Source organism: Lolium perenne, chromosome 3 (genome assembly GCF_019359855.2).
Source record: "Lolium perenne isolate Kyuss_39 chromosome 3, Kyuss_2.0, whole genome shotgun sequence".
In the NCBI taxonomy this organism is placed as follows: domain Eukaryota; kingdom Viridiplantae; phylum Streptophyta; class Magnoliopsida; order Poales; family Poaceae; genus Lolium; species Lolium perenne.
The window spans coordinates 49,970,747-50,114,925 of record NC_067246.2 but is presented as its reverse complement, the minus strand read 5'-3'; the positions used below and the strand labels follow the sequence as shown (position 1 = coordinate 50,114,925).

General features: G+C 44.9%; 7 protein-coding genes, 2 long non-coding RNA genes and 1 pseudogene across 18 annotated transcripts; 6 read left to right on the top strand and 4 right to left on the bottom strand.

Annotated features, from left to right (window-relative positions):
- The first annotated feature begins 5,411 nt into the window (after positions 1–5,411).
- Positions 5,412–7,006, top strand: LOC127341308 (protein ELC-like). The gene has a single exon (XM_051367117.2). It carries the CDS (start codon positions 5,523–5,525, stop codon positions 6,735–6,737), a length of 1,215 nt encoding a protein of 404 aa, XP_051223077.2. The 5' UTR covers positions 5,412–5,522; the 3' UTR covers positions 6,738–7,006.
- A 1,975-nt stretch (positions 7,007–8,981) lies between these two features.
- LOC127341307 (protein DETOXIFICATION 45, chloroplastic) lies at positions 8,982–14,916 on the bottom strand. 6 transcript variants are annotated; one of them, XR_011754886.1, is made up of 14 exons: positions 14,446–14,915; positions 13,945–14,063; positions 13,198–13,341; positions 12,991–13,112; positions 12,681–12,816; positions 12,239–12,335; positions 11,716–11,816; positions 10,901–11,064; positions 10,592–10,663; positions 10,341–10,457; positions 10,172–10,267; positions 9,965–10,086; positions 9,698–9,778; positions 8,982–9,238 (listed from the first exon to the last, which is right to left on the bottom strand). XR_011754886.1 is itself a non-coding variant. In XM_051367116.2 (14 exons), the coding sequence occupies exons 1-14, from the start codon at positions 14,769–14,771 to the stop codon at positions 9,221–9,223; spliced, it is 1,686 nt and encodes a 561-aa protein (XP_051223076.1). In that variant the 5' UTR covers positions 14,772–14,915; the 3' UTR covers positions 8,982–9,220. The 6 variants fall into 6 exon arrangements, 4 of the variants coding, with proteins under 4 accessions (XP_051223076.1, XP_051223075.1, XP_071684044.1 ...); XR_011754887.1 differs by having other exon boundaries at positions 8,982–9,232; XM_051367116.2 differs by having other exon boundaries at positions 8,982–9,232; positions 9,698–9,755.
- A 5,158-nt stretch (positions 14,917–20,074) lies between these two features.
- Positions 20,075–26,202, bottom strand: LOC127339265 (uncharacterized). Its single transcript, XM_051365137.1, has 9 exons — positions 26,121–26,202; positions 25,857–25,860; positions 25,074–25,262; positions 22,507–22,628; positions 21,744–22,421; positions 21,003–21,412; positions 20,809–20,913; positions 20,566–20,718; positions 20,075–20,441 (listed from the first exon to the last, which is right to left on the bottom strand). Exons 1-9 carry the CDS (start codon positions 26,200–26,202, stop codon positions 20,316–20,318), a joined length of 1,869 nt encoding a protein of 622 aa, XP_051221097.1. The 3' UTR covers positions 20,075–20,315.
- Positions 26,203–63,145: 36,943 nt separating this feature from the next.
- LOC127339266 (TATA box-binding protein-associated factor RNA polymerase I subunit B-like) lies at positions 63,146–64,329 on the top strand (annotated as a pseudogene).
- Positions 64,330–64,338: 9 nt separating this feature from the next.
- Positions 64,339–66,856, top strand: LOC127338175 (uncharacterized). The gene is made up of 3 exons (XR_011754005.1): positions 64,339–64,449; positions 65,410–65,743; positions 66,310–66,856. It is a non-coding gene; the product is annotated as an uncharacterized lncRNA (long non-coding RNA).
- A 28,215-nt stretch (positions 66,857–95,071) lies between these two features.
- On the top strand, positions 95,072–96,173 carry LOC127341309 (fasciclin-like arabinogalactan protein 11). Its single transcript, XM_051367118.2, has one exon. It carries the CDS (start codon positions 95,150–95,152, stop codon positions 95,957–95,959), a length of 810 nt encoding a protein of 269 aa, XP_051223078.1. The 5' UTR covers positions 95,072–95,149; the 3' UTR covers positions 95,960–96,173.
- Positions 96,174–98,129: 1,956 nt separating this feature from the next.
- Positions 98,130–99,770, bottom strand: LOC127341310 (uncharacterized). The gene is made up of 3 exons (XM_051367119.2): positions 99,187–99,770; positions 98,393–99,086; positions 98,130–98,288 (listed from the first exon to the last, which is right to left on the bottom strand). Exons 1-2 carry the CDS (start codon positions 99,590–99,592, stop codon positions 98,578–98,580), a joined length of 915 nt encoding a protein of 304 aa, XP_051223079.1. The 5' UTR covers positions 99,593–99,770; the 3' UTR covers positions 98,130–98,288; positions 98,393–98,577.
- Positions 99,771–106,569: 6,799 nt separating this feature from the next.
- On the top strand, positions 106,570–114,655 carry LOC127341311 (uncharacterized). 5 transcript variants are annotated; one of them, XR_007875423.2, is made up of 5 exons: positions 106,570–107,617; positions 107,736–108,030; positions 111,236–111,351; positions 111,722–114,031; positions 114,319–114,655. It is a non-coding gene; the product is annotated as an uncharacterized lncRNA (long non-coding RNA). The 5 variants fall into 5 exon arrangements; XR_007875419.2 differs by having other exon boundaries at positions 106,571–107,617; positions 107,804–108,030; XR_007875425.2 differs by having other exon boundaries at positions 106,572–107,617; positions 107,870–108,030.
- A 1,650-nt stretch (positions 114,656–116,305) lies between these two features.
- Positions 116,306–122,407, bottom strand: LOC139837876 (uncharacterized). Its single transcript, XM_071827182.1, has 5 exons — positions 121,652–122,407; positions 119,811–120,213; positions 118,042–118,477; positions 116,496–117,968; positions 116,306–116,384 (listed from the first exon to the last, which is right to left on the bottom strand). The coding sequence occupies exons 1-5, from the start codon at positions 122,405–122,407 to the stop codon at positions 116,306–116,308; spliced, it is 3,147 nt and encodes a 1,048-aa protein (XP_071683283.1).
- Positions 122,408–142,461: 20,054 nt separating this feature from the next.
- On the top strand, positions 142,462–143,726 carry LOC127341312 (protein DOG1-like 2). Its single transcript, XM_051367121.2, has 2 exons — positions 142,462–143,101; positions 143,169–143,726. Exons 1-2 carry the CDS (start codon positions 142,571–142,573, stop codon positions 143,424–143,426), a joined length of 789 nt encoding a protein of 262 aa, XP_051223081.1. The 5' UTR covers positions 142,462–142,570; the 3' UTR covers positions 143,427–143,726.
- The last annotated feature ends 453 nt before the right edge of the window (positions 143,727–144,179 follow it).

Here is a 144,179-nt window from a genome sequence, read left to right as displayed (position 1 = left end):
CACGCGCGCCGCCGTGGACTCCGGCTGCGCTCCCTCCGCCGCCGCCGCTGCAGCGTGTGCCTCCTGCAGGCCGGCCATCACGAGGCAGCCGGCCAGAAGCAGGGCCGCCAGGCTCAGACGCACGTGCGTCGCCTTCTTCTCCATTGCTCAACCAGAGAACGGTGGCTCGTTTCTTCTTCTTTTCTGTTTCAAGGTGCAGTCAGATGGGTGTGGGAGGCTTTTATATGGAGGCTCCATCGTCTAAAATACAAGTGGACGTGAGGGAACGCAGGATCGATCACAACTATATTTGGGGCGCGTAAGCTTTGCTGCTCACCGTTTACACGGTTTCGTTTAGTTAGTCATTTGTCTTGCTTGCCAATTAATTGGTTGTTGCTATATTCAGTAAACTTTGTGTTTCATGTTTCACTCGTGCAAAGTTCCAATTTTATCGAAAGCTCCAGTTCTCCATCTTTGTGCTATCAGCTGCAGGTACCTGAAGTGGCGTCCAGGAAAAACGGTAGTCTTGTATCCAACCGCAGCTGCGTTTCTAGTTCAGATACTGACTGTTTCACAGACATACAATGTCGATGTCCATGCGTTCTATGCTACGTGGCTCACACCAGAATACAAGCCAGAACTTTTTTATTTAGCATTCTCTTTAGTTAGGCATCAGACCTCAGATCAATGGCACTGATATATCCTGATGGTTAAATAAGTGGCTGGAGAATTCCACCGGTGATTGTTAAAAGCTTCTTTTACAGCAAGACGAAATACATGCAAAAACCCATAAAATGAGCTGTCTTATTGCATTTATTTCCATGCCTAAGACGCGAAAAAATAAACAGATATAACTGAACCTGAATAGAGGAACACTGATTATTTTTGTTTGCTCTTGGCCGATTTGCACACCGGGCACGCGTTCTTCACCCGTAACCACTTCTCCATGCAGCCGGCGTAGAAGTCGCGCGTGCTCATACTTGAAGGCATGGCTATAACAATTTGTTCGTCATGGAACAACAATTAGACAGAGAGCAGCGCAAGAAAACTTTACCAGGCAGACTAAACAGCTCCCATCTCTCTTCATTGTCTTCTGTATGATCAACACTGGAACAGACCACTTATTTCGCACGGCCTGAAATCTCTCCATCGGCAAGGCCGGTGAGTTTGGAAGGATCTTGTTTGCAGGAAACTAATGTTCTCGTTGGGAGAGGAAGAAGGAAATTTTTATTAGTTTGAGATGTGTTCATGGTGTGGACATTCCCTGCTTTGATTCTTAGATAGATTTTCACTAGGGTCCTACGAGGATGGAAGCTCACAAACCCACATATTTTGGGGGATATTACAATCTTGGGAAGGTTCACGAAGAACTTGATCAAGAATCCATAATTACCTCGGTTTTGCTAAATCTTATTATAGTCACCTAAGAAAAGTGCAACCATAGATAGAGAAGTGTAACTAGAACGGAGGGTTGCACTTTCCTTTGAACTATAGTTGCAATTTTCTTGAGTGAGACTTAGACAGACCGTAATTATCCACATTGTCACACACCAATTTCTTCTCAACTGAGTGAAATTGCGAACTTAGTTTTTGGAATATTACAATCTTCCGGAGGTCCACGAAGAACTTGATCAAGAAACCATAATTGGCTGACAGACTCCCGTGTCGTCCTGACCTAGGGCGACCCGGGAGAACCCCCCGCCACCACGGCCCCCAGCCCACCCAGCTTGCCCCTCCCCGCCGCCACTGCCGCCGGCCTCCACCGCGGTGGCGGCGGGCCTGTGGGGCTCCCGGCGTTGCTGCTCTACATCGCATCGCCAAGTTGCTCCTCCCCCAAGATCCAAAATTTCTGCCATGGCTGCAACTACCTCTCCCATCTCCAGCGGGACCCCATCCGTCCCCTTCCTGGCCGTCGGCCGGCGACCGCATCTCGGTACGTGCTCTCCCCACCCTGGAGCCTAAGCCGGAGTTGAGATCCCCTCTCCAGGTTCGGCGGCGTGTGGCCGTTGCCCCTGCCTGTGCCGCCGCGGGCCGGCTCTGTGGACCTTGGGTCCAAATTCCGGCCCTCCCCGTTGCGTAGGGGCGTGGTTCCGCCGGTGGCCCTCCACCACGCTGTGTCGGCGGTCCGGCGGCTCCTCCCCTCTTGGGATGATGCTTCTCGTCTAGACATGGTGGTGGAGCTTGTCGTCCCTTCCAGGCGCACGATGAGCAGCTAATGATGGAGGTGCGTACCCCGGAGAAATCCGTGCTCTGTTTTGTACCGAAGCCGAGCACGGCGGTGATGGAATGGCGTCGCCAACCCTCGTTGGAGGCGTGGTCTTTGGAGATGCACCCCTTGTTAGCTTCTTGCTGAGGTTCTGAGCGAAAGCTCCGCGATGACGGTGCCTGCGTGTGTCGATTTCCTTGTTGAAGGCGTTGCAAGGGAAGCCCATGCTGCTTGTTCGGCGGCGGCAATTGGGCTTGGTTTGGTGCCCTTCGACTTCAGCTCTTGTTGGTTGTGCAAGCTTGGCTAAATCCGATGGGGATGGTTGCGGTTCCGCCGTGAGCTTCGTGTTTCTGGGTCGGTCTCGGTTGATCATCCCCCTTCGACGGCGCAGCTTGTACCCCCCACCTCGCAAAGTGCTTGGGGCTATCCCTCTGGCTGAGTTCGCGGTCAAGGTTCGTGACGTTGGCGGAATCTCGGTTTTGCAATGCCCTTCGATGGCGTTGGCAGAGACTCCTCGCAGCTCTGGCACTCTATCAGCTGCGGAAGCTTCGTTTTCTGCATCATCCTCTTGAAGGAGTGAGGCCCTTCGACTAGGCCAGCTTCACTCGTTGGCCCTTTATGCTCATGGTTGCTGCCTTCTAGCGGATAGTCGCCACGCAAGCAGGTGTTGTGATGCAATCTGCATTTTCTCGGGAACGTGATACCCTTCGATGGCGTTAGTGCCACTCCTCAAAGCTCCACCTATGCATGTATCCCTGGTGATGGTCGCCGTGCAAGCACGCCGGTTGTGCTTCTCAAAGGTGCACCTGGAAACCTCCCCCTCCCCAGGTTTGTGTGTGTTGAGTTTTTTTTGTTTTATCTCTCCCCTGGTTTCCCCATGTAAACTTCTGGTTCACTTGAACGCACTCCATCTTGTAATAGGCTGCAAAGCCTTATAGGCAACTTTGAATACATTCAGGTGGAGGGTCTTCTCCCTCCCCCGGTGACCATTCAAAAAAAATTACCCTAGTTTTGCTAAACTCAAGTGAGTCACCTAAGAATTTTTTTTTAAAAAAATACAACTCGTACTAAGATGTAGAAAAGTGTAACTGAAACAAAGTGCACTTTTCTTTAAACTACAGTTGCACTTCTCTTCCATTTCGAAGAAAAAAAGTTGCACTTCTCTTGACAGACTTTAGAAAATTTGGACCAAGACTTAGACATACCGTAAGTACCCACATTGTCGCACACTATTTTCTTCTCAATTGAGCGGAATTATGTATACTTGATTTCTACCAAATAATTTCCTCTGGTATTGAAATGAAATAAAGGAAATTATAAGAGTAAAAGTTTGGATTTCAGAACATACTAGAATGAATGAGCTGCCAGCCGTTGGATTTTTAAAGTGGTGGTTGATGGCCAAATCTCACGTTGTCTGATCGGTCCCTCATTATTGGTGTGTAGAAAGCCTATGAGAATTCCTTGACCAAAACAAAAAGGGTGATGCTGAGCGTCCCCCGGGGGATCAGATCCTGGATCCCCCGGGTCCGCGGCCGCCCGATCAAACACAGCTGGATGTGTAGGTCCGTTGGATCGAGTACATGAGAAGTCAAAAGAAAACGCCCAGTGCATCGGGGTCACGGCTATTCATCCCACGTGGGTGGACCCCACGACTCATCACAGTTTGCAAAAGAAAGGGAGATAAAATTCCCGGCTATCCTCCCAACGAGCGCACGCACAGAGCCAACGGACCGGAACTCAGCCGGCGCAGTACCGCCGTCGAGTCCTTTAGCACCGCGCTTGAAGTACCTCCGGCGCCGTTTGTAGCGGCGACGGCGGTGGACGGCGTGCAAGCTACGCGTCATTTGTAGCGGCGACGGCGATGGACGCCATGCAGCAGCTCTCGCTCCGTTGTAGCAGCGATGGCGGCCGCTTGTAGCTCCCGCTCCGTTTGTAGCAAATGACGGCAACCTTGTAGCATCGCCGGCGGTGGATGGCTTGTAGCAGCTCCGGCGCCGTTGGTGGCAGCGATGGCGGCCTCTTGTAGCGGCGCCGGTGGCCTTCTGTAGCAGCAACATCAACCTCCTGTAGCAACGCCGGCGAACTTTTGTAGCAGCCCCGACGCTCTTTCAGCAAAGAACGGCGCTCGCCGGATGCGCCCGCACGAACGCAAAGACGCCGGCGACGTCGAGTCCTCGCTGCGCATCGCCGCCACGCCGGTAGAACCGTTGTTCGCTCCGGCAGCCGTCCGCAAAGACCACCACAAGCGACCGAGGTCCTTCGCAGATGCAAAGACGCCAAGACCGGGCGTCATATACTTGTAGCTTGTCGCGGTCTCGCCGGCTGTTCTTGCAAAGACGGCCAAGACTTATGTAGCAACCGCCAAAGCGTTTGCTGCTAATCGCGTCGCCGCCGTAGCAACCTTTGTAGCGACGTAGGCCTCTCGTAGCGGCCGCCACCTCCTATTGTAGCGGATGCCTGCGCCTGTAGCAACCGCCGCCTCACTTTGTTAGCGAAGCCTTACAATGTGTAGCAACCGCCGCCGTCGTTGTAGCGAGCGCCGCGCTGTGTAGCAAAGCGACACCTGTTGTAGCGAACGCCGGCGCCCTGTGTAGCAACCGCCGCCTCCACATGTAGCAGACGCCGACGCCCTTTGTAGCAGGCGCCGCCGCCGCTCGGAGCTCCAACGCCGGCGCTCGCAGCATCGCGCATGGCAGCTCCTTCGCCGCCCCGAATCCATCAGAGGCTGCGCGGCCCCACTCCTCCGGCGTCCATGGCGCAACTTGCAGTGGCGGCGGGACTTGCAAAGAATGGTCGGCGGCGAGAGTCGCAGCAACACACCGAGGAGGAGGAAGAACGACGATTGGGGGCGACGCTCATGAAATGGTGGCCGGCGGCCGGGCGGTGCGCTCGTGGAGGTGAAGGCCGGAGGAGTATTCATGGTGTGCTCACGGGAGAGACGAGGCGTCGTGGTCGTGGTTGTCAGAGAGCTGAAGCGCTGGGAGGCGAGAGAAGAAAATGGGGAAGGAGAAGAGTGTGGAGGAGATGGGTCACGGTCTCACGGAGGAGATAAGGTGATGTTGACCCGTCGCTGGCACCGCGCATGGAAGGACACGCGTCACGCCTAGGAGGCGGACGATGCGAACGCGCTATCCCCCGGGGGAAGGGCAGCGTTTTCCAAACAAAAATCAAAAAACGTGTCCTGGCTGGTTCCTTCCTTCCTTGGTTGCAAAGGCTACAACAGGGAAGCAAGCAAGCAAGCGGAGTCTTCCTCTTCCCTTCCCTCCCCACCCAATCCCAATCCCCAATCCCCAATCCATCAGGAAAGCAAGCGGAAACCCTACGACCCCGATCTCCGATGGCCCCGTCGCCGCCGCCGCCGGCAGCGAGCGGCGCGCAGTACGCGCACCAGTTCCTCAACACGGCGCTCTCCCAGCGGGGCCCCTCGGCGCTGCCCTACGCGGAGGACGTCAAGTGGCTGATCCGCAACCACCTCGTCGCGCTCGCCGACGCCTTCCCGTCCCTCCGCCCCAGGGCCGCCCTCTTCACCCACAACGACGGCCGCGCCGCGCACCTGCTCCAGGCCGACGGCACCATCCCCATGACCCACGGCGGCCACGTCTACAACCTCCCCGCCGTCATCTGGCTCCCCGAGCCCTACCCGCGCGCCCCGCCGCTCGTCTTCCTCTCCCCGACCCGCGACATGCTCATCAAGCCCAACCACCCGCTCGTCGACCGCTCCGGCCTCGTCGCCGGCGCGCCATACCTCCGCTCCTGGGTATTCCCGTCCTCCAACCTCCTCGACCTCGCCAGGTCCCTCTCCCACCTATTCGGCCTCGACCCGCCCCTCTTCACCAGATCCGCTCCTCCCAATCCCAACCCCCCTCCCCCGGCCTCCTCCATCACCCCCGCTCCAGCTCCCTCTCCCCGCCCGCCCCCTTCAGAAGCTGCCATGTACGCCCCTCGCCCATACAGGTTCCCGGCCTCGCCCCAGCTCGCAGCGCGCCCCCCGCCCACCGAGGACCCCGCCGAGGTCTTCAAGCGCAACGCAATCGCCAAGCTCGTCGACACCGCCTACGCCGACGCGGCCGCCCTGCGCACCACGCGCGAGGCCGAGGTGGAGGCCCTCTTCGCTGTGCAGGCCGAGCTGCGTGGCCGGGGAGTGCACGTAAACGAGGGCGTGCGCAGGATCACGGAGGAGAAGGAGGCGCTCGAGCGCCGCCTCCTCGACGTGATGGGTGCCACCAACGTCATCGAGACCTGGGTCGCCGAGAACCGCAAGGGAGCCGCCGACGACGCCGGAGCGGACTCAGCCATTCAGCCAGCGGACACGCTGTCCAGGCAGATGCTCGAGTGCACCGCCACCGATCTGGCGCTCGAGGACGCCATATACGCGCTCGACAAGGCCGTCCAGGAAGGGTCCGTGCCCTTCGACGGCTACCTCAGGAGCGTGCGCGCGCTGGCGAGGGAGCAGTTCTTCCAGCGTGTCCTCGGCACCAAGGTCAACCAAGCACAGCAGCAGGCGCAGGTTGCTAGGATGGCCGCACGGGCACCGCCACAGTATGTGTCATAGCGACCACCACCGGGGGATAGGTCAGTATACATGCTGCTTTTCAACCGATTCTATCAGTTGTAACAGTCGCTCGCAGTGTAAAGTTTGTTACCAGTGTCGGTTTGCGCTTAGCAGCATTGTGTTTCTGGTGAGGATGATTACTACATATCAACAGATGGATGGATGTTAGTGTGTATCACAATAAGAAATTGTTTTAGTAGTTGGGTTCATGGTGTTGTATTGGGTTTTTGAACTTGCAGTACATATCTCAGTTTTGTCCTTTAAGCTTATCGGATGTTCTGATTTCCATTCCAAGTCTTTATGAGCTATATGGTTTGATAGGCAAACATTCAGAGCCTGGTTATCTTGCTGTACAATATTCCAACGATGGAAATTAAGATAGCAAAAATATATGGAATTCACAATGCCTTGGGGATTGTATTTTTTCTTTACTGTGGCACCTTGAACTTACTCTTAAGACTTGAAACTGGAAAATGTCGACTAGTTGTGAATTCTGTCTTGTGCAAATGTTGTAAATGGGGAGAAATGAACTTATTGTCTACATTGTAACTGAAGTTTTGCCAATGCTTTGGTGGCATCTGAGATTCAAGTTTGTATGTGAATTGTTTGATCATTTTATGCGAAATATATCTAGCCTTGTTAGTTCCATGAATATGATTTTCTGATAAATGTTTCTTCAATTCCAGACCACATTCCTTAATTTCCTATTTGGACTGCCATAAGAATTGTAAGGCCTTTTCCCTGCTGTTTTCCACTATAAAGGATTTACTTGAAAATGGTGTAGACAGTGACAATGGCGATTTTCTTATTTATAGTGCCCAATTTGCCTATTAGGAACTGCTTATGTATAACCTAGCCAATGTCGGGGTTTGTGCAGGCATACAATGATCTATTTTATGGTCCCTTGATCTCTTGTGTGGATTCTGAGCGACTGTATATATTAACTTAGGATACAGTAATTCTGCAATGTTAGGAGTAGGAAATATTAAGTTCTAATATTGCCAGAATAGCAATATATGAAAATTAGTCAGCCAGAATAGCAATATATGAAATATTGTCAGTGTTCCTGGAACGGAGGGGTGGCCGACACTCCTCATGTGGGTTCTCCTTCACATAATGATGTGTCTTGGGTCAACATTGTGTCTACACTGGAGACAATGCCTTGGGGCTGATATCTGTTTTTTTTAGTGCCACCATGAACTTATTTTTCTCTCAAAACATGAAACTGAAATATGCCTAATAGTTGAGAATTTTGTTTTGTGCAAGTGTTGTGATGGGGCGACATAACCTTATTGTCTACATTGTAACTGAAGTTTTGTGAATGCTTTGGAATCATCTGAGATTCAAGTCTGTATATTATCAGTTACCCGACCATTTTATCGCAAATATATCTAGCCTTTGGTGTAGCTTTAGTTCTGCTAATATGGTTCCTTAATTATCTGACTAGACTGCCACATGAATTCTAAGTCATTTTCTCTACTATTTTCTGCTAAAATGGAATTGCTTGAAAATGTAGTACACAACAACACTGGTGATTTTTTTACCAGGTGACCTATTTCTCATTAGGAACTGGTTATGTTTGACCTAGGCTGTATATATTAGTGTTGGAGTTTTAGCTGGCATACAGTCATCTATTTTAAGGTCCCTTGCAAAAGGAAAATCTTGATAGAATCTGTTTCATCCATCCACGATTTTATACACACGTGTGTCTTGAGTCCTTGTGGTGGGGCATTTTGAATGAAAGGAGAGGGTGATTTATCAGAACAAGGTACTCGCTTCCCATGAGATTGCTGTGTTAATTCGGGAGATCTCTCAAGTTATGTCCATTGCCAAGGTGGTCCTGACTCCTGACCCACAGGCTGTTGTAATTGATCTAGTGAAGTTATCGCGTTAACTTTTATTTTGCTTAAATATTCTGCCCCTCTATTAATGAATGTGCTGTTTTGTTGCTGTTTTACCATTTAAATGGTCAGATTATGTTGAGATTCAACACAAATGTTTGGTCTATTGTAGAGTTTCAGGAGTGGTGCTGGGTGTAGTACATTTCTGGTAAATCTAATGGTGATTACATAAAGTATGTGTATTTTCTGTCTATTTAGTTGATGTAATGCATCAAATAATCTCAAAACAATAGCATATCCCGAGTGATCTGCCTAATCTTGGTCTAGAGGACATGAGTCAGTATGGATATCTAGGTAGTCAACATCGCAAATAACATGTGTACCATACACAACACAGCACAAGGAACTGGAATTGAGGGTACGAGACCCATTTATGATATAATTATATATGGAATCATCAACAGAAGATTGAACACAAATGCGAAATAACAACCATCACTCTCCCAATCGCCAACCTTCTCTTGACTCTTGGTCTTCTTGATTCTTCAACTGGTTTTGTTCAGTCTCGAGAAGCCGCTCCCAGCTCACCTCTAACACCTGCGCTAGCTCTACGCTACACTGGCTGACTTGCTGGATAAGAGATTATGCAAATCGCTGCACCTGGAACTACAATAGTTAAAGACCGCTCCGCATAATAATGATGACGCAAAAGATAATGAATATATCCCACGCATGCACAATATCATGGGTACTATGATTTACAAGATTCATTACCATAATGAAAAATACGCTAGCTCCTTGTTGAGAGGATTAGTTTGAAGTTGCTATACTAATGTCAGTTTTGTTGGCCATGCCTTGTCAATTTTGCATATCCTAGAGGGTATGAATGCATTGCTGGCTGTTGCCTGTCAGCTAGAGCTTTGAGACATGATACCCAACAGTTCATGGTGAATAGCATCTGCTTAGCTTCTAGCAGTTCGCAGTGAGTCACATAGTCACATTACCTCATCTCTAGTCAATTTAAGACAATATTCCCGCAGGTAAACATAATTTGACGCAGGATACAAAGTACCTCTACATGCAATGTTATAAGAAGACACCAGGTAATAGTAAACAGACCTCGGGTTTCGGTTCCTCCTTATGCAAAAATGACCAAGGTCCTGATTTCCACATCAACCTGAAATTTTGCCAATGAATGCACTAAGACGAGAACATGGGAGAGTATCAGAAAACAACGGTGTGCTCCATATTCAAAAGAAAAAACAATACCACATTCTGCCAAGTGGCATGTGACAAGGAATGCATCAGACTATTTTGTTACATGTAGTATCATATTTACATGTATACTTTGCACATAACAGAACAACAAACAATAACCATAATCACCTTACGATGCCTGCAACCATGCGCAGTCCCATAAGTGTTGTCAAACCAGCCCAAACTCCGGCCAGGCCAAAGACCGATGGAGCATATAACAAGACTAACGATGACACTATCCCCACCACAATCTGCCCAATCCAAACAAAATTAAGAAATTTGATGGCCAATAGAAAGAAGAACAATCTACAATCTACCGACGACTGGTTCCCATACCGTAGCCTGAGCAACATAGTCAAAATCTGAGACGCCATAATGCAGACCATCAAAGATGAATGCCAAGGCATTGATTGGTTGACTGGCACACACAAACTAAACGGAGAGTTTTAGGGTAAGGCTAGATATGGTGTATGTAACGATGAAATGGTGAGGTAAGAAGGTGTACCAGTGCACATGACTTCACAACCATTAGAACCTCGGGGTCATTGGTAAATAGCCTTGCTATATTGCCAAATGAGATATACAGGCCAGCTGCTAAAGCTAATCCGCTGAATGCTCCTGTCTGCAAGGGACAGTAATTGTTGGTTTTACATAAAAAAGAGACATTGATGCATCTCTAAAAAAAATACAAAATCAGTGAAGTGTGTCTGTACATAAACTGAACTTCGCAATACAAAAAAAAAGAGTATGTATCACCTTCAAAGCAAACATTGCTATCTTCTGAACCCTTTTGTAGTCTAATATGGCATAAGAGCTTGCTATCAGAGCCTAAAAAACACAAGCAGAGTTAGACTGGACTTGTGGAGCGGATAGACCTTTAGGTGGAGGGACAATTTCTGTATTAATGCAATTCTGCATTATGGTAATGTACTTAGTATTATGTCTTAGATATTGGTAGCATGCCTATGAGGCTCTATGTATAATAAACTGTAAAATACATAAAGGAAGGTGCAAAAGGAAGTTGATTTAGAAGCCAGGATGATTTTTACAATAGAAAATACATACCTGTGCAGAAACTGCTAGAGAGTCTGCAAGCAAAGATACAGCAAGCCATACTTGCAAACAGATCTGATGAGCAGCCATAGCTGTTGGGCCTTGTCGAGCAGCCATCGACGTACCAATGGTCATGGTTAATAGAATCGAGAGGGTTCTTCCCAACAGCATGCCCCCTTAGCATTTCAAGAATACAAAGATGATGAAATTAAAGCTGCAGGTGGGAAGAGAGAAAAAGAAAGAAAATATAGAAAAATGCACAAGTTTAGTGCAAGCAAGATGGAATGAGATCTCCAAAGACTAGCACAGTAACAAAAGGGACACAAGGATCTTTTGTTGCCTATTGGCCAGCAGACATATAATGTATCATGAGAAGATACAGTGTGAGAGCTTTGTCAATGATAAGTTGGTCTTCCTATCTGAAAAATATACCAAATCAGGCTACATCTTCTTTCTTTTGAACTGTCAGGAATGTATTGTATGCCGTCGTTAGCTACTTGTGTAGGGTGTTTACAATTATTTTCCTGCTCTTGTACATGTCATCATCAGGCCTTGAAATAGACTGTCTTTTGAAGCACTTAAGTGTCCATTCCAATACAAATGTATTAAATATAGAATGTTTGGCAGGACAAACTTCTACAGAAGGAACAAACAAGCCTCCATGTTTTGCCTAAAAATACAGAGTCTCGGAAAGGAATCCAGATTCCAGTAAACTGCAATCTGAATAAACAAAGTCCATACTCTGGGGGCCAAGAAAAGCATATATGAAGAACTTCGATTTAGAGTCTGACTAATGAATGAGTAGGACAGTAGCATCAGAGACTCACCAGATTTTAAATATCCACTGAACTCTAACTGGTCCATCCTTGGAGGAAGCAGGACAGCTTTTTTACTTAGAGACCATATAAGCAATATTGCAATAATGTACCTATGTCATGAACAGAAACAAAGTTAGAACTTGTACCAGAGACAAGCTCACGCTGAAACTACAAGAAACGTGAGGCTCCCAACAGCCAAATATTATGGGTACTACACTGCATCTCTTGATAGTAAATCTGACATGGGTAATCATATAGCCAATAAACTGCATTTCACAATACCAGCAGATCTGCTAACAACCAGTAAATCCCATAATACCGCCAAGACCCACGCTGCATATGTTTACTGCATTTTGAATGTACCCAAATAAGGGAAAAGGAAAGTTCAATTTTAATAGCCAGTGTTGTTTCCTTTGATTATTCACAAGAAATGGAAAACTTCAGGAAAACATTTGCTGGTGTATGTCTTATTTGCCTTCCAAAATTCTCGCTGTACTCAGATAACACCGACCTAGGTACTCAGAAAACTTACTGGGATGCAACTGTAGAAATTGCGGCTCCTGTTATACCAAGCTGAAAACCATATATAAGTAAAGGAAGAAGGGCTACAGCTGAAAGATTCCCCAAACCTACAGATGTTTTAAAGAATCATTAAGTTTGAGAGAAGGGAGATATTTTACATCAGATAACTTGTATGGAACGCTCCAATTCAAATGACTTGCTTACAAACATCATTAATATGCAAATGCATTAATGATTTCATGGGTTTTGACATGGGAAATGCAACATATAAAAAAAAGGCAGTACTAGTATGTAATGCAAAATATTTGTTAGGCACAGAAAAGAAAAATATCAGAAAATTTGGGGGCGCTACACCATTATATACATCAAAAGGTACTCTTCACACAATCACACTCACAACTTGTGAAAAAGCAATGCCAATAAGCAAACGATGAGCATTCCTTGGTAGTTACCTATATAAAGTACAGGAGTCTTGGTATCCTTGAAGCCACGAAAGATACCCTGCACTGCTAACATAATCACATTTGCAGGTGCTCCTAAAGCTCTCAGTGAAAGAAAGAGTCGCGCAGATTCATACATTGGAGAGGCCTGTGTAAGAACTAAACTTAGACTTTTGGCTAACATGCACAAGTGAAAATTCGTTTTTCTGAATCCAGTTAAGGATCCATTGTCCATAATGTGCGTAAAAGAAATAAATGATAAACAGTGCTCCCTAAAATGAAAACGTCAAAGATAACAGGCATCATCATAATATGAACATACATGTGACACACCCATTAGTTTAAGAAACAATCCAGATCCTAGGAACAATGCCAATGCTTCAATTATACCAATACCAGCAGCTAAAACCAAAGCCGATGAGACAGATGGCAGCTCCAATTTGCCTGCAACACAGAGAGTCAAGTTCCATTGCCTGAATAAGCATGATATACACATGCTCAATTTTTATTTATGAGATGATCCTGTTACCTGAACTAGAATGCTTACTAGCATTCTTGGAAATATCCTCTGCCACAAATGAGGTTGCTATGCTCAACAATGGAATGTTAAAAATCTTGGATAGAATGTTGAAAATAGCCACACCGATACCAGCCGATGCTAGCTCCAGGGCACCTTCAGAACAAATGCCAAGATTGAATCAGAAAATAACTAACAGATTGCTTTATGCAGCACAGATGTGTACAAAACACCTTAAGAGGGCAAACCAGATGCTGACAGTGTGTAGTAGCATGCCTAAGGCTCCCCATATGAGGCAATATCAATCCTCATGTTGTGTGATTTCACAAAATAGAACAGCCTCAACATCAACAACATCAAAGCCTTTTTTTCCCAAGCAAGTTTGGGTAGGAAAAATGGAACAGGCTCATGCTAATAAATGAAGATTTAACCACTCATTCTTAAATTAACATCATAATGTGATGTGCAACTGTAAATTCGATGTTTCACAAGATTTTGCTGTTCAAGTACATGATAACGTATGCTAATCTGGTAGGACATAGACAAGTTCAAGCAACTGAGTACAAAAGAACTTTATGGGGCTCACATTCCACATAATTTTGATATGCAAGAAACATGAGTGATATTGATCACGGAGTCACTCTCCAACAAGAAAAGATACTAATAAATAAGGACAGGGGAGGGGTTATGTTCAGCGATCTTGAGAAATAAAGAGACAACTTGTGAGGAGTACAAGATATGGAAGCACAAAGTAGTTACCTAATTTACCGATGTATGCGGTCTCCATGAGTTGTGCCATCGGGTCGATGGCTTGGCCTAGAACTGCTGGCAGAGCCAGCAGAATGAGCTCGATGCCGACACTCCCAGGATGAAGCCCACTGTCCGATTGTTGCACAAAGGCAGACACATATCATGCAGGAATGCGGAGATTTATTATAATGAATGTCAATAATAATGCTACTAGAAAGGCAGCTGGACAGAAGTCTTGGGTGTCAGAAAAAAGTTCAGTTCCATCTCTCTCTTTTTTTGCGGGGGAAAAAAGTTCAGTTCCTGGTATATATAGTTTGTGCAATCAATCAACAGTATGGTATTTTCAGTTTGGTAACAGATGTACATGAGTGTTGATCCAAGCTGGTAAACATCTGACAGACAGGAAGTGTATGCTGTAATCCCAGTTCAAACAAGATCATAGTGTCCACAGACGTGGTCATGAATGGATAAAATCTAGTATTGAGAAGTACAGGGGAAACGGAATCTTACAATAGAGCGTCATTTGCCTTTGCAGCAAGAGAGGAGGCGGCGTCGTCGTCAGCAGCAGCAGCATCCTGAGGCTGCGATAGCGCGCGGGGGGGACAAGGAATTGCGGCGCGCCGCCTTGCCAAATCGCTGGGAACCTGGACGATGGCGGTTGGTTTGCTTGTTTCTAGGGATAGGGATAAGGATGCCCTCCTCCTGGTAGTAGGGGAAGAAGAAGATAAGGACCAAGAAACGGCGGCGGCGGCGGCGCGTGAAGTGCTCCGAGGCCTAGTGGCAGGCCTTGGGCAGAGCAGCGCGGGCTGGCCGGAGACGAGTGCCTTCATCCCCATACGTCAGAATCTCGGCGGATGCGGAATTTCTCCACCAACTTGAGCTTGGAGCCGGAGAGCGCAGCCACTCCAATGGCGGGGAAGGAAGATGACAAGATGGCAGCAGAGTCCCGAAGGAAGAAGAGGAACGGCAAAGGCACACAGAAAGAGAGAGAGAGGATAAAGATGTGACGAAACAATGGGCGGGCCTGCTGTCTTTCTTCGGTGGGCCGGCCATGTACCACGCTGGGTTTCTCAAACCCAAGGAACTTGTGACGAGTCCCCTCGTTGGCCCACGCCGGCCCAACGTTTTCGCTGAAACAAAAATCCCCGGCATGATCGCGGGGTCCTCCTATTTACCATCGAGGGCATCCGGTATTGACTCGTCGTTTCTAGCGTCCCCTTCGGGTACGGATCGGCACATAGAAAATTGACAAAGAAACACATTTGTTTCTCTAAGACCTGGAAAACCTATGTGGATTGCATTGGTCTTCCACCATTATATCCAGCACATGGGTGATTTGGGTGGGATTCGAATTTTTCAGATCTAGAACGAATCCACTCATTGGCGGATCCTACCTAGATCGATCTCCCGCTGACATATCTAGCTCGACGGCGGTACATGCGGGACTTGTTCCAGCAAATCTAGTGGAATCGCTAGTTTTGCCGATGAAGAGGTGCACTCCACCGACTGGGACGATGGAACAATGGACGATGTTCTCCTTAGCCGCAATCCAGCACTTGTCATCGGGAACGATCGGGTAGTTGTCAGCGTAAAGCATGTGTCCGACAACAACAGTGTCATCGATACCTACAAAAGAGGTTCTCGCCCGGATCTGGCCTCACGGCGTTGTTGGCCACGGTGGGCGCCAATTGCCGTTACGTATTCGACCGTACTCCGCTGATGGGTGCCTCACGGAGGGGAGAAAGAGTGGAGCCATGAGACGAGGAGTGACCGGGACAGGGACACATGAGTTACCCAGTTTCAGAAACCTCACGACGGTGACGATGCCTTACTATTTCGTGTCTGGAATTATCAGGAAACAAGTGCAAGATTACAATGAGTTGTGTTGTCTGTACCTCTAGAGCTCCCAGGATCCGGCTTATAAAGACGCACAGATATAGAGTTACTTGCTAGAGATCCAACTGGATACAACTAAGTCTAACCTACATTACATTATCTTGCCTTACACGTCAGGGATCCGACCTACTGGGTTCCGGGCTGGACTCCTCCATCTTGATTCTCTAGCAACTAGGCCGCTCGGTTGGGTTAGGGTTTACCTGTGGGCCACCCGGGTTTACCTGAATTGAGACCGTTGTGGTATACCTAGTTAGCATATCCACAACAAATGGATTAGTAGAGGTTGTACATCTAGATCTCCTCTTTCAAAGCCCTAAAAAATTGCAATAATCATAGGAGGGAAGGTAAAGGAAGCAATTTCCTTTTATAGGAAAAGCAAAATATTACCATTTGAGCAAAAAAACGATCAGTCAAGATTGGCCAAGCTGGAATCGACTAGCAAAACTGGTAAGGAGCCTGGCACCGCCGGTTTCCCCGCCGCAATGTCCAAACTGGCGTGACAGTTTCCACGCCAGGATATCGCGCGAGCCGTCGAACGGCGCTCTTTATAGCCTTTCGGCATATACTGGAATTTTTTGGCGGTTGTCAGTTTGTTATGGCGGTGAGCCCGGCGGCACTGGTTTCTACGTCAGTTTTTCAAAAAGAATATGAAAACAGTGATAACTTTTACGTCCGGACTCCGATTTTATCAAACTTGAGCTTTTGAAAAGCTACGAATAAGATTTATCTTATAGAGGGTATAAGACTGAAGAAATAGCAAGAGGTAGAATACCAAATAAGAAGAAGTATGAAACTTCGCTAAAAGAACAACCGGTAAAACTTCTAAACTTGAAACCACAAAAGAAGATGCATATCAGTTTCGTTTTTATAAACTTAAGCTTGTTAAAGAGCTAGCAACAAGGTCAAGATCCTCAACAACTTGGAACCTTGGAACCATGTATGAGACAATGACACGTTGTGTGATGATACATAACATGATGATCGAGCAAGAGGGTGATGTGACAGCACTTTCTCTTTCTTCACATGCATTCTACTCAGGCATTCCTTCCTTCACTCTTGCCTCCATGCTCCAGCACTCCGCTCACGCAACGGTTTAGTCACGCATCTGTCATTGCCCCCTCCGGCCGGTCGCTAGCTCATCTCTTCGTCGCTCTGCCTTGGATCGAGCATTGTGACAGCTCTCAGAGCGCCTACAAATCTGCCCTCGAGTCTGTGCCCCATGGCTACACCTGAATCTTCTCTTTCTCCCCACCAGCGCCTCCAGAATCCTGACGCGGCTGAGTATCTGGACCATGAAGCTCTCTCGGAACCACGCCATCCTCTTCGTCGGAGTCGCACTCCTCGCAGCGGCAGCTTGCGCAGCGGCAGAGTCGTGCGACACGACGGAGATCGCCGACCAACTGGACTCGTTCTGTCGGCCGGACGAGGAGGGCTACCGCCGCCATGGCACAGCTTGCTGCGAGGCGGTGCGGTCCGCCGTGGAGACCTCACTGACGGTCGACCCCCTCTGCATTTGCCACCTGGAAGAGGAGCCGGCGTTCATTATGAGTGACCTCACTATACAGGAGCTCCCCGATATCTACGTAGCCTGCGGAGGCCCAAACAGCAGGGCCGTCCAGCTCGTCGCCGACAGATGCTCCGGTACTGGTCAGCCGTGCTTTTAACTGCGACTTGGTTTCTACTTTTCCATTGTGGATCTCTCTGACTCTGACGACATCAACATGCTATGTGTTCTTCTTCTTTTGTATCTCTAGCGCCGCCGCCCCAGCAGCAGCACGGACCCGGCCATGTCGACGCCATCTACGCCGGCCAACCCACACCACAGTGAACGAACAACGAACGCGCAGCATGCAGCTCAACAAATATCTGAAATTGTAGTACCCTGGTTGCTTTCTTCGGCGAGGCTTCGACCATGTAATAAAGTGCTAGTTCGTCTTTAATTAGTTGGTTCTCGCCACGTTTCTCTTTCTTATATAAGCCGAGAAACTCCAAAAAGGCACTGCAATGGCAAAAAAAAAAAAAAAATTGAGATGTGGCAATGTTTTCTTATACTTATCTGAGACGGCCGCGCGTTTTTTTTTATTTTGGTACTTTGATTGTTGGGAAAATCTACGGAAAAGCGCCGCACTGATCACTCTCCCGTGCGGCGGCTTCGCGCATCGTTTCCCTATAGGAACGAAAGAAGACACGCGACACACTTATCCCCACCGAGAGCATTTCTGGCCACACACGCACGCCTCACCTAATCCCTTAACCGCTCCTGGCCAGAGCAGCTCGCAAGGTCGCCGCCGAGCGCCGCCGCGGGGAGGTGGTCGACGAGCGCTGCCGCGGGGAGGCTGCCGCCAAGCACCCCCGCCGAGCACCGCCGTGGGGAGCCGGTCGACGAGCGCCGCCGCGGGTCGGCTGCCGCCAAGCACCTCCGCCTAGCCGTGGGGAGGCGACCGCCGAGCGTCGCCGTGGCCCGTTGGGAGGCTGCCGCCAAGCACCCCCGCCGAGCACTACCATGGGGAGGCGTCCGTCGAGCACCACCGTGTGGAGGTGGATGAATGCTGCCGGGAGACTTGAGAGGAGGCTGCTGTCGCCCCGAGGGAGGTAGACGAACACCTGCGCGGCTGCACTCCATGGGAGGGCCATTTTTCTCTCCTCTCCTCAATGGGCTTGTGCGCCTTATCGTTCCAGGCTGGCCATCCTCGTCGTGAAGCCGGTGAGCGGTGAGGCAGAGGATAGAGGATGTGTGCAGAAGTGGAGATAGACCAGGTGAAGACAATGGGGCAGTGGCTGGCGTAATTGCCATTAGTTTAGTAATAATTTCCGGATGAATTAGTACTGTAGCAACTACCTGATTAATTATTAGTAATTGCCAGATTAATTAGTGGGACTTTCCTGATTAGTTAGATCATAGTTGACAGATTAATTCTTAGTAGTTGCCGGATTAACTAGGGCTACTGTTTTTCACTTGTGACTTCACGTTGGTATAATAGTTAATCTGGTAATTGGGTAAAATTTATCTGGCAACTATTCTAGTTAATTTAGCAATTATTTTTTATCGGTAATGAACTGATGGTGATTAGGAAAACAATTAGTTGAAGCTAGCAGCAGCAGCGACAAGCTTGGCTGCATCTGCCTTTCTTCTTTTGGCTTGCAGCGACCCAGAGTGCTACTTGCTGTTTGCTAAATAACAGAGGAGCGGGTAGTCTCAGTGTTGCATGTGCGCTTTGTGGGGCCAAGGGAATCCGCCGCACGTATTAAGCACTTGTGCGGCGCCGCCGGGTAGTGCAATCCTTGATTGTTTCGAAAGTTCGGCCTAAAGCTTGCCCACGCATGTGCTGGTTCACGACCTCACGGTACGAAATAAAAACATCAGAAATATGGAATGATTCACAACTATCCTTTGCCTTACTTGATTTACTTGAGATTATTACCCATCGACTGAGTAGTATTGATGTCCAAGAAGATACACATCGCACTTTGATCCTATACTTAGGGGCGTGCTCAGAATCTCCCGGGATCAGAACCTTCGAACCCTCGCATGGAGAGCTCGAGACCTGTCCCCTAGCCAGGACCGGTTGGTTCATAGGTTTCAGGAGGTCCGGGGCAAGAAGACACAAACAGCCCTTGTTTACCCACAAAATACTCAAGACTATTTTGAATAAAACATTGCTTCCTAAGTCATCTCTGGTCATAGTATATATGGGATAGAGAGTAGTAGATGCCAAATGGTTGCTATACCCAGTGAAGTTTTTGTTTCAGGTTTCTGGTGTTCCAGTTTTTCATCGAAAGCTCAAGTTTCCTGTCTTTGTACGATCAGCTGCAGGTACCTGTAAATTATAATGATATCCAAGAAACATTGTAGCCTTGTTTCCAACCACAGTTGTCTATCCAGTCCACATACAGACCGATTGACAGAAGGAGCCCTGATGTCCATCCATTCAATTCGACGTGGGACAGAAAGCAAGCCAGAACCTTTTGGTTTAGTACTCCTTTATTCAGGAAATTAGCACAAGATAGCAGTTGGGACAGGCCTGTGGTGCACCCACGTACATGTACGCAGCCACACACACAACAAGCAAACAGCAGTAAAGTTAACCCGAAAGAAAATATCGAGTTAACAGGCATCATTGCTTAAGCAATCACGCCTGATCTGCCACCAGACATTCACAACTCAGACCAACGGCATCGATACGTTAAACTAACTATCGGCACCTGATGTGCCGTGTCCACCCAACAGCCAGACACCATGATATATAGTTTAAATAATAGCTGGAGAATCTCTAGCAATTGCATGTTGAAAGTTCTACAGCAAGACAGAACACGGCTACTGCAGCAACCCACCAAATGAGCCGTCTTAGCGCACTTATTTCCATGGCTAAGACGCGAAAGAATAGACAGGCAAAGCTGAGCCTGATTCTAGAATAAATGGAGAGGAACGCCAATTATTTTGCTTCCCCTCGTCTATTAAGCTGCGGCTTGCTTCCTCTCACGTTCTAAGCCGCAGCCTGCTTGCACACCGGGCACGCGTTCTTCACCTGCAGCCACTTCTTGATGCAGCCTGAGTGGAAGTCGTGCCCACATTTCAGTACTCCCAGGAGATCATTGTCTATGTATCCCTCCTGCACATGATTCGAAGGCCATACATTAGAACTGGATGGAGGAAATGATTCAACACATGGCTGTAACAAAATTGGTCAACATGGAACTGGCAATCAGACACAGAGCAGTGGAACAAAACTGTACCAGGCAGACTAAACACCTCCCATCCTCCTCATCCTCGTCGTCCTCCGCCTGATCAGAGCTGCAACAGACCACTTCTTTCACACAACCTGATATCTTCTCATCAGCAAGGCCAGTGTTGACATTGCCTATGGTTTCCTCTAAAGCCAGCAGTTCCTACACACAGAAGACGGAAAAAGGTTTAGAAATGATCACCAAGTTTCATGAGCACGTGGATGAAAAATCAAACGGCAGCTGTGCCTGTACCTCATAGCTCATCTCATCAATGTTCAGTCTCAAGTCCCTGTGGGGGTCAGCAACTGCTTGCCTTGATGACTGATAGTAAGCCAACTGGGTTTCCAGCATAAGGCGCTTCACAAAACAGCAACTAGATCAATTAAAGATTCAAACCTACATGGATACAACCTAAATTACCTGAAAACAGGAAGCAAGACATCTACCTGTGCCTCAAGCATCAGAGGATGACCATACAATGAGCTCCTCGCCATTCTGTTCCTTCCACTGTTAGCATGTGCCATGGAAACATGCCTTGCTTGTCTAGAAGATGCAGCGGTGCCAACAGGAGATGGCTGATTGATCCTCATGGATGTAGAAGTTGCAGGTGGATAGCTCGCAATGACTGCATTATGGGGAATTGCTCTTGAGCTGGAGGAAGCTGCAGATGATGGATGAGCGTAGATAGAAACGCCGTCACCATGAACAGCTCTAGGAGCAGGATAGCCACCATTGGCAAACATTGCAGTATCTGAAGAACCATGGACAGGTGGGGCAGCAGCAATACTTGAGCTGCTCTGCATAGCAGGATGGTGCAGCCTTCCTGTCGAGGCCCTACCAGTGATCCCAGTGGCCCCTAAACACAGGTATAACATGTACTGTAAGCCTGAACAACAGTATTAAACAGCAAGAAAATAAAACAGAATATGCTATTATATCATATAGAAGATTAGGGACACTAACAATCCACATTTTTCGGTAAAACTGCAGCGCAGGACTAAAAACAGAAGGTAACTACTAAAGTCAAGTCACAAAAATCCAATCCATACAGAATTAATAAGATGGCTTATGTTTGGTTGCAGCATTTATCATATGAACCAAAGATTTTATGCAGGGAAGTGCGTTAGAAAGATAACAATAATACATCTAGCAAATTAAAGTAAGATATTTTTCTACAGGTAACTAACCTGAAGGTAATGTTCTTGTCTGCAGAGAAAAAAGTGCTTGGTTCCTCTCTGCTGATGTACTCCGGAAAGCACTTGCAGCTGAATGGAACAGTGGCAGGTGATTGTTGCTTGATGTGGAAGTTGAACCTGGTCTATGTTCCACAGAAATATTGGCATGATCATGGCGTGCTCTGACATTCCTCTGAGACCCTTCTTGATTAACCAAGGGTTGGTCATGCCAGTTGCTTGGACCAATGCTTAAAGGCATTTGAAGAAATAAAGGCTCAGTATGTGCAGTAGAATTTGGCTGCACAATATTAGAGAACCGACTACTGGAAGAGCTTCCCACATAATAGTCACCGGCACCCAATCCATCCACAGGGTTTTTTCGCTTCAGCGCAACCCTTCTGCTGTCCACATGGGAACTCATTGGAGGAAACAATTCCTCAGAACCATGTGGGTAACTTGGAGCAGGTTTTGGCTGACCATCATATGGTACACTGCTACTGGATCTTCCAGGACGATATGGAACAAAGGAAACATGCGAGGTTCCTTGGTTTCCAACTCTATGGCCTGGAAACTGCATAGCATGGCTTGAAGATGTAGTAGCGTCATTTGATCTACTTGCCATACCCCCAAAGCCTGGAGGACCAAGTCTAAGGGGTGCATCGCCTCCCATATGCTCAAAAAGCTTCTGATCTGAGATTGGAACAAAAGAGTGTTGCTATTATTATATCATAATTGAGATGAAAAGCCTGATAGAGCACAGGTGAAGTCCAGCTACCTAAGGGCGTAGGTTCATTGTGCTGCCCATCCCTGGGTTGAATGCGATCCATTTCTGGCACCTGGAGATGGTTCTGATGATGCCTAGCCAAGAAGCAGTCTGGTTTGGTTACTGTCCTTAACCTGGAATCACAAATTGGATGAACGTCAGCTCAGACAACATTGCAAATTTCACTGAAATTATGTGCTAGCATAGATCAACATGGACGATGGATATTACTGAGCTAGCGACTGTTGCAACGCAGGTGTCAAAACATGGAAATAACTTCATCTGCTCCTAAAACTACAAAGGCATATTGATTAGTTAATCTACTCATACATTAACGAAAGTGTCTGTGGCCTTATTTATGTCTAATGGTAAACTCGCTGCATTTATTCGCCGCCAATCAGTCGAGTTGGACCTAGACAGGCAAATTAGACACACTGTGAGGAGACGACACATTGGGTAACCCCGCCCACGAGGTGTTATCCCTTTGGCATCCAGTCCTGCATGAGTGCTCACCGTACCCCAAAATTGGCAAGAAGTGACTGTAGATTCTCAATAGACCAATCGTGAGAGTGATCAATAGGAATCTGCTAGAGTGCAGCTACATAACATATGGGACTATTCACTAGCCTGGAGATGGATTTGCAGATGGAAATTGTAAAAGACGAATGTATACAGCGACTGAATAAGTCTCAGTCTGAAGTTACTACCCAATCGCATCCCCAAATACAGGAAATCAGACAAGATTAGAACTCATTTCACTGCTTTTAACAGGTATGTCCTGGTTCAAGCCAAATCCAAGTATTGACAGGCATTTTCAAATCAAAAAAGAAATGGTCTTTGTGCCATACTAAACAATCAGTACCTGAGGGGACATGGACAATGCTTATCGGTGTAAACAAATATGCAAAATTGAAGAATTACCAGAAAAGGGGGGGAGGGACATTGTCCTCTTAAATGTAGTACATACATCAGCTTGTACAATAACAGGCTGTTGTGTCATCTGTGGTTGTATAATTTTAACTTGGGCCCAAATATGGCAGGTGATAAAACAACAGGGCATCCTTATCATCAGCCAAGAGATGGAGGAGTAAAACATGTTAAATTCTCTAGTATATCTGTTTGAGGGGGGTAACAAAGCAAAGTGACCGGAAATGGTTGCTGACAGCAGGTCGCTATGGATAACGCATCTACAGATAGAACAGCAGCGACTAATGGCAAACGCTTATTGGTGGCAAGGATGTGGCGAAATTAAAGGATTACCACAAAAGGGGGCAACATTGCCCTGTTAAATGGAGTACAATTATTGGTTTCTAATAACAAGCTATTGTCTCATCTGTGGTTGGATAATTTCAACTTGAGGTCAGACATGGAAGGTGATAAAACAATGGGCCATCCTTATCGTCATCCAAGAGTAGGGGTTTCTAATTTTACTTGTGTATCTAGGCTACCGCAGAACAATAGAGACACGTAATCCCGTCCTGCCCCACAGGGACTGAGATTTGGCGGGACGGCAGCTCAATCCACCGACCCACGAGATAGTTATCATCCCCTTGACGTGCAGTCGTGTATCACTGATCCCAAAATTGGCAATACATGACTGTAGATTCTCAATAGGTCAACCCCACAAGATTTGTTTTCTTGTGAACTGCAACTAGAAATCCTGTGATTGTTTACACGCCTGGAGGTGAATTTGCAGAGGGAAATGGTAAAAGCCGTACGTATACAGCTCCTGAATACAAGTTTCTACGAAATCGCATCCCCCAAATACTGAAAATCAGACCAGATCGGAGCTCATTTGGCTGGTTTCAGCAGGTATGTCCTGGTTGAAGCCAAACCCCAGCTTTGACAGTCAATTGGTAACCAAAAGAAATGGTATTTGTGCCATACTAATGAATCACCATCAGGACCTGGGCAATGCTTGTATCGGTGTGTAAAAGGAAATACATAGGAAACTGAAGAACTGCCAGAACAGGGGGATAGCATTGCCCCCTCTTAATAATTGCACAAATAAATAACAAGCCGTGGCTGTGTGATTTTAACTTGGGGCCAGATATGGCAGGTTGTAAAAAGAACAGGGCATCCATCCTTATCCTGAGCCAAGAGACGCAGGAGATAAACATGTGAGATTTCTAGTACGGTACGGTATATCTGTTGGAAGTGGTAAGCTACCGGAAATGGATGGGTAGAGCAGGTATGCTACACGCGTAACAGATAACCGGTAGCCTATCTACGGACGGATATGGAACAGCAGCGATTTCCTGAGCAAACCGATCGGGATAGCATCCACCGGCTCCGCCCGTCAGACGGGGAGCAATCTATCGAGCAGGTGCGCGACCGGACTCTGTTGTACTGTCCGGCTAATTTTACTTGCGCGTACTGCTATCTAGGCGGCGGCGGAACAGGACAAACGCGTAATCCGGCCCCGTGCCCGCGCCGACGGGGAGATCGGCGGGCGGCGGGTCAATCTACCCACCTACCTGTCGCCGCCGCCGAGCAAGGGGATGGGTCGGAGCAATCGCAACCAAAGATAGAGGCACACGGCACAGGTAGGAAAGGGTAAATCGGAGCGGCGGCCGTACCTGCTTACGGAAGGCGCGCGGCGGCCGATCCGCGGCGCGATCCGTGCAGATCGGTGGCGGCGGCGGGCAGGTCTCTCCGGCTGGCGGCGGCTGGGTGCGGTCGCTCGGTGGTGGTGTGAAGGCGAGAGAAATAAGTCCGCGTGGGTGGGGAGGCAGGGGGAGAGGTGGGGTGGGAGGAGGGCGGGGCGGCTTTATAGCGGTGTGGTGTGGTGTGGTGTGGTGAGCGTTGCGGAGAAGGAGTTGCTGGTGGGGCCCACCTCTGCTCTGGCCTGCGCCTGCCTGTCTTGTCACTTTACTCCTTGCCAAAAATGAATCAAGGAAGGCAAATACGGGGACTACTACGGCCTCGGCTCTCGGGCTGGGCTTGCTTTCGAAATTCGAATCGGGTCCGCGCCCGGCCCCGCCTGGCAGAGAGAGCGGCTGACAGACGGACGGACGGACGAGGCAAGGGATACGTATCCTCCTGTAGAGACGTGGGCGCTGGGAGCGAGGAGGATCCACGCGAGCGACGGCAAGGAAGATACGAGGGATAAATGAGGTAGGCCGTGCGTGACAGGACGTGAGCTGCGGGCAGTGGGGCCCGCGCGGCAGGGGTTTGACTCCCGCCCCGCGTTTCCTGCCTTTTCTGCCTTGCCTTTTCCTCCTTTGTTTTGGTTAGCCTTTCTTTTCCTGCTCGAACAAACACGAGGGCAAAATCCTTTTGGACCAAGCTTTTGTTCTGATGGCCCCGTTTCTGCTCTGCTCTTCTCACCGCGTTGTCACGAAACGGACACCACCACCAACTGGCCTGGTTTTTGGCACGAAACAACAGCCAGAAATCAGAATAGTCCGGCCACGCGCGGCTGCCCTTTTCGTGGCTCTTGCTGCTGCGTTCGTCCCACGGATATTATGCTAAACTAATTTGGAGCATAACGTTGGCATCATCATCTTACCTTAAGGATATACATACAGGTTTTAATACTTGCTGCTACTGCATCGTATATACTATGTGTATGAGCGGGTTTGGACGGATATGCCAAAACCAGATCCATGCCCAAATCCACCAACCTCGCTCTGCCCCGCCCACGAAACTATCCATGGGCATAGTTGTCGCTCCAAATCCAAATCCACCGGATATCCAGATATCCATGGATATCCATGTGTTTACACACTATGTACATGAACATAACATATTAGAGCATAACAACACCACTTTATTAGCATTTCGACAATATTTTTGTAACATTTCAACAATAATTATGTGGGCAATGAATAGGAAGAAGAGGAAGGGAGATGGAATGAGAGCAAGCCCACTGCCCGCCGGTCTGTCTCCTAGGCGGAGCAGAGCTGGACTGCTGGAGGGGTGGAAGGGAGGGCCGCCGACCAAGCCCTCCTTCAGAGGGGGAGGCCATGAATGTAGTGGTAATCGTGGGTTACGTGACTTAGCGAGCCTTTGGTGATTTTGGCCTCAAGAGAATGGCACCTAGGTCTAGGTAAAATCCTATGTCTCACTGACATGTGGGACACTCATGTCAGTTGGATATCTATTGGATATCCATGGGGCAAAACCTCTATCCATGCCCGCCCCATGAGTTATTGGATATCCGTCCCATGAAATCCGTGGGTATGATCAGCCCACCATACCCGTGCCCATTGGGCCAGACATCCGTGGATACCCGAATCCATGGATAAAATTGCCATCCTTATGTATATCTCGATTAGTAATAGGGGCCACGGACCGGTCGCTATCTCCGGAGATCTTGCAAAAATCCCTGCGGATTTCGTCTTGGATTTAGCACTTTCCTTTATGCTTACAATACTCTTGTACAACTCGGAAACAGTATTTTCAAGTTCCCAAAATAATACTTAGGAGAAAGAGATCAAGACGTAATAAGAAAATCATAATGTACTCTGCATGTATGTGGTGACCCGGCATACCACTGCATGGTGTAGTATGCAAGTCTGATATAACACCAATGAAATATCGTTCCACAAGTATTATATCGCTCAGAGTGGTACAACAGAAACATATGCGGGTCCAAGGCATGTCTATAAAATTACAACATCGACTCTGTTACATAAGATCATCACAGCCTCCTACTTTACAATGAGGTAAAACTGCAAATAAACTCCAGAAGAGCGACTCGTAGTCTAGTCTTATCCCGAACTCTATTTGTAGAGTATTTCACTAACTACAGAGGCTAAGAATAGACTCTAGCTAAATAGGAGCTAGGTTTAGGAAGCTAGTTCCTTTCTATGGCTAAACTAGGTTTTCTCCTTGATGGATGTGGTATATGACTCCTCTGACAGTGTCCTGTCTCTTGAAGTAGTTGTGGACTCCTCAGTCTTCGAGTTGCACTGTAGATCCTCCTTCGATGCCTTCATATCTAAGCAGGGGATTTAAGAGTGGGATGAGTACGAGCACACTCAACAAGTTCATTATAGGAAAGAGGTGTTTAATGCACTAGCTACAACATTAGACCAGAAAGTCTAATACCAATGCAGGTTTTCATAACCATTTCTTCAAAAGGTTGCTTTTATTCAGAAGAACTATGTCCGTCAGCCTTCACCGGTTTACTAGAACTTCATGGAGCTCCTTTCCGGCCGCGTTCGCAGTTCCATATCCCGGAATAGGGAGTGACAGGTCACGGTTCTTTACACTCTGCAGAGGTGTGTTGCTTTACCCATAAGAGATCTTATCCTTGGTGCCAACCGAGCTTAAGTTCTCGTCCACACTTCCTTTGGTGTGAGGCCCGGTATAAGGTCTAGCCAATCATGTTCCTCCGCTACCTCGAACACCCACCCGTTGTTGCATGCTCCGACCCTGGGTCCACGCCGGTCCCATTATTCCTGTAGATTTCAAGGTGGACCCCGACCACGACGACAGTGCTGGGCTCTATCATACACTCCTACGCCGGTAGCTGCAACCCATCATAGACCGCATTACCGTGGGGAATTAGAATGGGATCCCCACCCTCCGGTTGTTCCGCAAGACACAACTGCTACGGCAAGCAATGCTCTACCGTGGGAAATTAGAATGGGATCCCCACCCTCCGGTTGTTCCACCAGATACAACTGCTACGGTAAGCGCATCCGTTGATGAACGAGAGGTGGAAACACTTTTGACTACTCCGTCCCACTCCGGATCTTATGGTTAACACGGGTATTACGGCACAAGAATCACTGGCGACATTTGTTGTTTAATCCTAGATGGATATAAATCCTTGCAATGGAACCTCCACCATATCAACACAATCCATGGTTCCATTGCCCACTGTTATCACCAGATTTTGGACAAATCCAGAGGTGGGCCGTAAGAGAGATGGGCTTAGAGGACTACACGTGGAAGATCTCTGAAGCGGCCTTGCACGGAGAATTTGGGCTAGTTTGCCCGTGTATCTTTAATTATAGTAGGTTATATCTTAGATCAAGATTTAGAATTTGTATCGCGCACGGTGGGATATTCCCACGTTAGAAAGTCCGCTGGACTATAAATATGTATCTAGGGTTTATGGAATAAACAACAACACAACGTTCACCCCAAAACAAACCAATCTCGGCGCATCGCCAACTCCTTCGTCTCGAGGGTTTCAATCAGGTAAGCGACATGCTGCCTAGATCGCATCTTGCGATCTAGGCAAAGACAAGCCCCACGTTGTTCATGCGTTGCCCGCATCAAGCGTCTTTGATGGCGGGCAACGTAGTTATCATAGATGTGTTAGGGTTAGCATAGCTCTTCGTATAAACATGCTTACGTAGTGCAACCCTCGCATGTCTAGCCGCCCTCACGCCTATCTCAGGCGTGGGGGCGGCACCCTGCTTGTTCATCATCTAGTAGATCTGGTCCGTTACGATTGCTCCTTGCTCCGCAAGGATTAGTTTAATATCTGCAATAGTTAGGCCTTACGAAGGGGGGGAGGATCCAGCGGCACGTAGGGTGGCGTTCGCAAGTCCTAAACAGGATGTTCCGATGATCAACGTCATGTTGGTTGTGTGGCCTTGTTTAGGATCGGCTTACGAGCACCGTGCGTGGCCGCGAGGCCCAACCTGGAGTAGGATGATCCGATTATGCGGTGAAAACCCTAAATCGTCGTAGATCTCATTAGCTTTATCTTGATCAAGCAGGATCACCAAGTATTCGTGCACCCCGTACGGATCATGGGTGGATCGGCTCTTTGAGCCGATTCACAGATAGCCCGAGAGCCGATCGAGGCTCGATTTAATGTTTACGTGTATGCCATGCAGAACTAAGCGAGGCATCCCCATCACCTTCCCGACCAGGTATAGGTCAGGTGGCACGCCCTGCACTTCGCATCGCCGCGTGTGACCGTAAGAGCATTGCGGGCCGTCGCTCGGAGGGGTCTCACCACCGCAGCTCTAGGCTCTTCCCGGCTCTACCGTGTTGGACAGGCCGCCGCCCGCCGGTGGGTTTTGGCGATCAACACATTCTCGGCACGCCCGGTGGGACTATCATCTACATCAACCACATCGCCATCTACATCCGAGATGGCGGCGGACGGCACGCCGGCCACCTACGAGGAGCTGCTCGCGAGCTCAAGAAGAAACATGACGAGATCAAGGCCACCCTCGAAGCCGACCTCATCGGCTCTTTTCGTAGAACCCGTACCCATGGCATCGGATGGAAGGGGTTCTCACCACAAGGTGCACTCGATGGGATAGATCTCTCTCGCCCGTCGGAGGAACGCACTGTGGCCCTTCGAGCAGAGATCAACTACTTGGTGGCTCACTCGCTACACCGCCACTCGAAAACTTGGTCAACGTGTTGGAGCGTCTCGCTCTGCGCGTGATCCAGAGATCATGAGCCACCGGTACTCGCCGTCGGGACCAGCTCTCGGGACGCACCAAGGAGAGTTGCCACTCCAGCCCCGTCCACCGCTGCCATACGCGTTGGCAGCACTACCGGTGAAGTGCCGGCTACACCGGCATTCGTCGTCTACAAGATCGGTGGTGACCCTAGTGACTACCGGTTCTTGGCCGAGGCGCCCAAGGAGATCCCTCAAGGATACGCGTGCACGTATGTGCCGATTGTGGCAACCGGCCACTCTCAAACCAGGCCACAACGTCGGGGACTCCGGCGCAAACGGGAGGAACGTCGGCAACAGAGCTTGAGAAGCGACGTGGCTAACTAAGTACGCCACCCCGACGAAACTCCCGAGCCCAGCTCCTGCAGCTTGGCTCGTAGCTGGAAAAGCAAACATGGCTGGCTAAGTACGCCACCCCGGCGAATCTTCGTAATACATCTCCTGCAGCCAAGACGGTGGATCAGATCGCACCATATCGAGAGACCAGTTCGGCATTATGCCGAAAAGGAGGGCAATCGGCTATTCCAAGCCGTACCCCGACGAGTACGAGATGATCCCGCTGCCACCTAAATATCGGCTCCCGACTTCTCCAAATTCAGTGGATCGGATGGCTCCAGCTCCATCGAGCACATCGGCCGATATTTGGCGCAACTAGGACCGGCTTCGGTGTCGGATCAGCTACGCGTGAGGCTCTTTTCACAGTCCCTCACAGATCGGCTTTTGGATGGTATACCTCTTTGCCAAGAAACTCCATCCAGTCTTGGAAGCAATTGGAAGAACAGTTCCATACGCAATACCATTCGAAGCTTCCGAGTCTAGCATTGCCGATCTAGCACAACTACGTCGAAGCGCGGAGAAACGGTGACAGAGTACATCCAGCGCTTCAGAATCTTAGGAACCGATGTTATTCGGTTCGTATAACCTGAAAAGGAAGCGATCGAATTGGCGTAGCTGGCCTTGCAACACAGCTCAAGGACATGGCCTCCCAAGCAGATTATCCTCGCTAGCGCACATGGTTCAGAAACTATCGGCATATGAACAGCGCCACCTGCACTGTACCAAGACAAGTTCAAGCGTGCGATAGTCATGGTCGATACAGAGGAAGGTGAAGTGCTGCGGGAGACCAAGAAATAGCAAGGCTGAGTGGACTCGGGGAGGAACCCCGTATCCCGCAAATGGGTAAAGCCACCAGGGCCGCCTGTGGGATTTGATTTTGACGTGACCAAGACTGAACAAATCTTCGACCTCCGCTAAGGAGAAACAGCTTGACGATTCCCTGAAGGTCTCAAGTTCCCTACGGCGCAAGAGCTAAACGGAAAGCCGTCTTGCAAATTCCACAACTCGCTTTCCCATGCCACCAACGACCGCAGGGTGTGGCGTCGCACATCCAAGCGGCGATAGAGAAGGGGCGTTTAATTTTCAACCAATACGCCATGAAGGTAGACACCCAGCCCTTCCCCGCCGTTAACATGGTAGAAGTCATCTACCCCGAGGGCTGCCAGCCAGGTCCCACGTTCAGCATCAACATGGTGGGGCCTGGGAACCACTCTGGCAAAGATGGAGATGAGGGCAGCTGCTCTCATAGCGAGGACACAGAAGAGGCCGCTCCACGCGATCGGCTCCATCATGATGGCAAGCGCTACGTCACAGAGGGAGAAGTGAAGAACATAAGATATCAGCGACCTCTCTCTGATCACCTCCTCAACAAATATGTGAGTCAGTATGACCAACGCCGACGGTCCAACTATGATGATGAAGGAGATCGTCCGGCTAGAGAAGCCGAAGACATCGTCGGCAGATCGCGATGAGGAGGAGCACGAGCGCCGTGCGCGGACAGGCCAAGGGAGCAAGATGACAACGCCGGACATCGGGATTGCCCTTTCTTCAGACACCGCTGGGATTCAGAATGAGCCGATTGCCCACAATCGGCAATTGCCCGTAATGCAACAAGAAGAAGAAGGAGGCAGCCAACGTGTCTGTGTTTGAGCGCTTAGGGCCTCTCCCACCACCAAGCAAACGCGCTGAGTCACCTCGTTGGGCAGATCTTGAGGATTCGTAAGACGAGGGACTAGAAGAAGAAGAAGACAGGTACCACCGTCCAAGGTGGTGCCCTGACGGACTCAGCCGTTCACAGAAACGCAGGGTTCAGCGGTTGCGCGGCCTGGAGGAAGCCGAAAGGTTATACTTGCATACGCTAAGGAAGGCACGGCCTGATCTGCCGCAAAGGTTCAGCGAGCCCTGAATGAAGAGGGTCGTCCACGGAGAATGGAGTGGCGTCCCAAGCAAAGAAAGCCGATGATGAAACATCGGGTGCACAAACATGGTGCTCGTCTTGCCGACGAGCTTAGTGCTCCACGATTATACGATGCACTCAAGGTGGATGACAAGAGCGCATCAAGTCAGAGGTTGGGTTGGTTTTATCCAGCCTAACCGAGTAGCAAGATTAAACCAATGAGCAAACCGTGCGAGGCTGATCCTTGTGATCGGCCCCAAAAATTTTATGGAGGAACATTACAAAACCTTCATCGAGCAAGCAATGTGGAGGCCGATTCCCGCAATCGGCCAAAATTATCTTCTGCACATATTCTGTTTATGGTCAGCAACAATCTACTGGGCAGCGGCCACGTCGGCAGATGGAAGTCAGCATGAATCTTTGCGAAGACGACGTGCAAGTGCAGCGCCCTGGCTTACCAAGAAAGCCGATATCTGCAATCATTTGGCAGATTCGGCTCGGGGGGCATGTAGTCAGATGAACGTGTGCAGATAAACATGTGCATACTTGTGTGCAGTGGAACATTGGGGGCCGATTAAGGAGAAAAATCGGCCAAATAAAAAAAAAATTTCGCACGAAGCAAAGCCGATGTGCGGCCGTCGACTCAAGAGGTACAGTTACAGCTGTTATGAGCACGGAGCAGGAAGTGAGTCACGAAAAGAGACTCTAATGGAAGAGCTCCTCAATTGAGTGGCTTGATAACTTCGATTTTCTCTTCAAGAACCTCTGGTTTCCTTTTTGCGAGCAATGTGCAGATCAGGTTAAGGATGGGTTACATCAGATCCACCACAGGGGAGGAGCCGATCTGACTTGCAAAGCGCGAAAGTGGACTGAAGAAGCTCGGGGGGCAGCTCACCCTGAAGGTTCTCTGCTCTGGAGAGCCGATTTTGCTGAAATCGGCTGGTCCCGCGTCATGACTTGGAAACCGATGGCGACACATTTGGTTAGTCCACTGATATGCTCGCCTTGATAAAGGCTCGGGGGGCAACTGATGGCGCAGAATTTGCCGTTCTTAAGAAGCCGAGTGAGATTTCATCAGGCTGAAAACACAATGGTATCGACTTCAGGATCAAGTCGTTTTCGGCAGTAATTCTGGTTCTCTCGTGAGAACGTCGATTTGCCTAGTTGTCCGCCAGAACTCAAAGGGATGGGGCATTAAGTTACCGGTGCGTTGTCATCGGCTTGTTGGCCATTGGCTAAGTGACGATCGGTGGGGTCAGCAGAAGAGAGAATCGGCTCAATCAAACTCAGAAGAAATCGCGTAATTAAGATTGGGGAAGAGTTCTTCAACGATAAACCAGATTTCTTACATAGAAGAGCTGATTGCTCTCAAAAGGGAGTACTAAGGGGATACATTGCCCCGTCTACTGATGCTAATCCTATTCTACGGGCCGTCACTGCCCTCGTCGTCACCGTCGTCAGCGCTGTCAGCGCTGCTCCCGGCGAGCTCGTCGTTGCTTTCTTTAGCGCGCCGGCAGGACCTTCGTTGTCCTCGTCCTCCACGTCGTCGTCGTCGTCATCGCTATCATAATCACTGAGATTCCCTGGCCAGGGGCAATGGCGCTTGGCTGGCGGCTCGTCGGAGAAGCTGTCGTCATCGTCCTCCTCTTCCTCTCCCTCCTCCTTCACCTCGGGGGAGGTAAAGTTATCCCAGGAGAAGCGATCGTCATCGCTCTCCTCTTCCGATTCCCCATTGGCGAGGAAGCGGAGGTCGCTCTCCCCGTCCGTCGAGGATTGGTCGTCCTCGGACCAGATGGAGAAGTCATGGCCTGACTCCTCCCCGGCCTCAATGGCGCGGCGGATGTTGGCCGCATAGACTTCTTGTGGGCTCGGAGCTGGCATCGGCTCGGGAGAAGAAGACTCGAAGGAAAGTCCCGACGAGGCGGAGGAAGAAGAGGACATGGTGCGCAGAAGGGTTGTTTTTGGAGTGCCGATGGCTGGAACAGAGGAAGAGGATAAAGATGACTATTTAGTCGGCACGGTTAAATAATGAGAAACCTGGTGGGAATTACTGCCATCACAGTTTCCGAAGGGGTAATGTCAGAGCTGTCAAATTTTGCAGAGAAGCTGAAAGGACAGGGCATAATGATGACGGAAGCTGCAAATGGCTCTGTCCTGCCACGACATGACCCTTCGAAAGGAAAATATAATGATTTTGGAAAAATTATTTCCAAAACCAGGGGGGCATGTGTTGATCGCCAAAACCCACCGGCGGGCAGCGGCCTGTCAACACGGTAGAGCCGGGAAGAGCCTAGAGCTGCGGCTGGCTGAGACCCCTCCGAGCGACGGCCCGCAATGCTCTTCTGGTCACACGCGGCGATGCGAAGTGCAAGGGCGTGCCACCTGACCTATACCTGGTCAGGAAGGTGATGGGGATGCCTCGCTTAGTTCCTGCATGGCATACACGTAAACATTAAATCAGAGCCTCGATCGGCTCTCAGGCTATCCTGTGAATCGGCTCAAAGAGCCGATCCACCCATGATCCGTACGGGGTGCACGAATACTTGGTGATCCTGCTTGATCAAGATAAAGCTAATGAGATCTACGACGATTTAGGGTTTTCACCGCATAATCGGATCATCCTACTCCAGGTTGGGCCTCGCGGCCACGCACGGTGCTCGTAAGCCGATCCTAAACAAGGCCACACAACCAACATGACGTTGATCATCGGAACATCCTGTTTAGGACTTGCGAACGCCACCCTACGTGCCGCTGGATCCTCCCCCCCTTCGTAAGGCCTAACTATTGCAGATATTAAACTAATCCTTGCGGAGCAAGGAGCAATCGTAACGGACCAGATCTACTAGATGATGAACAAGCAGGGTGCCGCCCCCACGCCTGAGATAGGCGTGAGGGCGGCTAGACATGCGAGGGTTGCACTACGTAAGCATGTTTATACGAAGAGCTATGCTAACCCTAACACATCTATGATAACTACGTTGCCCGCCATCAAAGACGCTTCAGTACGGGCAACGCATGAACAACGTGGGGCTTGTGCTGCCTAGATCGCAAGATGCGATCTAGGCAGCATGTCGCTTACCTGATTGAAACCCTCGAGACGAAGGAGTTGGCGATGCGCCGAGATTGGTTTGTTTTGGGGTGAACGTTGTGTTGTTGTTTATTCCATAAACCCTAGATACATATTTATAGTCCAGCGGACTTTCTAACGTGGGAATATCCCACCGTGCGCGATACAAATTCTAAATCTTGATCTAAGATATAACCTACTATAATTAAAGATACACGGGCAAACTAGCCCAAATTCTCCGTGCAAGGCCGCTTCAGAGATCTTCCACGTGTAGTCCTCTAAGCCCATCTCTCTTACGGCCCACCTCTGGATTTGTCCAAAATCTGGTGATAACACATGCCCCCCTGGTTTTGGAAATAATTTTTCCAAAATCATTATATTTTCCTTTCGAAGGGTCATGTCGTGGCAGGACAGAGCCATTTGCAGCTTCCGTCATCATTATGCCCCGTCCTTTCAGCTTCTCTCGCAAAATTTGACAGCTCTGACATTACCCCTTCGGAAACTGTGATGGCAGTAATTCCCACCAGGTTTCTCATTATTTAACCGTGCCGACTAAATAGTCATCTTTATCCTCTTCCTCTGTTCCAGCCATCGGCACTCCAAAAATAACCCTTCTGCGCACCATGTCCTCTTCTTCCTCCGCCTCGTCGGGACTTTCCTTCGAGTCTTCTTCTCCCGAGCCGATGCCAGCACCGAGCCCACAAGAAGTCTATGCGGCCAACATCCGCCGCGCCATTGAGGCCGGGGAGGAGTCAGGCCATGACTTCTCCATCTGGTCCGAGGACGACCAATCCTCGACGGACGGGGAGAGCGACCTCCGCTTCCTCGCCAATGGGGAATCGGAAGAGGAGAGCGATGACGATCGCTTCTCCTGGGATAACTTTACCTCCCCCGAGGTGAAGGAGGAGGGAGAGGAAGAGGAGGACGATGACGACAGCCTTCTCCGACGAGCCGCCAGCCCAAGCGCCATTGCCCCTGGCCAGGGAATCTCAGTGATTATGATAGCGATGACGACGACGACGACGTGGAGGACGAGGACAACGAAGGTCCTGCCGGCGGCCGCTACAGCAGCAACGACGAGCTCGCCGGGAGCAGCGCTGACAGCGCTGACGACGGTGACGACGAGGGCAGTGACGGCCCGTAGAATAGGATTAGCATCAGTAGACGGGGCAATGTATCCCCTTAGTACTCCCTTTTGAGAGCAATCAGCTCTTCTATGTAAGAAATCTGGTTTATCGTTGAAGAACTCTTCCCCAATCTTAATTCTGCCGATTTCTTCTGAGTTTGATTGAGCCGATTCTCTCTTCTGCTGACCCCACCGATCGTCACTTAGCCAATGGCCAACAAGCCGATGACAACGCACCGGTAACTTAATGCCCCATCCCTTTGAGTTCTGGCGGACAACTAGGCAAATCGACGTTCTCACGAGAGAACCAGACTTACGCCGAAACGACTTGATCCTGAAGTCGATACCATTGTGTTTTCAGCCTGATGAAATCTCACTCGGCTTCTTAAGAACGGCAAATTCTGCGCCATCAGTTGCCCCCCGAGCCTTTATCAAGGCGAGCATATCAGTGGACTAACCAAATGTGTCGCCATCGGTTTCCAAGTCATGACGCGGGACCAGCCGATTTCAGCAAAATCGGCTCTCCAGAGCAGAGAACCTTCGTGGTGAGCTGCCCCCCGAGCTTCTTCAGTCCACTTTCGCGCTTTGCAAGTCAGATCGGCTCCTCCCCTGTGGTGGATCTGATGTAACCCATCCTTAACCTGATCTGCACATTGCTCGCAAAAAGGAAACCAGAGGTTCTTGAAGAGAAAATCGAAGTTATCAAGCCACTCAATTGAGGAGCTCTTCCATTAGAGTCTCTTTTCGTGACTCACTTCCTGCTCCGTGCTCATAACAGCTGTAACTGTACCTCTTGAGTCGACGGCCGCGCATCGGCTTTGCTTCGTGCGAATTTTTTTTTTTATTTGGCCGATTTTTCTCCTTAATCGGCCCCCAATGTTCCACTGCACACAAGTCTGCACATGTTTATCTGCACACGTTCATCTGACTACATGCCCCCCGAGCCGAATCTGCCAAATGATTGCAGATATCGGCTTTCTTGGTAAGCCAGGGCACTGCACTTGCACGTCGTCTTCGCAAAGATTCATGCTGACTTCCATCTGCCGACGTGGCCGCTGCCCAGTAGATCGTTGCTGACCATAAACAGAATATGTGCAGAAGATAATTTTGGCCGGTTGCTGGAATCGGCCTCCACATTGCTTGCTCGATGAAGGTTTTGTAATGTTCCTCCATAAAATTTTTGGGGCCGATCACAAGGATCAGCCTCGCACGGTTTGCTCATTGGTTTAATCTTGCTACTCGGTTAGGCTGGATAAAACCAACCCAACCTCTGACTTGATGCGCCTGCTGTCATCCACCTTGAGTGCATCGTATAATCGTGGAGCACTAAGCTCTGTCGGCAAGACGAGCACCATGTTTGTGCCAGCCGATGTTTCATCATCGGCTTTCTTTTGCTTGGGACGCCACTCCATTCTCCGTGGACGACCCTCTTCATTCAGGGCTCGCTGAACCTTTGCAGCCAGATCAGGCCTTGCCTTCCTTAGCGTATGCAAGTATAACCTTTCGGCTTCCTCCAGGCCGCGCAACCGCTGAACCCTGCGTTTCTGTGAACGGCTGAGTCCGTCAGGGCACCACCTTGGACGGTGGTACCTGTCTTCTTCTTCTTCTAGTCCCTCGTCTTCTGAATCCTCAAGATCTGCCCAACGAGGTGACTCAGCGCGTTTGCTTGGTGGTGGGAGAGGCCCTAAGCGCTCAAACACAGACACGTTGGCTGCCTCCTTCTTCTTCTTGTTGCATTCGGGGCAATTGCCGATTGTGGGCAATCGGCTCAGTCCTGAATCCCAGCAGTTGTCCGAAGAAAGGGCAATCCCGAAGAACCGGCGTTGTCATCTTGCTCCCTTGGCCTGTCCGCGGCACGGCGCTCGTGCTCCTCCTCATCGCGATCCCGCCGACGATGTCTTCTCGCTTCTCTAGCCGTACGATCTCCTTCATCATCATAGTTGGACCGTCGGCGTTGGTCATACTGACTCACATATTTGTTGAGGAGGTGATCAGAGAGAGGTCGCTGATATCTTATGTTCTTCACTTCTCCCTCTGTGACGTAGCGCTTGCCATCATGATGGAGCCGATCGCGTGGAGCGGCCTCTTCTGTGTCCTCGCTATGAGAGCAGCTGCCCTCATCTCCATCTTTGCCAGAGTGGTTCCCAGGCCCCACCATGTTGATGCTGAACGTGGGACCCGGCTGGCAGCCCTCGGGGTAGATGACTTCTACCATGTTAACGGCGGGGAAGGGCTGGGTGTCTACCTTCATGGCGTATTGGTTGAAAATTAAACGCCCTTCTCTATCGCCGCTTGGATGTGCCGACGCCACACCCTGCAGTCGTTGGTGGCATGGGAAAGCGAGTTGTGGAATTTGCGAGACGGCTTTCCGTTTAGCTCTTGCGCCGTAGGGAACTTGAGACCTTCAGGAATCGTCAAGCTGTTTCTCCTTAAGCAGGAGGTCGAAGATTTGTTCGGTCTTGGTCACGTCAAAATCAAATCCCCCGGGCGGCCCCGGTGGCTTTACCCATTTGTGGATACGGGGTTCCTCCCCGAGTCCACTCAGCCATCGCTATTTCTTGGTCTCCCGCAGCACTTCACCTTCCTCTGTATCGACCATGACTATCGCACGCTTGAACTTGTCTTGGTACAGTGTCCTGGTGGCGCTGTTCATATGCCGATAGTTTCGAACCATGTGCGCCGCCGAGGGATAATCTGCTTGGGAGGCCATGTCCTTGAGCTGTGTTGCAAGGCCAGCTACTGCCAATTCGATCGCTTTCTTTTCAGCTTATACGAACCGAATAACATCGGTTCCTAAGATTCTGAAGCGCTGGATGTACTCTGTCACCGTTTCTCCGCGCTTCGACGTAGTTGTGCTAGATCGGCAATGCTAGACTCGGAAGCTTCGAATGGTATTGCGTATGGAACTGTTCTTCCAATTGCTTCCAAGATCGGATGGAGTTTGTCGGCAAAGAGGTATACCATCCAAAAGCCGATCCCGTGAGGGACCGTGAAAAGAGCCTCACGCGTAGCTGATCCGACATCGAAGCCGGTCCTAGTTGCGCCAAATATCGGCCGATGTGCTCGATGGAGCTGGAGCCATCCGATCCACCGAATTTGGAGAAGTCGGGGAGCCGATATTTAGGTGGCAGCGGGATCATCTCGTACTCGTCGGGTACGGCTTGGAATAGCCGATTGCCCTCCTTTTCGGCATAATGCCGAACTGGTCTCTCATGGTACTGATCTCGATCCACCGTGCTGGCTGCAGGAGATGTATTCTCGAAGATTCGCCGGGGTGGCGTACTTAGCCAGTCATGTTTGCTTTTCCAGCTCGAGCCAACCGCAGAGCTGGGCTCGGGAGTTTCGTCGGGGTGGCGTACTTAGTTAGCCACGTCGCTTCTCAAGCTCGTTGCCGACGTTCCTCCCGTTTGCGCCGGAGTCCCCGACGTTGTGGCCTGGTTTGAGAGTGGCCAGTTGCCACAATCTGCACATACGTGCACGCGTATCCTTGAGGGATCTCCTTGGCGCCTCACCAAGAACCGGTAGTCACTAGGGTCACCACCGATCTTGTAGATTTACGAATGCCGGTGTAGCCGGCACTTCAGCTGGTGCTGCCAACGCGTATGGCAGCGGTGGACGGACCGGAGTGGCAACTCTCCTTGGTGCGTCCCGAGAGCTGGTCCCGACGGCGAGTACCGGTGGCTCATGATCTCCTGGATCACGCGCAGAGCGAGACGCTCCAACACGTTGACCAAGTTTTCGAGTGGCGGTGTAGCGAGTGAGCCACCAAGTAGTTGATCTCCCGCCGAAGGGCCCCGGTGCGTTCCTCCGACGGGGCAGAGATCTATCCCATCGAGTGCACCTTGTGGTGAGAACCCCTTCCATCCGATGCCATGGGTACGGGTTCTACGAAAAGAGCCGATGAGGTCGGCTTCGAGGGTGGCCTTGATCTCGTCATGTTTCTTCTTGAGCTCAGCAGTGCAGCTCCTCGTAGGTGACTGGCGTGCCGTCCGCCGCCATCTCGGATGTAGATGGCGATGTGGTTGATGTAGATGATAGTCCCACCGGCGTGCTGTAATGTGTTGATCGCCAAAACCCACCGGCGGGCAGCGGCCTGTCAACACGGTAGAGCCGGGAAGAGCCTAGAGCTGCGGCTGGCCGAGACCCTCCGAGCGACGGCCCGCAATGCTCTTCTCGGTCACACGCGGCGATGCGAAGTGCAAGGCGTGCCACCTGACCTATACCTGGTCGGGAAGGTGATGGGGATGCCTCGCTTAGTTCCCGCATGGCATACACGTAAACATTAAATCAGAGCCTCGATCGGCTCTCGGGCTATCTCGTGAATCGGCTCAAAGAGCCGATCCACCCATGATCCGTACGGGGTGCACGAATACTTGGTGATCCTGCTTGATCAAGATAAAGCTAATGAGATCTACGACGATTTAGGGTTTTCACCGCATAATCGGATCATCCTACTCCAGGTTGGGCCTCGCGGCCACGCACGGTGCTCGTAAGCCGATCCTAAACAAGGCCACACAACCAACATGACGTTGATCATCGGAACATCCTGTTTAGGACTTGCGAACGCCACCCTACGTGCCGCTGGATCCTCCCCCCCTTCGTAAGGCCTAACTATTGCAGATATTAAACTAATCCTTGCGGAGCAAGGAGCAATCGTAACGGACCAGATCTACTAGATGATGAACAAGCAGGGTGCCGCCCCCACGCCTGAGATAGGCGTGAGGGCGGCTAGACATGCGAGGGTTGCACTACGTAAGCATGTTTATACGAAGAGCTATGCTAACCCTAACACATCTATGATAACTACGTTGCCCGCCATCAAAGACGCTTCAGTACGGGCAACGCATGAACAACGTGGGGCTTGTGCTGCCTAGATCGCAAGATGCGATCTAGGCAGCATGTCGCTTACCTGATTGAAACCCTCGAGACGAAGGAGTTGGCGATGCACCGAGATTGGTTTGTTTTGGGGTGAACGTTGTGTTGTTGTTTATTCCATAAACCCTAGATACATATTTATAGTCCAGCGGACTTTCTAACGTGGGAATATCCCACCGTGCGCGATACAAATTCTAAATCTTGATCTAAGATATAACCTACTATAATTAAAGATACACGGGCAAACTAGCCCAAATTCTCCGTGCAAGGCCGCTTCAGAGATCTTCCACGTGTAGTCCTCTAAGCCCATCTCTCTTACGGCCCACCTCTGGATTTGTCCAAAATCTGGTGAATGTGTTGATCGCCAAAACCCACCGGCGGGCAGCGGCCTGTCAACACGGTAGAGCCGGGAAGAGCCTAGAGCTGCGGCTGGCTGAGACCCCTCCGAGCGACGGCCCGCAATGCTCTTCTGGTCACACGCGGCGATGCGAAGTGCAAGGGCGTGCCACCTGACCTATACCTGGTCAGGAAGGTGATGGGGATGCCTCGCTTAGTTCCTGCATGGCATACACGTAAACATTAAATCAGAGCCTCGATCGGCTCTCAGGCTATCCTGTGAATCGGCTCAAAGAGCCGATCCACCCATGATCCGTACGGGGTGCACGAATACTTGGTGATCCTGCTTGATCAAGATAAAGCTAATGAGATCTACGACGATTTAGGGTTTTCACCGCATAATCGGATCATCCTACTCCAGGTTGGGCCTCGCGGCCACGCACGGTGCTCGTAAGCCGATCCTAAACAAGGCCACACAACCAACATGACGTTGATCATCGGAACATCCTGTTTAGGACTTGCGAACGCCACCCTACGTGCCGCTGGATCCTCCCCCCCTTCGTAAGGCCTAACTATTGCAGATATTAAACTAATCCTTGCGGAGCAAGGAGCAATCGTAACGGACCAGATCTACTAGATGATGAACAAGCAGGGTGCCGCCCCCACGCCTGAGATAGGCGTGAGGGCGGCTAGACATGCGAGGGTTGCACTACGTAAGCATGTTTATACGAAGAGCTATGCTAACCCTAACACATCTATGATAACTACGTTGCCCGCCATCAAAGACGCTTCAGTACGGGCAACGCATGAACAACGTGGGGCTTGTGCTGCCTAGATCGCAAGATGCGATCTAGGCAGCATGTCGCTTACCTGATTGAAACCCTCGAGACGAAGGAGTTGGCGATGCGCCGAGATTGGTTTGTTTTGGGGTGAACGTTGTGTTGTTGTTTATTCCATAAACCCTAGATACATATTTATAGTCCAAATGGACTTTCTAACGTGGGAATATCCCACCGTGCGCGATACAAATTCTAAATCTTGATCTAAGATATAACCTACTATAATTAAAGATACACGGGCAAACTAGCCCAAATTCTCCGTGCAAGGCCGCTTCAGAGATCTTCCACGTGTAGTCCTCTAAGCCCATCTCTCTTACGGCCCACCTCTGGATTTGTCCAAAATCTGGTGATAACACCCACCACATAGTCATATTCATAGTTATGAAAGTAGTGGTTTTGATTTTTATGCAATAGTGATAACCATAATACTTTGCAAGTAATTTGATAAAAATACTCAAATGACATGAGCAAGTGATGAACTTGCCTTTCTTGACTGTAAGATTATGCAGGCAAGGTCTTCGATGCGTAATAACTCCAATTTCTGAAATAGCATCATCGTCTGGTAAGGACGATGTTTAAAAGATTGGCAAGATGCAATAATGCATAAGAATGAGATGCAATCGCTCTAAGCGTGACCTAACCCCGATGATTTAGGATCAGTGAGTTGTAATGATTAGCTCAGGGTGTGTTGCACTTTTAAAGTGGTTCACAAACAAGGTTCTTATTCAGGGTTGTGTTGTTTTAGAATTATAAGCAGATGGTAAAATGAATAGTAACAATCATACACAATCAGGAATAGTAGCTGTATAATAATTAAGAGCAGTTGTCAATTTTAAGTCCTATAATACATGGTTGATGATTACTTATTATATAATTCAAAAGAATAACTTTTGAAGAACATGTTCTTTAATGAAGAACAAGTATGATAATTAAGTTTGTGGAGTTCTATGGTTTTCTATGGTTCTAATTGGTTTCTGGAGTAAGTAGTAGATGGATCACAACATAGTTGGATTCATCAGCAACTAGGCTTGATTGGTTAAGATAAGCCTAGGCATCCTAAGCAATTCATTATACATGGTTGTGGTCAAGGTTGGTTTATCTTGCTAGTGATAGCTGGCTAGGACTTATAGGTTCTTATAAGCAGGGTTGATGATGGTTCTCTGTTTACTTCAAAAGAATAACTTTTGAAGAACATACTTCTTAGATAATAAGAAGTATAACAATTAAGGTTGAGGTTGTCTTGTATTAGCTATTGGGTTTCTAAGTAGATAATGGCTGGTTCCTAAATAGGATGGTTCATAAGTATCTCACACTAGTAGGGTTTAGTGGAATATGGTTAGGTAATGCACAATATTTGGTATAGTTGTTATTAGGGTTCATCACAATGGTGTGATGCTAAGCATGGATGAATAAGGATGATGGTTTTGACAGTAGAGGCTAGGGTTTAAACTTGGTTGATCCTACTTGATCAACTAGGTTTAGTGATATGCATACATGGAATACTAAATTGCTAGTGATAGGGTTCTACATTTCATGTGAACATATGTATGTCTTTTAGTTGCTCATGATGGCTCTATGATTTGAAATAAAGTACCATGATCATCTATTCTAACCTTGGGTTTAGGTTAGAAGCAAATTAGGGTTCACATGTAATAATGGAACTAGGTTCTAAATGTATTTAGGATTTAGGGTTTCACATGAAATGATGAGTTCCTGGTTTTATTACTTATGAAATTAGGGTTTTCTAAATACCCTAAAGTTCTTGAATTAATAACTTCACTTTAAGGTTGAAGTTATTAATAACTTTGAAATAAAATTAATATTGGATTTGGCATTTTATTATTTTCAATGAATTAAAAATTAAGGTAATTATTAATTAGGGTTTAAATCCCTCTAATAAGGATTTAACAAAATAATGAATAAAGAAAATTACTTTTAATGTTTTCTTTATTCATGTACTGGTTCTTATTTAATTTGAAAAGTTTTTTACTAATTATTGAATTTTACTTAAATTTAAAATTAAAAGAAAAGGCTTAAACAATAAGTATTAAATGATTAAATTTTTATTAAAAATAAAAATTTCATTTTATATTTTTATTGGATAGTATTTACTTTTATAAGAATTTTGATGTCTTATTCTTATTTTTCTGAGTTAATATGATTTTTCTATAAATTTTTAAAGTTGCAGTAATTATTGAATTGAAAAATAAAACGAAATGGAAATACTAAACACACCCAGGCTAACCTACACGCAGAGGCTGACCAGTGGGCCAGTGGTCCACGTGGACTTCCACGTGAGCGTGGACTGGTCAAAATCGAGACCAAGTCCATAGCTCACAGTGGCCGGCGAATTTGGCAACGACGGCGAGTTTCTGACGACCACCGGGTGCGCGCTTGTGTCTGTGCTACTCTACGCGACGCGGGGATTCTAATGGTGGTGGCGCCGCCCACTTTTGGTCGCCGGCGCTTGCCCGACGGCAAGGCCGAGCGGCGGAGCTCGCAGGTCCACGTCGACGGCGCGGTACAGAGAGCTGGGGAGGTTGCGAAGCAGTCCATGAGGTGCAGGAGCTCACCATGAATGCGTAGGAAAGCTCAGGCGAGGTCGGGGTGGCCGGACGGCGACTCCACCGTCGACGGAGACGGTGGCCGGGCGCGAAGAAGAGGAGCCTGGTGGGGTTGATTTAGGTCGCTCCGCCTCGATTCCTCGCGCAGGCGAAGCAAGTCGAGCATGGCGGAGCTGATGGCGTCCTCAGCGTGTCTCGGGGATGCCCCAATCGATGACGGTGAGGGATGGCCGGAGATGCTAGGGTTTCAATTGGGGGAAAAATGAAGCAGGGAGGAGGAGAAATTGGAAGCTAGGGTTTCGGCCAGGGCTTTATACGACGATCTTTAGGTCGTCGGTGGTCGCGCAGTCCGCTATGGCGGCCGGGACGTGGCTCTCTGGTCGACGCCGTGGCGCCCTCCCGTGCTCGCAGAGACGAAGGAGACGAAGGCGTCTTCGTCCACTTCGTGTTTATCCGAAGGGGTATTAGGCTGGGTTGGTTCTGGTGGGCTTGGCCTTTGGTGTTTGCTCCACGGGCTGCTGCTGGGTTGTGGTGGTGGGCTGCTCCATGGGCTACACGGCCAGGTGAGTATTTCTCTTATTTTTTTTTCTCTGTTTTGATTTCTCCTATTGTATATTTTCTATTTTAACTCATAATTGAATTCAATTCTAATTTGCAGATATTTGTAATGATGCTAATTCATTTAAGATTTAGTATACTAACTATTGTTTCTCTATTCTATTTTGAATTCTTATTTTATATTGAATTACTTGCATATTTGTGAATTCAATTAGTATAACATTTGGACATAATCTTATATTTTTACTTTAATTCTCTTTTTATTATGCAATCAATTCTGTTTAGAATTATGAGAGTTGATATTTTCATATCAAAGTATTTCAGAGGTTGTTACTATTTCTTGGTTTCCATTTGAGGAATTAATCACTGGCACTTCATGTGAGCAACATTTTCTTAGGATTTTGTAGGTTTGATAATAACCCAAAATCAAGGTTAGTATTAGTACTATATTTTGAATAAAACCTAAAATCCTAGAGTATGCATTACTCTCCTCAAGGTTGGGCTTTATTTACAGAGATAAGTGGTTGATCACCACCCATGGATTTAATTATGAGTTTTAGCACTAGATGTTTCTTAGGGTTAATTAGTGAAGCATAGAATTTAGCTAATGAGCAATTGGTTTGAATCTCAATTATGGTCTGGTTTTATAATTGTAATCACCCAAGTTATTTACAACTAGGTTTGAGATATAATTCTGGGTTGTAGAGTTGAGATGACACCATATTGCATGTGCTAGGGTTTAATCTCCCCTAACCATGATAAGGTGGTTGTTTACTTAACATTTTATGTTCTCCTCTAGTTACTATGATATTGAGAATTAGTTTTATCTTCTACCAATTGGCTTCTATTGTTAACCTCAATTTATCATTTAAGTAACTTCATTGGTTATAGTTCTTTTTATAGTTAACTTTGGTCATATGGATATATGGTTTCTTACCATATGAAGCATAGTGTTTAACTCTAAGGTTTTCTTAGGTTCATTAATTTATGAAATATAGATAGGGTAGGATTCTATTTGTGATCACCAAGTGGTTCATAAGTAAGGTTGGGATATAAGCCTAGGGTTGCTTATTATTGATCTCCCCATGATTTCATGTGATGAATAATATCTACTGATCATATAAGTGTTAGCATTTGGATTGCTCTCCTATTTCTCCAAAGTATGGTCATGGATTAGGCTTGATCCACTTGTTCTTAATATCCTTATCTCAAGTTCTTAGGGTTTATGATCATTACTCAATTTATAATGATCAAGGTTTGGCTTCCTAAGATATCTCTCATTAAATGGGGTTCTCACTTCCATGATCAAGCATTGTTTTGATCAATTAAGGTATAGCACTTCTATTTTACTTTCTTGGATAAATATGGCTATGGTTTATCCTAAGGTTTATGGTGTACTCACTCGATCTCATTGAGTATGTAAGGTTTGAGTTTCCACCCAGATTCTTAGTTGAATTAATCTCTGCTTTACTTCACCAAGTAATGGATATAGTCTTATTCCATTAGATATTAGATTATCTCACCACTCCAAGATGAAATGGTGAATCACCTATTACTTTAGTTCAAGGGTTGTTCTTTATTATTAACTAGGGAAGGCTAGATTTGGTATGAATGGTCTCTCTCAATTGGGAATGTCTTTAATACTAACTTAAGGTTAGGCTCCATAGGGATTGATGTGATCATCAATATCTATGTTTAACATAAATGTTTTCTCTCTCTAGGAATGTCTTGAATAATATCCTAGGGTTCCTCTTAAAGATGATGATTTGAATACTTGGATGTATATCCAAGGTTTAGCTTAAGGTTTGTTAATGCTTCTCTAATAATTATAATAGAACTCTCACCTCTCTAGGTTTGATTCTTAACTATTTGGAATAGAGAAGAATATATATTTCTAGAGTTGATCTCCTTGTCATCTTTCCAAGAATGAAGTAAAATGAATACCATGAGGTTCATGGTAGGATCATGGATTAGTTTAAAACATGGAAAAGATTAATCAAGAATGGTTTCTCCATTTTACTGTTACTTGATTTCCAATTAAATGGATGTTCATATGTTATGGCAAGGAATTCCATATTATGATCTTTTATAAGATCAAGCAATTGATCATTGAGTAAAGTGTTGATGTGTTGATTATTAGTTCCATTTGATCTAACCCCTTAGATCAAATTATCTCTACCCAAATAGGTTTTAACAAAGTCACATTGAGGTTTATAGCGCTTGACTTGATGAGCTACTTCAATTCCACCAAGGTCAAGTGAAACTTCAGTTACTGTGACTGTTTTACTTTAAAGCGCGAAAATTTCCCAGATTTTCTATGCATGAATGCAATGCACACATCTGTTTCCTCTATTTTTGTAACCCCAATACCTGGGATATTACAATGTAGAACACATCATTATTATTGGCATCTACGGTTTTTCTTTTCGATTATTTCCGAAACATTCTAATGTAGCTACATCTTTTCAAAACTTTGGGAAAAATAAACGTATAACTCCATGCACAACCATGCAACACCGCATGATCACATTGTCGCGCCCCACTCAAGTGTCGTTGGAGAGGACAAAGACTTCATGGCCATACTATGGTGGTGGCCATGGCCGCGCCTATGAAAGGCCAACACGATTTTATTTCAGGGACCTACACAAACATCAATCCATCATCTTCATCATCGAAGAAACTATCAAAGATCAAGAGATCCATCCATTCCACACATGCACACGCACCACCAGAAGCTCACGGAGCCCATTCCACCCCATTTTCCGCCATATCCACATGTATTATTCTTCTCTACAAAGGGAAAAGGGCAGCAAGCTAGCTTCAAACACTTGACCACAACCCCCCCACATTGTAACACTTTGAGCACTTCACGCGCTCGACTATATAGTCCGACCAGGACGTAGGAATTTTACCGGGATCATCCCGGGGCCTGAACATGTATACGTCTTGTCTGCATGAGGTTGTTAGCGGCGCATGGAATCGTGATCACAAACCAACCTACCATAAAAGTATATGATCAGGAATCAAAACCCAGACATCCATCTCGGGGCAAGTTGGTAAGGTCCACCATTCTAGGACCTACTCATATAAGTGTGATACGACAGGAGCTACATATACGACGGTGGACGTCACTAACCTTTGGGGCCAACGGAAAACCGAATGCAACTAGCGATATACATAGCAAAGTAGCTTGTTTTGTTGCAATAGAGACAACTGAGTTCTTGCCTCTATAGTTGGAGCTCATTCATTTGTCTTACCCAAGAAAAACACATGTGCATGCTATTGGTGTAGAGTGGAGTTCGAGTGGAGTTCAAAACCTAGTCATGCAATTTACCATTCCACGCAGAGCAGATTTTTCGAAGTACGTCAAAACCATTTGTAGAACCTAATTAAAAGGTGCTATCGTTAGGGCTTTGAACTTAAGCCTTAGAATACCACATTTTCTTGTACTTGTTGAACTTAGAAAATGTACATTATTTTATTCTACAAAAACGTTAATTGGTATGTTTTTTAAAAAATATACGAACCTTACATATATGTTGCTTTGCTAAATTTAGAAAATGAGTAAAAAACATGTATTTGCGTTAATTGGCATGTATTATAACTTCAACTTACTTTTTTGCGGGAAATAACTTCAACTTACTTTACTTTACATGTTTTCATGCTCATAAAAATCTTGATTGGACCATCATCGCTTCAAAATATCTAAGCAGCTTTGTAGATAAAAAAAGTACCCTTAATTATTCCTTGCTAATATTAGCTTGTGCCAAATTTAGATTTTGCAAACTCAAACTTTTCAATATACTTATTTACTTATGAACTAAGCATCAAAAGTACCTAGATGTTGTGATAATGTTGGGAACCTTCATTCATACTTGTAAGGATGTATGTAGTTTATAAATATTTTTGCGCAATTTTAATTTCTAGTTTAAATATATTGTTAAAATAGCTACTTTTATATCTGTATTAATAGAAAGCGGAAGTAAGGTTTCACTGTTTTTTCATCTAATTATTTATAGAGTTATAATAAATTATTGATTTGACAAAAAAACTTCTTTGGGCACGCAAGAAGACATAGAATGCTAATGGAAAAACTAGCATGTTAGCCAGATAATGGTAGTTAAAATTTGTTTTTGGTTTGGGGTTCATTCTCGTATTATTTCGAGATGTAGAAAACAGATTGTGCATGTATATGGATTATATAACATTTATCGGTATTCATGGGTGAATTGTTTTTACCATCTTTTTAACTGATCTTTTGACTTATGTAGTTGAGGTTTTACCGAAACACCCTCGAAGATCCTTGATTCTTTGGTGTATTTGCTTAACAAAACAAATTTGAAAGTATGATTACCATGTGATCTTCATCGGTTTCTCGGTTATTAAGTTATCATTTGTTATTAATTGCATGAACAGTAAAATTGTAATGCAATTATCAACATGAACGCAAGTGGCATCTTTTTAATGTGCCATGCAAGCGCGATGACGAAAATAAAATTACGTCGCCGTGTCCAAATCATGGAATGGTAACAACATGTTTAATGTACGAAAATTACAAATTTGGTGTTCTTATTCGAAGTTCTTCGTATAAATTAATAAACCTAAAAGTAATAAAAAAATATTAGTGTTACTCATTAGACCGTCTCATCCCACTCATCCGATGCAAAGCCACCAACTACAATAGGGTTTATTTTGTAATGGAATTCATCTGTGATTTAAGTTCACGCCGTTGGCGGAATAGGGTGACGAGGATCGGACGGTTTTGAGCATTTGTAATTTACTTTTTCCTCATTTTCTAGCTCCTGATTTTTTTTCTTGATCAATATATATAGCTTAGCTCACCCCCTGTGGTCAATAGCTAGGGCTTGACAGGCCGAATATGCTTTTTCACCATTCATTTTGCCACTGTTCACCATTGACCGAACGAAAGTCGCGAGGTGAGGCACTGCACAACGGCAGAACTAGGGCCGTAGACGTCTACCCGGTATGGGGACATGTCAGAGGGTAGACGTGCACCAGGGGTCACAGTTGTCTGGCACACGTTATATTTAACGCTGTTTCAGGGTGATGTATGGGAGTACGTAGTACTGAAATTACAGTATGGAAAGGGTATTGTACGTGGTCAGCGGTCTCTGCGCTGCACAGGAAGATTACCATGGAATACAGGTACGATGAGACGTGAGTCGTGGGGCCCAGTGTGTGAAGGTTTGACTCAAGGCGTTTACCTCCTTCTCTTTTTTGAGGTTGCCTTCTGCTGGAGTGTAATTTTTTGTGCGACGACCCATATGTAGTTTGATTTTTTAAAGCTTTAGATTTATCTTCAGACTTTTTAGAAAATTTTAAATTCCATTTCTATTTTTTTTCAAAAAATAAGCTGCATGTTGCTCAGGCTACATTGTTGATTTCGTTGCTTTTTACCTTTTCTTCCTTGTGAACGAAGGCAACCCGCCCCTCCTTATTTATACATAGCTTTTTTTTGTCTACTACTGAGTTTGTTGCGAAACAGACACCAACTAGGTTTTGGGCACGCAAGAGCCAGGCATGAATGATACATGCGGGTCACGAGTTACTTGGAGCCTGTTTTTCGAACAATTTTAAAAATTCATTTTACAGTTTCGAAAAAATCTAATAAGAATTTCAAGATGTAGGAAACAATGTAATCTACAAACATGAAACATGCCAATTAGAGATAACCCATATTTTGGATTGCTGCAATAGTGGTGAATCCAGCCCATTTTGCTAGGTGGGCAGAGTTAATTTGGACTGAGATTTTTACCCTATCATCTATACAAAACATATGAGAGTTGGACTAAATCTTAGGGTGGGGCCTTGCTGGCTTCGCCACTTTGCCACCGCTGCACATAATGATAAAATTTTACATCCAAATTGTTACCTTCATTGTGAAATATAAGACAGTTTGGTAAGCAAAAGTGCCAGTGACAAGGTATCAACTTGTCAATGCCTATGGATTGTAGGCTAGGGTTTAGTTGGAAGTAGAGGGTAAGTAGATCTCGAAGGTTTCAGCCGAAAAGTACTCGACGATTATGAAAACTAGGGTTTGCAGACAATGATTCGATTGATTCTTCGTCCATCGACTCCCCCTTTATATAGGAGGTGGAGCCGAGGGATTCGTGCTATACAAGTTTACAGAGTCCGGGACGGTTTCTAACTCATCCCGCCAGATTACAAACAATACTTCCTATTACAACTCTATCTTTCCTTAGTAAATCTTGGGCTCCCGAATCTTCTTATTCTTCGGGTATTGGGCCTCCAGTAAACCCCGGGTACCATCTTCGGCAGGCCCATTTGGGATGCCTATGTCAGTAGCCCCCGAGATTTTGCTTGAATCGTAGAGTCAGGGAAAATCTCTACTGTTTATTTTTATTCGGAAGCTTTAACTTTTTTATACTTCTTCACATAAAATTCTATATTGTACAGGGATAATGGTAGTTGGGGCTAGTTCATCTGACGGATCAGGTACTAGTTAACTGCTCTAGTGGCAATCCGCAAAAACCTACTTCAAAATCACGTCCCTGGACATGATCTCGGGATACTGGTGTAAACTTCGACAGGTGCCGCTTAAGGTCTTACCATTCTGTCGAGTCCCAGTCGAATTTATCGGGTACCTAACGCGTCCGTTAGGATTTTTCTTCGTATCTGTTGATACGGATAAAAGTAGCAGAGCGCAGTCTTTGGCGATGCCACGCCCAGCAGAACGGATCTGGGGTCTTACCTTCGCAATTTTGCGGCATTCAGAAATTGATCGCAACTTCGGCGTTCTGAGAATATATTGTCGAGTGCTTTTCCGGCTGTTGGAATGGCACATTTTATCGAGTCAAATATGACTTATATTGCTCTCCCGATGGGAGTATATGTAGAGTTAACTATAACTCGAAATATACTCTCTTGCTTTTCTATTTTTCCTTTGTTAATTTCATCGGGCACGCGAACAGCGTTCCCGATGGGAGTAGCCCCCGAGGCTACAACCAAGAACTTGTGCTTGGTTGTAGGCTCAACATTTTAGTCCACCTTGTCGCTATATTGTCATTATTTCCCAATATGATCTTTTTCTTCTTCTCTCTTTTTTATCTCTCGGGTGCGCGAACAGCGCTCCCGATGGGAGTAGCCCCCGAGGCTACAGCCAAGAACTTGTGCTTGGTTGTAGGCTCCCGCAATTTCTATATTGCCATAGTCGAAATTTTACTTTTTGTCGAAGTAGCCCCCGAGCATTTGGGGAAAAACTTGTTTTTGATCAAAGGCTCCCGAAGTATTGAATAATTCTTCCGTCGCCAATCTTCTTTTATTTTTCTTGTCGACATGCTTCCCTTAATCAAATCTACTTCATCCTTCTCGAATAGTCGTGATTTTTCTGCCCTGTGGGTCCGTTGCTTCCACCACGTTGACACGTCGTGCAAGTGGGGGACACACGTCCTCCGCTTTTTCTGGCGCACGTACGGTAACGCCTATCTCAGTAAAAATACCTTTTTACCCTTGTATCTAGAGGATCTATTCTCACCACACGATTTCTTCATCCAACGGCACACTGCTTCACCCAATTCTTATATAAACCTTTCTTCAACCTCCGTTCATCCCCTCGCTTGCGCCGCTCACCTGTTCCTCTTCGCAAAAACCTCTCCTGCGCCCAATCTTTCTCTGATCTTCCGCACTCGCACACATTGCTCTGCCATTGCCGTTGATGCCACCGCGCGCGTCCGACTCGCCACAAAGACTCCGGAATCCAAGATGGCCGCCGAGGATCTTGAGTGGGAGAGATCCAAAATCTCCAACCAAGACACCAACATGCTGAAGAGGCTTGGCCTCATGAAGAAGGAGGACGCCATCCGCTTTCCTAGCGAAGAAAGCTACCCCAAGCCTCCAATGGAGTATCGGGTTAGTTTTGTTGATCATCTCATCCGCGGCCTCTCGACCCCAATCCATGATTTCCTCCGCGGTCTTCTTTTTGTTTATGGGATTCAACTGCACCAATTGACCCCCAATTCCATCCTTCACATCTCTATCTTCATCACACTTTGCGAATGCTTCCTCGGAATCCCTCCCAATTGGGCTCTGTGGAAACGCATTTTCTGCCTCCGCCGCAATGGCTCCCACAACGTCACTTATAACATAGGTGGCGTTGTTATCTGTGTTCGTACTGATGTCGACTATTTCGACGTCAAATTTCCTGATTCTGTCCAAGGATGGCGCAAAAAGTGGCTCTACATTCACGAAGAAAGCGCCAACTCCGTTGAGCACAACATAGTTCCTTTCGACGGAAGTGCCAGAATCCAGCGCCGCCGCTCCTGGGATGCCGAAGCTTCCGAGGAAGAGAAAAAAGCGACAGAGGCACTCATGTCTCGTATTCGCCAGCTTCAAAACACTCGAGGCAAAGAGCTGTCTGGTGTTCAAATTACTGCCTACTTCCTTAGGATTAGAGTGCAGCCCCTTCAGGCTCGCAAAAATCCCCTTTGGACGTATTGTGGTAAAAATGACGCCAACAGAATCTCCGGTGATCTTTCCCCCAAGGACTTGGAGAAGTTGATTCGAAGACTTTCTCGCCTGGGTAAAGACCCAATTCCTTCCTCTTGTCGCGTGGAACCGTACAGCGCCGCCAATCCACTCCCCGAGGTATTTTGTCTTGCCGAGTTTTTACCTTGTTTTGCACTTTCTCTGCATCTCATTATATTGTCATCTTTTTTAATTTTCCTTCTGGTCACTATTTTTTACAGAACCATCCTACTATGACTTCCCTTCCTCCTCTTCCGAGGGTGGAGAAGTCGAGGAACAAGCCATCGTTGCCGAAGATACTCAAGGTTCTTCTATTCGTGAAAGTGAAGTCGCGGGTTCTCACAAATCTGCGGCTTCTCATGAAAAAGAAGTTGAGTCTGAAGCCAGTGAATCGACGCAATCCCTTCCTCCTGCTTTTTCTCCAAAGAACAAAAGGAAAAGGACTGATGTTGAAGATTCTGGCACCTCTAAGGCTGAAGAAGTTGTTCCTTCTCATCCGAAGGCAGCTTACGATCCTTATGTTGAATCCCTCGTCAGCTCGTAAGTCGTCTTTATTTCTCTCTATTTTTGTACTCGAAATATTTATCTTGTCTTGCTTTTTATGCTGCCGATTTTTTGATTAATAGTGATGACGAGGAAGAAGTTCCAACTACTGACGTGGCTCCTCGAACAAGCACGTCACGTACTGTACTTGTCTCAGACACGCTAGTTGAAAGAGAAGAAACGTCGCCTCCTCAACAAAACGTCGTCACCACTACTCCGCCATCAAGCCCCCTTGCTCCTTCACCAAAAAGGGCAAGGGTTGAAAAGATTGTTGAACCTGCCCCTCAGTTGGGCAGTTCGTCGACTCTGCTCCTAGATGATGTAAGCTTGTCGACATCTGTATTTTCCTTATTTTGTTTTTTCACACCTTTTCTCTTTTTCATGCCGATGTTTTTCTTTCTGTGTTCACGTTGAACAGCCTATGATCAAGGATCTTCTCCGCATCGGTTCCCAATTTATTGGGTACCGTGAATATGCTAATAGAGCCGAAGGTAACGACTTTTGTACTTGCTGTTTTTCCTTGATTTTTTACTCCTGTTGTTTGTCGCGATTTTTGATCTTTCTTTTCTCTCCTTTCCATATCTCGACAGAGAAACTTGCAGAGGCCAACGAGCGCGCCGACGCACTTGCTCGAAAACTTGAGCAAAGTGAGGCGGCTTGCAAGAAAGCCGAACTCGCTGCTAGCAAAGCCAAGGTCGAAGCTGATGAAGCCAAGGCGAAAGCTGCTGGTGTCGAGGAACTGCAGAAAAAACTTGAGGATGCTACAGCTGCCTTAGATGAGCACAAAGCTGCGCAAGCTTCTCGTGAAGAAGGAATCCTCAAGCGCCTGAAAACTCAGAGCCGCCGCACTTTCAGTAATTTTGCTGATCTCTTCTCTTTTTTTTTTATGAGAATCGTTATTTCTTGTCTTTTCACTAATGCTTTGTTTCCTTGACAGCCCAAACAAACCAGGATTTTGATCTGACAAATCCTGTCGATGATCCTGTTCTTGACGCACTTTCCTATCTGGAGCTTCATGGGTCCGAGATTCGTGAGGGTGTGTCGAATGCTAGCACAGTATTGTCGGCATTGTTCCCCTACTTCTTCCCGAAGAAAGAGGAGCCTGCGACTTTCCTCAACCTTGCCAAGATGTTCAATACACCGGAAGACCTTGGACTAAAGATGCGCCAAGAGAATATGAAGGTTGCCGTTGAAAACACTGTCGCCTTGGTTGCTGATCGACAATGGACGACTATCGACTGGATGAAAGTTGGCGACACCGAGCAAATAGAACAATCAAGGTGGAAGTCGCTGATCAAGGCAGCCAAGCCTAACACGAAGAAGATCTTGGCCTATCTCGGGATTAAGCCAGCGTCGACTCCTAGCTCGTCAAGGCCGGAGGTCTAGTTGCATGCCTCTGTTTTTCTTTGTTTCTTTTGCTTTTGTCGCCAAAGTAGTCGTTTGGCGACACGTATTTCCTTAGCTCCACTGTAATGCCCTTGTAATTATTCCAAGAGATTAATGAAAAACTTCTATCTTTGCTTGTCATTTGATTTTATCCTGTTTATGTTTCAGTTGATATTTGATAACTATACTCCAACTTCCGCTCCTTCCAATGTGTCGCCTTCTTCTTCTCGCGCGAGGAGAGCTTTTGTCGATATCGCACTGTCGACGATACCTTGTCGCAAGAACTGGATGAACTTCGACAGCAGCCTTCCAAGATGCGAAGAAGCAAACACTTATGATGATGGAACAATCTCGCAAGTCATCCGAAGCCGAAAAGGTTGCTCTCCGCCAGGCTCGCGAGGCCGTGGCTGCTAAGGAAATTGTCTGTTTCCGAGGCTGAAAAGGCGACTACTCGAGAAAATTTCATGCTCGAATTAATGAATGAAGCCAGTGCAGATATGTCGGGTATGCCTGTTTCATCCTCTGATATCTTTCATCTTCATGCTATTGTCTCTTAAAGGTTTCCACTTCTTTGTTTTGATAGGTGCCTTTACTGATGCTGCTGCCGAGGAAGAGAGGGTAAATGCCAGGACAAGCCTCCTTGTTAATCTTTCCCTGGACCATGGTTCTTTGTTTTGGGCTACCCCCAGAGGACCCGCCAAATTGTCGTATTTCAAGATCGCGCCTCTCAAACTCGCGATTTCCTTGACTTCGTACCAAGACCTTGTCCATGGTTTACAACTCCATGTTTCCTCGGAACGTCCAACCAAAAACTCTTCCCGAATTGATGGAAAGGTTCAAGGATGCTCGCAGATTCATGATTTTGTCAAAGCTCAACTAGTAGCTGGCGCGCATTTGCTCTTATCATGCTCCAGATCTGCCACTCGAAGCTTGACCTGACCCAGGTTGTCGAGAAGGTTCACCAAAAGGTAAAACGTCGGAGAGTTGGTGTTGACAGGATTAACACGAAGGTTACGCCCATAGCCGAAGAAATGATTGAGGACCTGCTTCGGATGGATGCCGACTTTTTTGCGGATGGCCATTATGCCGATTTTCTTGGTGCTGCTCCTGAGGAAAACAGAGTTACTCTTGATGACATACTGAATCAAGACTAGTTATTTTCTTCTTGTAGATATTTCTTCTTTGTAATCCATGACTATATTGTAAAGCAATCATTATATTTCTCTGTTTGTCTAGCCCCCGAGTGTTTCGGTGACTCTTTACTATATTTGTATATTTGCGAGGTTTTGAACCAAGGCATTTATATATTTAAGGCGAATATGAGCCCCCGAGCTTTTTATTGAGTACTATTTTGTATTTTTATTGACTCACGAGGTATTTGAATACCAAGGCAAGGTTTTTCTTTTGTCGATGAACTATATTGAAATTCGTCGGAGCAAAGACTTTGGTCATGTCGATAAAGAAGAAAAGTTATATTGTCACTATCTTTATTATATTGCAGCACCGCGAGCCCGCCTCATTAAAAACCTTCTCCGGCCCCACTCGGTGCCCCGAAAAAGGAAAAGAGTGCGTCTGAAAACTCGCGGGCGTTTCAGTACATTGAAGCTTTACAAGGACTATATTTCGACTCTAGGCGTAGAACCGCCTAAGTTGCGCCACGTTCCAGGGGTTTGGCTCCTCCACCCCTGTCTTCTTGTCTTTTATCCTGTATGCTCCTCCTCCGATTACTTCCGTGACGATGTAAGGGCCAAGCCACGGTGACTCGAGTTTTTCATGACTTTTTTGCGTGAGCCGAAGAACTAGGTCGCCCACCTGAAAAGACCTTGGCCGCAAACGTCGACTGTGGTAATTTTTCAAGTCCTGTTGATATTTGGTTACCCGAGATAATACTTCATCTCGAGCTTCATCAAGTGCGTCGACGTCGTCCTCTAGCGCTCTTCTCGATGTTTCTTCATCATATTCAGCGACACGTGGAGAGTTGTGCTCTATCTCGATTGGTAGTACCGCTTCGCTCCATGAACCGAGAAAAACGGAGTTTCTGCGTTGTTGTGTTTGGTGTTGTTCGGATGCTCCACAACACGCTTGGTAGTTCTTCCGGCCAGGTATGTCGAGCTTTTTCCAGTGGTCCTAACAAGCGCTTCTTGATGCCATTGCGAGATGATACCATTGGCTTTCTCGACTTGCCCATTGGTTTGAGGATGTGCGGCGACGCAAAGTTCAGCTTGATACCCACCTCTTCGCAATAATCTTTGAATTCATGGGATGTGAAATTACCGCCGTTGTCCGTGACGATGCTATGGGGCACTCCAAATCTGAAGACTAGGCCTTTTACGAATTTTATCATGGATGCTCCATCTCGGTGAATTTATCGGCTTCGCTTCTATCCACTTTGTAAACTTATCGACACTACTAGCATGTACTCCTTTCCTCCTGGCCAGGATTTGTGTAACTTACCCACCATATCAAGTCCCCATTGAGCAAAGGGCCATGACAATGGTATTGGTGCTAGCTCTTCTTCTTGGAGAGTGAGGTTTTGCGGCAAATCTTTGACATGCGTCGCAAGTTCTTACTATGTCCTTAGCGTCCTCTATTCTTTGTCAACCGGTAGAATCCTGCCCGAAAAACCTTGGCTGCGATAGCTCGACTACTTGCGTGGTGGCCACATATTCCTTCGTGTACATCCTTCGTAATTATTCTTCCTTCTTCGGTGTGACGCATCTTTGCAAGACGCCCGAAATACTTCGCTTATACAGTTCTCCCTTGACCACCGTAAAGCTTTGGAGCGTCGAATTACTCGCCTTGCCTCAACCGGATCGTCGGGTATTTCTTTCCTCAGATGTATGATATGTACGGCTGCATCCACGGTATCTGTATTACCATGACCAGGTCCTGATCTTCTTCTTCGTCCTCTTGCTTTTCCTTGGTAGCCCCCGAGTGTTTCTTCTCCTTCTTTTTTGATTTTGTCGACTTAGTGGATCTCTCTGTTATTTCTTCCTGCATACACCGGCGGGATCGCAAGGCATTGCGACCCGATGTTTGCAAGAACATCGGCTTCGTCGTTGCTCAATCTGCTAATATGGTTTACTTCGCAACCATCGAACAACTTCTCGAGTTAGGTGTATACCTCCTTGTATGCCATCATGCTATCATTGACTGCGTCACATTGGTTCATAACTTGCCGTGCCACCACTGTGAGTCGCCAAAGATTTTTAGTCGAGTTGCACCGCAGCTTTCGCCATCTTCATCCCGTGTATGAGAGCCTCATATTCTCGCTTCATTGTTAGATGCGTTAGGGAACGTCATCCGAAGGATGTACTTCAACTTGTCGCCTTCGGGTGATATGAGTACTACTCTGCGCCAGCCCCTTCTAGTCTCTTGGACCCATCAAAGTTCATGGTCCAGGTTCTCGATAAGTCCTGGAGGTCCTGTATTTTGCAACTCCATCCACTATGCGATGAAGTCCGGCAAGTATTTGCGATTTTATTGCTTTTCTTTTTCATACGTGATGTCCCGAGGGGAAAGTTCTATTCCCCAAAGGGAGACACGACCCGTAGCTTCGGGTTGTTCAAGATATTTGACAAGGGAGCTTCATTGACCACTATGATCGGATGTGCCGAAAAATAGTGGCGCAATTTTCGTGCCGTCGTGAATACTCCATATGCTATCTTTTGGTACTGCGGATACCTTTGTTTTGATGGCGATAAAACTTCGCCGACGAAGTATATCGGCCTCTCGCACGCCGTGGAGTTTTCCTTCTTCTTCCCTTTCGACAACTAACACCGTGCTCACCACTTGGGGCGTGGCTGCGATATATAGCAGGAGAGGTTCCCTTTCTTTTGGTGCCACCAGAATTGGCGGTGTCGAAATTGTGCGCTTCAAATCCTCGAAAGCTCGTCGGCTTCTTCGTTCCACCGGAATTTATCTCCTTGTTTTATCAAAGCGTAGAACGGCAAGTGCTTTTTCTCCCAAATTGTAGCGACGAATCTGCTCGAGTCGCGACTCGCCCCGTTAGCTGTTGTATCTCCTTCAACTTCGTTGGCTTCCTCATTGTTACGATAGCTTCGTATTTTGTCGGGATTTGCTTCAATCCCTCTTGCTGAGACTAGAAACCCCAAAAGTTCTCCTGCTGGGACGCCAAAGGAACACTTCGTCGGGTTCAGTTTGAGGCAGAACTTATCAAGGTTGTCGAAGGTTTCCTTGAGATCCTCGATCAGCGTTGCCCCCTTTTTGATGTTATGACGACATCATCAATGTATACTTGCACGTTCTTCCCAATCTGTGTCGCCAAACACTTCTGCATCATCCTTTGATATGTTGCTCCCGCATTTTTTAGACCAAAGGGCATTGTTCTGTAGCAAAACACGCCGTAAGGTGTAATAAACGCGGTCTTTACTTCATCTTCTTCTTTCAATCTGATCTGGTTATAACCAGAATATGCATCCAGGAAGGAAAGACGTTCACATCCAGCCGTGGAGTCGATAATTTGATCGATCCTCGGGAGGGGAAAGTGATCCTTTGGACAATGTTTATTGAGACACGTAAAGTCGACGCACATGCGAAGGACTGTCGTGTGTTTCTTCGGCACCAAAGACAGATTTGCTACCCATGTGGCTTCTGTGAATATCTCTTTGATAAAACCAGCTTCTTGGAGTCGATTGATTTCTGACAGCATGGCTTTGCGGTTTGGTTCCGAAAAACGCCGCAAAGGTTGTTTGATTGGTCTCGCTAGTGGATCCAAGTTTAGGTGGTGCTCGGCAAGTTCCCTGGGTACTCCTGGCATGTCGGCTGGACACCATGCGAAGATTTTCCAGTGCTCACGGAGGAACTCGACGAGCGCGCTTTCCTATGCGATATCCATGTCGTTTGCGATAGATGTCGTCTTTTTTGGATCTGTCGGATGAATCTGCACCTCTTTTGAATTTTTCTCGGTACTGAAAGTTGATTCTTTGTTTGGCCTTCCAACGTCTGGCAGTACGTCGTAATCAGTCATGCTTTTTGACGCCAAGTACTCAGCTTGCATCCCGAAAGTTTCGACAACCGGTGGAAATCCTTGTCGCATTTATCGGCTAAGGCAAAGCTTCCTTTAATCGTGATTGGTCCCTTTGGTCCAGGCAACCTCCACAACAAGTATGTATAGTGTGGCACTGCCATAAATCTAGCATATGCTGGTCGTCCCAACAGAGCGTGATATTGCGACGGAAAATCCACGACTTCAAACTCGAGCCTCTCGATTCTATAATTTTCTCGGGTCCCAAACTGAACGTCGAGATTGATCTTTCCCAATGGATAACTTGGTTTCTTCGGTGTGATGCCGTGGAACCTTGTGTCTGTTGGTTTCAAGTTTGCTAAGGATATGTTCATCTTCCTCAATGTATCTGCATACATAAGGTTTAAGCTGCTGCCGCCGTCTATGAACACTCGAGAGACATCAAATCCCGCGATAATCGCCGTGCGAATAAGTGCTGATCGCCCTGGTCGAGGAACTTGCTGCGGATGATCTGCTATTGTGAAGCCGATATCTTGTCCTGACCAATTAAGGTACTCAATCGTTGGTGGAGGCATTTTCTCTGCCATAAACACCGTCGTGAGATTACTTTCTCGAGCTCTATTGGACGGCCTTCCCTTCTCGAATCATCGACATCGCTCCATTGGAATTAGGATCAACATAAGGTGGTGGTGCAGGTGCTGCCGCTATTCTGAGCTGATGCCGATTGTCGTCTGTAATCGCGGGAGAAGGCGGCAAGTGAATCTCGCTTCTGGGTTCTCGAGGATTTCTCTGTGCTGCCCGCGCATTAGCGTTCTCTGCATACCGCAACATTGCTTGAAAATTTCGACAATCCTTCTGCAAGTGCCCTGACTGTCTTTTTCCGTTGCTGTCGAGGAAAAAATGCATCTGGCACGGTCCGTTCATCATCTCTTCAGGGGACACGAAAGGTCTTGGGAACCTAGGCCCGCTATTTTGCCTGTTGCGTGAATCATCCCTGTTATCTCCTCGCTGTTCACTGCTTCTCTGGTAATCATCTCTGTTGCTCCCTCCTGTATTTGTCCGAAAACCTGCCGAAATTTGTCCTGGAGAGACGTAGTTCTGGTACGTCCGAGGAAATCTTCGCCTCGGTTGATAGTTTCGACCGCGGTCCTCCTCTGGCGACCTGTGTCGTTTGTTGTGGACAGCGTCTTCTCCATCTGCCCATTTATTTGCTATCTCCATTAACGCGGATACTGTCTTTGGATTGGTCCTTCCCAAGTCCTCGACAAAATCTCCACGCCTGACTCCTGCGACAAACGCATCTATTGCTCTCTCGTCAGATATATTTTCTGCCGAATTTTTGATGATATTCCACCTCTGGATGTACTTCCTCATTGGCTCATCTAGCTTTTGTCGACACGCTCTCAACTCCTCTAACGACGCGGGTTTTTTGCACGTGGATCTAAAGTTCTTGACGAACACATCCTCGAAACTTTCCCAGCTGTCGATGGATCCTGGAGCGAGTTTCTTTATCCAAGATCGTGCGGCTCCACTCAAATGCACCTGGATGCTTTGCATGGCTGTTGCCCTAGTTCCTCCTGTGAGCTTCACCGTCTCCAGATAGTCGACTAGCCAATCCTCTGGATCTTGAAGGCCGTCGAACTTTTTGAAATTATCGGGTAACTTGAATCCTGAGGGGACTCGAGTTTTCCGGACTCTCCTCGTAAAGCACGGCAAGCCACACATATCTTCATCGGTCAATTCCGGAGATTGCCGATGATCCCTTCTGCTTTGCCGCGCTCTGTCGACTCTTGCTTGTGCTGCTGTGTCTCTTGCTCCACTTGGCCCTTCAGGTGCTGCCGCTGTTGCTGCTGCAGGTCGTGGACTATTTTGCCTTGACTTGAACTTAAGACCTCTTCTCTAAGACCATATTAAAGTAATGCACTAGCTAAGTTTTCACGCACATGGGTGACGCTACGTGATGCATGGTCACGGCTTTTAGTTAGGTTTTTGTTGTTTTTTTTGCGAGGAGGTTTTTGTTGTTAAGAGGCATGCATCTTGCATTTGATGCTAGTATTACGATCTGTCGAGTACTTATATTATCGTATTTAATTAATCACTCATGTTTTTCATGTACTTACAGTTTTCTTTTCATATGAAAATTAGCTCCATGCTTCCTTGGCTGCACCTTCTTCCTTACAAAACATGTGGCCTTTTTCTTTGCCAATGGGATTTTGGCGAGTCATGTATCTGTTGGGCCAGGTTGACCCCTATGCTCTACCCATCCGCCACCTTCTCCCGTTCTGCGAGGCCCATCTGCAACCCAAGGTTCAATTTGGTTACAACCTCACCCTCAAAAAAAAAAAAAAAAAAAAAATGGACACAAACTGGGCCCACATCGATTCAGATAAGCTGCGACCAGATTCCATCGACCTTCCGTGCCCGGCACCGCCGACGCATGGGGCGGCGAGCCAGAGGAGCTGGGGACTCGGGTCCGGCGGCGCTACGTGCAGGGACTGCACGTGATACAGCAGCGGATACAAGTGATGGTGGAGACTGGAGAGGCACGGTGTGGGCGCGCTCGTCTGCGGCGTGGCTGGAACTCTCTGGGAGTCTGGGTGTGTTGCGTGTCTGCCTCCAAGGTGTTCGACGGAATGTGGGCGCGGGAGGTGCTCGCCAAAGACGATGCTTCGCTGGGACTGAAGCGTTCATCCAGTGGAGCTGAGGTGCTTCTCTTGGTCTGTTATCGCCATTGAAAGACCAAGAGAAACCTTGACATGTGAAATGCGAATGGGCGGATGAAGCCCTGATTCGAAAAGACAGGCGAAGGGTTGAGTTCATCTTTCTGCGCTCATTGGGGATGATGTTGCCAGCGTACTCGACATTGTCCATCTGTTTCCTGGCCTGTCATGTTTCGCGGGAAGCAATCCTACCGACCGACATTTACAGGTGGGCAATGGACGGACGGTAAGCTTCCATTTGTGGCAGCGTTTACCCAAGTGGACAAACTTCTCGGGATCCCTCTAAAACAGAGTGCAAGACAACTATTCAGGCCAGTCCGAGTCATTGCAGCATGGCAACTGGAAGCTGCAGCTGGCTCCATAGCACGGTTAACTTCTATTCAGTCCAGCTGGGTCCATGGCAACTGGAGTATGCTATTGCTCAACGCTACTTGAATGAGTTGTCTCTGCTCATTGAAAGAATCCTGCCTCATGCTTGCCACATCTATCAGTGGGCGATGCCTGCAGAACTGTGGCTGTCTAGTAATCCAGCTAGGGTCCCTACACGGGTGTGTGTAATGGCTCTTACTAATATTGGCTCTAAGAGTTCAGTATAACATCATTGGTCAAGGGATATGGGAGGGTGAGTATTCCAGATAGGGTAACTCTCTTAAGTCATGTATTATTTGTCATAAAATGATGGACTGAAGTTACTTTTTCCTTTCTTTAGGAGATTTCTGAGACAGGAAGCAATGCATGTAAATCTGACAGCACGAGTGAGGACTGAGGAGTTTGGCATAAGAGAATTGATATGCGCTCTTGCATATGCCTATGATAAAAATTGACGTCGCACATGGTAACTTCCAGATTACAGTGACCATTGCATTCCATCTTCATCATTGTTTTTCTTTTAATGTACACATGTCAGATCTCATCCTTAGGCTGTCCATTTAGTGGTTCATAAACTTACTTATTACTGTCATAAGAGAGAATACCATATACTATCTACTATGGTAGCCATATCGTATGTTGTGTCTTAATAGGTTATACATTCCTTTGTTTAGAGCCACTAGTCCTATCTTGTAATGGTAATTTTCATTTACCGAGGTATGATATGTACGAAAAATTGTTATAACCTTATTTTAAAATTTTAGGACATTTAGTTAGTAATAAGGTTGTATACAGTAACTAAGGACTATCAGTGCTGGTGAGTCACAGCTCAATATTGGGATGTGCAACCAGTGTACTCCATCCATTCTGTAATATAAGACGTTATTACAACCAATAACATCTTATATTATGGGACGGAGGGAGTATATGACCTAGGTATAGTTCTAGATATCCTTTTCATATAAACTATTGTTGCTTCTTAGAAAAAGTCATAAATGCTCTTAGAAACCAAACACAATTGGTTCAAAGAATTTTTTATTTTATTTCGACGAACTGCCAAATTCTTTAATTTAAAGGTGAAGAACAAGAAAGTTTCCATTCATAAAAAGAACTCTATTTTATTGTCATCACATATTTATTATGAAATTAAAATCTCCTTTGATGTAGCCTTTCTGAACTATGAGTAGAAACCTTAACAACCTTGTATATATGGATGTTATTTCAGGAACAAAATCAGCATGAAAAAAAGATTGTTAATGAGTTCAGAAACCAAATGAACAATAAAGTTGCTATTCATAAGAAAATTCTATTTGATTTGCAGCATATGTAAAATTAAAATTTGCACGGATGTAGCACCTCGGGCTATCTACACATCTTTTTAGGGGTGATTGTTGTTAATTTCATGGCTAAACCTGCTGCAATGTAGGACAAAAATCCAAAGGTGCACACGGAGGAAACACGAACCACAAACGGAGCGAACAAACGAGGCCGGGACGGACCTTATGTTTGGTGCAAGGTGCTTGCCTGCATCATCATCATCAGGGATACAAAGTATCAAGTCAGAAATGGAAGAACCATGGATTTTGTTATATGCCACCAAGGAAGCGTCTACAGAAGGAAGACAACAGCTGGCAGCTTTGCCAAGCTCGCAGAAGTCAATGTTAGGATTATGCATGCTAGGGTGCTGAAACTTGAGAGGGGGCTCGCAGAAGAACGGATAGGCGGAAGCTTCGATGCCTTACAGAATCCAGCTAGCTAAGGTAATGCTACTATGACATGACTTAGTTTTACTTCTGAAACGGACATGCCTTAGTTTTACTTTTGAAACAAATAAGGCTGAAGCTTGGATGCTTGGTTCGAACTGATCGCCAGTGACGAGATTATTACTCCATATAGTTTCAGTACTATCTACTGCGCTACGGTCCTTAAATCTGTGAAATCATGATGGTGTCTAGTTTCCCACAGCTGTTAGTGCTGCTGAATTGTTCAGTATTTACAGACCAGGGCAAAGTTTTTTGAAGCCACACAATTATTTTAGATGCCAAGTACATTTTTTTTGATTCCATGTGGCTTTGGAATCTTGTTTTGGTATTCATGTCATGTTGTCTCTGAAAACCGTTTTGAGCAGTCGGTGCTGTACCGTTCTTATTGGTCACCTTAAAATGTGAATTACTGCCCATTCTATGGAAAATAAATGTAAAATCATTTTGTAGTACTTCATCGACGGTCCCATTAACATTATTGCTTGTGAGCCTTGTGTGGTTTTTAAGTTCCACTCTGCTTCATGAAGTCACAAACCGTGTAACGTTAGAGCTAAGTTTTCCAGGTACCGTTTTCTTCCCATTCTCGCACTAGCAAAGTAACGAGGAGACAATGGAGAAAGTTGCTACAGTTCATCCGCCATTAAAGATCGGGGAAACAAACTTGCAGATCGATCGGCCGGATTTGGAAATCCATGTGGATGCATATGGGCACCGGAGAGCTTCCTCCACTGGAGCTCATGTGATGATAATTTTTTTTTTGAGGGGGGTGAGAATATTTTCTGGGAGTAAGAGGGTTTGCAGGTGTTTGGGTATTCCCGATTGGGCCGTGGTCCGTGGACTGACCGGCCCATGAAACAACAGTACGCGTTAAACTGGATTTTTTTTTGTACCACATCGCTAGGCTAGCACGGGACTTCGTGGTTTAAAAGCGGGGATTCAGACAAGCTTCCTTGCCCCCACAGTAGGTGGGGGTACGGGCATCGAGCCCGTTCTCTGTACAGGTACACCGGTGTACAACGTATGTTTGTGTACAAAATTGTAGTGTGATGTATGTATACTGTACAAGCACCCATGTAAATTAAAAGATGTATATGTAAATTATTTTTGAAACTTTTTTTTCATCTTCATGCATGTACATATCATTAAACCTAGCATAGCTGTGGCAGCAGCTGCCGCGGCCCTGATCTGTTCATCTCCACGCTCGTCGCATCGCCAGCGCTGGCAGCCACTTCTCCTTGCCGTTTCCGACCTCTTCGTCCTCACTGCTGCTGCGCGTTTCGTTGGCTTCCCGTCTGATCTTAGCTCCCTCCCTCCCTTTCATGAGAGCTCAAGGTGGCTCTAGGCTTGCGCTTGCTGACGCTGCTCATGCTACTCCTAGGCATCTCAAGTGGTTCGATGTATTTCGGACATCAAAAGTGTTTGTTGGGATCGATTTGCGGACACCAAAATGGCCAATTTTAAGCCTTTGTCTTTTTAGGTTGTGTTTGTCTTAGCGGCCTGACACAATTTTTTTCAAAAATATTTTTTTATTAATAGAGAAGTAGTTTACATAGTGCCAAAAAAAGACTTAAAAATAAAACCCTATCTAGTGTTCGCGCCATAAACGCCTACTTGTCGTTGTTGCTACTAACACGGCGCAGATAACCGTCATAGACGCCGCCCGCTAGTACTGGCAGGCGGGCCTGAGGAAGAAAGGCGCGGACACACACGATGACCGGCTATGTCCGTGTCGACGCATTTAGGACCCAAATTTTGGCCGCAAATTGGTTAACGCAGACACGGCTGTCACTCCGTGTCATACCATCGGGCTAGGGTTTTAGCCTTCGCGCGTCCATTTTGATGCAAACACGCGTCTGTTCGCGTTGGACCGCTAGCTTGGAGATGCAATTACTACCGAAGTTCATCTATTTGGACAGTATGACGCTTTCTCAACCCATGATTGCCGTATAATCTCAAGAAGAGAAAAGGCATTCACACTTTTAAAAATGCCGTCATTCAACCAAAAAACTCGTCTCATAGTATTTAGCTACCTTAAAAGGGTTTACGCACATTGATTCTTGAAGTAGAAAACGAATTTAAAGTAAAGATATGAACCATTAACTTAAAATACTCAATGGTTGGACATACACCATGGGCGCGTTTGGTTAGCATGGGCCCGATTCGTGGCTCACTGGCACAGTGGTGTGAGGGCATCTGCGTGTTCGGAACGAGTCATGGGCTAGAATTAGCCTGTTGTTTGGTAGGTCGGGCTGTATGGTTTGAGCCAAAATGACCTTTTTGTTTGTTTGCCTGCAGCCAACCCCAAATATCGATGGAGATGAGATTACGCTTATTTTTTTGATGAGATTGCGCTTATTTTGTACCATCCAGGCATCCCTAAGATCACCTCTTCTTTATAACTGGCAGCCTTACCATACTATCACCTCCACACAGAAATCTCAGTTCATGATAGTTGCAGACTTACGAAGCTAGTAGTTCACGAAATCAACCGTAGCTAGTATGAATGGTAGCTCATAATGATGCTCCCTAGCTACTACGAATGACAGTTTATCATCACGGGGTAGTTCAACACACGAGAATCAGATTGGGGTTCGAGAAACAGGGGATCAAAGGGGTTCTTCTTCTTCACTTCTTCACTTCACTTCTTCACTTGTTCTTCTCCTTCTCAAATGGTGGTGTTGTCTCTGGATTCTCACATTGCGTCTGCCCACTATTGCCCCTTCTCTTTTCAGGCTTCATTGTCGCCTGCCTCCACGCCATGGCCGGTCTCAACTTCATCAAAAGTGACTTACTCTTGGAAGAAGTCATCCTCGCCCCAACCTAGGATCTAGTTGTGAAGAATGCATCAAGCAAGGACTAGCTTTACTTGAGTGTCAAAAGTGTGAAACGGTTTCTGATCAAGGACCTTGAACCTGTTCTTCATTGCAGCAAAGATCCTCTCAATGGTGACTCTAAGGCTATAGATTGAACAACTCTTTCGCATTCTAAGGCTGGTTCCTGGGAGTGAACTCATTGAGGTGGTACATTGTTTTCCTGAAGGAAGGTAGAATAGCAGGTCGGCATGCATATCCAGCATCTCCAAGGTAGAACTTACCCTCAGGGATTTGCAACCCATCAGGCCTGGTCAAGCTGTTGGTCAGGATGCTCGCATCATGAGCTGAACCCTCCCACCCAGCAAGCACGTATGTGAACCTCATATCGAAATCCACAGCTTGTAGCACGTTCTGGCTGGTGTAGTGCTTACTCCCGTGGAATGCTGCAGAAATTGATCTCGGTACCTTTGCAGTCACATGAGTACCATCAATAGCCCCAATGCAATCATGTCAAACAATTAGCACACAGTCATGTTTGTAATAATACCACACATCTTATAAGTAGAATACACATGATTTTGTACTCACCATGAATTACGGGAACCACCTGTAGTTGTTCTTGATCTTGGGTGGTGTGTTCGTTCAAGCTGGCTTGATCATTCACCTCTGAGCTCCCCAATTGCGTACAACACCTGTTGAAAGTACCGAGAGATAGTCTCTGTGGATCGCCTGAATATGTTATTGATGACTCTGAACTTCTGGTTACGACCCACGACATGAAGAAACATTGTGACTTGTTCTTCGACAGAGGTGTTGATGCTATCAACCAACAGTCCTCTAGACCTGAACACTTTCACAAGTGCATAGAAATGGGATCTTCTCATCTAAAGCATCTGGATAGACTCTACATCGTTGCAGTTGTAGATGTAGTTTAGGTTGGTCATCCTCTGCTGATCTCGTTGTAACATAGGACCGTAGCTAACAGGAGGAAAAGCAGCATGCCTAACTGCTCTCTTGTTCACAATCAGGATCCAGGCTTGTATGCAAATGGTGAGTGTTGCGGCGTGATGCACAAGCTGGAGCTGGTCGGTCCACTCAAACAAGATCTATGCATTACGAACGGTCTTATCGAACCCAACTAGTTCTACCAACATGAATCTAACACTACAGTAGAGCAGGGGAGTTTCCCCTTACCTCTGTCATGGCAGACGATGGAGACGGCCGAAAGTCGAAGAAGATGTGCACAAGCTCCGCTGCCACTGGAAACGACGACCCTGGTCCGGTGCCGGAGAACGAAGGGAGATGCGCGCGGCCAGATCTGGATCGCTGCAGCCATCGTTGCTGCGAAAATTTGGGAAAGGGAAATTTTGGGAGGAGGCTAATGGAGAGGGTAGCCGAAGAGGGAGGATACCCCTACCTTTCCCGCGCAACACCGCTCGGATTTCACCTTCTCCCGCCATGCCGAGGCGGAGCGCCCGCGCGAACGGCGTTATCAATTTTCGTCTCCCCAGGACCTTTCCCTGGAGAAACTATCAAACTGGGCGTTCCTACCGGGCCTATCCCGGAGGTGCTTTAAGAACCGTGCGGTGCGACAACGCGAAGGAGCCCAGAAAACCAAACGACCCAAAATATGCGGGGCACATGCGAGCCAAAAAGTGCCCAGGCTACCAAACGCGCCCCATATAATTTTCTAAACCAGGTGGTAATGTACAACAATAAACGCGCCCCATATAAGTCCCCTAGCATATTCGTGATGGAGCAATAGCACAATTATTTTCACTTGGAATTTTTATTTGGAAAACACGAAGGATCTTTGTGTTTCTTTTCATTGAATAGGGAGGGTTTGAGTTACAAGCCTTCTTTGTGATATAGGACGCGTGTCATGATAGTATATACACAAGTTCAGAATCCAGGCCGAGGAGAAGATGAGACATAAAACCAAAGGAACCATTATAAAATACGATGAAATTTCTAAACTAATCATACGAGTAACTAATAAATCATTTCTTGATTGCAAACTCGCTCGCGAAACATTGGTACTCCATTATACTCGCTGTGTCTTATGAAATTTGTCTGAGATTTATCTAAATTTAGATGTATGTAAACATTCAATATTATCTAGATATATCCAAATTTTGATAAACTTCTAGCATTTCTGTGACGGAGGGTGTACTTGTGTTGGAGTACAACTTCCTTTTACCCATTCGATCTAGAAAAAGTAGAATGGTTCTTAGTATTTGTTTTAAGATGCCGTAAAATAGTTCAAAAAATGTTGATGTGTGTACGATGCATAAATAAATTGTAAAGATGCTCGATTGCTTGCTGTAAAAGATATATATACTTGATCAATAATTTAATCTGCAAGGAAAACACGAAATCAATAGTTTATTTGGGCTATGCTAGAGCCCATACGGTGGCGTTAAAGAAGAGCCCATATGGTTGTATCTAAAGAAATGAGCCCATGACACGTCTTCTTTTGGCTTGTCTAAGTTAGGCAGTGAACTTGACAAGTTTCCGACAAAAGCGTATGGTCGTGGCGACTATATATGTCCATCTTGGGCTCACGCGGGCGAACACAATAGCCAACGCCACGGATTCAGATCAAGAGGGATCACATCTAGGGTTTCGACAAGGGGGTTCTCGATGGAGCAGCAGGCTTTTAATCAGCCGGAGGGGGAGAAGAAGGTCGAGACGATGATGGTCAAGATGGACCATCGTAACAGCTACATCCAGTGGCTGCTAGACTGGGACAAGAAGCCCCGCCGGTCGCTGCGGCTGCGGCACTGGCCGGAGGAGCTCCGCGTCGCCAGAGAGGCCTTCGAGGCAGAGGACGCGCACCACGAGAGGGTGCTCACGCAGTACAAGAGCTGCGGCTACGCGTACGTCCAGGTCGACGTCTTTGATGACGACGATCCGGAGGCCAACCTCCCCGACGACCAGTACGACGAGGTTGATCTGGAGGATGAAGCAGAAGTGCAGAACACATTACACATCTAAGCCGTTTCTAACTCTTGCCGTGTCCTTCGTCGTAATTAGCTGAATGGCCATCTAGTATTGTTAGCTACTGCTATCGTGCTATTAGGTACCATTGTATTAGGATTAATACATGTCTATGACAATTACTATGATGTTCAGTGCTATTATTATCTCTTGACTATTACTATCTTTATCTGTTGTTTGATTGTTCCCGTACATATAGGTCAAAGGGGGGGGGGGGGGGGGGGGGTTGTTCCTTCTATTTATTTGTATAACACAAATATATAGGTCTCTTTGTTCCCTTTTCGAGGAAACTTCTGCTAAAAGAAGGTATAAACTTATCTTAGTAGTTAAATGAGAAATATTAGGCATACGCAAAAAAAAAAAAAGAGAAATATTAGGCTGAGTGTATGATGCTTTCAACGTTCTCATTCACTTCAACACTTCATTAGTGCAAAAGAAAAAAAGTGAAAGGCCTTCCAAATTATCTGTTGTTTGATCAATGAATACGATAACCTTCTATAAAGAGTTCTCGAGCCACCACATCTTTTGGTGGTTGTTGTTATGTCTGTCCTAGGATATGCCGAAGAAATTTGTATATGAAATATTCTCAATGCTATCTCGGTCTATCTCTGAAGATCTTACAAAATATGCTTGAATCTATTTTATGGGGATTTTCTAGTTTTTGAATAATTTTGTTTTTTATCTATTTATTTATTTATATAAGGAAGTTTCACATTGACTCGTTTGGAAGAGAGAACACAAAAACATTCGCATCATTGTTTGTCGAAGACTTAGCCATGTGTATTCACTGTTCACTCATTCCAGTGCCACAAGCTAATGGTGCCAGGTATAGTTGGTCATCTCTCGTGGCTTACGCTGATGGAATATATCAATATCTATTAGGGCATCTATAATAATAATTAAATAGAAACAACCCACTAAGTGAATTCTCTCAACATGCAAGCATGCCACATAATCATGTATCCACTAGCTATATCATTATTATTTTTGTTTTTAAGCTTGATAGTTGGGAGATCAATTGTTTCCGCTCCGGGGTAGGTTTGTCTGTCATCTTCCGTTTCAACGGCAATAATGTTTCCACGATCTCAGGCGTGTATCAGTCCACTGTCCGTCTTCTCAGCCTTTCTCTTCCACCAACTCTTCGTTGTTCCGTTCTCATTCAAGTCTCCTTTGTTCTTAAGAAGCATGTGTACCTCTTCTCCTTCTCAAATGCCAACCAGATAGCTGCATCCTTCTCTTAGGAACAGCATTTCCTCCATCTATCTGTGTTTCCGTTCTTACGCTGCATGTTCTCACTCTTCAAGCCGATAGCTAATGGCCTCACTAAACACCAATGTTCTCGGCTAGCAGCAAACGGCGCCAGCAAACATGTGGCCCTTTCTATGCTTCTTCTACCAGTTTCCTAACTTTTGGTCGCTTCGTTCTATCTCCAATCTCAAGGAAATAAGATCATAAAATTTTGGGTTTTTGGCATGAACCAATAAAGGATCCAATAGGGCGCTATTCTTAATGAGGACTAATACTGAATACTTTTTTCCCTCAAGCATGTAGCTCGGCTCAACAAATTTGTTTTCATCATTATGACTGTTTGAGTAGCTTGAAGTCATTTCTGTACACTATCCTCATGAAGCCTGTAATTTGGGCTCTTTGCAGAAATTGAGTAATTATTGAAGGCCATTATATGATTTTTGTATTCGCGTGGCCAACACTGAATACCTTAACAAGGTATGTCCGCTTAAGAAGTTCTGTATGACATCGTTGTGTTGGTTATAATGTCTCGCTCACCCATACATAATATGCTTATTTTACAGATTATTATTTTATTTATGATTTTGTATGGTTCCCTAATATGCATCTATTTCTTCAGACTATAGTGAATGGTCCAATTGGGACATAGTAATTCCGGATTAACTTTACTTTGTGCAGTTTTCTTTTGTGTTGTCTTCAGTATGTGGTTAGGCGATGATGATTCGTTAAACTACATTTTGGTAATGGTGCCAAAAGCTTGCTGCTTCAACTAAGTTGTTATATACAGACTACCATTCAAAACATCAAACAAATTTTGGATCTTAATAAACAGATGATTGTTTCACAGTACTATCACTAAGTTGTTCATGTGACAATAGCGTGCAGATTTCCTGGTGCACAATCCACCTCGATGTTCTTTATATAAACTTTAAGATCTTTGTTTATCTATTTTTCCCTTGGAGGGTTAGTGGATTATGTTCATTTGCTTTCAGCAAAATTAAGTGGATTTTGTGAAGTCATCATGGCACTAAACTATAGGGGTTGAATCTTCTTGGAGAATTTAACCAAATTAGGTGATAAAGGAATGCATCCAATGTATTCTGACCTATTCCAGCCTCAAATGTGATAGTCTTGAGTATTCAGTGCAACATCAAAGCTTACATTGAGCTGCCCAAATTCTGGTACAGTTTTTAATAATAATGCTCCTTTATGTGCCGTAAAACATTATTTGCACGTAAGTTTTAACATTTTATTAGGTTCTGTTTGTACCCCTAAGGGATATCGAGCATTCCTACTTATATTGTGCACATATTTATTCTCCGGGCAAGATTTTCGTTAATTACTACCTTCGTTAGAGAATATAAGCCCGCTCGAAAATTGAGTCCATCTTTGAATATAGAACTAACTAATAAAATATAATTTATTTGTCACAAAAAATTATATGTTTGGAAATCCCGAAATATTCTCATGTTGTTTCACAATATAATTGATCACAAGAAATCCCTCAACAACGTGCGGGGAATTATCTAGTGTACAATGTGGAGACGCTAGCTTTCACTTAGAGCTGCCACGTAGGATGTTTGCTAAGTTGGAGAACAGAGAGTAGAGAAAGAGAAGACTGTCTTACCTTAGCTAAGAGATGATCTCTTAGAAATAAGAAAATATGTTTTCTCCATTGTACCATATATCTTCCCTTAACAACATAATTTTATACTATAATTTAATTAATTTTCATTAATCATGGAGATTGCAATAAGACATAATTCATTATAAATGTTATAGTTACTACCTTGTGGTGGCGTGGATAATTTTATAAGTATCTTCTAACAAACCTTGTGTGATCATTCATATAATCAAGATATAAAGATTTAACTGTAGACGATCCTGATGTTGTTAGCTGCCAAACAAACTTATCTTGATGTGAAGATAATTGGACATCCATCAAACGAAGTACTAAATGGGTTCATCTGTCAGCTACATTGCCAGCCGGAGCTTGTCTAAAACCTATGTTTAGAGGCACTTGACACATAGCATTAGCCACTTAAACTTGTTTTTTTTGGACTATGTTATATAAGGATGGATATTGATTAGCAAGTGGGTTGCCACCTATCCATGAATCCCCCCAGAACCTAGTACTCTCACCGTCTCCTATAGTGAAAGAACCATGTTCAAAGAACTCACCTTTACTTTTATAAGCCCCTTCCAAAAACGGAGAATCAAAGGGTTTTGCATTGGCTTGTGATAAGGATTTAGAGTGGAGTTATTTATTTTAGATTAACTCCGGCCAACCTCCTTGCCTAGTTAGTAGTTTAGCATGGCATTTTCTCAGTAAACACTTATTTTTAATTTCTAAAACCTCAACACCCAACCCCCCTTGATTCTTTGGTCGATAAATAATGTTCCATCGAGAAAGTCTATACCTTCTCTTATGGCCATCACTTTGCTAAAATAATCTTGATCTATAAAAATTCATTCTTTTTCTATCCCCTATAGGTATTTCAAAGAAAGATAACATAAACATAGGCAAGCTCGTTAGGATAGAATTAATGAGGATCAGGCGGTCCCCATAGGACAGAAGCTAACCCACCCAACTCGCAAGATTTCTCTCGAAGCGATCCTCAACTGGTTTCCATTCACCATTCTTTAAATTTCTAAAGAGAATGTGGATGCCCAAGTATCTCACAGGAAAAGTACCTAACTCACAACCAAAAATATTTCTATAATCTTCTTGAGCATCCCGAGCATTGCTAAAACAAAACACTTCACTCTTGTGAAAGTTTATTTTAGTCCTGATAATTATTCAAAGATACAAATAATGAGCTTCATATTAAGTGCCTTCTCAATATCATGCTCCATAAAAATTATCGTGTCATCGGCTTACTGCAAAATAGATACCCCCCATCAATAAGTGCGGAATCAGCCCCTCAACTTGGCCATCCTCTTTTTCTCTAGCAATCAAAATTGTGAACATATCTGCTATCAAGTTAAAGAACATAGGTGACAGCGGATCTCCCCGTCTTAAACCTTTATGGGTACGAAACTAATGACCTATGTCATGATTTACTTTTATCGCTACACTTCGCCTAGTGACAAAATCATCTATCCATCTACACCATCTAGGATGAAAATCTTTCATACGTAAGACTTGTTGTAAGAATGACCATTAAACCTTATCATAAACTTTTTTGAAATCGATCTTAAGTAAGACCCCATCCATTTTCTTCGTATGAAGCTCATGGATCGTCTCTTGCAAAATCAGCACCCCCTCTAAAATATGTCTCCCCGTCATGAACGCCGTCCAAGTAGGACTAATAACTAAATGTACGACTGACTGTCTATAACTGGCGCGTGGTTGACGAGGGAGGAAAGCTTGTTCCTTCAGGTCCCCGGCAACGGCGCCAGAAAATAACTTGATGTCTACTCACGCTTCTTTTCCTGTAGACAGTGTTGGGTGATACGTCTCCGACGTATCGATAATTTCTTATGTTCCATGCCACATTATTGATGATATCTACATGTTTTATGCACACTTTATATCATATTTATGCGTTTTCCGGAACTAACCTATTGACGAGATGCCGAAGTGCCAGTTGTTGTTTTCTGCTGTTTTTGGTTTCAGAAATCCTAGTAACGAAATATTCTCGGAATTGGACGAAATCAACGCCCAGGTTCCTATTTTGCACGGAAACATCCAGAACACACGAGAACCGCCAGAGAGGGGGCACAGGCCCACCAAACCCTAGGCCGGCGCGGCCAGGGGGGGCCCGCGCCCCCCTATAGTGTCGGCGCCCCTTCGACCTTCTGACGCCGCCTCTTCGCCTATATAAAGCCCCTGGACCTAAAACCTCGATACGAAAAAGCCACGGTACGAGAAACCTTCCAGAGCCGCCGCCATCGCGAAGCCAAGATCTGGGGGACAGGAGTCTCTGTTCCGGCACGCCGCCGGGACGGGGAAGTGCCCCCGGAAGGCTCCTCCATCGACACCACCGCCATCTCCATCAACGCTGCTGACTCCCATGAGGAGGGAGTAGTTCTCCATCGAGGCTCGGGGATGTACCGGTAGCTATGTGGTTAATCTCTCTCCTATGTACTTCAATACAATGATCTCATGAGCTGCCTTACATGATTGAGATTCATATGAGTTTTGTATCACAATTCATCTATGTGCTACTCTAGTGATGTTATTAAAGTAGTTTTATTCCTCCTGCACGGTGTAATGGTGACAGTGTGTGCATCCGTGTTAGTACTTGGCGTAGGCTATGATTGTGATCTCTTGTAGATTATGAAGTTAACTATTGCTATGATGGTATTGATGTGATCTATTCCTCCTACATAGTGTGAAGGTGACAGTGTGCATGCTATGTTAGTACTTGGTTTAGTTGTATTGATCTATCATGCACTCTAAGGTTATTTAAATATGAACATCGAATGTTGTGGAGCTTGTTAACTCCGGCATTGAGGGTTCGTGTAATCCTACGCAATTAGTGGTGTTCATCATCCAACAAGAGAGTGTAGAGTATGCATTTATCTATTATGTTATGTGATCAAAGTTGAGAGTGTCCACTAGTGAAAGTATGATCCCTAGGCCTTGTTCCTAAATAATGCTATCGCTGCTTGTTTACTGTTTTACTGCGTTACTACTGCTGCGTTACTACTGCTTGTTTACTGTCCTGGGCAAAGCACTTTTCTGGTGCCGTTGCTACTGCTCATATATATATTCATACCACCTGTATTTCACTATCTCTTCGCCGAACTAGTGCACCTATTTAGTGTGTTGGGGACACAAGAGACTTCTTGCTTTGTGGTTGCAGGGTTGCATGAGAGGGATATCTTTGACCTCTTCCTCCCTGAGTTCGATAAACCTTGGGTGATCCACTTAAGGGAAACTTGCTGCTGTTCTACAAACCTCTGCTCTTGGAGGCCCAACACTGTCTACAGGAAAAGGAGGGGGCGTAGACATCAAGCTATTTTCTGGCGCCGTTGCCGGGGAGGAAAGGTAAAAGGCACTCATACTCCGGTTCCAGGTAACAGTACTTTTCTGGCGCCATTGTGTTTGTGCTCGAAGCTATTTCCTTTAGATCCTGCAATTGCAACTTTTTGTTTCTTGTTTTACACTAGTTAGGCATAATGGAAAACAATAAAAATATGAGAGATCTTTATGAACTTTATCTTGAATTAGGACATGATGTGTTTGAAGAGAGAATTAAAAAACCCATGGAATTTTATATGCATGCTAATGGGAATGTTATTACTATGAATACTTTGAACACTATTGTTGCTAATGCTATGGAAAATTCTAAGCTTGGGGAAGCTGGCTTTGATGAGCATGATCTTTTTAGTCCCCCAAGAATTGAGGAGAAAATTTTCTTTGATGATACTTTGCCTCCTATTTATGATGATTATAATGATAGTAGTCTTTTGTTGCCACCTACTATGGAGAGTGAATTTGATTATGATTACAATATGCCTCTTATATTTGATGATAATAATAATGATAGCTACTTTGTTGAATTTGCTCCCACTACAACTAATAAAATTGATTATGCTTATGTGGAGAGTAATAATTTTATGCATGAGACTCATGATAAGAATGCTTTATGTGATAGTTATATTGTTGAGTTTGCTCATGATACTACTAAAAGTTATTATGAAAGAGGAAAATATGGTTATAGAAATTTTCATGTTATTAAAATGCCTCTCTATGTGCTGAAATTTTTGAAGCTACACTTGTTTTATCTTCCTGTGCTTGTCACTTTGCTATTCATGAATTCGTTTATTTACAAGATTCCTTTTCATAGGAAGCATGTTAGACTTAAATGTGTTTTGAATTTGCTTCTTGATGCTCTCTTTTGCTTCAAATACTATTTCTTGCGAGTGCATCATTAAAACTGCTGAGCCCATCTTAATGGCTATAAAGAAAGAACTTCTTGGGAGATAACCCATGTGTTTATTTTACTACAGTACCTTTATTTTATTTTGTGTCTTGGAAGTTGTTTACTACTGTAACAACCTCTCCTTATCTTAGTTTAGTGTTTTGTTGTGCCAAGTAAAGTCGTTGATAGAAAAGTTCATACTAGATTTGGATTACTGCGCAGAAACAGATTTCTTTGCTGTCACGAATCTGGGCAATAATTCTCTGTAGGTAACTCAGAAAATTATGCCAATTTACGTGAGTGATCCCCAGATATGTACGCAACTTTCATTCAATTTGATCATTTTCATTTGAGCAAGTCTGATGCCTCAATAAAATTCGTCAATACGAACTGTTCTGTTTTGACAGATTCTGCCTTTTATTTCGCATTGCCTGTTTTGTTATGTTCGATGGATATTTTGATTCCATTGACTTTCAGTAGCTTTGTGCAATGTCTAGAAGTGTTAAGAATGATTATGTCACCTCTGAACATGTGAGTTTTTGATTATGCACTAACCCTCTAATGAGTTGTTCTAAGTTTGGTGTGGAGGAAGTTTTCAAGGGTCAAGAGAGGAAGATGATATACTACGATCAAGAAGAGTGAAAAGTCTAAGCTTGGGGATGCCCCAGTGGTTCACCCCTGCATATTCTAAGAAGACTCAAGCGTCTAAGCTTGGGGATGCCCAAGGCATCCCCTTCTTCATCGACAACATTATCAGGTTCCTCCCCTGAAACTATATTTTTATTCCATCACATCTTATGTGCTTTTCTTGGAGCGTCGGTTTGTTTTTGTTTTTGTTTTGTTTGAATAAAATGGATCCTAGCATTCACTGTATGGGAGAGAGACACGCTCCGCTGTTGCATATGGACAAGTATGTCCTTAGGCTTTACTCATAGTATTCATGGCGAAGTTTCTTCTTCGTTAAATTGTTATATGGTTGGAATTGGAAAATGATACGTGTAGTAATTGCTAAAATGTCTTGGATAATGTGATACTTGGCAATTGTTGTGCTCATGTTTAAGCTCTTGCATCATATACTTTGCACCCATTAATGAAGAAATACATAGAGCTTGCTAAAATTTGGTTTGCATAATTGGTCTCTCTAAGGTCTAGATAATTTCTAGTAAAGAGTTTGAACAACAAGGAAGACGGTGTAGAGTCTTATAATGTTTACAATATGTCTTTTATGTGAGTTTTGCTGCACCGGTTCATCCTTGTGTTTGTTTCAAATAGCCTTGCTAGCCTAAGCCTTGTATCGAGAGGGAATATTTCTCATGCATCCAAAATCCTTGAGCCAACCACTATGCCATTTGTGTCCACCATACCTACCTACTACATGGTATTTCTCCGCCATTCCAAAGTAAATTGCTTGAGTGCTACCTTTAAATTTCCATTCCTCTACCTTTACAATATATAGCTCATGGGACAAATAGCTTAAAAACTATTGTGGTATTGAATATGTACTTATGCACTTTATCTCTTATTAAGTTGCTCGTTGTGCGATAACCATGTTCCTGGGGACGCCATCAACTACTCTTTGTTGAATATCATGTGAGTTGCTATGCATGTTCGTCTTGTCTGAAGTAAGGGCGATCTACCACCTTATGGTTAGAGCATGCATATTGTTAGAGAAGAACATTGGGCCGCTAACTAAAGCCATGATCCATGGTGGAAGTTTCAGTTTTGGACATATATCCTCAATCTCAAATGAGAAAATTAATTGTTGCTACATGCTTATGCATAAAAGAGGAGTCCATTATCTGTTGTCTATGTTGTCCCGGTATGGATGTCTAAGTTGAGAATAATCAATAGCGAGAAATCCAATGCGAGCTTTCTCCTTAGACCTTTGTACAGGCGGCATAGAGGTACCCCTTTGTGACACTTGGTTAAAACATGTGCATTGCGATAATCCCGGTAGTCCAAGCTAATTAGGACAAGATGCGGGCACTATTAGTATACTATGCATGAGGCTTGCAACTTGTAAGATATAATTTACATGATACATATGCTTTATTACTACCGTTGACAAAATTGTTTCTTGTTTTCAAAATCAAAGCTCTAGCACAAATATAGCAATCGATGCTTTCCTCTTTGAAGGACCATTCTTTTACTTTTATGTTGAGTCAGTTCACCTATTTCTCTCTATCCCAAGAAGCAAACACTTGTGTGAACTGTGCATTGATTCCTACATACTTGCATATTGCACTTGTTATATTACTTTGCATTGACAACTATCCATGAGATATACATGTTACAAGTTGAAAGCAACCGCTGAAACTTAATCTTCTTTTGTGTTGCTTCAATACCTTTACTTTGAGATTATTGCTTTATGAGTTAACTCTTATGCAAGACTTATTGATGCTTGTCTTGAAAGTACTATTCATGAAAACTCTTTGCGATATGATTCATTTGTTTACTCATGTCATTTACCATTGCTTTGATCGCTGCATTCATTACATATGCTTACACTAGTATGATCAAGTTTATGATGGCATGTCACTCCAGAAATTATCTTTGTTATCGTTTACCTGCTCGGGACGAGCAGAAACTAAGCTTGGGGATGCTGATACGTCTCCGACGTATCGATAATTTCTTATGTTCCATGCCACATTATTGATGATATCTACATGTTTTATGCACACTTTATGTCATATTTATGCGTTTTCCGGAACTAACCTATTGACGAGATGCCGAAGTGCCGATTCTTTGTTTTCATTGTTTTTGGTTTCAGAAATCCTAGTAACGAAATATTCTCGGAATTGGACGAAATCAACGCCCAGGTTCCTATTTTGCCCGGAAGCATCCAGAACACACGAGAACCGCCATAGAGGGGGCACAGGCCCACCAAACCCTAGGCCGGCGCGGCCAGGGGGGGCCCGCACCCCCCTATAGTGTCGGTGCCCCTTCGACCTTCTGACGCCGCCTCTTCGCCTATATAAAGCCCCTGGACCTAAAACCTCGATACGAAAAAGCCACGGTACGAGAAACCTTCCAGAGCCGCCGCCATCGCGAAGCCAAGATCTGGGGGACAGGAGTCTCTGTTCCGGCACACCGCCGGGACGGGGAAGTGCCCCCGGAAGGCTCCTCCATCGACACCACCGCCATCTCCATCAACGCTGCTGTCTCCCATGAGGAGGGAGTAGTTCTCCATCGAGGCTCGGGGCTGTACCGGTAGCTATGTGGTTAATCTCTCTCCTATGTACTTCAATACAATGATCTCATGAGCTGCCTTACATGATTGAGATTCATATGAGTTTTGTATCACAATTCATCTATGTGCTACTCTAGTGATGTTATTAAAGTAGTTTTATTCCTCCTGCACGGTGTAATGGTGACAGTGTGTGCATCCGTGTTAGTACTTGGCGTAGGCTATGATTGTGATCTCTTGTAGATTATGAAGTTAACTATTGCCATGATGGTATTGATGTGATCTATTCCTCCTACATAGTGTGAAGGTGACAGTGTGCATGCTATGTTAGTACTTGGTTTAGTTGTATTGATCTGTCATGCACTCTAAGGTTATTTAAATATGAACATCGAATATTGTGGAGCTTGTTAACTCCGGCATTGAGGGTTCGTGTAATCCTACGCAATTAGTGGTGTTCATCATCCAACAAAAGAGTGTAGAGTATGCATTTATCTATTCTGTTATGTGATCAAAGTTGAGAGTGTCCACTAGTGAAAGTATGATCCCTAGGCCTTGTTCCTAAATACTGCTATCGCTGCTTGTTTACTGTTTTACTGCGTTACTACTGCTGCGTTACTACTGCTTGTTTACTGTCCTGGGCAAAGCACTTTTCTGGTGCCGTTGCTACTGCTCATATATATATTCATACCACCTGTATTTCACTATCTCTTCACCGAACTAGTGCACCTATTTGGTGTGTTGGGGACACAAGAGACTTCTTGCTTTGTGGTTGCATGGTTGCATGAGAGGGATATCTTTGACCTCTTCCTCCCTGAGTTCGATAAACCTTGGGTGATCCACTTAAGGGAAACTTGCTGCTGTTCTACAAACCTCTGCTCTTGGAGGCCCAACACTGTCTACAGGAAAAGGAGGGGGCGTAGACATCATTGGGCCTCCAAGAGCAGAGGTTTGTAGAACAGCAGCAAGTTTTCGGATCACCCAAGGTTTATCGAACTCAGGGAGGAAGAGGTCAAAGATATCCCTCTCAAGCAACCCTGCGATCACAATGCAAGAAGTCTCTTGTATCCCCAACACACCTAATACACTTATCAGATGTATAGGTGCACTAGTTCGGCGAAGAGATAGTGAAATACAAGTGGTATGAATGAATATGAGCAGTAGTAACGGCACTAGAAAATAGCTTGCTGCTACAACTGGCGTGTGGTTGATGGTGGGAATATTGCAGGCAGTACAGATGCAGTAGAACAGTAAACAAGCGATGATTGCAGTATTTGGGAACAAGGCCTAGGGATTATACTTTCACTAGTGGACACTCTCAACATTGATCACATAATAAAACCACTCTACACTCTCTTGTTGGATGATGAACACCACTAATTGTGTAGGGCTACAAGAGCACCTCAATGCCGGAGTTAACAAGCTCCACAATATTCGATATTCATATTTAAATAACCTTAGAGTGCATGATAGATCATTGCAATTATACCAAGTACTAACATAGCATGCACACTGTTACCATCATACTATGAAAGGAGGAATAGATCACATCAATACCATCATAGTAATAGTTAACTTCATAATCTACAAGAGATCATAATCATAAACTACGCCAAGTACTACATGATGCACACACTGTCACCATTACATCATGGAGGAGGAATAGAGTACTTTAATAACATCACTAGAGTAGCACATAGATGAATAGTGATACAAATCTCATATGAATCTCAATCATGTAAGGGAGCTCATGAGATCATTGTATTGAAGTACATAGGAGAGAGATTAACCACATAAAATGTGAACAAAACATGTAGGTATTGTCATAAAACAAGCATGGAACATCAGAAATTATAGATACGTTGGAGACGTATTAATGACCTTTGTCACATGATTAGTACCAACTTTCGTAAAAAAATTGAAGCTAACATTGTACAATAAAATAGGCCGATATTGTTGTATTTGAATGGCATTCTATTTTTTAGGAAGTAAAATGATGGTACCGTAATTCAAATGGAGGTACGTAGTTCCCCATGTTGGAACTTCTCAAACAACTTCATAAGATCAAATTTAATTACTTCCTAGAAATTTGGAATTAATCTGGACCCGTTGATTTATTTTCTTCATTTGCATAATAGCATCATGAACCTCCTTTTTGTCAATGTCTGCTGCAAGGATACCATTCTCCTATTCGGACAATTGCGGAATATCATAACTTTGACCTCTACCAGGGAAAAACTATTATGAGCCGGTGCCCCAAATAGTATTTCATAGAAGTCTGTTATGTACTTTTTTAAATTTTCTTGACCAATAATTGTCTCTTCATCTTGCTCTAATTGAAAGATTTTCTTTCGTCTATGTTTCCCATTAGCAATTAAGTATTTCGTGTTGTTACCCCCTTCTTGAATATGTTTAACCTTGGAATGTTGTGCCCATTTTGCCACCTTATCTCTACGTATTAGCCAATTTCTCATTTGCATCGATCTCTCATTACGTCTCTCTTTGAGACATCAAGAGGCACTATTTCGGCCTTGATATCTAAATTATCAATAATATCTAAAACTCGTTGTTTCTCTTTCTTGTAAAAACTACTTCGACTTTTTGCCCAGTCTCGTAGAAAAAGACGTAGGTGTCGGATCTTGTTATGCCATACATCGAAAGGCGGTGCTCCATGAGAAATAGAGGCCCATTTTTTGGCCACCATTTCAAACAAAAACTTCAGGGCGCAACCAAGATTACTCAAAAGATAAAGAAAACCTATTGCCCCAATGAGCTTGTTTACCGGAGTCCAAGAGAACTGAAGTGTGATCAGAGCCCTCCCATGTGAGGGCTATGACACTAACCAGAGGAAACTTTTGTTCCCATGAAGCCGTTGCTAGAATTGTATCTAGCTTCTCGTAAGTGGGATTTTCTCATTTGTTAGCCCAAGTGAATTGTTGTCTTGATAGAGCTAGTTCTCTTAAGTCAATACTCTCAATTATTGCATCGAAAATAAAAGTCCATCTAGCATTAAAATTATTATTATTATTATTATTATTATTATTATTATTCTCCTTTTGTCTACAGATGATATTAAAATCCCCACCAACTAGCATAGGTAGTGAATTATCATCACAAAAACGAACCAACTCAGCCAATAACTCCCCCTTCTAGGCATTTTGCGCTGCACCATAAACATCCACTTATGACCATTCAAAGTTATCAGATTTAGTGGATAGGTGAAACTTAACACAACTTTATCCCGAAAGAATATTTGTGACACTTAAAGTTTGTGTATTAAAACTGACAAGAATACCACCAGACCTACCTAAATATAGTCTAAACCACCGGAAGATAAATTTATGTGAAATAGTGTACAATGCAGTGTTGCTTTTTGCAATTAGCCATGATTATTATTAAAAGAACTAAGCCACTTCACCGCTTCTTAATTTGGCGGAGTGAATATTTAGAATCAAACTTACAAAAAAGAGAATGCTACAATATAAGTTTCAAAACTTAAGCTCTACAAAAAATTATCATATTCGTGAAACTTAAGGAGAGGCAAATTATTTCAGAAAAGTTAAACGGGTAAGTTCCAACTCAATATATATATCTGGGTGATATTTTATTCAGAATTTCACAAACCTTATACATACAATTTTTTGTAGGTTTCAAAAAATAGTACAAAGCTAGGTTCATTCTTTTTAACTGATAATCAGCTCAATTCTCACCCAGTTAAACCCACTTGCAATTCCCACCCAGTACGAATCAGGACGCATGTCTTAAGGTATTCCTCAATTTTAAGTGGGAAAATCAGTTGCAACTCACATGATGCAAATCCATCAATCATGGATGTGACCGAGCTCTAAGCTAATTCTCGATCGACCGGGAACAGCTAGCAAACCATTTTACACATATCCCTAGCATGATTATGTAGTGGTCCAATTTGTTTGCCATATGATGCGTTGCTGATTGATATTTACCGTGTACGATGGTGTGTTGTCCTTATTAAATGGTAGAATGCACATATCATGTTTGTTACTGATTTTTAACCAACTTGAGTTTATATTTTTCCTTGCCATAAAAATCTTCACTAGATCATTAGAATAAAAAATATCTTAGCGGTCCAATTTCTTTGCCATACGATGCGTTGTTGATTGATATTTATCTTGTACGACGGGGTGTTGTACTTATTAAATGGTGGAATCCACATATCATGTTTGTTACTAATTTTTAACCAACTTGAGTTTACATTTTTCCTTGCCATAAACATCTTCATTAGATCATTAGAATAAAAATATCTTGCTCAACAAGTACAAAAAATGATTATTTAATACTATCTTATAATATGTTTTTCCCAAATTATATATCCTTCTCTATGTTTGCAACAAAAGAATACTCTCTTAGACTCTTAGTGCACATCGTCATCTACTTTCATGCCATAATATATTGCTATTAAGATGAAACAAGTACGAAAGATTATTAGAATAAAAGATAGAGAAATTGTTGGTTTGTTCATATGCTAAATTAGACTTAGTTCAATGTATAAAATTTATACGAAACATTATTTCCCCTTCCCCGCTCTGAATTGGATCTGTGTGACATGAAATCAACGGTTTCAGAAACAATAAATGAAGATGATAAATATTTAATGTGTATAAAAATCTAAGGTGAGACTAAATTAAGCATATACTATTTAGATAAATTAAACAACCCTGTTAGTTTGCGCTAAGCTAAAATAGGACACTAACGCATAAACTCAAATTCCTATGAAGCTAGCTCCAGTGCACATGTCGATGAACGGTGAGCGGCCAACAAATAGGTAGAAACAACCAACCTAAACTAAAGGATCCTAAACTAGACCTGATAAATGCATATGATCATGTTTAGTAGATTTGTATGAATTTTATTTTATACATTATCGGTTTAAATACCATGGATTGTTTGGTGGTGAAAGGCGTGAAATAAAAAATTCTAATATTAGTAGAGGTAGTCGGAAGAATTCAGAAGAAGTATAGGACATCATGAAGCTAGTCCAAAAGAATTTTAGGAAAGTAGAGGGATATGCCAACTTAATCATGTTGGGTCATCATACTTGTATTTTTTGGCCAATAATGTTAGACATACACATGAATTTGTTACAAACTGGACTTGTATTTTTTGGCCAATAATGCTAGACTTACGGACCGGCTTATAAAATGTAGTGGGGGAACCCACTGTTCAGCTTAAAAAAGTATTTTGTGCTAGATTAATATTATAACAGTTTATATTAAAACATTTCCTATACGTTGATGTTCACATAAAATGAGCGGCGTTTTGTCTAACGAAAGTGTATGTGCCGAAGTAGGGGCGACAAGTCTGGAGAATTCAGGTTGTCGAAAAGACAAGGTCGAGAGAATTCAGAATTAGAGCATCTCCAGTCGGTCCCCCAATTCGGCATCCGGCGATGCCGTTTTGCCGGCCGAATGGGATCATCAATTTTTATGGGTGGGTGGTGTGTGTGTGTGTGGGGGGGGGGGGGGGGGTTTCGTAGACGCTTCCCCCAAACAGTCTCTCAAACCGGCGAATTTGAATATAATCATTCCCACCCACATTCATAGTAGATAAATAGTAAATTGTTGATGGCCTGCAAGAACACATGGTCGTTTTCGTGAAAGTATTATTTCTGGTTTATATATCGTATCCCAACGAGGAGCTTAGTATGATGTTTATCAACGGTGTTTCTGTCGCACTCAAGGTGTCACGAGTATTAGGTGAATTGACTGCAAGAATTGAAATGGAAAATGGTGAATATAAATAAGGGAGTTTTGAGTGTTGAAAGTGCAGTAAACTAAAGTGCATAAAGGTAGACATCTATTAGAAAGTAAAACGAGTTTCTGTAGATGAAAAAGTAGGTGCGGGGAGATTCCGTTCATGGTGATAGTGAATGTGCCTGGTGGAATAAATGTGATAAGTGAATATGATTCTTTCTATTTATATTTGAGTAGGAAAACAACTCAAAAGAGAGAAAGACTCCTCTTGATAGATTTCATCTTTCTCCAATGATCCTTCTGCCTTTTACCGAAGCCATGGTCAGCACATCTATTAAGGTGGTTAAACCAGATCAAAGCTTTAAGCTTGATGGTTCTTTGTGATTCCTCGAGTATTGCTAGATCCTCTTTGATATCGGCTGTGTCACTTCGGGGTAGCCGATTCACTAGCAAACAAGTTCATGTCTATAAGTTCTTGAGATCATGTTACCTGGATCCTTAAATTAGATAGCAACATTAGGTGCACATAGACATTCATTCTCATACATAATCATCTTAATCATAATTCACAAATAGATGGAATAGAATAGACACAACACATCTCACCAATCCCCTACATCTCTCACTCCTATGGGATCTACTCACACATGAGAGGAGAAAAGCACAATGATATCATAGCAATATAATGGAGTTCATCTCAACATTACCGTAGCAAGCCACAATAGTTGAAGATCAAATCAAATACAAACTAGGATGGAATAGAGGTTTCAATCCCTAATCTTACAAGTATGAATCCCTCTCTCTCAGTACAAGTGGGGTGTGATGGATGAGTGGATGATCTAGAGGGGGCAGATCTTCACTGGAATCAACGATGGTCTTCTTCTTATTCAGATCTGATCTCCTCTGTTCTCGTGTGAATGGTGGTTGCTGTGTCCAGTTTCTGTTGTTTTCCTCTTCACTAAAGTGTGTTGTATTGATTTGAGGAAGGCAGCGGTGCACAGTACGGGTGGTATGGTCGGCCCCGCCTGTACGGGTGCCCGCTAAACATTCTCGTGCGGCAGGATTGATTTGGCTTCAATAGGAAATCTTCATATTTTGTTGCAATCAGCTCATAAATGCCCTTCGTTTCTCTATAAGTGATGATTTCTTGAAGTACATAATTTAAAACAAGGTTTTACCTGGATTGCGATATTAACATTAGTTGAAACCAAGGTTGGAAAAATCGGTAGGCGTAAGCGAGGCGATTTCCATTCGCCTAGTGCCTAGGCGATGCTTAAGCGGCCTAGGCGCAGCCTAGGCGGACATAGTTTATACCATCAAGTGTGTATATGGGTTATTATATGCGAATAAACATTAATTTAGAGCATGTAAATGTGTAAATTTCTAACAACTACCTTGAAAATAATGCCCATCTAACTCGATCGTGAAGTATTGCATGATTTCTTAATGCGGAAGACAATTTCTTGGTTACACTGCCTAGACTTTCGCTTATGCCCTAGGCGAGGCGTTTGTCCATCGCCTAGTGCCTAAGCGTGCTTAAGCGGTGCCTAAGCGTCGCCTTGTCCAACAGAGGTTGAAACACAAAATCCAGTGAAACCAAGTGATAGGTAGTGAAGAATCCTCAGTAAAAGCATCAATATTTGGAGCTATCAATCTTCACATAAATTATAAGTACATAAAACTAGGCTCCTCCTTTGATCATCCATAAATGATCCACCGGATCTTCTTGAAGTTGGTAATGAGTCAGTTTGTCTCGGATTCCCCGACGCATGGCGATGAAGGGAGCAAAAGCAGGCGACACCTGGTGATCTACCTGCACAAGAGGACCATGTCGGTGCCATGGTTCAGTGTCATAAACTAGATTCTCCCTTTCACTCTTGATGATCATGTTGTGCAAGATCACGTAGGCAGTCATCACATCTGTCATCCGATCTTTTGACCATGTAAGAGCTGGGTACTCAGCAACGACAAATTGAGCTTGGAGCACACCAAATGCCCGCTTGATGTCCTTTCTGCAAGCCTCCTAACGCTGAACAAAACTAGCTCGCTTTCCCGAGTAGGCACTGAGATTGTCTTCAATAATGTTGCCCATTTTGGATAGATCCCATCTGCGAAGTAGTATCCCTTGTTGTACTGATGGCCATTAATCTCAGTTCACCGGAGGAGACTGCCCTTCAACAAACTTGGAAAACACGCGGGAGACGTTGATATCATTGTGAGATCCAGCCATAATGGCATCTTCCTCGTCGTCATTGTGTATATTTGGATCATGTTGTGCTCGTCGTCAGCGTAGTCGGCGGCAGCAGCAACCGCGGCCTCTCCCTCGAGGAACGCAGCCATCTCCTTGTCGTCTGAATCCATTCCGGCAATGCGCCGAACACCTCGCGGGCAGGACGGCGTGGGCGATAGCCGGAGCTGTTGGTGGACGCTACGGGGTGGCAGATCTATGGGTGTTAGTCGGGGGAGAGGTGGGGGGAATTGTTTGCCTAACGGCGCTGCCTTTCAAGTGGTGGGAACAGCGATGCAGCGAGGAGTGGCGAGGGGTGTTACCCACAGAAAATTGGGGAAAGGGAAAGTAAAGAGGCGACACAGGGCTTTTTTGGAGTTTGTCTGTCGACAACCCTAGCCCCCGACGTTTTCGCCTCCTGTCGGCGCCCCCGCTCGCCCTCCTGTGGGTTGGGAGTGGGCTGGGAGCACCGGCAGTTGGCTTGTGCCGACCTAAAAAAAAAATTAGAAAGGTCGACTAAAAGCAAAATAAGCTGCGGCGCCCCACAGCCGTTTAGGAGATAGCACGTAGTAGTTGGAGCTACAAGCCTGCAGCTGTACGCGATCACGCCGCAGGCCCTTGGTGTGGGCCTTTCTTGGGCTACACTCTCATCTTGGATATGACCCTGGAGGCCTGTCCACAGCAAGATTGGCGGCATCGTGGCCTGCAACGGCAAACGGCAGCTCCTCCTGCAGCTGTCCCCTGTGGGCTGTGGCTGGCCCAGCTCCGTCTCTTTCGACTGTCGCCCGAGCAACAAACACTGCCAGTCCTATACACCGACCAGGTCGGTGCCGATGCGGTTGCCGCACACCCTGGTCGGGTATTGGGCCTGGCCCATTTAACATTTTTTCGATTTCGCTTTCGTTTTCTCTTTTTTTTTTCTTCTGTTTTCTGTTTTCTTTTCTTTTCTTTCTGTTTATTTTTTTTGTTTAAATTGAAAAAGTCTATATACGAAAAATGTTTAAATTTAAAAAAGTTCAAATTTGAGAATTAATAAAATTCGAAAATTGTTCAAATATGAAAACTGTTCAAATTCAAAAATTGTTCAAATATAAAAATCGTTCATATTCAAAATTTGTTCAAATTCGAAAATTGTTCTAATATGAAAATCGTTCAAATTCGAAAATTGTTCAAATATAAAATTTGTTCAAATTCAAAAATGTTCAAATTTTGAAATTGTTCATAGAATTTTTTTTTTCAAATTAAAAAAATTTCAAATCTGAAAAATGTTCAGATTTTTAAAAAGTGATTTCTTCTTAATTTGAAAAATATTAAAATTTGAAAAATGTTCAGATTTAAAAAAAAGATGTCTTTTAAAAAAGAAAACAAACAGCAGAAAACAAAAAGAAACGAAAAAAAACGGCTTACCTGTTGTTGGGCTGCGGCCCAGTTGGTAACGCGGGGCGCGCGGGGGTGTGCGGTAACCCGATCGGCACCGACCAGCTCGGTGGGTAGCACCTCCCAACAAACACCCTGGGCTGGCCTGCAACCATGATTCCAAAGAGCTCTACTACTTGCTTGACGATTGCATGTAGGTGGATGCGCCATCGGCCTGAAAGAGATGTAGGCGGTTGAATTTGATCTAACGTTTACATCGGCGACAGAGAAAAGCATACGTATACCGATCCTCCCCTCCTGTCTGCATGATATATGGATCCTTCGTCGCTGTCCATCAGTTGGCCGTGTAGTTTGTTCTCGACTTGAAAGAAGCAGAGCACCTTACTCTCCAGAACCATCACCAGCTATTCCTGTGCCTGAAAGATATGCACCAGCTGTATATATTCGTTTCCTTGGTTTATTTCCTCTACTGTAAGTGTTAGAGTATATCACGTCTAGGCTATATTAGGCAGTTTAAGATTGTACTCCAATTCTATCTCTACTAGGCTTCTTGCCCTCCAAGTCTCTAGTACTATATAAACAGCCCAAGAGGCTCAATGTAATCATCAATTACCGCATATCAATACAACGCAGTCTATCATGGTATCAGAGCGGTTCTTTCTGCGACCTAGGGTTTAGCCACCCACCGCTTCCGCCGCCCCCGGGGAGATCGATCTCCATGATCTCCGCCGGGGGCATCCGATCTCGTTGCTAAGTTTTTCTTTAGATTAGTTTCGTAGTTTAGCAAATTTTGTTTCAGATCTATTTCTTTCTCTATTTTTCTTTAGCCACCAAATAGTCTGCTCGCCATGTTGTCATCACGCGCCTCTACTCCAACCTCGGCGTTGACTCATCTCTGAAAAATCCCCGGCAATGACCGTGCCAAGGAGGCTCCACGCGGCGCCCTAAGGGACACCTTCATGCGCCGTTGCCGACTTCTCCGACCGCACACCGCCACCATGTCGGATCATCTTCGCCAACGCCAACCGGGACACCCGTCCCAAGTATGCGCCTCGCCATCAACAAAGGGCCGCAACATCGTCGCTGGTCATCATCGCCAACCACCATCTCCACCAACAACTCTGCCGCACGTACTGCATCGTCGCCGTCATCACCAATCAAGGTCTTCGTCAACGCCAACGGGTTCTGCGTCGCCACGCTCCTGCATGTAGATGAATAAAACGGGTTCGATCCCCGACATCTACTACCGCTACAGTTCAATCGCCATCGACAACCACCTCGTCATCTTCGTCCACAATGACCATACCGCCAGAGTTGCAGTCTAATTTTTTGTTTGCACCGCATGTGCTCAATTTTCTTCTTGCAACCACTTCGTCTACTTCGGCGCATACGGCGCGCAACCGACCGTACACGGAGGCCTTCTCTGCTACTCCATCCAACTCTGGCGTGCATGGTTCATGGTGGTCCCTGTCTTCGCACGCCCGGTACCGGCAACACCGGCGCGTGCCTTCGTCCCCGACGCGCTCCCGAGCCCGGCAAGTTCGGCGCGGCGTGTCGCCTACCTCAACTACCACAAATCCAGCTACGTCTACCTCGAGTTGACTACCGCTGCAACCGCCTTTTATTTTATCACTATGGCGACTTCCCCCGGGCTCAAGACGACACCGACCACAACAACATCAACATCAACAACTTCATCAACGGCGATTAAATCACACACGGCTCCATCGACCGCGACTACAACGCCACAGCTGCGGCTACATCGACATCGGCATCAAGGGCTATCATCCACCGCCCCCCTCTCCAGTCGGCGCCTTCGGCTTATGCTCCAGTCGGACCGTCCGCGACGCTCTTGCTGTATTCGCGTCACTACCGATCCGACTGCGGGGGGGTGTTAGAGTATATCACGTCTAGGCTATATTAGGCAGTTTAAGATTGTACTCCAATTCTATCTCTACTAGGCTTCTTGCCCTCCAAGTCTCTAGTACTATATAAACAGCCCAAGAGGCTCAATGTAATCATCAATTACCGCATATCAATACAACGCAGTCTATCAGTAAGAAAGCGTGAACATGCCTTTTCCTGTCTTCGCGGGAAGCCGGGAGGTGCTAGAGAACATACACACCACATGTTATTTTCTAGGACGCAACTAATTTTTGGTGGACCAAAAATTAAGTTAATTATAGTTAGATGTCATCATCCTATTTTATGTGCAGTTTATGTGCAATATTTTGGTGTTGCTACATGTGCAACCTCATTTGAATTTCTTTGGTGTGTGAATCACGAGGAAAATTCAGTGCCTCTGGAGTTGACCGAGCTCTAAGTTAATAACTAGATCAGCCGTGAACTAGCAACCCCGCATTTTCTAATACAAACCGAAATATTGTGAGATCTAGAGACTAGAGGTGCAAACTTTTAAGACTTTTTTTTTTCTAAACTAAGGGGTAAGAAGTTTCATGTGGCTTTCCATTTAAGCGAGATGAGTTCTCGAATCAAGGTGGGTAGGTTCACAACCATGTGTGCCTACCCTTGCTCCACAGGAGAGCTCTCGAGTTTTTTGAATTAAATTTGCACATAGTTTTGTTTTGCCAACCGAAGACATTGAAAGTTGAGATTTTGCGAGGGAGGAAATAAAGGCGAGGCAGAGGGTGGAGGGTCGTACAATGTATTTGTGGAATGAAGGTATAGTAGTTCCATCCTACCTATGTATGCTCAAAGAACTAGATCATTGATCTCGATCTTAGACATTCACCCTAAGGCTAGGAAAAAAAAACTATAATCCCTTCCCTTTCCCAATTTCATATCATTCCTTGTCGAGAATGAATTATATGATCACTTTTAGCGATCAACTACCGGATTCAAGAAGTGTGGGGTTGAGTCCATTTTCAAAATATCGTTTCCTACGATGCTTGCTTGAGCAGTGGCTGCATAAATTACCAGTGTGTTGTATGGCGTCGGATTGGGTCGCTTGGGTGGTAGGGTTATTTGGCTCGGTTGTTGTGAGGTCATGGGGTCGGTTAGTGTGCGCTGCAAAGGTTTCCGTAAGCCGGACTGACGGCTCTCGGAAACCGTTTTGGTGTTGTAGGATATCAATTTGGTTGCTTGGTTGATAGAGTCATGAGCTCGGTGTGTAACCTTAGGGCTAGATTGTGTGCATCGCAGGTGTATCGATTTTTGCTTAATTTTACTTAATGAAAAGGCAGGGATTCTGCCGATTGTTCGAAAAAATTACAAGGCACTTCACATTCTCACAAGCAAAGGTGTTGAATTGAAAAATATAAAATTGTCAAATTTGCATGTATCTTGTCCTTTCCTTGAGCAAAAGCTCAGTGGTCAAACAACTACTTAAGGTTGAATGCTAGGCTCTTGTGTTGTTAGTTAAGTGATAATGTATTACCCAGTCTTGACAATATCACCTTTTGGGCTACGATCCAACATTGAACATTCAATCTTTTGCATTATTTGCGTGACCATTTTGGATGACCTCCTCAACAAACTAAATTAATGGCACAAGTTCCTACTGGAAGAACAAACTTAGCCCCTACCGCTGTAAAATTAATAAACCTGCATTAAAAATAATGTCCAAACTATATATCGAGCCCAAGATCACCATCACCACAGCTCAAATTGTCAAAAGTATAGGAAAACCAGATCTTGATACTCTTGCTTGCTGCTCCTTGAAGCAAGCCGGGCCGGGAGCTGCTAGCTATCAGGTAGTTAGCCTGTTCCACCATGGCAACTCACACCTCATCAGGGTTTGGTGCCCTGTAACTGCGACGACACTTACCCCCACAAACCCTACACCCACCTAGCTTATACCTCACTCTTTCTCGTCCTTCCCAACTAGACCATCTTGTTATAAGCCATGCACGGCGTCTCTCAGATCACTCAATCGCACTGAGAGCTGCACTCCGGCCTGGCCCCGTCATCCACGTTTAACTGTAACTACACCATGCAAGCCATGCAGAGACTTGTTCTGCTCATTCTATCAGTGGCGATCACGGCGTCGGCGCAGGGTCCTGCTGCTGTGGCGCCCGCCGCCCCGACGACACCGACCCCGGCGGCGCCAACAACGCCGACCCCTGCGGCCCCAGCACCGGCGGCCGGGACGACGAACATCACGGGGGTCCTGGCCAAGGCCGGGCAGTTCAACACATTCATCCGGCTGCTGCGTTCGACGGGCGTGGCGACGCAGATCGACAGCCAGCTCAACAGCAGCTCCGGGAACGGGCTGACGGTGTTCGCGCCCACGGACAACGCCTTCACCTCGCTCGCCTCCGGCACGCTCAACTCGCTCTCGGACAGCCAGAAGAACGCGCTGGTCCAGTACCACGTCCTCTCCACCGCCATCCCCATGTCGCAGTTCGACACGGTGAGCAACCCGCTGCGGACGCAGGCCGGGAGCAGCTCGCCGGGAGAGTACCCGCTCAACGTCACCTCCACGGGAGGGCAGCAGGTCAACATCTCCACCGGTGTCGTCAACGCCACCGTGGACAACACGCTGTACACCGGCGACCAGCTCGTGGTGTACCAGGTGAGCAAGGTGCTGCTGCCTATGGCCATCGCCGGGACGCCCGCGCCGGCCCCGGCGCCGCTCGCACCCACGAAGACCAAGGGGAAGACGCCGGCGTCGTCCGTGGCGGACGCACCCGAGGCGGAGGCGTCCACGGACGTGTCGCCCGCGCCGGTGAGGGTGGTCACCGGGGGTGGCGTCGCGGTGGCACATGTTCTGGCTTTGGCGTGCGTCTGGTGGGGTCTGTGATGGCGCCAGATGGAAAATGCTAGTCGTACGTGACGTCTCGATCCACATCGATATTTTTTGGGCACATTTTGAAGTTGTTGGCTTTTTTTTTTTTTGCTTATTCCACATCATTAATATCACCGTACTCTATTATTGCCAGGGGCATGTAAAGTGAAATCCGTTATTACTGTCAATTTTTTTATGTAATATATTGAGTAAGTTTCATTTTTCTATAGCTTTCATGTGGCAAAGTACATATTCATTTTCTAGAAACTCAATTTGGCTCCCATGATCTCTCTACCATAAAAATATATTTCCAAGTGTTAATTTTTTTTGACAAAAAAACTTACATGTATATGTCCATAATATATGTGTGTTCGTTAAGTTTCATGAAAAAATAATATTTTTTGTAGTCTACATGAAAAAGATAAAAAAATTATTTGTGACAAGTCTTTGTTTTAGCACTGAATTTTGTCTTTTTACACACGTCACACGACAAGTCGATTTTTCATGAAACGAATTTGTGAGCGAGTAGCACATGAAGATGTACGTGCAAAATTTTTGTTTCAAATTTTTTAACTTTTCAAAATATGTCTAACATGCATTTCAAACTCCCATGTGCCAAAACATCACTCCTTTTTTTTCATTTGAAACATGGAACTCATGACCCTTAATAATGAAACCCAAACTTGCAAACCAAACTTACGTACAACTTTGATGAAACCGGCCTGGAGAATTAGCCATGCATTGACATGACTTTGAGATATACCCGAACTTGCACATTATGTAGAACTACACGAATTGATGAAACCAAGGGTCAACGGAGAGTTAGCTTAACACATTATGAGAGATGTTGAAGCTTCGGCCAAATGACTCAACCAAATCTCAGTTACAATCCACTTGAAACTCCCATGATCACAGATCACGACATAAAATCCAATGGTCATGAACATTATTTTACAGTTGCGGCCTACTTGCAACTGAATAAATAAGTTGCAATTCACGTGCACCTGGAAAAAAACTCGTTTGTGACTTACTTGTAACTGGAGAAGTTTCAGTTGCGACTCATTTACAACTGGGAAAAAAATCAGTAGTGATCCACTTGCCAACAGTTGCGAACACTTTTAATCCCATGTACACATGCTTTCTTTACATAAAAATATATATTAAAAAATTCTGGATTTTTGTGTGTGTCCGTATACCTATATCTGTGGAAAGAGTGATTCTATTGATTGATTGTTGGGATATATATAGCCCCACATCAATTGCGGTTTACAAGGCAACGTTTATTGTATGAGCAGAGATGATTGACGTTTAGATAACGCTACATGTTAATTGCAAGGTAATGGCAAAGCTAACAGCTTGTTAACCTAAGGGCATGTACAATGGTAATGACTCTGCTATCTGCAAGGGATAGTTATAGGTGATTTTGGTGATGTGGAGGAAAGAGAATGATGAGAGAGAGGGATGGAGGCTGTATGTGAAGTTATAGACGATCTGTAGGCTTCTCACAGACGACTTACAGACATCATTTTTGTTGTTATGTGAATGTCTATAACTTATACTCACACATGGTTATGGCTAAAAATAGATAGCTTACAGACAGATTATTGTAGACATTGTCTATACTATTGTCTATATATGACATAAAATGCTATTACAACAACCCATCTGATTGGCCATTGGTAAGAACCGTGATATAAGGAGATTCAGTAAAGGTTGAAGATTTGATCTCACTCGACTACCTTGGAAAAGCTGGAAACGAGATTATCTCAGCCACGATACGCGACGTCCTTCGTACAACGGGGAAAAGGTTGTCTATAGGTAGCAATTTCTGCGGAGTAGATTGACTGTAATTATACAGACGTGCGTCTTCTCTCTCATCTCTCTCTCTCTCTCTCTCTTCCACGTCGTTCAGATTTCCTATATTATTGATTTTACAGAGAGCTCATTACTGTTGTACATGCCCTTAAGACATCTACAATGGTGATGATTTAACTTTCTGCAAAGACTAGTTGTAGGTGATTTTGATGATGTGGAGAAAATAGAATGATGAAAGAGAGAGCTATAAAGTTCTAGACAGTCTGTAGTCTTCTTACGGATATCTTACAAACATCACTTTTGTTGTTGTATGAACGGCGTCTTTAATTTAAACTCACACGTAGATATGGCCAAAAATAGACAAATTACAGGCAGATTATTGTATATATCATTATTTATACTACGCATATGACATGGAGTAATTATACAAACCCAAATTGTCTAAACCAATGTACCCTAAGTCCGCTAACTTAACTCTGACACAAGAGACTCAAAACACATTCGTCAAAAGTAAATACGCATCCGCTGCCTTTCCTCATTTTTTTTTTGATGATTTCAACGGAGTTGCTACGTTGTGCGAACCACACATACATGACCAAAGCTATGTGTTGGTATGCGCCTTCTTTTTGGCACCGTTCCTCATTTATTTAGAACTCGCTTACATGTATGTAAGCTTTGCCGAGTAGATACTATTCTTATTTGACAATTTCGACATGACGCTGGTATTTTTATCGCAATATATTATAGTACCAACGAGCAAGCATCAGAGGCATTTGCTGACATTTCTTCATCCGTGTTTGACCTTTCCAGTTTACTCCCTAGCTAGGAGTATGAAATTTCTCCGCCGCCTCCATTGCAGTGAAAGCACAGCCCGCCGCGCTCCGAACATCTGCCTCTAACTCGTCCGCGTCCCTTATCCGAGCGAACCTCTGCTTCCACAGGTTCCAGCGCTCCGGGCAAAAACCATCTGCTCCTTTCGTCTTCCTCTTCAACTTGACTATTTCCTCCTTGCACAGTCTCCAGAGTGGACCGGCTGAGGCACCAACGACCTCCTCGTCTCGTCCATACAGACGATTGCCGGCGAAGATGATCCATGCCGCGGCGCTCTTCACCATGTAGCCCTGCACAGCAGCTGGATCGTCGTTGATCTCATCCGGAGCACCTCTGACCGGCGTCATGGAGCCCTCGAGCGCCTCCACCAGGGTCCACAGCGCCCACAAGCACCATCCCTCCACCTCGATGACTCCCAGACCTGCCGCTCTCGCCGCGTAACTCTGCAGGTTCAAGAACCGCTGCTTCCTGCCCTCTTCATCTCCTGCTCCGGGGTCTGCACACGCGCAAGGATCGGAGCTTGGTCAGCCACCCATCAATGGTGGACGCACGCGAAATCGAAGTCTGAACAGCAAGGAAAAAAGCGCGTTACTTACCATCGTCGAGGGCCTCGCGGTAGGAGGGGCCGAAAAAGGGCATGTCTCGCCACTGCTCCAGGGTTCCACCGCCCCATGACTTGCCGAGCTTCACGGATTTGGTTGGGAGATCGTGCAGAGCCTGAAGCGTGCTTGCCAGCCTCTCAGCCTCCGGGCTGTTGTGTGGCACTTGGCGCGACAGGTCGTGCATCAAGGTCCAGAACCACCACAGGAAACCCTCTGCGCTATCATCGGCTTCTGCGGAGTAGTTCTCATCGAACAGGGCATCAAGTGCGGCGGCGGCTTCGACGGGCGTCTTTGCTCCGTCGACGGGCAGCGTCGAATTGAGTATCTCGATGACCCGCGGCGCGAAGTAGACCGCGCCTCCATAGTCAAATTCCAAGCGAAGCTCAACGACGGGCGGCATGGTGGTAGTTGCGAGAATGAATGGTGAGGAACAACCGACTGGGCCTCTAAGAGCAGAGGGTAGATGTATAGATAATCATGGACGCTCATCGTTGATTCAAGGTTGTTGAGCCAACACGGCGCGCTCGGCCGGCGAAGTTAATACGGACGGGTTTGGTATTCTGGGCACCTCTTCGCATTGGGGCATACTTTTTCAGCTGTTTGGGTGCCCAGTCGTCTCCGCGTTCTTAATACCACCTCTTTGTTGAACTTTCCTGCGCTGGTAAACTGGTATTCGTAGTAGCTGAGGATTATGATCTACGGTCTACCATTTGTACTGTAGTAGTTAGCGATGAATTCATGAACTGCTAAGGTTAATGTGCAACTGATGAACTGTGATTTTCGTGTTATGGGAGGTAATAGTATGGCAATGTTATCTATGTAAAGAAAAGGTGAACTTACGCTTGCTGAATGGTACTATACATGTATAGTTTCATCTCCATCAACATTTGGGTTGGTTGACTACATGCAAACAAACAAAAGTGCCTTTTTGACTTAAAACATGCAACCTAGCAACCAAGCAACTAGTGGGTCTCGCAGCAAGAAATAATTCTAACTACACCCAAACCCTAATGCGTTCAAGATCTATCCATGTATTAATGCAGTAAAGGATGTGATATCGAAAACGTCCGCTAGAACATGAACGATGTAGTCGAACAGGCGACGCCGACCTTAGGGTCGTGAAGACGTCCTCTCCCCGACGTCAAGTACCGCAAATGCAGCACCTCGTAGTTTCAGACACGTACGGTGCTCAACGACGCTCCCGGCTCTGTTCCAGCAAAGTTGCGGAAGTAGATCTTTTGGATCCCTGGCAGCGCTCCCGCGAATCGGGTGGAGTTTTCTCCAACCTATGCAGTTCTTCGGGAAATCGCACGGAGTCGGAAACTACAGAGAGATTTTCTCCAATTAATTGTGTATTTAATTGACCCCAATTGGCCTATATATATAGGGGAAAGGGGAACTAGGTTTCATAAGGGGGCAAGGTCGGACGGAGGGAGGAGAGGAGGTGGCAGCCTTGTCTCGTGGCCGCTTTTGGTGGGCTGGCCCACTTGGCCGGGCTAGCCCCCCACCCTTTTTTTCTTTTTCCCCCTCTTCTTTTTTCTTTTATTTGGCTTCTTCCGGGGAGCCTAACAAAATAGGGATGCCATTTAATTAAAATAAATTAATATATTTATATAATTAAATATATTTTAATATAATGATTCATCTAATCAAATATTAAACACATCCTTAATTGTCTATTAGTCTGAGACACCTCCCGAACTATTCTGAACCTCTTTCAGATTTCACGGGGACCCTATTCCAGATATATCTCTCAACTCCGATGAATCCAAAAACATCTGTAGTTTTGTTGAACCCTTAAGTGTGTTACCCTACGGTTTGTGAATAACATAGCTATAAAACGGCGACTAGGTCACCGACCATATGATCACTAGGGAGGTCTGGAGAACCATTGCGATCACTATGAATTCCACGAAGATATGATCGTCGGTTGAACCTATGCATATAGTCTTACTCCTTTGTTCATTCGATACCGGCACTTGTCCGAGACATGATCATCGGTATCACAATATCTAGTTCGATCTCGTTACCGACAAGGCTATTTGACTCGTTCACATGTGATTATATCTCCATGACTTAGTCATTAGCTGCGGAGCTTTCATGGATCAATAAATACATGCGTCAAGCAGAATTTCGTCTAGGCTCGAGAGGGACCCTAGGACCGCCTCCTTTATTGAAACCGAGCCAGTAGCCCCCACGCCACCCACCGACAACCTGTAGGATCCACTCCCAAGAGAATAACAAGACAAGCGAAGATGATGCCTTCGATAAGGTAATGACGCCAAAAGATGGCGCCATCGTCAGCCATAACCGAAGGCGAGGCGCGGCTTTCACTGGCTGCCATGTCACCCCAAACTTGTCGGCGAGACCACCCGGTCGACCACCTCCGGCAGAGAAGGAACCACCACCACCATGTCGGGGACAGTTGCCCTAGCGTCCTCGTGACACGAGCATGGCCCGGCATATCATTTGCGAGCCACCTTTGAGGGTGACACAAAGCAGCAAGCAACTGTCCCGCAGCCCGTCTAGGCCAATCTGGCTTAGATCGGGGCCCGGAACACCACCTCCACCTGTTTCTGTCGACCGCCGGCCGCCGCCATCCATGACACCACAGTCGACACCGGCAAGGCGCGGGCACTAACGTCATCACGAGAACGAGCCTCTGCGCCGAGTCGTAATCGAGGTAACCGCCGACGCCGCTGCTGCCACGCCACTAGAGCTTTTCCCGGCGGCACCCAGGGCAGCGGTGGCGGGAGGGTAGGCCGAGGAGGGGCGGGAGGTTAGGGAAGGGCTGAGGCCGCCCGGCGCGGCGCCGCGCCGCGCGGATGCGGGAGCCTGTCAGAAGTGTCTCTCTTTGCCATGAAACCCGTCGCTAGGTATTGGGTTTGCTTGTGCGAATTTATGGTAGGGTAAGAAGCTTCCATGTCGAATGGCATATGGGCCTAGTTTCAGACAAGGTTGTTGTCAATTTATATATATTATTCGAGAAGACAGCCTCAACTGCACTCTTGAATTTTGTGGCAGGTGAAACTAAAATTGTGGTATCGAATTTTCTGTCGGAAGAAACTAGAATTGTTGTATCGAATTTTTTGCACACTACATATATGGTATTAGCTAGCTAACTTTCGAGAAGTGTCTTTAGTTCACAAGCTGTATCGTAAAATTTTAGATAATATATACTAGTTTTTTTTTCAAATATGAAAAATGGAGATATTCTATGATTGTTTTTTGCAAGCATGCAAAATCGCAATGAGAAATTCTTTAAATGATGGGTTACATAAAAAATGATAAAATCTGATAGATTTCTGCATTCGAAAGTATGCATACTAAAATACAATTTTTCCCATTTTTGTGTAGCTTCGAATACAAAGTATTTGAACCTAATATTTTACAGTTCCTGGGATACATACATATATTCCCATTTCTTTGGAAACTTGAAACTATGTTGGAACCACAAATAAAAAAAAACTATGAAACACAACACTAACGTAAACGTTCATAAATACACTCATACAATCATTTGTATAGACGTACGCACACACTATGCCGCTATGAGCACTTCCTCTCACAGACCGAGTTTCAAGACTAATCCGACGAGTCTTTGAGATTGATGATAGATGGAGCCACAAATATCCGCTCTTTTTCTTTGCATTAAAAAATTAATGATGTAAACTATTGATCGATGGATACGTAAACCCTCCCTGATTAGGACAGGACGGAAAACTCAGAAATTTCATATGCCGAGCTGAGCAACATTTTAGATCGTTATTATAGACGGGCCAAACGAGCTGAGTTTATGACTCGTTAAGCTTGTCTTGTGTATATGTAATCAGCAGTTATACTAACTAGCACAAAACCCGTGTGTTGCTCCGGCGCCATAATTTACACATGTTACATTTAAATTTATGTATTTATACAAATTATGTGCCCACTTAATGACACTATCGCTTCCAAAAATCGATCATGTTTTGTATTTTTAGAGAAATATGTTTACATACCACTTTTTTACTATTGGATTATGCGATTGGGACAGGAAGAAATATGTATAAAACACACCACTTTGCTACTTCCTAGATTAAATAAAGAGTGATGTGTAAAAGCCGACATCTCTGTGACTCCTAGCAGACTAACAAATGATGCTGCACATGTAGTCAACTTACAATGCAATGCATATAGCTGAGTCTTTTGTTACCCCTGTTGTATCATCGAAATGATTTTCACGTTATTTTTTCCAAACACTCATACATTAATAGAGTTTAGAATTGCAAAGTCTTTTACAGTCACGTCCATCCATCGGCAGTTGCAAAAAGTTTGGCTAGCTAGGCTAGCTTGCGAGCCTTGTGTTCTCTTACTATTTTGTCTAGATCCTACATTTAGGAGCAGGAGATTTAGCTTGTTTAATACATCTATTTTGGAGTTTCCTTCACGTGCTCCATCAGGAGCAGCTTGGCTATTGCCTTCACCTTCAGAATCACTATCGAGTAGTCAAAGTTTACATGGCAGATATTCAGACAGTAAGCCCTCGCCGGTTCTAACCACCACTGTCTCCTCCCTTCCCTTGGCCATCTATCGCACCTTCCTTCTCCCGCGAGTTGAACAGCGCAAGAACAACAATCTTTAGCCACTCGGGCATTTTCACGAACACTTCACATGCATGGTCAAACAACCGCACCGGACAGATAGAGCGGGAGCAGCGCTGCCCTCGTCATGCTCGAGAGCCTCACCGACGCAAGAAACCTACCAGGGACTCGCCCAAGCCGCGGATTGGCGCCCACCTGCAAGCCGGGGGACACGGCGCCCCCGTTTCTATACTGGGAAAGTGACGTCCTCCGGTGGCCTCCCGCCATGGCCGAGCTTCCCTAGCTCGCGGGAGACGCGGATTACGCTCCTCTGACGGCTGTAAACCTTCCACGAGCGCGAAGTGCCCCACGGACTCGCTACGTACTCGCGTGGACGCCCGCCATGGCCTTGCTTCCCCAGCTCGTGTGCAACGGGGACCGTGCTCCGTTACCGCCTGGACCACATCGCTCGACCTTGGCGTTTTCCACGACCTCTCCCTGGTCGGTGCAGACCCCGGTCGGGCAGTGGAGCGTCGCCGACGACAGTGGCCGCACCACGCGAGCGGGTTCGTTTGGCAGCCCATATTCTGATCCACGCGGGTTTGTTTGCTAGATTAGATGGGAGAAACATAACGAACGAACCGGTACTGGCAAAAGTGCGTATTATGTAGTTCGGTGGGAGGGCAAAACGGGCCAAAAAAAAAGCGAACAGAAGTGGCAATGATACATGCATCTAAAGGTATAATAGATGGCCCCCATAGGGGGTCTCACAAGGATTTGAGCTTCTCAGCCGTCAGATCAACCCATCTCGGAAATCTCAGCCGTTTATTTTGGTCCTCCTCTCACTAGCTAACCCCATGCATTGGTGGTTTTTTACCATCCTTCGGCTGCAAGTGGGTCCCACGTTCATTCGGGCCCGCATGTCAGTCACTGCGGATAGGATTTGGTCGTCTGCCTCCCCCAATCCCACTCGCGAGGAGTCCTCACCCGGACGTCCTCCTCACCCAATCCCCATCCCTGCCCGTCCTCCCCCAATCCCCTCACTCTCCTTCCCAAACCCTAGCTAGCCACCACCAGCCCACCACCCAATCCTCAGGCGTCTCTCCTCTCTCCGTCCCAGTCCACTCCACTGGAGCAGCGCCGCCGGTGGAGTGCGGGCTGCTGGCGAACAACACAGCGGCGAACCCTCAGCAGGAGCAGCGCCAGCGAGCTCGGGTGGCCGGTCCTGTGTGAGTCCTTCGAGCGAGCCGAGAAGCCTGGCGACAGTGGCCCCGGCCGGGGCCAGAGCAGCCCGACGCTGGTGGCTGCGCTCGGCGCCAGCAGCGAGGCACCCTCGCGCCATACAGCCCCGGCTGCATCCGGCCATGATGGGATGGCCGTTGAGGAGCTGCAGCCGATGGCCGGCGCGGACGGCGGACGGACGGTGGGGCGCCCTCGCGCCATACAACCACGTCGGCATCCGGCGATGATGGGACGTAGAACCAAACCTAACCCCCTTCCCGTTCGCTCCTCCCCAGATCCCTCCTGCTCGGCCGCCGGGAGCGCTGCCGCCACCGCTGCTTGCACATCTAGAGTTTATCCCTGGTATCTCTCTCCAATCCCCGCTCATCCTCCCAGTCCCGTTCCTCCTCACCCATCCCCAGTCTCCTTCTCCTTCACCCCCTCCACCATCTTCGTTTGGGCGGACAGTGACGGCGGCGGCTGATGCGGGAATGAGAGGGGACGGCGTAGGGAGGAGGAGCAGGCGGAGGAGATGGATCGGCAGGAAGATGTTGGTCTGGAACCTCCATGCTCGACAACTCTACATCTAGCAGCGGCCCAGCAGGGCTCAGGCTCGTCCAACACTTTCTCCACCTCAACGCCCTGCATATTTTAGGTACCCACCCTTCTTTTCCTATTATTCTTGATTTCAGCCATATATTTATTTATATTTAGCCGGTAAGCTGCTTCGGTGTCTCCCTCTGCTCTATATGCAGACCAGAAAAATGCAGCGGCAGCTTCAACTGGGCGTGCACGGGAGCAGCAGCAAGGAGGAAATTGTTTTGCAGTACCTTGTGGTGTTCATCTGAACTAGGATTCCCTCTAGAATTGAAGTATGTTATTATGGCTGTCAGTTAATCAATGAAGCTATACTTGCTAGGAGGTAGCTGACTGAGCAGTAATATTTAAGTTGATATAACCTCACATACAAAAGTTATTAATAATAGAGATTCGTTTAAGATAATTTGAGGTGACCACTGCTAGCATCGTCTATAATTTTCTGGTTTTGTCAAATTATGATACTGATTTTCGTACCAGATAGTACGATACTTTGTAGCGAATGGGCTCCGAAAAAGAGAAGCATCATGCCGTACTGTGGATTGAGGAGATTGCATAGTTCCGCAAGATTTTGTGTTGCTTCATCAAGGCACATCAATATATTCTGACACTAACCTTTCTCTTTCTCTCTGCACTTCTATGTAATGTGTAATATTTACCTTCCTTTTTCAATCTGCGGTTTTATGGAGTGTGTGATCTATTCCCCTAAAGTTGTTTGGTGCTTCTCCCCTGGACATTGGACATTGTATCGCTCAATCGGGGCAATTTGGTTCCGTAAAAGTTCTCTTTGCATTCATATTCATTTAGATATGTGTACCAACATATATCTTCCCCTGAAATATGCACCTTCCCTGGTTTGTGACAAATGGGTATTGTGTGATTCAGGTGTGCTGCTTCTACCTGCATACATCCTGCTAAGTCAAAGGTCAAAGGCGACTTTCTGGACATTGACCATTCAGGTAATTATATTTTTCTTAAGTGCTGCCCTTTTTTCTAATTGCAGCTTGGATTCTTCGTTTTTCTATAGAGGGTGTGTCTCTATTAACTGAAAACAGTAGTTAGTGTACATGGTATTTCTTTTTTAACATGCCTATCATGTCAAGATTGTTTATCATGCATTACTAACAATTTTTTTGGTCTGCACAACAAACAAACCCATTACTGTGGCTAGATGTGACACTTTAGAGTTCAAATCTTTAGGTACAGTTATAATTACCATCGTGTTTATCCTTGGAGAAAGTAGCACAAAGCTATGTTATATGCTGCTCTCAATGAGTCAGTGAGAGCCAATATTATTTTCAAGTAGATAATTACATTTTCTTACCACTCAGTTTTGCAACTTTTTAAAATTACATGAATTCCCTATACTCACATTTTGACTTATTGCCATCTACTTAACCAAGTATACAGATGTTCTCTTAAAAGAGATCAGTCAACATGTATCTGTAGGAAGTTAGAAGTGCAGATGCAGCTGGCTAATCTAGACATAAAAAGATCAAGCTCTCACAAGCACACACAATGTTTGAGCACAAATACAATGGCCCTGTTCTTACGTACACATTTTGGATTATTTCCATCCACTTAAATAGGTATCCAGAGTTGTGTTTAGTAGGAACTTAGAAGTGCAGATGCAGCTGACTAATTTTATCTCTCACAAGCACACAGTAGGTGAAAAAAGACTTGGAAGTAAATCGAGTAGAATCATTCCGAGGTTGAAAAGGCTCTAGCAATCAGTCCACATAACCATTAATATCGTAATAATTGGGTATCCCGAAGTTACACTCATCAATAAGACAATGTATATTTCGAATATTAGCTTTCCTTTTATTTTTTCAGCTTAGCAGTGCAAATCTGAAACAGGTGAATCAAAGGTATGATATTGTGTTTTTGTTGCTGACTTCATTTACTACATCATGGTATTCTCCGTCATTGAGGCGGCTCAAGCGTGCTCTTTTCTACATGGCCATGTCGCTTGTGATCTGGCCCTCTGCTTTTGGTGCACAGCTGCCTACAGCCCGTGCACTTTGTGACATCTTATTGCGTTGAAGGTAAAATTGTGTTCAATGGCCAAGGGTCTGCTCTTGTGTTTCTTATCTAACATATCTGGTGTGCGTCACTTATAAAATGTCCGACATTATGGTGTGATTATCATAGCTTCTGTTGTAGGTGAGGCATGGGATAACTCAATCATGTGCAATGCTTCTGTTGTGTGATTATCGTTGCTTCTGTTGTAGGTGAGGCATTGGGTGACTTATTCGTATGGGCATGGTTTGAGGTTAACATGTTATATATCCATTCAGAACAGAGCATGTTATATGCAAGAGGCCCATGGTTTTGTTTTGTGATGTTGACGAACTGCTACCACAAAGAACGAAAGATATTAATGGATGGTGGCAAGAAGGCTGGCAATTCCGAGTTCTTGGTGTTTAACAAGATAAGGGAAGGCATGCTTCTTTTGTTTGTATGACAAACATATTAGGTGATCATTTTATTGTTTCCTGTTCTAAAAAGGCCTTGGTGTCATATAATGATCTAATTCAAACAGAAAGGCACATACTCTTTCCGAAATAAGCAGCTACCTCAACCAAAGCTGACATTGTTAAGGCACATACTCTTTCCGAAATAAGCAGCTACCTCAACCAAAGCTGACATTGTTAAGGCACATACTCTTTCCGAAATAAGCAGCTACCTCAACCAAAGCTGACATTGTTACGATGAGAGCTGACATTGTTAAGACGAGAATTTCCTTAAACCTACTGGAAGTAGGAAAACCTTTCCAATTCATGCAAAGTATACCTTTGAAACACTACCAGGGGATAACCGTTTAAGTAAGCAGCAATATATTGTATATTAGTATCACTGACTAATCTACGACTTATATAACTCAATATACTGTAGTTAGCTAGGAACATGTATCAGTTCTCCCAGCTATTCCTGTTTCATGAGTGAGATCGCTCTCCCAGCGGCTATCACTTTTCTATATTGTGACACATACATATCTCACTTTTCTGTATTGTCACACATACATAGCAATATTGTCTCGCGGGCATCAATTTCTATTGCTCAACATGAAGAATTAAGATCTGGTCGATACGGTTAGTTAGTACAGTCAAATGAAATTTCCGGTTTGCACGGAATAGCAATTATTACCTAGATGTAATCGACTTTGGTGTCTACTCAAAATAGCCGTCAATTGACTTTGGTGTCTACTCAAAATTGCTTTTGTCAGTCAGGGCAACCACACGTGTTCTATTTTTCTTTCTCTTATCGTTCCGTCCACTCAAATTTTCAGAAGAGAAAAAATTGGTGAACAAAGACGACGTAGTCACAGTTACTATATGCAATTGGTATGCAAGAAGGAGATCATTGTTATCACTTCTTCTGACGAGGAGGATAGCGATGGACTCAACTGATGGAGTGGTGAGTGGTAAAATGTTCAGCTCGGTGCACTATGCCTGAGCGTACATTCAGCTCTATCTGTCAGCAGTAACATTCATTAGAGTCTTCTCCTCCGTAATGCACTGTAGTCCGTGCACCTCCGCCCAGTGTAAACGTGTACCAACACTGTTAGCATGGTACACCATGTAATCCAGTATAAATATAAATACCTTATATTGCCAATACTATTTCACATCTAACAAATATAAGTCCGTTTTAACATCAATGCTAACTGTATGCATAAAAAAGGCACCACCACGGGCGCGGCGTGGCGCCACGCCGCAAGCTTCCTAGTGTAATGTTAAAACTTGTGTGTGAAGTTGCTATTGCCAGGCATGACCTCAAATCATGTACGAGGAAAGTGGCCAGATGCATATACACATATTTGACACATGTACTGTTCACTCTTCCCCTGTACGTGTTGCTATCCGTGCTATATGTAAGAAGTCATTATTTGTTGCTTCTTTTTATGTGTCTCACAAATGTTGAGATAAATCCAATGCTATTAGGTAATTTTATATGTATTCCTATTTAAATATATCATCTGATCACTCAAAGGTTGTTACTACTACACTACTACTTAGATGCAGCTTAGCATCTTCTATTTTAGATGATTTTCTCTTTATGTATGTAACACTATTAAATTAGCATAATGTCGTTTCTTTCCTTTTGGAACCAAAAAAAACCTTGACAAAATATTTTGAGTCAGCAAGGATTTATATACCCTCCATGTTTTATATAATATCCGCACACCTGACAATGAGGGCAAGAATTTTAACTCGTGAATTATGCTTGTTTATACTAATTGCAGGTAATATCAAATGATGCTACGCTTTCATTGCTTTTGTAGCACCAAAGTTTGATTAGATATCTGAAATATCAGTCTTTAGTATTTGAGTTTATGATCAGTTTAGACATGCAAGTTCCATTTTGTTGTTTCTTATGATGTTTATACAACCCATTGAGATTAGTGAGTATGCATATCTGAGCATGAATATTTTAATTTCCAGGTTATTCTTTACAAATAACATTTTGCTGGGCTAGCCTTGTGATATTCAGGAAAATCTATCATTTATTCCGGTAAGTTTCCCTTATTTTTCTTTGTTTTGCATTCCAGTTTGTCAGAGTCTTCAATATTTGTTGTAATTTTCAGTGTCATTAAAAGTATCGCCAATGGTCTTTCAGAGTATATTATTTAGTTACATAATTTTATTCATGTATGTATAGAATTCACCATGTTCCTTTGGTAAAACTGATTCAATAATTTTCATTGGTTCCCCTTTTCTCTCATATAATTAGATCAGTTTGCATAGATGTTCAGATCCTAAAACTGATTTGATATTTTTCTTTGAACCCTCTTTTGGTTATCAAAGCATATGCCTTTTTTGGTCACCGTGCCATCGAATCATTAAGATCTATTAACATGCATTGATAAACTAAGCCATGGCATCTTAGCTCTACCTTTTTCGCGGTTCTATGTCTACATCTATTTTCTAAATATATGGATCCTTATTCATTCAGCTACCAGACCTTTCCGAAGGGATAATTCTCATATTTTCTTGTGTATTGGTAAAAAGATTGACATCAATCTTTGTCCGCGTACTAACTAAATCTATATATAAGATTAACTATTTGGCCAATGTTACAGTTGAAAATACACTCTGGTTTGCTTTAATCCCCCAAAATATATATGCTCAATGGCTCATCCTTCGAGTAACTTTTGCACTTGCCGCTGAAATAATGCTTCAATTGAACCATAGGACCTTCGAATAATTTTGGGCATAATTGCTCCCTAATCATTAATAGCTTTGATGTCTAGACTAAATTATCATCATTTGAAACCTCTAACGGATGACGAAGCCTGCATTTTGAACCTCAACTACTTAAACTGTTAGGCGAGACACACAATGTGAGGTGCTTTAGATTTGGCAATACTATAGGTCAACCTTGGAGTAGAAGCGTATTTCAGTAAACATGTTTTCTGATTACTGCCTTATTTCAAAGTTTTGAGACTACGGTCTTATTTCAAAGTTTTGAGATTTGAAAGCTACGAGGAAACATGATGTCCTAGCTGCTAAGTGTACCATATGGTATACATCCATATTAATTGCTCACGATGTAAATTCTGATTCTGTATGTGCCCGTTGATGTTGCCCACGTGTCCATTGATGTTGCCATTTACATCATTTCCATACATTAATCATCTGATACCTTATTGTGTTTTACAGGGTAATTTGTTAATGGTTGATTTTTGGCAATAGATGCTACCACTCTATACTGAAGACCATTTGGATTCTGATGTATCCAAGCAATACTCCTTGTTGCCCTCCTCTCAGTTATTCAGGTAATTGTCCTCCACGTCTCTTCTTTATATTCTAGATCTGTGCTCACCCCAGATGATATGATAGAGAGGCGAAGGGTGATGGTGCGATTGCTCGTGCGATAGCTTGGCCGTACTGGCTGTTCAAAACATCGTAGATGATTCAGCCAAGGCGGTGATTTTTATAATTTAGCTGTGATACATTACTCAAACCAAATTTATGCATATTGGTAGTGGCACTGATAAATTGGCATGCAGATACAATTCTCACATTTCTGTAGTTCTAATTAGTGTATGGTAAGATAGATCTAAAGCTTTAGATATTTCTTCCTTCAATATTTGACATGCAGATATGTGAATGTTCTGTAGTAATTTCACTTTATATATTTTTCAGAGTGTATATATACTCCAGACATACGTATAGTACAACCGTCCATTTTCAAGAAGCTACTTTGGTGAACAACATGGTCTCCAAAATACACCATTGACCGGTAAATTCTATCCTTATATTTTAGTTTCCCATGTTGCCAAGGATGACACTTGGAAGGTATCTAGGTACTCTCGGGGTCATGTATTTCCTACACGCATAAGAGGAATCAATAGAAGCCACCTACAAATGAACAAAATGCCATATGTCTATGCTTAATGGTGAACAAAAGACCATATGTCTATGCTGAATGGGGCCTCAAGAATCTCAAAGCACAAGATGCACCAAAATAGGACGTGTTAATCAATCTAAATATCAACTATTTTTCATGTTGTTTCAAGTTTAAACTCTAAATTAGATCTGATGTGTACATGCTTCTACAAGTCAATGGATATGATGACGAACTTTAATACTAGAGTTCGGTTCCATTAAAAGTTGGTAATTACTTTGTCGATAACCCATTAATGAAAGGAGGCTTCCGCTGCAAATGCGCTGGCTCTGTTAGACCTTGTTTAAATGCCACCGGTCCCAGAAATGAGAGTATTAAAACAATAGATCCTCGAAGTATAACTATCCGCCAAATCCAAATTTGCTTAATTATAGGGAAGCCAAATGTTTGAACAATACACATCATATGGTTTTGGAGCTTGATCGGTAACCCACCTTGTAGGGTTGGATGTCTCAAGTGATTCTAATGCAACAAATGCTCTGTAACGAGTTTTGAAAAATACAAAAGCAGCTGCTCATTCCTGTGTACAGTTCCACAATTAAAATTATTTACTTGCACCAGATAAATCCATCTGAGTAATGGTTTGTGTTTGATGCCTGCCAGTAATTGTTTGTTCATTCGGCGCTTAGCAAGGCAATATTGTGGCTTGGAAAAACATGTAGTAATAACGAAGGCACTAAAAGAAAATAGAAATTTTGAAAATGCTCTCTGTGAATGCCAAGAAACGACAATATATTCAGAAATAAGCTTTGTAAATCTCCTTAAAAAATAGCATGCGGGCCAATCAGACCAAGTCTGACTTGTTTTCATTACCAAACAACTATTTTTGTGCATGTTTTTAGATACCTCAGACTCACCTGATTCTGAATTTTCATTTATCATAATGATTGCAAAATGATTTTCAATTTATTTATCTCCTCACTCATGGACAAACGAATTACCTTCAATTTCTCCAGGAGTTTGATGTATGTTTTCACAAATTGTTACTTTTTTTCTTATCGTCTACTATCAGTATTTGAGAATAGTTCTCACAAAAAGTAAAGCTCTGGAGTCTGATATGTATTTCTCTAGACCTTGTATAAATGCCACTGGTCCCAGAAATAAGAGCATTAAAGCAATAGATCCTCGAAGCATAACTATCCGCCAAATCCAAATCTTCTTAATCATAGGGAAGCCAAATATTTGACCAATGCACATCGTCTGGTTTTGGAGCTTGATCGGTAACCCACCTTGTAGGGTTCCATGTATCAAGTGATTCTAATGCAACAAATGCTCTATAACGAGTTTTAAAAATACAAAAGCAGCTGCACATTCCTGTGTATAGTTCCACAATTAAAATTAATTACTTACACCATATAAATCCATTTGGGTAATGGTTTGTGTTTGATGCCTGGCACTAATTGTTTGTTCATTCGGGGCTTAGCAAGGCAATATTGTGGCTTGGAAAAACATGTAGTAAAAACGATGGCACTAAAAGAAAATATAAAATTTTGAAAATGCTCTCTGTGAATGCCAAGAAAAGACAATATATTCAGAAATAATCTTTGTAAACCTCCTTAAGAAATAGCATGCGGGCCAATCAGACCAAGTCCTATTTGTTTTCATTACCAAACAGCTATTGTTGTGCATGTTTTTAGATACCTCAGACTCACCTGATTCTGAATTTTCATTTATCACAATGATTGCAAAATGTTTTTTAATCTATTTATCTCCTCATTCATGGACAACCGACTTACCTTCAATTTCTCCAGGAGTTCGATGTATGTTTTCACAAATTGTTATGTTTTTCTGTTCGGTTACTGTCAGTATTTTAGAATAATTCTCACAAAAAAGTAGAGCTCTGGACTCTTTGCAATCATGGGCAAACTCTACAGAGGAAATATCCAACAAAGGAAACGAGAAATTGCTGCACTGATGAAATGATTCCTATAAGTAGAAACGGAATGAAAGGCCAATTTCTGTTCCAATGGAACACCGTGCTGGTGCTTCCGAGAGATGCAGCTGGAGCATGTTGTGTGGTGGCTGATGGCTCTTCTTGTGAAGCTGTGGTACGCTGCAGTATGTTGCCATGCATATTTGTTCTCCTGTAGGCTGTAGGCTCCTGACAAATATATATGAATTGAAAAGAAGATGTTTTAAAGTTCCTTTTCAATGGTCTGTACTAAAAGCACAAATGTGTTTCTCATATACACTCATTGATGATTTGCATAGACTAAACTATTTGCTCTGTTCCACATGTTTATTTTGTAACGAAAATGCTGGTTACAAAGACCTTAGTAAAAAACATCATGATGTTTCTAATCTTCCTAATGTCTCGCCCATTTTGTATATGTAGTTTGAAGACTCTACATTGCCGCCGGAAGGTCCTACTGTGTCCATGAAGGTGTCGGAAATCCAATCTACAGATTATGAAATAGCATATACATTGAAGAAGCAACTTACATGGTCATCAGAGATTTTCACTACGCTCAACTTGAAGAGATAGAATATACTAATGAATACCTGATGTGTGAAGTCAAACAGTTCCTAAGCTTAGAAACAAGGTTGCATTTATAAAATTATTGTGTATTCTGTAGTCCCCGTAGCCTATTCAATTTTGCTGTAGCCTATTCAATTTTGTTGTTTGATCTCTTTTGCAACAGTAGGTATTATCACCAATGGTTGGTCGGTTAGACTAATATGTGCAATTTTGTACTGATTCTGGTAATCATGTACGTCGTCGCCGCTGACTTTGTTCCCCAAGTTTACTATAAAGTGTTCTACAAAATGTTCATTAATGCGAAAGACCAGGCCGCGTGCCAAGGGGTGACTCTAATTTTGCTTCTCCGTTTGTAATTTAATTCTCCTGACAACTTTTTATAAAAACTTAGAAATATATTAATATATTGGTAGTTAATTTTACCATTCCTATATAAAGTAAACATTAGCACGGACTCCACGGGGTCGTGCGCCAAGGCGCACATCTAAATCTAGTGTATGGTATTATTCGTGCTCTACCACTTCCAACTCTGAGAGTACACGTAGGGAAGAGAAAACCATGTGCCACCGCGTCTCCCACCGGAAACCACCCGAGCAGGGCCCGTGTCATGTAGCTCTTCTTTTGCCTTCGCTCCCAAGGAAAGGAACCAAGCGGCCGGCGTCAACTTGCTCCGCGCGTGGGGTGCGTCCGTCCAGAGACGTGATGGCGCGAGCCGACATAGGACGTCCCAGCCTCCGAGGGGCGGTGCACCAGGTCAGGTCAGACCCAGGCAGCCAACTGCGCCGCGGCTAAAGATAATCGACTCATCACCCGTCGCGTGGCACACTGCCCACCATAACATTCCATTTTTCTTTTCAACAAAGGTGCATGCCGTTGGTGGATAAAGGTTAGTACGCTTTGAACAAGGAATATCCACAGCTGTTCCGTTGGCAGAGGTCCACTTGCAAACATGGAGTACATTAGAGCAGGTCTAACAGATCTCTTAAAAGGTCCAACCCCGTAAAATAACCGTCGATATACGGGGTATGGCTCTACCCGGCCGTCTAGCAGACCCCGTAAAACAGACCCCGTGTCGATTTTTTACAGTTTTGGCTACGGGGTGGCTTTTGGCCCCTTACTTCTACGGGGCGGGAGGCTGAATACAGGACCAACCCCTCACATGCGTGAACATTATTTCTACGAACTTGTAAAATTTTCTATAAACACATGTTGTATTTTCGGCTACGTGGAAAGAAAATGCAGCCCTAAGTAGGCATTACACATTTATTTTGGTCTTCACATCTGCGTTTTTTGTAGGCCATTAATAAGTTTCTCATGAATTATCGGAACATAATTTAGACAATATTAGGTGGATATATATTAGAAGCTACATGAGAAATAGAACACACCTCTCGAGCAAATGTCGAATACAAATAGACGTTTATTGGGTCATCATGGTGGCAGAAGACACAATTTTGTGCTTCCTCGCCAATTACGCTTACGCTGTGTTTGGATGCACGTAATTGAGCTTTGGAATTGAATTGGAGTGGAATACCAAAACAATAAGGAAACTGAACTGGGCATTAATTCCAATTGTGTTGTTTGGTTGTTCGTTGAATCAGCTCATGGAATCTGAATGCAGCACCGATTCCAAATCATGTTTGGATGGTTAGAGTTTGGAATTACATATTTATGTGAGTTCGAAGCTTTTCCTGTGTTCTACATGTATCATAATAAATTCTGGACAATATTTGCATATATCCAATCAATTATATGTCAATAAGATAAAAATGAGGAGTAACTAGAATTTTCAAATGATGCTTGAAGGCAGTGTAAAAGATAATTCTGGGAAGCGTAACCCTAATCAGGGCCGCGTGGTGCATATATATATTGGACAGATTACATGGTCCACCTTGTCATCAAGGGGTACAAATACAGGAGACCTACATACATACGTGTACAGATATACAGCTACTTTAACACCCTCCCTCAATCATAACTTATCCAAGTTAAGATTGCGACGAAAGACTTGTAATTGTCTTGTAGCCAGTGACTTGGTAAAACCATCAGCCACTTGATCTCCTGAAGGAATGAATCGAATGTCCAAAAGCTTCCGAGCAACTCTCTCACGAACAAAGTGATAATCCACCTCAATATGCTTGGTCCTAGCATGAAATACTGGATTAGCAGAGAGATATGTTGCTCCAATATTATCGCACCATAAGACTGCCGCTCGAGGCTGCGGCACCCCCAACTCAGTGAGTAAAGTCTGCACCCAGATAACCTCTGCAGTAGCATTACCAAGGGCTTTATATTCAGCCTCAGTACTAGACCTGGAAACTGTAGCCTGTTTCCTAGCACTCCATGAGATCAAATTAGTCCCAAAATATACTGCAAAACCACTGGTAGATCTTCTATCATCTGGGCAACCTGCCCAATCAGCATCAGAGAAAGCACTGACCAATGTAGAGGAACAACTACTAAACTGTAGTCCAAGAGAGACGGTACCCTGCAAGTACCTCAAAATCCGCTTGACTGCCGTCCAATGAACTGTTGTAGGAGCATGAAGAAATTGACAGACTTTATTAACTGAAAACGCAATATCAGGTCTTGTCAAAGTAATATACTGAAGAGCTCCAACAATGCTCCTGTAGCGTGTAGAATCATCAGGGCTCAACGCTTCACCATCAACCAAGGACAACTTGTCAGATACCGACAATGGAGTATCAACAGCCTTACAGATAGTCATATTCACTCGGTGAAGCAAATCCTTGGCATATTTTTCTTGAGACATAATGAGACCATCATGAACTGGTTTAACCTCAATGCCAAGAAAGTAGTGCAACGCCCCCAAATCTTTGAGAGCAAAGTCAGCCCCAAGGTCACGCAAGAGAGCATCAACTGCCTTCTCTGAGGAGCTAGCAACAACAATATCATCAACATAGATTAACATGAACACATACACTCCCCCTTTGTTGTAGAAAAACAGAGAAGTATCAGCCTTGGATGCAGAAAAACCAAGAGACTGAAGTTTAGAACTGAGTCGGGAATACCATGCTCGAGGCGCCTGTTTGAGCCCATACAAAGCTTTATCGAGCTTGCACACATGTCCCAGTCGAGACTCATACCCAGGTGGTTGTCTCATATAGACCTCTTCTTCCAGAACACCATGCAAAAACGCGTTCTTCACATCTAGCTGACGAAGCGTCCACCTCCGAGACACTGCAATAGACAGGACTAAACGAATAGTAGCCGCCTTGACAACAGGACTGAATGTATCCTCATAGTCAATCCCATAGCGTTGCTTGAATCCTTTTGCAACCAAACGAGCTTTATAGCGATCCACAGTGCCATCAGCTTTACGCTTCACTTTATAAACCCATTTGCAATCAATGACATTTTGTCCCCTAGCAGAAGGAACCAGATGCCAGGTCTTGTTCTTCATGAGAGCAAGATATTCCTCATCCATAGCCGCTTTCCAGCGAGGATCGGAGAATGCTTCACTAGAACTCGTAGGTTCACCAGTGCTGCAAAAATTACCAAAGCGAATACGATCATAACGGATAGTACCATCAGTGAACTCTTTAGGCCGAGAAATACCACTCTGAAGTCGAGTATGGCGGCGTTCCTGCACTGGTGCAGCAGTGGCTACAGGAGCTGCAGCCACAGAGGATCCAGACTCTGCTCCGAGAATCGACGAGAATCGGCGATGTATCTGGCACAGACGATCCAGAGAACCCTGTGGCAGACGGTGTGTGACCTGCAGGCGGCGTAGACAATCCGGGCGTGCGGGAGCTGTCAGCCGACAGGGACGGGAGAGAATCTCCACGGCGCGACGCAGGCGAGTGCGGGGGCGCCACGCCGGACGCACGCCCACTAGCAGAAGGGACCAGCTCCGATCCCGAGACGCCTGGCACGGAAGGATCCTGAGCACCTGGCGCTGGCGATCCCAAGGAAGATTGCGCCGGCGCTGATTGACTGGCGCCAGAATCTGCATCGGTTCTCGTTCCAGAACCTGAAACATCAGTAGAAGCACCTCCAGGCACAGAAAAATCAGCAGATTCAGCAGGAATAGTAACAGTAGGATTATCATCAGTGTTAGCCTGTAAAACACGCTCCTCGTGACCATGCAATAGAGAGGGTTGCAAATGAAGAGGAAGAAGATTAATTTCAGCCCGCAATCGAGCGCCCGCATTAGAATGAAGTGAGGCAAACGGAAACACCGTCTCATCAAAAACAACATCACGTGAGATATACACACGCCCAGTGGAAATATCAAGACACTTGTAGCCTTTGTGAACATTGCTATACCCAAGAAAAGCGCCTTTGTTTTGAGCGGAATTCTAGCTTGCGCTTGTTATACGGACGAAGGTTGGGCCAACAAGCGCACCCAAAAATCCGTAAAAAGGAATAATCACTCTTATCACCATGGAGACGCTCAATAGGTGTTTGAGACTGAATGACTTTGCTAGGGAGACGATTGATGAGATAGACCGCCGTGAGAAAAGCTTCATCCCAAAACTTGAGGGGCATGGAAGCATAGGCAAGGAGCGAGAGACCAACCTCAACAATGTGTCGATGTTTACGCTCAGCAGGTCCATTCTGTTGATGTGCATGAGGGCAAGAGACAAGGTGAGTAATGCCAATGCGCTGGAAAAAGGAATTGAGTTTTTGATACTCACCCCCCCAATCTGTTTGCATGGCAATAATTTTCTTGTCAAAGAGGCGCTCAACAAGATGCTGAAAGTCATGAAACTTCTGAAATACATCAGATTTATTTTTCAACAAGTAGATCCATGTAAACTTACTGAAATCATCAATAAAACTAACATAGTATTTATATCTCCCAACAGAATCAGGGGCTGGACCCCAAACATCAGAAAATACAAGTTCAAGTGGAGACAGAGACACACTAGAAGACTTGGGATATGGTAGTTGATGACTCTTGGCCTGTTGACAAGCATCACAAACAGACTCTTTATTTCACTCACTAAACGGAATTTTATTATCTCGAAGAACTTGATGTACTACACTCGAAGAAGGATGACCTAGACGTCTATGCCAAAGCGAGGATGATGACTTGGCGACACCATGTGCTTGCCGACCCAGGGATGAGGTAGAGGACTCCATGGCCGGCACAGGATAGAGACCATCAACACAGCTACCTTGGAGCAGAATTCTCCTCGTGTCCTGATCCTTAACAAAAAAAGAATTAGGCCAATACTCAACAAATGCATGATTATCTTGAGCTAGACGACTAGTTGACAAGAGATTTTTAGTGGCTTGTGGAACATGGAGAATGTTTTTGAGATGCAGGTCATGGTGAGGAGTATGAAGAACAGAACTACCAATATGATGAATATCCATACCTGTACCATTTGCTGTGTGGATTTGCTCATTCCCATTGTAGCGCTCCCTCACATGGAGCTTGTCCAGCTCGCTGGTGATATGATCAGTCGCCCCGGAGTCGCTATACCAATTTGTATCAATGCCATATGATCCAGATCCAACAGCTGCACCTGCTGACCTCTTAGGACCATGATAGTTCTTCCGGAACCTTTTCCAACAATTCAGCGCTATGTGACCCTCCTTGCCACAGACTTGGCAAACCGGCCTAGGACCCTGGTCACCACCTCCATTGTAGCGGTACCCTTGCTGATTGTTATAGCCACGGCCACCATTGCCACGATTGTCATAGTTGTTGTTATTAGGGCGCCTGTCGTTGCCGCGGTAGTTATTCCCGCGCTGATCATAGCCGCCACCGTTCCCGCGCTAGTCTTGTGCAAGCTAATATTCTTGCAAAGTGCAAAGCCCCTTGGGGCAAGGCACCATGTTTCTTATCTTTCCTTAGGTGAACCCATCCCAAGTTTTTTCTTTACAAGTTTTTACTTGTTTTCTAAATGAGTTACTTTTATAGTTAACTTTGGTCAAAGTACAAGTTGGTTATTAGAGTAGTGAGTTAGTCTCTTACAAGCAAAGCAAGGTAGCACCCCTCATGAATTAGAGCTAGTGCTAATGAACTAAACTTGACTACTCTAGATGGGAACCTTGTGAAGTTGAAAGATTTTTGAAACCTTGGAATGAAGATGCATTCCATTGAATGATTTTTGAAGGTGAATATGACCAAGAGAAGATGGTGATTTTTGATAAAACATGATGTTGGTTTGAATGCGATACCTTTCCAATTATTAAGTACCCCCACAATACCTGATTATGGGTAGGGCTTAACTGGAAGTTTATGCGTCTTAGTATGGGTTCCCTCTAAACAAGCGTCATCGGGGTTATGCCGAAAGCTGCCTCTACCACAAAAGAAACGATACGATATGATGCAAAATGAGGTGAATGTCCGGCCCAAGCCCTGTGCAGTTCCCAGGCTGACTGTCTGTCTTCACTGGGAGGCCAAGCTCATGGGGAGAGGTGCTCATACTAGGATTCGTAAGTGAAAGGTTATGGTTGATGATCCGCGTACTGTGTTACGATGATTCGGGGAAATCCCGACGGATGAAATCAAATGTTGTGGCACAAGTGTGCAACCTCTGCAGAGTGTAAACCTATTCGAATAGCCGCGTCCACGGTTACGGACGGTTGGAAAGGCCATCCAGTTTCCGATGTCATATCTTTGAAAATGATGTTGAAAGGTGATGGTGAAATGACTTGTGGTGGATTGAATTGAAATCACCACTTGAATGGTGGGAATGACACTAATGTTCCCACTTGGGTTAGTTAGCAATTGAGTAAGCTTTTCTCAAAACTTTGTGAACTAAAACTAGCTTTATGCAAATAAATTAGAGCTTAGCAAACCCTACTAGAATGTCTAGCACTTACATTAGTATTAGTTTGCGAGTACTCAACGTACTCACGGCTTTGTCCCTGGCTATTCAAATGACCAGAGTATGAAGATGACCAAGGAGATGACCAGCAGGACGCCTACGACAACTAAGCGCCTTCCGACGTCAAGCGTTGGCCTGTGGACTAGAGAGTCCTTGTATCTTACGCTTCCGCTATGTTGAATTAGGAACTTGTGTTTATTCGTTGATCAATAGATCAACTATTCGTGTAATATGGATCATGTGATTCCAATTTGTAAGACTTATGGTTTGTAATGAATGATGACTGTGATACTTAACTATTATGCCTCGCAACAACAATATTCCTGGGATTGCGATGTATGACATAATAGGCATTCGGACTTAAAAATCCGGGTGTTGACATCTTGGTAGCCACCGCGTCCACCACCACGGCCCTCCTGGCCACAGTATCCACGACCTCCTCGAGTCGCGGCGTTTGCAGAAGATCCACTTCCTGGAGTTCGGTTCTCAATCCGAACCTCGGCGGCCAGAAGCATTGAGTACAGATCACCAATGCTGACAGTCTTTTGTGCCTTAAGCAGTGCATTGATGGAAGCAACAAAGCCGTCATAGTCTTCATCAAGGCCGGCTAGAACATACGATATAATGTCATCGTTGTCAAGAGGCTTGCCGGCTGTTGCCATCTCATCAGCAAGACTTTTGATCTGTCCAAAGAAGACAGAGGCGGTCTTGTTCTCCTTCCTTGTCTGATTCAGACGAGTACGTAGGTTGACAACACGGGACCGAGACTGAGACGAGAACATCTCAGTAATTGCGCCCCAGACACCGGCGGCGCTAGTCTGTCCAACCATCTGGACAAGGATCTCCTTGGTCATGTTCCTCAGAAGGTACCCGAGGACAAACTGATCCTGCGCGATCCATCGCGCGTACTCCGGGTTCGGGACAGTCACCTCCTTCCCGTCAGTTCCTGTGGAAGTCACCTCCTTCGGCGGTTCCACCGCCGTCCCATCGAGGTAGCCATACAACAGGGCACCACGAATATCAGGGAGAATCTGGGCCTGCCAGAGGAGGAAATTGTCACCATTGAGCTTCTCGGTGACCACGCTGTTGAGGATGCCAGAGGTTGAAGACGACGAAGACGTTCCTCCAGGCATCATGGCGACAGCGTAAGAGGAAGGCGCGCGGCGGCTTGAACGACGTCGAGATTCCGACGCGGTGGCCGCGCAAGAACGAGACAAAGGCTAGATGCAATCTGGGAAGCCTCGCTCTGATACCATATAAAAGATAATTCTGGGAAGCGTAACCCTAATCAGGGCCGCGTGGTGCATATATATATTGGACAGATTACATGGTCCACCTTGTCATCAAGGGGTACAAATACAGGAGACCTACATACATACGTGTACAGATATACATCTACTTTAACAGGCAGAATTATTCTTCACGCCTACAAGAACATTGGTGAAAAAAATAGTAAGGAACAGCAACATCAAATTACACATACTCCAGATCTCACGAGAAGAAGCAGAAATTAAATCAAACTGCGGCTTCAACTAAGCTGCTGGAGAGACGCACGTCCGGCTGCACAATCGCATCAAAGATATCGTAGATGGAGAGGACGGGCGCATGAGCAGCTGGATGTTGACGGAGGCCCTGCTGGGACAGCGTCGCCGGCCGTCGTCGTCGTTCCGCATTCTGCCTCGCTCAGGTCAAGACTACGGTTAGGGATGCACTACGGGAGAGCTCCAGTCTGCCGACGGCTGGCAGCCGTCGGCACAGCAAAAAAGGCCGTCGGCATAGGCTGTGCCGACGGTGACCGTCGGCGTAGCGTCGTCGGTATAGTTCTGGTCGGGGACTGCCCGATCACCGTCGGCACAGATTGTTGTGCCAACAGTTATACCGTCGGCATAGTATTTCAAAATTTTCAAAAAAAAATTGTAAAAAGATTCAAATTATGTTTTTTTAAAAAAATATTTTTTTTCCATTTTCTTCTTATTCTTTTTTACTTGTTAATCTTTCACAATCACACTTACACTTAGTACACCTAATATTAGGTCAAATTGCACTTGTAGTCAAACTTTCGAGTTGGTCACCCATCCTCACACTACTCCTGCCCCAGCACGCTTAACTTCTTGGTTCTCTTCGGATGAGCTTTCATGAAAGAAATGACGCCCTTGTTGTTAATACTACCATATCAATCATATTAACCCTTTGACGGTGCTGCCACATCCCTATATTTTTGAATTCTAAACAATTACTTAAGTAAACAACAATAAATATATATAAATAATAATAATATAGAATTTGAAAAACAATTAAATGATTTCATTTTTGTCTTTTTATTTAATATGGAATAATTAATATCAGTAAATACGAATTTGGCAAATAATATGTCTAAATTGATCAGAAAAATGAGAGGAATACAAATATGACATCCATATCATATTTTGAACCTACAATTTAATTTACCCAAAAATCGTGAGCAATAGATCAAGTACCTCTAGTTTAAATCTGGTTGACTTTATCGGAAATGAGGTGGGAAACGGCCTCGGCATGACATAGTTTGCCGAAATGAGGTCATATTTGGCACGTGTGTTGGCCCTAGGATGGGAAGCAAGACCTCGGACGCGGATTTCTAATCCGGCCCACGGGAAACCATCTTTTTATTTTTAGCGTGCCCAAACGGTTTTTATTTGTGAAGCAGCTACATGGGGCGCATTTTAGTATGACGTGAAACCTCCGTGCGATGATAGTAGACCACCTACGCACCACCTATCACATGGCATGTACACGCGTTAGCTATTTGAGAACCCATGTGGCTTCCGACGGTGTCCCGCCGAATCCGCTGGAAACTGGCCGGATTTGAACTAGGCCTCAACTATCCGTCACTCCAGAAATTCCGGAAAAAGTGTTTTTAGTTCTACGACGCATCATTATATGTGCTAATTTTTGTCCGTTTAGTTTGTTCGCGAATGGGTGCACCCGCACGCCCGGTACGGCGATACCGCATGTCCCGGTGGCCCTGTTTTGGCTAGATGGCAATTTGAACGAAGTCAAAAAATCCCACGGAGCCGCGTGGCGTCATTTTATATGTCATGGTAACTATTCCGTTTGTCAAAACTGGGATACGACAATTATTTTGAAAAACCCTTCACGAAAAGGGCTATCACGTCCGGAGTTCTATGGATTTCAGGGGAAATGAGGTGGGAAACGGCCTCAGCATGGCATAGTTTCCCGAAACGAGGTCATATTTGGCACGTGTGTGGGCCCTAGGATGGGAAGCAAGACCCCGGGTGCGGATTTCTAATCCGACCCACGAGCGACCGTCGTTTCATTTTTAGCGTGCCAAAACGGTTTTTATTTGTGAAGCAGCTACATGGGGCGCATTTTAGTATGACGTGAAACTTCCGTGCGATGATAGTAGACTGATGTCTACGTTCCCCCTCCTTTCCTGTAGACAGTGTTGGGCCTCCAAGAGCAGAGGTTTGTAGAACAGCAGCAAGTTTTCCCTTAAGTGGATCACCCAAGGTTTATCGAACTCAGGGAGGAAGAGGTCAAAGATATCCCTCTCATGCAACCCTGCAACCACAAAGCAAGAAGTCTCGTGTGTCCCCAACACACCTAATAGGTGCACTAGTTCAGCGAAGAGATAGTGAAATACAGGTGGTATGAATATATAGTAGCAGTAGCAACGGCGCCAGTAAATAGCTTGCTGGCGTGTAGTTGATGGTGGTAGTATTGCGGCGATAATGCGCGGTGAAACGATAAACAAGCAGTAGTAACGCAGCAGTATTTAGGAACAAGGCCTAGGGATTAGACTTTCACTAGTGGACACTCTCAACATTGATCACATAACAGAATAGATAAATGCATACTCTACACTTTTGTTGGATGATGAACACATTGCGTAGGATTACACGAACCCTCAATGCCGGAGTTAACAAGCTCCACAATAATGTTCATGTTTTAGTAACCTTATAGTGTAAGATAGATCAATACAACTAAACCAAGTACTAACATAGCATGCACACTGTCACCTTCATGCATATGTAGGAGGAATAGATCACATCAATATTATCATAGCAATAGTTAACTTCGCAATCTACAAGAGATCATGATCATAGCATAAACCAAGTACTAACACGGTGCACACACTGTCACCTTTACACACGTGCATGAGGAATAAAACTACTTTAATAACTTTGCTAGAGTAGCACATAGATAGTAGTGATACAAAACTCATATGAATCTCAATCATGTAAAGCAGCTCATGAGATCATTGTATTGAGGTACATAGGAGAGAGATGAACCACATAGCTACCGGTACAGCCCCGAGCCTCGATGGAGAACTACTCCCTCCTCATGGGATCAGCAGCGGTGATGAAGATGGCGGTGAAGATGGCAGCGGTGTCGATGGAGAAGCCTTCCGGGGGCACTTCCCCATTCCGGCGGCGTGCCGGAACAGAGACTCCTGTCCCCCAGATCTTGGCTTCGTGATGGCGGCGGCTCTGGAAGGTTTCTGTGGGTTTCGTCGAACGCATCAGGGTTTTCGCGACGAAGGCTTTAAATAGGCGGAAGGGCAGCCTCGGAAGGTCGAAGGGGCGCCGACACTATAGGGCGGCGCGGCCAGGGCCTGGGCCGCGCCGGCCTATGGTCTGGGCCCCCTGTGGGTCCACTCTGGCGACTCTCGGGTGTTCTGGATGCTTCTGGGCAAAATAGGAACCTGGGCGTTGATTTCGTCCAATTCCGAGAATATTTCGTTACTAGGATTTCTGAAACCAAAAACAGCAGAAAACAGGAACTGGCACTTCGGCATCTTGTTAATAGGTTAGTTTTAGAAAATGCACGAATATGACATAAAGTGTGCATATAACATGTAAATAACATCAATAATGTGGCATGGAACATAAGAAATTATCGATACGTCGGAGACGTATCAGCATCCCCAAGCTTAGTTCTGCTCGTCCCGAGCAGGTAAAACGATAACACAGATAATTTCTGGAGTGACATGCCATCATAACCTTGATCAAACTATTTGTAAAGCATATGTAATGAATGCAATGATCAAAACAATGGTAATGACATGAGTAAACAACTGAATCATAAAGCAAAGACTTTTCATGAATAGCACTTCAAGACAAGCATCAATAAGTCTTGCATAAGAGTTAACTCATAAAGCAATAATTCAAAGTAAAGGCATTGAAGCAACACAAGGGAAGATTAAGTTTCAGCGGTTGCTTTCAACTTATAACATGTATATCTCATGGATATTGTCAACATAGAGTAATATAATAAGTGCAATAAGCAAGTATGTAGGAATCAATGCACAGTTCACACAAGTGTTTGCTTCTTGAGGTGGAGAGAAATAGGTGAACTGACTCAACATTGAAAGTAAAAGAATGGTCCTCCAAGAGGAAAAGCATCGATTGCTATATTTGTGCTAGAGCTTTTATTTTGAAAACATAAAGAGAGCATAAAAATAAAGTTTTGAGAGGTGTATGTTGTTGTCAACGAATGGTAGCGGGTACTCTAACCCCCTTGCCAGGCAAACCTTCAAAGAGCGGCTCCCATTTTATTTTATTTTTGGATGGCACTCCTTCCAACCTTTCTTTCACAAACCATGGCTAACCGAATCCTCGGGTGCCTGCCAACAATCTCATACCATGAAGGAGTGCCTTTTTATTTTAGTTTTATTATGATGACACTCCTCCCCACCTTTGCTTTCTCAAGCCATGGCTAACCGAATCCTTCGGGTGCCGTCCAACAATCACATACCATGGAGGAGTGTCTATTTAGATTAATTAATTTGGGACTGGGAATCCCATTGCCAGCTCTTTTTGCAAAATTATTGGATAAGCGGATGAAGCCACTAGTCCATTGGTGAAAGTTGCCCAACAAGATTGAAACATAATCACCACATACTTTCTCATGAGCTATAAAACATTGACACAAATCAGAGGTGATAAATTTTGAATTGTTTAAAGGTAGCACTCAAGCAATTTACTTTGGAATGGCGGAAAATACCATGTAGTAGGTAGGTATGGTGGACACAAATGGCATAGTGGTTGGCTCAAGTATTTTGGATGCATGAGAAGTATTCCCTCTCGATACAAGGTTTAGGCTAGCAAGGTTATTTGAAACAAACACAAGGATGAACCGGTGCAGCAAAACTCACATAAAAGACATATTGTAAACATTATAAGAATCTACATCGTCTTCCTTGTTGTTCAAACTCAATACTAGAAATTATCTAGACCTTAGAGAAACCAAATATGCAAACCAAATTTTAGCATGCTCTATGTATTTCTTCATTAATGGGTGCAAAGCATATGATGCAAGAGCTTAAACATGAGCACAACAATTGCCAAGTATCACATTACCCAAGACATTTATAGCAATTACTACATGTATCATTTTCCAATTCCAACCATATAACAATTTAACGAAGAAGAAACTTCGCCATGAATATTATGAGCTAAGAACACATGTGTTCATACGAACCAGCGGAGCGTGTCTCTCTCCCACACAAGCATGATGTAATCCAATTTATTCAAACACAAACAAAAACAAAAACAAACCGACGCTCCAAGCAAAGCACATAAGATCTGATGGAATAAAAATATAGTTTCAGGGGAGGAACCTGATAATGTTGTCGATGAAGAAGGGGATGCCTTGGGCATCCCCAAGCTTAGATGCTTGAGTCTTCTTGATATATGCAGGGGTGAACCACCGGGGCATCCCCAAGCTTAGAGCTTTCACTCTTCTTGATCGTAGTATATCATCCTCCTCTCTTGATCCTTGAAAACTTCCTCCACACCAAACTCGAAACAAACTCATTAGAGGGTTAGTGCATAATCAAAAAATCACATGTTCAGAGGTGACACAATCATTCTTAACACTTCTGGACATTGCCTAAAGCTACTGGAAGGTAATGGAACAAAGAAATCCACCCAACACAGCGAAAGAAGCAATGCGAAATAAAAGGCAGAATCTGTCAAAACAGAACAGTCCGTAAAGATGAATTTTAAAAGGGCACCAGACTTGCTCAGATGAAAATTCCCAAATTGAATGAAAGTTGCGTACATATCTGAGGATCACTCACGTAAATTGGCATAATTTTCTGAGTTACCTACAGAGAATTAGGCCCAGATTCGTGACAGCAAGAAAACAGTTTCTGTGCAGTAATCCAAATCTAGTATTTACTTTTCTATCAAAGACTTTACTTGGCACAACAAAACACAAAACTAAGATAAGGAGAGGTTGCTACAGTAGTAAACAACTTCCAAGACACAAATATAAAACAAAGTACTGTAGCAAAATAACACCTGGGTTATCTCCCAAGAAGTTCTTTTCTTTATAGCCATTAAGATGGGCTCAGCAGTTTTAATGATGCACTCGCAAGAAATAGTATTTGAAGCAAAAGAGAGCATCAAGAAGCAAATACAAAACATATTTAAGTCTAACATGCTTCCTATGCATAGGAATCTTGTAAATAAACAAGTTCATGAAAAGCAAAGTAACAAGCATAGGAAGATAAAACAAGTATAGCTTCAAAAATTTCAGCACATAGAGAGGTGTTTTAGTAACATGAAAATTTCTACAACCATATTTTCCTCTCTCATAATAACTTTCAGTAGTGTCATGAGCAAACTCAACAATATAACTATCACATAAAGCATTCTTATCATGAGTCTCATGCATAAAATTATTACTCTCCACATAAGCATAATCAATTTTATTAGATGTAGTGGGAGCAATTTCAACAAAGTAGCTATCATTATTATTCTCATCAAGTGTTGGAAGCATTGTATAATCACAACAAAATTTACTCTCCATAGTAGGTGGCACCAAAAGACCACTATCATTATAATCATCATAAATAGGAGGCAAAGTATCATCAAAGAAAATTTTCTCCTCAATGCTTGGGGGACTAAAAATATCATGCTCATCAAAGCCAGCTTCCCCAAGCTTAGAATTTTCCATATCATTAGCAACAACGGTGTTCAAAGTATTCATACTAATATGTTTCATGGGTTTTTTAATTTTCGGATCAAACCATTCATGTCTTGACTCAGGAAATATAATAAAAAGCTCACAGATGTTGTCCATTATGCCTTACTAGTGTAAACAAGAAACAAAAAGTTGCAATTGCAGGATCTAAAGGAAATAGCTTCGAGTACTTACAACGCCGGAAAATAGCTTAGTAGCCGAGATACGGAGTGTGAGTACCTTTTACCTTTCCTCCCCGGCAACGGCGCCAGAAAATAGCTTGATGTCTACGTTCCCCCTCCTTTCCTGTAGACAGTGTTGGGCCTCCAAGAGCAGAGGTTTGTAGAACAGCAGCAAGTTTTCCCTTAAGTGGATCACCCAAGGTTTATCGAACTCAGGGAGGAAGAGGTCAAAGATATCCCTCTCATGCAACCCTGCAACCACAAAGCAAGAAGTCTCTTGTGTCCCCAACACACCTAATAGGTGCACTAGTTCAGTGAAGAGATAGTGAAATACATGTGGTATGAATATATAGTAGCAGTAGCAACGGCGCCAGTAAATAGCTTGCTGGCGTGTAGTTGATGGTGGTAGTATTGCGACGATAATGTAACGCAGTGATGAAACAAGAAACAAGCAGTAGTAACGCAGCAGTATTTAGGAACAAGGCCTAGGGATTAGACTTTCACTAGTGGACACTCTCAACATTGATCACATAACAGAATAGATAAATGCATACTCTACACTTTTGTTGGATGATGAACACATTGCGTAGGATTACACGAACCCTCAATGCCGGAGTTAACAAGCTCCACAATAATGTTCATGTTTTAGTAACCTTATAGTGTAAGATAGATCAATACAACTAAACCAAGTACTAACATAGCATGCACACTGTCACCTTCATGCATATGTAGGAGAAATAGATCACATCAATATTATCATAGCAATAGTTAACTTCGCAATCTACAAGAGATCATGATCATAGCATAAACCAAGTACTAACACGGTGCACACACTGTTACCTTTACACACGTGCATGAGGAATAAAACTACTTTAATAACTTTGCTAGAGTAGCACATAGATAGTAGTGATACAAAACTCATATGAATCTCAATCATGTAAAGCAGCTCATGAGATCATTGTATTGAGGTACATAGGAGAGAGATGAACCACATAGCTACCGGTACAGCCCCGAGCCTCGATGGAGAACTACTCCCTCCTCATGGGATCAGCAGCGGTGATGAAGATGGCGGTGAAGATGGCAGCGGTGTCGATGGAGAAGCCTTCCGGGGGCACTTCCCCGTTCCGGCGGCGTGCCGGAACAGAGACTCCTGTCCCCCAGATCTTGGCTTCGCGATGGCGGCGGCTCTGGAAGGTTTCTGTGGGTTTCGTCGAACGCATCAGGGTTTTCGCGACGAAGGCTTTAAATAGGCGGAAGGGCAGCCTCGGAAGGTCGAAGGGGCGCCGACACTATAGGGCGGCGCGGCCAGGGCTTGGGCCGCGCCGGCCTATGGTCTGGGCCCCCTGTGGGTCCACTCTGGCGACTCTCAGGTGTTCTGGATGCTTCTGGGCAAAATAGGAACCTGGGCGTTGATTTCGTCCAATTCCGAGAATATTTCGTTACTAGGATTTCTGAAACCAAAAACAGCAGAAAACAGGAACTGGCACTTCGGCATCTTGTTAATAGGTTAGTTTCAGAAAATGCACGAATATGACATAAAGTGTGCATATAACATGTAAATAACATCAATAATGTGGCATGGAACATAAGAAATTATCGATACGTCGGAGACGTATCATAGACCACCTACGCACCACCTATCACATGGCATGTACACGCGTTAGCTATTTGAGAACCCATGCGGCTTCCGGCGGGGTCCCGCCGAATCCGCTGGAAACTAACCGGATTTGAACTAGGCCTCAACTATCCGTCACTCCAGAAATTCCGGAAAAAGTGTTTTTAGTTCTACGACGCATCATTATATGTGCTAATTTTTGTCCGTTTAGTTTGTTCGCGAATGGGTACACCCGCACGCCCGGTACGACGATACCGCATGTCCCGGTGGCCCTGTTTTGGCCAGATGTCAATTTGAACGAAGTCAAAAAATCCCACGGAGCCGCGTGGCATCATTTTATATGTCATGGTAACTATTCCGTTTGTCAAAACTGGGATACGACAATTATTTTGAAAAAACCTTCACGAAAAGGGCTATCACGTCCGGAGTTCTATGGATTTCAGGGGAAATGAGGTGGGAAACGGCCTCAGCATGGCATAGTTTCCTGAAACGAGGTCATATTTGGCACGTGTGTGGGCCCTAGGATGGGAAGCAAGACCCCGGGTGCGGATTTCTAATCCGACCCACGGGCGACCATCGTTTCATTTTTAGCGTGCCAAAACGGCTTTTATTTGTGAAGCAGCTACATGCGGCGCATTTTAGTATGACGTGAAACCTTCGTGCGATGATAGTAGACCACCTACGCACCACCTATCACATGGCATGTACACGCGTTAGCTATTTGAGAACCCATGCGGCTTCCGGCGGTGTCCCGCCGAATCCGCTGGAAACTGACCGGATTTGAACTAGGGCTCAACTATCCGTCACTCCAGAAATTCCGGAAAAAGTGTTTTTAGTTCTACGACGCATCATTATATGTGCTAATTTTTGTCCGTTTAGTTTGTTCGCGAATGGGTGCACCCGCACGCCCGGTACGACGATACCGCATGTCCCGGTGGCCCTGTTTTGGCCAGATGGCAATTTGAACGAAGTCAAAAAATCCCACGGAGCCGCATGGCGTCATTTTATATGTCATGGTAACTATTCCGTTTGTCAAAACTGGGATACGACAATTATTTTGAAAAACCCTTCACGAAAAGGGCTATCACTCCGGAGTTCTATGGATTTAAGGGGAAATGAGGTGGGAAACGGCCTCAGCATGGCATAGTTTCCCGAAACGAGGTCATATTTGGTACGTGTGTGGGCCGGGTGACCATCGTTTCATTTTTAGCGTGCCAAAACGATTTTTATTTGTGAAGCAGCTACATGGGGCGCATTTTAGTATGACGTGAAACCTCCGTGCGATGATAGTAGACCACCTACGCACCACCTATCACATAGCATGTACACGCGTTAGCTATTTGAGAACCCATGCGGCTTCCGGCGGTGTCCCGCCGAATCCGCTGGAAACTGACCGGATTTGAACTAGGGCTCAACTATCCGTCGCTCCAGAAATTCCGGAAAAAATGTTTTTAGTTCTACGACGCATCATTATATGTGCTAATTTGAACTAGGGCTCAACTAACCAGGTCTGTAGTGGAAAAAAAAGGAAAAAAAATGTTGTGCCGACGGCTAGACTGGTCCTGTGTCGACGGCCAGAACTGTGCCGACGGTGACCGTCGGCACATCCAGCCTGTACCGACGACCAATTTAACGCCGACGGTCATTCTCGTCGCCGCGCTCCGGAGGCTACTGTGCCGACGGCCCCGACATTTGGCCGTCGGCACATCGCCTGGCCGTCGGCGTACGGCAATTCTCCCGTAGTGATGCTTGAGGAGGGAGACGGAAAAGGGAGAAGGCCAGAAGCTACCGCCGGAGTGGGCAGTCGATCTAGGGAGGAGGACGATGGGAACGACCAGGAGAGTCAGGGAACTGGAGGTAGTTGCGCCGCCGCTAGGTCGCTCGGGAGGAGGCTCGTGTTACTCGCTGATGGCGTGTATTTCACACGTTCGTTGGGCAACCCCAAGAGGAAGGTATGATGCGCACAACAGCAAGTTTTCCCTCAGAAAGAAACCAAGGTTTATCGAACCAGGAGGAGCCAAGAAGCACGTTGAAGGTTGATGGTGGCGGGATGTAGTGCGGCGCAACACCAGGGATTCCGGCGCCAACGTGGAACCTGCACAACACAACCAAAGTACTTTGCCCCAACGAAACAGTGAGGTTGTCAATCTCACCGGCTTGCTGTAACAAAGAGTTAACCGTATTGTGTGGAAGATGATTGTTTGCAGAAAACAGTAGAACAAGTATTGCAGTAGATTGTATTTCAGTAAAGAGAATTGGACCGGGGTCCACAGTTCACTAGAGGTGTCTCTCCCATAAGACAAACAGCATGTTGGGTGAACAAATTACAGTTGGGCAATTGACAAATAAAGAGAGCATGACCATGCACATACATATCATGATGAGTATAGTGAGATTTAATTGGGCATTACGACAAAGTACATAGACCGTCATCCAACTGCATCTATGCCTAAAAAGTCCACCTTCAGGTTATCATCCGAACCCCCTCCAGTATTAAGTTGCAAACAACAGACAATTGCATTAAGTATGGTGCGTAATGTAACTAGTGACTACATCCTTGAACATAGCACTAATGTTTTATCCCTAGTGACAACAGCACAACACAACCTTAGAACTTTCTGTCACTGTCCCAGGTGTCAATGCAGGCATGAACCCACTATCGAGCATAAGTACTCCCTCTTGGAGTTACAAGCATCTACTTGGCCAGAGCATCTACTAGTAACGGAGAGCATGCAAGATCATAAACAACACATAGCATAACTTTGATAATCAACATAACAAGTATTCTCTATTCATCGGATCCCAACAAACGCAACATATAGAATTACAGATAGATGATCTTGATCATGTTAGGCAGCTCACAAGATCTGACAATGATAGCACAATGGGGAGAAGACAACCATCTAGCTACTGCTATGGACCCATAGTCCAGGGGTAGACTACTCACACATCCGACCGGAGGCGACCATGGCGGCGTAGAGTCCTCCAGGAGATGATTCCCCTCTCGGCAGGGTGCGGAGGCGATCTCTGGATCCCCGAGATGGGATCGGCGGCGGCGGCGTCTGCGGAAGGTTTTCCGTATCGTGGTTCTCGGTGCGGGGGTTTCGTCACGGAGACTTTTTATAGGCGGAAGGGCAGGTCAAGAGGCGGCACGGGGCCCCACACTACAGGCCGGCGCGGCCAAGGGGGCGCGCCGCCCTATGGTGTGGCCTCCGTGGCCCCTCTTCGTCTCTCCTTCGGACTTGGAAGCTTCGTGAGAAAATAGGCCCCTGGGCTTTGATTTCGTCCAATTCCGAGAATATTTCCTTACTAGGATTTCTGAAACAAAAAACAGCGAGAAAACAGAATCGGCACTTCGGCATCTTGTTAATAGGTTAGTTCCAGAAAATGCACGAATATGACATAAAGTGTGCATAAAACATGTAGATAACATCAATAATGTGGCATGGAACATAAGAAATTATCGATACGTCGGAGACGTATCAGCATCCCCAAGCTTAGTTCTGCTCGTCCCGAGCAGGTAAAACGATAACACAGATAATTTCTGGAGTGACATGCCATCATAATCTTGATCATACTATTTGTAAAGCATATGTAGTGAATGCAGCGATCGAAACAATGTATATGACATGAGTAAACAAGTGAATCATATAGCAAAGACTTTTCATGAATAGCACTTCAAGATAAGCATCAATAAGTCTTGCATAAGAGTTAACTCATAAAGCAATAATTCAAAGTAGAGATATTGAAGCAACACAAAAGAAGATTAAGTTTCAGCGGTTGCTTTCAACTTGTAATATGTATATCTCATGGATATTGTCAACATAGAGTAATATAATAAGTGCAATAAGCAAGTATGTAGGAATCAATGCACAGTTCACACAAGTGTTTGCTTCTTGAGGTGGAGAGAAATAGGTGAACTGACTCAACATTGAAAGTAAAAGAATGGTCCTCCATAGAGGAAAAGCATCGATTGCTATATTTGTGCTAGAGCTTTGATTTTGAAAACATGAAACAATTTTGTCAACGGTAGTAATAAAGCATATGCATCATGTAAATTATATCTTATAAGTTGCAAGCCTCATGCATAGTGTACTAATAGTGCCCGCACCTTGTCCTAATTAGCTTGGACTACCGGGTCATCACAATGCATTGTTTTTACCAAGTGTCACAAAGGGGTACCTCTATGCCTTTGTACAAAGGTCTAAGGAGAAAGCTCGCATTGGATTTCTCGCTATTGATTATTCTTCAACTTAGACATCCATACCGGGACAACATAGACAACAGATAATGGACTCCTCTTTTATGCATAAGCATATACCAACAATTAATAATTTTCTCATTTGAGATTTGAGGATTGTTGTCCAAAAGCTGAAACTTCCACCATGGAGCATGGCTTTAGTTAGCGGCCCAATGTTCTTCTCTAACATATGCATGCTTAACCATATGGTGGTAGATCTCTCTTACTTCAGACAAGACGGACATGCATAGCAACTCACATGAAATTCAACAATGAAAAGTTGATGGCGTCCCCAGTAAACATGGTTATCGCACAACAAGCAACTTAATAAGAGATAAAGTGCATAATTACATATTCAATACCACAATAGTTTTTAAGCTATTTGTCCCATGAGCTATATATTGCAAAGGTGAATGATGGAATTTTAAAGGTAGCACTCAAGCAATTTACTTTGGAATGGCGGAAAATACCATGTAGTATAGGTAGGTATGGTGGACACAAATGGCATAGTGGTTGGCTCAAGTATTTTGGATGCATGAGAAGTATTCCCTCTCGATACAAGGTTTAGGCTAGCAAGGCTTATTTGAAACAAACACAAGGATGAACCGGTGCAGCAAAACTCACATAAAAGACATATTGAAAACATTATAAGACTCTACACCGTCTTCCTTGTTGTTCAAACTCAAAACTAGAAATTATCTAGACCTTAGAGAAACCAAATATGCAAACCAAATTTTAGCATGCTCTATGTATTTCTTCATTAATGGGTGCAAAGCATATGATGCAAGAGCTTAATCATGAGCACAACAATTGCCAAGTATCACATTACCCAAGACATTTATAGCAATTACTACATGTATCATTTTCCAATTCCAACCATATAACAATTTAACGAAGGAGAAACTTCGCCATGAATACTATGAGTAGAAACCAAGGACATACTTGTCCATATGCTACAGCGGAGCGTGTCTCTCTCCATAAAGTGAATGCTAGGATCCATTTTATTCAAACAAAACAAAAAACAAAAACAAACCGACGCTCCAAGAAAAAGCACATAAGATGTGATGGAATAAAAATATAGTTTCAGGGGAGGAACCTGATAATGTTGTCGATGAAGAAGGGGATGCCTTGGGCATCCCCAAGCTTAGACGCTTGAGTCTTCTTGATATATGCAGGGGTGAACCACCGGGTGCATCCCCAAGCTTAGAGCTTTCACTCTCCTTGATCATGTTGCATCATACTCCTCTCTTGATCCTTGAAAACTTCCTCCACACCAAACTCGAAACAACTCATTAGAGGGTTAGTGCACAATATAAATTGACATATTCAGAGGTGACACAATCATTCTTAACACTTCTGGACATTGCATAATGCTACTGGACATTAGTGGATCAAAGAAATTAATCCAACATAGCGAAAGAGGCAATGCGAAATAAAAGGCAGAATCTGTCAAAACAGAACAGTTCGTATTGACGAATTTTAAAATGGCACCAGACTTGCTCAAATGAAAATGCTCAAATTGAATGAAAGTTGCGTACATATCTGAGGATCATGCACGTAAATTGGCTTAATTTTCTGAGTTACCTACAGGGAGGTGGACCCAGATTCGTGACAGCAAAGAAATCTGGAACTGTGCAGTAATCCAAATCTAGTACTTACTTTTCTATCAACGGCTTAACTTGGCACAACAAAACACAAAACTAAGATAAGGAGAGGTTGCTACAGTAGTAAACAACTTCCAAGACACTAAATAAAAACAAAGTACTGTAGGTAAAACATGGGTTGTCTCCCATAAGCGCTTTTCTTTAACGCCTTTCAGCTAGGCGCAGAAAGTGTGTATCAAGTATTATCAAGAGACGAAGTGTCAACATCATAATTTATTCTCATAATAGAATCAAAAGGTACCTTCATTCTCTTTCTAGGGAAGTGTTCCATACCTTTCTTGAGAGGAAATTGATATTTTATATTACCTTCCTTCATATCAATAATAGCACCAACAGTTCGAAGAAAGGGTCTTCCCAATATAATGGGACAAGATGCATTGCATTCAATATCCAAGACAACAAAATCAACGGGAATAAGGTTATTGTTAACGGAAATACGAACATTATCAACTTTACCCAAAGGTTTCTTTGTAGAATGATCAGCAAGATTAACATCTAAATAACAATTTTTCAGCGGTGGCAAGTCAAGCATATTATAAATTTTCTTAGGCATAATAGAAATACTTGCACCAAGATCACATAAAGCATTACAATCAAAATCTTTAACCTTCATCTTAATGATGGGCTCCCAACCATCCTCTAGCTTTTTAGGAATAGAGGCTTCGCGCTCTAGTTTCTCTTCTCTAGCTTTTATAAGAGCATTTGTAATATGATGTGTAAAAGCCAAATTTATAGCACTAGCATTAGGACTTTTAGCAAGTTTTTGCAAGAACTTTATAACTTCAGAGATGTGGCAATCATCAAAATTCAAACCATTATAATCTAAAGCAATGGGATCATCATCCCCAATGTTGGAAAAAATTTCAGCAGCTTTATCACGAGCGATTTAATGATTTAGCGATTTCGAGCAGTTTTTAGCTTTGCATTAGAAGTGGAAACATTGCTAACACCAATTCTTTTATTAGTATTAGTGGGAGGTGCAGCAACATGTGTAGCATTAGCATTACTAGTGGTGGTAATAGTCCAAACTTTAGCTATATTCTTTTCTTTAGCTAGTTTTTCATTTTCTTCTCTATCCCACCTAGCACGCAGTTCAGCCATTAATCTTATATTCTCATTAATTCTAACTTGAATGGCATTTGCTGTAGTAGTAATTTTATTATGATGATTCTCATTAGGCAAAACTTTTGATTTCAAAAGATCAACATCAGCAGCAAGACTATCGACTTTAGAAGCAAGTATATCAATTTTCCCAAGCTTTTCTTCAACAGATTTGTAAAAGCAGTTTGTGTACTAATAAATTCTTTAAGCATGGCTTCAAATCCAGGGGGTGAACTCCTATTATTGTTGTAAGAATTCCCATAAGAATTACCATAACCGTTGCCATTATTATAAGGATATGGTCTATAGTTGTTACTAGAATTGTTCCGGTAAGCATTGTTGTTGAAATTATTATTTTTAATGAAGTTTACATCAACATGTTCTTCTTGTGCAACCAATGAAGCTAATGGAACATTATTAGGATCAATATTAGTCCTATCATTCACAAGCATAGACATAATAGCATCAATCTTATCACTCAAGGAAGAGGTTTCTTCGACAGAATTTACCTTCTTACCTTGTGGAGCCCTTTCCGTGTGCCATTCAGAGTAATTGATCATCATATTATCAAGAAGCTTTGTTGCTTCACCAAGAGTGATGGACATAAAGGTACCTCCAGCAGCTGAATCCAATAAATTCCGCGAAGAAAAATTTAGTCCTGCATAGAAGGTTTGGATGATCATCCAAGTAGTCAGTCCATGGGTTGGGCAATTTTTAACCAAAGATTTCATTCTTTCCCAAGCTTGAGCAACATGTTCAGTATCTAATTGTTTAAAATTCATTATGCTACTCCTCAAAGATATAATTTTAGCAGGGGGATAATATCTACCAATAAAAGCATCCTTGCATTTAGTCCATGAATCAATACTATTCTTAGGCAGAGATAGCAACCAATCTTTAGCTCTTCCTCTTAATGAGAAAGGGAACAATTTTAGTTTAATAATATCACCATCTACATCTTTATATTTTTGCATTTCACATAATTCAACAAAATTATTAAGATGGGCAGCGACATCATCGAGAACTAACACCAGAAAATTGCTCTCGCATAACAAGATTCAGTAAAGCAGGTTTAATTTCAAAGAATTCTGCTGTAGTAGCAGGTGGAGCAATAGGTGTGCATAAGAAATCATTATTATTTGTGGTTGTGAAGTCACACAACTTAGTATTTTCAGCGTTGGCCATTTTAGCAACAGTAAATAAAACAAACTAGATAAAGTAAATGCAAGTAAACTATTTTTTTGTGTGTTTTAGATATAGCAAACAAGATAGCAAATAAAGTAAAACTAGCAACTAATTTTTTTGTATTTTGATTTAGTGCAGCAAACAAAGTAGTAAATAAAACTAAGCAAGACAAAAACAAAGTAAAGAGATTGAGAAGTGGAGACTCCCCTTGCAGCGTGTCTTGATCTCCCCGGCAATGGTGCCAGAAATCTAGCTTGATGGCATGTATTTCACACGTTCGTTGGGCAACCCCAAGAGGAAGGTATGATGCGCACAGCAGCAAGTTTTCCCTCAGAAAGAAACCAAGGTTTATCGAACCAGGAGGAGCCAAGAAGCACGTTGAAGGTTGATGGTGGCGGGATGTAGTGCGGCGCAACACCAGAGATTCCGGCGCCAACGTGGAACCTGCACAACACAACCAAAGTACTTTGCCCCAACGAAACAGTGAGGTTGTCAATCTCACCGGCTTGCTGTAACAAAGAGTTAACCGTATTGTGTGGAAGATGATTGTTTGCAGAAAACAGTAGAACAAGTATTGCAGTAGATTGTATTTCAGTAAAGAGAATTGGACTGGGGTCCACAGTTCACTAAAGGTGTCTCTCCCATAAGACAAACAGCATGTTGGGTGAACAAATTACAGTTGGGCAATTGACAAATAAAGAGAGCATGACCATGCACATACATATCATGATGAGTATAGTGAGATTTAATTGGGCATTACGACAAAGTACATAGACCGTCATCCAACTGCATCTATGCCTAAAAAGTCCACCTTCAAGTTATCATCCGAACCCCCTCCAGTATTAAGTTGCAAACAACAGACAATTGCATTAAGTATGGTGCGTAATGTAACTAGTGACTACATCCTTGAACATAGCACTAATGTTTTATCCCTAGTGGCAACAGCACAACACAACCTTAGAACTTTCTCATCCTTTGTCCCGGTGTCAATGCCGGCATGATCCGACTATCGAGCATAAGTACTCCCTCTTGGAGTTACAAGCATCTACTTGGCCAGAGCATCTACTAGTAACGGAGAGCATGCAAGATCATAAACAACACATAGCATAACTTTGATAATCAACATAACAAGTATTCTCTATTCATCGGATCCCAACAAACGCAACATATAGAATTACAGATAGATGATCTTGATCATGTTAGGCAGCTCACAAGATCCGACAATGATAGCACAATGGGGAGAAGACAACCATCTAGCTACTGCTATGGACCCATAGTCCAGGGGTAGACTACTCACACATCACACCGGAGGCGACCATGGCGGCGTAGAGTCCTCCGGGAGATGATTCCCCTCTCCGGCAGGGTGCCGGAGGCGATCTCCTGGATCCCCCGAGATGGGATCGGCGGCGGCGGCGTCTCTGGAAGGTTTTCCGTATCGTGGTTCTCGGTACTGGGGGTTTCGTCACGGAGACTTTTTATAGGCGGAAGGGCAGGTCAAGAGGCGGCACGGGGGCCCCACACTACAGGCCGGCGCGGCCAAGGGGGGGGCCGCGCCGCCCTATGGTGTGGCCCCTCCGTGGCCCCTCTTCGTCTCTCCTTCGGACTTCTGGAAGCTTCGTGAGAAAATAGGCCCCTGGGCTTTGATTTCGTCCAATTCCGAGAATATTTCCTTACTAGGATTTCTGAAACCAAAAACAGCAGAAACGACAAGCGGCACTTCGGCATCTTGTTAATAGGTTAGTTCCAGAAAATGCACGAATATGACATAAAGTGTGCATAAAACATGTAGATAACATCAATAATGTGGCATGGAACATAAGAAATTATCGATACGTCGGAGACGTATCACTCGCGTACCGCTTCGTATGATTCCAAGGGAATACGGAGCTCGGAACCTCCGAATTAGCCAACGATAGAAACGCCCCGGGCGGGTGCGGGGATGGAATTGTACTCGGTTTCCATACCCAAATTCTACACGCATCCAAACAACGAAATTAGAGGCCCGAATTCCAATTCCCCATTTCCAGGCTCAATTCATTGCAACCAAACACAGTGTTAGCCTTCTCAAGAGTACACCACCACGAAGTTACCAAAGAGAGATTTCTTATGACCAAAGGTTAGATCTTAATCTTGACTGGGCTTTCATATTCCAGAATTTGCAACTATTCATGGCAGTGTTAGTATGAAGTGGACCAACGTAGTGAGAATTTATAGAGGATTTTCCATTCTGGATTCCATCTAAACTCATCTACACCATTAACATATTCTAGTCGATCCAACAAATTAAGGGTTTTCACACTACAAATCGAGGACCGATTAGATCACTTTTGAAGGTAACGTTTGTAGGAGAGACACCTAGGATATTGGTGAATATGGCATAATTGTTCCTTACAATTTGAACTACTCCAATTAAATATCAAGTTCCCTGACCAAAGGCCCATCCTTAAGAAAAAGTTCCAAGACATAGAAAGAATTGTTTCACCTTCATTAAGCCCACCCAAAAGCGTGAATGGCTAGGCTTAAGTTGAACCTGAGAGATCGCCTTGAGAAACAAGATACATGTACGGTCTCGACTTGAACCACTAGCGCCTCTTCGATTCGCGGGATTCCGAAGATGCATGAGCAGAAAAAATGGATGGTTGTGATATCATGTCCATTCCAGCACTACATGATTTTGGATTGATCGAAATTTGTTTGTTTCTGTTATAGAGAAACAAAGGATTCTTAAAAATGCGTTGAGTGGATGTTATATTTTCTACGAAAATTTAGTGCAAATGATTCGTTTTTTCTATGGTTTACAATCTACAAATCAAACATCCATCGTAGAATAATTTCCTAAGAATTTGAATGCTCCATAAAATTTATGAAAATCCTTTGAAAAAAATAATACGAGGCCAAATTTTACTTTTTGATGTAAAGTTTTTTTATAGGCTATGTGCCTTACATAAAAAATCACAGATATTGTGCCCTTGTACCTGATAGGTCCGAAAATTGACAAAATGGCACACGACACTTTTGGCTTTGAAAAAATGACACACGACGATTAGCTCAGTGACATGTGAGGTTGGCTACCAGGCTACCGACTAACAAAGTGTGTTATTTATGCGAAAGGATAAAAAAGTGTGAGTCACTCTGTCGAATTTTCTTACCTACACTACACTCTTAGTAAAGTGTTAAATTTTGTGACGTCTACCTCTCCAAATGTAGAAAGCCACCTTGGCGTATCCTCCGTCCTGCCACTTTTAAAACCGACCGCCCCTCTCGTTCACTCCAGCCTTCACCTACCTCGCTACACCGCCTGTACACCCAGCCAGCGACCGAGAGAGGCAGCCACTTGGATCGCCATGACCGCCACCTCGCGACCACAGCTCGCCGCTCACGCCAACGCCAACGGCACCCTGGCCCCGCCCACCAACGGCGCCGAGACCTTCGCCAAGTTCTTCGAGTGCTGGATCTTGCAGCAGTCCCGCGACCTGGACGCGCTCCGTGCCGCGGCGGCGGCCGGTCCCGAAGACGACGCCGGCCTCCGGCGCCTGGTCGACCGGGTCCTCGGCCACTACGAGCACTACTACCGCGCCAAGTCCGCGGCCGCCTCCGACGACGTGCTCCCCATGTTCGCCCCCTCCTGGATCTCCGCCACCGAGACCCTCTACCTGTGGTGCGGCGGCTGGCGCCCCACCGCCGCGCTCCAGCTGCTCTACTCCAAGTCCGGCGCGCAGCTCGAGGCCCAGCTCCCGGCCTTCCTCGACGGCGGTGACCTCCACGACGGCGACCTCGGCGGCCTCTCCGCCGACCAGCTCCAGGCCGCGGACCAGCTCCAGCGCCGCACCATCCGGAGCGAACGGGAGATCGACGAGGCCGCCGCCAGCGCGCAGGTAACCAATTGGTCAGTTAACTATTCGTTGGCCGTGGAGCTAAGCCTCGAGCAATGTGCAAACACAGGAGTCGCTGGCCACGGTGAAGATGGTGGAGCTCTCCGCAGGCGGCGGCGCGGCGGAGGAGGGGATGGAGCGGGAGATGGATGCGAAGGCGGAGGGGATGAGGCGGGTGCTGGAGATGGCGGACGGGCTCAGGATGGACACGCTGCGCGCCGTCGTGGCGCTGCTCCGCCCGCCGCAGGCCGTGCACTTCCTCGTCGCCGCCGCCGAGCTCCACCTCTCCGTGCACGACTTCGGTCGCCGCAAGGACGAGGCCAAGTGAGCCTGCGGCGGCGCGTGCCCGCTCGATTGATCTGTGCCCGTCGGCGCCCGCGCGATTGCTCTGTGCTCGTCTTGTGGTCAACGCGAGCTGGCGCGATAAGCATTGACCGCGCCGCTCTCCCGTCTGGTTTCGTGTAATCTGTGTAATGTGTTCTGCACTTCTGCCTCATTGTCAATCTGTCGCGAGGCTACCACGTGGCAGAAAGTGGTCAGACCAGCGTGATTTTAGCTAATATTGTACACTAATATTTTCCAACCTATATTTGTAAGGATTTGTTAGTTCTGAGCTGAACTAAGTTTATGCTCGTGAAATCCTACGCGGTTTGATTCTATAAGGCCAATTCCAATAGTGCAGCCGGTGCTGGCTATAAGGCAAGGTCAGCTATAGTTAGCTTATAGCTAATTTGTATAATAGTTGGCTTTAACGATTTATAACTTTATGTGTAAAAGGCTCACCACACATACTCACAAAGTGAGCACGTGCAAGAGCTGGGTCTTGCATGAGAGCCCATCTTTCTTCTCTCTCTCCACTTCTCTCTCATCCACCTAAGCAAAACAACACTATTTTAATTCTTATAGCGTGCTGAGTTAGCCTTTTTGTACTTGCTCTCATCATTTTGTGCATATAAGTTGCAAGTTATAACCTTCATTTCAAAATTTAAGGTTTATATTTTTTTAACAATCAAACCAAGTGAAGTTTGACAAAACTTTCACAAAAATCTACTAACAAATATTACCTCCATCCCAAGGCCGG

Bases quoted from the DNA above. Each gene is read 5' to 3' on its own strand.
- LOC127341308 (XM_051367117.2), top strand. From the start codon at position 5,523: ATGGCCCCGTCGCCGCCGCCGCCGGCAGCGAGCGGCGCGCAGTACGCG.
- LOC139837876 (XM_071827182.1), bottom strand. From the start codon at position 122,407: ATGATGCCTGGAGGAACGTCTTCGTCGTCTTCAACCTCTGGCATCCTC. The intron at 117,969-118,041 runs GTATTTCTCGGC...TAATTTTTGCAG, and splicing joins CCATACTCGACTTCAGAGTG to CACTGGTGAACCTACGAGTT. The intron at 116,385-116,495 runs GTCACTGGCTAC...GTATGTATGTAG, and splicing joins GTGGCTGATGGTTTTACCAA to GTCTCCTGTATTTGTACCCC.
- LOC127341310 (XM_051367119.2), bottom strand. From the start codon at position 99,592: ATGCCGCCCGTCGTTGAGCTTCGCTTGGAATTTGACTATGGAGGCGCG. The intron at 99,087-99,186 runs GTAAGTAACGCG...GCGCGTGTGCAG, and splicing joins CCGCGAGGCCCTCGACGATG to ACCCCGGAGCAGGAGATGAA.
- LOC127341312 (XM_051367121.2), top strand. From the start codon at position 142,571: ATGACCGCCACCTCGCGACCACAGCTCGCCGCTCACGCCAACGCCAAC. The intron at 143,102-143,168 runs GTAACCAATTGG...GTGCAAACACAG, and splicing joins AGGCCGCCGCCAGCGCGCAG to GAGTCGCTGGCCACGGTGAA.
- LOC127341309 (XM_051367118.2), top strand. From the start codon at position 95,150: ATGCAAGCCATGCAGAGACTTGTTCTGCTCATTCTATCAGTGGCGATC.
- LOC127341307 (XM_051367115.1), bottom strand. From the start codon at position 14,771: ATGGGGATGAAGGCACTCGTCTCCGGCCAGCCCGCGCTGCTCTGCCCA. The intron at 14,064-14,445 runs GTAAGATTCCGT...ACAATCGGACAG, and splicing joins AAGGCAAATGACGCTCTATT to TGGGCTTCATCCTGGGAGTG. The intron at 10,087-10,171 runs GTATGGGAACCA...TGGATTGGGCAG, and splicing joins ACTATGTTGCTCAGGCTACG to ATTGTGGTGGGGATAGTGTC.
- LOC127339265 (XM_051365137.1), bottom strand. From the start codon at position 26,202: ATGGATATCTGGATATCCGGTGGATTTGGATTTGGAGCGACAACTATG. The intron at 21,413-21,743 runs GTTAGTTACCTG...ACCTGTGTTTAG, and splicing joins GACAAGAACATTACCTTCAG to GGGCCACTGGGATCACTGGT. The intron at 20,719-20,808 runs GTACAGGCACAG...TTCTGTGTGTAG, and splicing joins TTGATGAGATGAGCTATGAG to GAACTGCTGGCTTTAGAGGA.